This window comes from Ixodes scapularis, unplaced genomic scaffold, assembly GCF_016920785.2.
Source record: "Ixodes scapularis isolate PalLabHiFi unplaced genomic scaffold, ASM1692078v2 PGA_scaffold3__209_contigs__length_174095766, whole genome shotgun sequence".
Lineage (NCBI taxonomy): Eukaryota > Metazoa > Arthropoda > Arachnida > Ixodida > Ixodidae > Ixodes > Ixodes scapularis.
The window spans coordinates 29,348,951-29,482,987 of record NW_024609868.1 but is presented as its reverse complement, the minus strand read 5'-3'; the positions used below and the strand labels follow the sequence as shown (position 1 = coordinate 29,482,987).

At 48.1% G+C, this 134,037-nt stretch overlaps 3 protein-coding genes and 1 pseudogene across 3 annotated transcripts; 3 read left to right on the top strand and 1 right to left on the bottom strand.

Moving 5' to 3' along the window:
- The first annotated feature begins 3,344 nt into the window (after nt 1-3,344).
- On the top strand, nt 3,345-38,717 carry LOC120836763 (antizyme inhibitor 2). The gene is made up of 9 exons (XM_042292683.1): nt 3,345-3,428; nt 6,918-7,014; nt 10,997-11,073; nt 12,099-12,265; nt 23,498-23,632; nt 26,007-26,172; nt 34,010-34,163; nt 36,337-36,440; nt 38,400-38,717. The coding sequence occupies exons 1-9, from the start codon at nt 3,345-3,347 to the stop codon at nt 38,715-38,717; spliced, it is 1,302 nt and encodes a 433-aa protein (XP_042148617.1).
- Nucleotides 14,057-17,230, bottom strand: LOC121837042 (annotated as a pseudogene).
- Nucleotides 38,718-42,929: 4,212 nt separating the features above from the next.
- On the top strand, nt 42,930-58,480 carry LOC121837162 (antizyme inhibitor 2-like). Its single transcript, XM_042292682.1, has 8 exons — nt 42,930-42,939; nt 47,507-47,583; nt 49,190-49,356; nt 50,324-50,458; nt 51,071-51,236; nt 52,060-52,213; nt 55,903-56,006; nt 57,810-58,480. The coding sequence occupies exons 1-8, from the start codon at nt 42,930-42,932 to the stop codon at nt 58,137-58,139; spliced, it is 1,143 nt and encodes a 380-aa protein (XP_042148616.1). The 3' UTR covers nt 58,140-58,480.
- A 13,044-nt stretch (nt 58,481-71,524) lies between these two features.
- LOC121837161 (ornithine decarboxylase-like) lies at nt 71,525-111,990 on the top strand. The gene is made up of 9 exons (XM_042292681.1): nt 71,525-71,620; nt 72,140-72,236; nt 77,960-78,036; nt 79,164-79,330; nt 79,942-80,076; nt 80,477-80,642; nt 88,788-88,941; nt 106,602-106,705; nt 111,634-111,990. The coding sequence occupies exons 1-9, from the start codon at nt 71,525-71,527 to the stop codon at nt 111,988-111,990; spliced, it is 1,353 nt and encodes a 450-aa protein (XP_042148615.1).
- Nucleotides 111,991-134,037: the final 22,047 nt, after the last annotated feature.

Sequence of the window (134,037 nt, the reverse complement as noted above, 5' to 3'; positions counted from 1 at the left end):
ATAGAAAATGGACCATTGCGATTAACACGATTACCAGCAACCTCCGCGCTTCCCCGTGCTCCGTTGTTCGGCAGCACCACTGATCTCAATGACATAGAGATCAGTGGGCAGCACCATGAGTTGCAGAGTGAATTTTACGACAGTGTGAAATGCGGGACGTATTGAAGATTCGGGAATTTCTCTGGCGGGACGCGAAACACGAGCCCTCAATGCGGGACAGTCCCGCGAGTAGCGGGGCGGGTGGTCACCCTACCGTGGCGTCGTCTGCTCCATCTAGCTCCATCTAGGGAGGCTCAAGTGAGGGTGGGTGCAACTGCTAGATCGGCGATCACGGGACATGGACGCCATTTAATTGCTAAATTTTGCTGGGAGTCTATGGGGCAAAGGGTCGTTTTCTTTCCTAACTCGGGTCATGAAAGCCCATTAAGGTGCTTGAATAATTTACACAAGGTATAAATGATTACTTTTCCATAGCCACCAGTTTTGTTGCGATAGGTTAAGTATTTTTTTAACGCGAAAAATGGTAAATTCCGCCATCTTGGACGTTGCTGCTTGTCTGGCAACTTTGCTTTCTCCGCTCGACGTTTGCAATTCTCGGAGCGAGAAGGAAGCGAGAGAGGCTGCGCCAAGGCGCTCGTTGCTTGCAATGGGAGGCGAGAGGAGGAAAGGCGCATGGAGCAACAGAGTTGCAACAGAGCGGGCGCCTGTTCTCGTGCAGGCAACACTGGCGCATATCCTTTCTCGAATCCTCTCTCTCAGGCGCCGCCATTAAATTGCAAACGCTCTCCAGGTTTCGAGTTGCGCCCACCCTCACTACAGCCTCCCTAGCTCCATCATGGGTTGGTGGCGCCTCGTAGCGGCGCGCCTTGAAACTAGCCCTGGCGTCGCCAAAGGCAGGCATGCCGCGAGGTTGACCGGGCATTTCAACGGCTGTGTGCTTGATGTGCGCACGAAATCGCACAGCGGCACATTTCCGCCTTGACACGTATCACGTGTTCTTGTTGCTCACCCTGTTCTCGTGTTTCTGGGTTGATATGCATATGGTCAATAGACACCGCGCGTCTTCTAACGTCCGTGTGCTCAACTGTGCGAGCGTGCGCAAGGACGGCTCTGATGGCGCGTGAAGTGAACGATCACCTCATGCGTGAACCAGGTAGGATCATTTGTAAGCCTTACGCACCGGCTTTCGATTATAAAATCGAAACAACATACCTTTGGATGAGAACTCTGCGGAATATTGACGCAAAAGGGTAGCCACAGCCCACGAGAAAAGTGTAATGCACGAGCATCCGTCGGAAGCTGGTCGCTTTGGAACACCCAATTTAACAGACTGCTTTCCGTTCATCGAAGTCGCTCGGCGGCTTTGCCAAAGCCTCTCGGCACGACATTTATTTCGCTGACCACGTATGACGTTCCGTGCGAAATTCCGTACACGCAATTTACTCATTTTTGAGTCCGAACGTTAGAGCAGTGATGGCGGAGGCGAGCTGGTGTTAGTTTACCGTTTTCTTTAAAATCGGCGAGGAACGTTAAGGAACGCAATTGGAAGTAACAGAAAAAGAATGACAGAGGGTAACGTCTTAATGTTCATATATTCAGTGTCAGTGTTCATATCTTTCGCTGCAACGTCTCAGTGTTCATATCTTTCGATGATTGCTTGGAAGAACGCGCTATATTCGATTTGATCACGGTATCGAGCGCTGAAAGTACCGAGAGGGGGAAGCCTTTTAAAAGAGAAGATACTAAAGGTGGATTACTGAGGAGTCCCGCAATATTTACTGTTCATGGTCTGTTAGGGTGGGTTACCTAGGCCCGTTGAGTGCGCTTCTCCCCGCGCACTGGTGCGCCGCGGAGGAACGGCATTCGCGGAGTAGGCGTTGCAATTTGTGGCGTGTCTCAACTCGCCGCAGCAGGGCAGCTTCTGTGTGCTCACGAGAAAAATACTCCGTCAGGGCGGAATTGCGCACGGGAAGCCATGGGGTAGCGAGAAAAAGGAATGGAACTCGATGCGTGCTTACTGATGTCGATAAAGATTCACTTTGCAGTGATAATTTCTCAAATATTTTCAAAAGGAAACCGCGGTTATACCGTGCTAACGCTTCCATCTGATGGAGCCAGTCATCAAGTAGCGCCAAAAGTGCATCATCACGGCGCTCGTTTTCTTCGCGTGTATGTTATCGCCGGCTGAACCAACCAAACACACAAAAGACCTAAGATCACGGTGCATTCACTATGCGTGATTGGTATAGTCGCTAATGCGGAGATCAAGTCGTCTGCTTCTTGGTCAACGTTATTAAATTAGCACAGTTACGGAACTGCTCATAGACGCTGCATGCACGAGCAGTACCCCCCTCACTCACTACGACTCGCCTCCGGGAGGCACTCACTTGATCGAATGACGTTTTAGCGAACGCCCACGTTTCATCGAACGACACTTTAGCGAATAGCCTCCCGTCGTTCGACGCGACGGACGGATGCTTCGGTAACTGCAGTGTATTCTATGGGATACGTTTTTTTTTCGAAGCGCAGCGTCTAGATAGCGTTCCACCGTGCTCTATGGAACGCACTGTTATGAGATGAAAATATAGATGGCGCTTCGAACGACGGGAGGCGGAAGAAAGTGAGTGAGGGGGTACCCCTTCCGCGGGAGTTCCGCAACTGAGGTAATCTTGTAACATTGGTCAAGGGTTGCGGCGACGTCAGAACGACGCTGTGTTCTGATTGGCTTTGATTGGAAGGGTAGTGGGTAGAGCTCAATGCTAGCTGCCTTAAGGTCTGCCCACTATTTTTCTTTTTAATCAGCCAATAAGAGTCGGCGTTCTGACGTCATCACAACCCGTGTGCAAGAAGCAGACGAACTTTTGCTCCGCATTGCAAACGCGCAAGGATGATGAGCGCCACGACGAAACCCTTTTGACGGTGCTCGATCGGCTTCATTGGATTGTGGCGCCGGTTTCTTGCATTCTACATATTCTTTCTTAAAGGTCATCGTTATCCATATCTAAGCGACAGAACCGAACCTTGTTTGGGCTCGGAACGACGGGGACCTCTCGCTTTCGTGCACAAAACGTAATGATATACGTTTTTTCGCTGTCACCGGATGACAGTGTCGTTAGCAGAAGGTGCAGTCATACTTTGCAGCTGTCACAAAGCTGTTGTCTGACTGCGTTCAGGTATATGGAGACCTCGGCACCGTTGCGTTGCGAGCGTGGCTGCGCATTATTTGTGCTCACGTTTTGTTCTAACCTCGGAGCGTTTCCCGTCGTGAGGCTGTCTCTTCACTGCGGTGGTCGCTGAAAGTAACGCAGGTGCGCGGGCAATCGTGCGGGGAAAGAGCGACCAATATGGAAAACGAAGTTTGTGGCAGCCCTTCGGTCTTCGCCGAAATGAGCGTTTTTGACGTGGCTCGCAAGGTGAAGGACCAACAGGTACGCGTAACGCGTTGAATGATTGTAACTACTATTTGCTTTTGTGTTCAGCGATCTATCGCCTACGGTTTCGCCAAGGTTTTGCTGGTACTTCGCAGCTCGCCACAAAGATTTTAGACATAAACGTGAAGTCTGCGGTCTGATACCGCAGAAAAGACGCTTTCGATAATTTTGTTGTTTTTGCAATTTTTTGCTTTATTATGAGGGAGTTTTAGTAGGTCGTTCCGATAACTCCGATAGGGATAGTCGATACTCCGCTGACGCCTTTGCACATGCATTGTATCGTTTTCGGCAGGACCGGCCTTACACCATAAAGCGCCCGGGTGAACTCCGGCTTTGGCGCCTCCCCCCCCCCCCCCCCCCCCTCTTTTTTTTTTATGCGCTGTGGCGCCACCTTTTTTGGTGGCGCCTTGGGCGACCGCTTAGGTCACCCACCCCTAGAGCCGGCCCTGGTTATCGGGTGTCGTTATTGTAGGTAAAATTGAAGCAAAAGAGAGTGTTACGCTTTATCGGAGGCGTTTGTTACTTATTCCACACAGAATCATTATTAAAAAAAAATATCAATATATATCGATTGTATGAATACCTCCTGGCTAGGTCATTTTGTTTTTCATCACTAGAAGTGATTGATCTATTGAGGCATACATCGAACTTAACCAGAAATATAACTATCATCCGCATCTCCTGTTCGGAGGAATGGAGAGTCTCCCATTATCGTACAAATTGCGGCTTACAGTCCCTCTATTATAACCTATCCCACAATACTCACTAAATATTGCATAGATAACCTTGACGTTGATAGTTCGGATCGTAAATCACTGTACCTACTTTTTGTATAACATGTAATTATTTATCTTAACATTTTAGCTAATGTGTTTTCTGTATGTCTGTTACTCCGATTTTTTTCCCCTGCATTTCTGTCACCCCCTGCCAAGCACTCGGGGTTTGGACCTCGTCAAGCCAACAAAGATTGGCTTTTTTATTGGTCCGTGGCTCCGGCACCTATACTTGCAGATGCAAATAAAATTTGATTGCATCTAGTAGAACTCCCTATTCCCTGATCCCCTGTGCAGATCGCAGGGTGTTGCGGGAAAGAAGACGGACGGGCATTTTAGGATGAAGAACTTGTAAATGAGTTTTGAACTTTTGATAGATGCGTGCCAACGTGTGGTGTGGCGCGTTGTGTCCCAAGCATGGTATGGTCGCTCTGCATGTCGATTGGATTAAAGCATTAGCCGTCATAACGCCGAAGAACTAATCCCCAAGCAAGTAGCATGGGCATAAAAGCCACGTTTTGTGTTCCCTGAAAGGACACTAACGACCCCCCCCCCCCCCCCCCCGGCCTTCCCCCAAATTGTTATTTTTTATGTTTTGCCAGGCGATTGATAATAGTGGCAGAAGACTAGCCAATCAATATTTTGCTACCACGTCACGTATATATATATATATATATATATATATATATATATATATATATATATATATATATATATATATATATATATATATATATACATAAACTGCTTGAATTTGAGACCGTAACTGGACCGGGGAGGAAAAAACAAATGTAGAGGGGGAGACAGTTGCCGGAAGTCACGAGGCTACACCCGACCGCGTTTTGTTTTTTCCTTCGTTTTCCCGGCCGTGCGAGGCAGAAAAAAAAAATTCGGAAATCGCAATTCGTGTTCGTAAGACGAGCGATGTGTTCAGCCAGTAGAAGGGACGACGACTCGGTGACGTCTTTTTGCGAATCAGCTCGGTGGTCGGGCGCGTCGGACGGAATAAATCCTGATTGCTTTGATCGGTAAACGATTGCTCTTTCGAAGCTAGACAGATTCGCCGGTACCGCGAACTACACTTTGAAGCAGAGGTCCCACACCCGTCGTCCGCCGCCGCCGCTTAGTCCGCTTCGTTTAGCCGTCTATCCCGCGACTCCCACGATACGACGCCCTCACTGGCGTAGCCAGTAATTTTTTACGGGGGCGGGTGGGGTGGCTGGGGATGTCCATGACTCGGGGTGCGTAGAGGGGGAGGGGGTCAAAATGAACGTGTATATTATAGGGTCGGCTGGATTTCGGGGGGGGGGGGGGGGGGGGAGAGCTGAAGCCCCATTAGCCCCCCCCCCCCCCCCCCCGCCCCCCCTGGCTATGCCCCTGGACGCCGCCATGTTGGGAATTACGCAGAGAATGGAATGCACAGAGTGCTTCCGGTTCTCTGCGCAACTTTCATTTTTTTTCAGTCAACGTATTTGCAGCTTTTTAGAAGCCACACACAAAAAAAGAAAAAAAAAAAAAAAAAAAAAAAACTTGGCGGGCGCTTAAAGGGATACTACAACGAAATTTCGGCGCTCATTTTTTGGTCTATATATGTTCGAAGGAGCAGTATCACATCGAACATACCAATATCTTGTGAAAAAAGTCTCGAAAAGGAATTTTAAAACGAATTAAACGATTAGCAAAGAGCACCTGGTGGATGTCGCTAACGCCTCGTTTGTAATGCTCGTCTAGGAACCTTGACAGCTAGTGACGGAGGTTGTCTCGCTTCCGGCCACGACGAAAGAAGAGGGGAAGGAGGAACTCCCCTCTTCCCGAGAATGCCTTTTGTGTGTCGCAGAAGTTGCTATTGTCCCCCTACAAGATTATAGAAGATTTAACCCGTTACTCAAAATTCGTACAAAAGCAGTCGCTTCGGTGGCTGGAACTACTAGACCATCCTCTCGACGTCAGCCTCTCCATTGCTTTGCTCGTCCCGAGACGACCTTCGTCACGATTCCGTTGGATGTCACGTGGTCTCCGCTAGGCCTTCTCCGAGCGCTTGCCGGAGTGGGCCGTTTATAACGAAAAATACAGACACCAGGCTCAAAATACAAACGTGCGATTGTCTTTTACGGATATTGTGGATCATATTCAACCTATTTTTGATCACGACGGGAATATTTCGAATTTCGTTGAAGTATCCCTTTAAGCTTCGCCTTTAAGCGTTCGCAAAGCCTCATATAAGCCCGCGCTCGTTCCCAAGACGTCCAAACGTATGTGCAAGATCTAGTTAGTAGCATCACGTGTCATGTGACGTTGCACGTGGCTGTGACGTCATGACCCTATCGGCCCCGCTGAATTTAGCGAAAACTTTCCCGCTAAATTTGGCGAGAAAATGTTTTTGCTAAACTTGATGGAAACATTTTCCGCTAAATTTGGCGGGAATATTTTCCGCTAAATTTTCCTGCCAAGTTATGCGGGTCGATAGGGTCATGACATCACAGCCACATGGAGCGTCACACGTGGCTGCGCGAGCAAGCAGAGGTTGCTCTGCGGCGTAAACGCACCTGTGAGTGAGAACGTCGTCGATGTGTAAGCACCAGCTGACGCTGCTCATTCACTTCACGGGATCGTCCGCACAATTGTAATGGTATTAGGTACGGTTAACTGTTGTAACGAGAGAAAAAAAAAATGTCGAGGCATTTCAACTTGTTTCGTTTTTAACCGATCGCAGGATGGGGACGCAGCGTTCTTCGTCTGCGACTTGAGTGACCTGGATGCCAAGATGAAACAGTGGCGTCAAGAGCTGCCCAATGTCACGCCATTTTATGGTAACGCGATTGGTTCTCGTACTTCACCGTCCACTGACTCACCTCTCTTACGCCACGCCGAGACGGTGGTTCCTACGTGGATCGGAGCACGTGTAACATAAAAACTGGAAAAGAGGCTCCGTCCCAAATGTACAAGCCTCCACTCAATGCCAAATGAGCAGAGGTGCGTCGGGCAACGGTCGGAGCTTTGACTTTGTAAGCTCGAATCTTTAAAGTAACACTGACCCCCCCCCCTCCCCCCCCCCCCCGTTTTTTTTTAATATATATTTTTTTTTAATTTTTTTGCTAGGCGATTTAATATGGTGTCAGGAGACTACCCAATCAATATTTTGCTGAAGAGTCGCGTGCATTTTTAATAAAGCAAAGCAAGTTGAAGTGCTTGAAACCGACACACAAGCACGAAACCTCATGGCCGGAAGTCACGGAGCTTCACCCGTGAGAGTTTCTTTTCTTCTTTTTTTCTCCGCTTCTCCGGCATGTGATGCAGACGACAACGACGATGAACTTGCGTGCACCGTTTTTCGTGCGATTATTTCGCGCTTATATCCATTCCGCTCGACGTTCTGCTCTTAAAGCTCTATTGACCGGTACCGCAAACGACGGTTCTGAAGTAGCGGCGGCTCCACGTCCGTCGCAACGTTGGTCCGTCGTTAGCCGCCATCGCGTCGTTCATGCCGTGGTACGTCGCCATATTGAGAATGACGTGTAACATGGACTTCCTGCGATCTGTGCAACATTTTTTTTTTTTTCCCGAGGCAACGTATTTGCAGCTTTTCGGAGTCCACGAGAATGGGCTCATATACTTTTCTGTTTTTTATATACATATGTATATATATATAAATATATACATGGAAAAGGGGGTGAGCGCGATTGAAACCGGCCAATTCTCGACCGGCTGTTTTGGGGTGGAAAGAAAACGAACGTCGAGCCGTAAATTATGTTCTGGGTAGTTGGTCTCGTGGGTAGCGCCATTTTGAGAGCGAGAGAGAAAAGGGGAAAGGGCTACCGGCACTTTCCCCCTTTCTGATTATGTAGGAAGAGTGGAAGTCCCGGATGAGAGGCCTGGCCGGTGTTGGGCGTCTGCAGTGCCCCAACTTCGTTCGCGCTTTCTTCTACGTTTCAAACTCCCAAACTTAATTAGAGTCATGGTCTTCGATGGCAACAGTCCCCCGTTCATCGGGACACCATTGCTGGGTGGTAGGGTGCACGAATAACGACAGAAAGCGTCGAATACTGTCCGAGGACCTATGTAGCTTGCATGAAATCCTGCAAGGCAAGTACGGCTGGAATGTTTTTAAGCTCCATTGCTTTCCGCATGACTGGAAATGATGAACCATTTATACATTTTTGCTTGCAATGGGCCTATTTCAACGCAGCCGCTTTTAGTTGTAATCAACAAGTTATACACGAAACGGGAACCTCAATTAACTTTGTAAACCCCCGGAGCTGCTACATATCGTCTTGCTCTGCTGTTTTTATCTTCGTGTCCCTGTTCTTATATTTCCTTGTGAATGAACGACGAAGACGCTCCAGATGTACTTTTCTCGAACCGCAGAAAGCCTCGAAGCAGCCACGAATTATCTTACTATTTGATGCAATATTTTGGGTACTCACCTCCAATTTCTATCGCTGGCACGTTCGCTGCCGCTGTTCCCCCCGTCGCCACACTGGCGCATGCCATGACTCAAACAAAGAAACGTGCACACTGGGCTCGAAAACGCAGATCGCAACACATGAGACGTTCCCTACAGCGACTATCAAGCGCCTCAAAGCGCCTTAGTCAACGGAAACAACCCACCAGCGGCACTCCAAGGACGCTTTTGCCGGCCCCCTAATATCGCGCAGAAGATCGCGATAAAAAAATAAAAATAAAATAAAAACAATAGAAATACGTTTTCAACAATTTCCAGCTTCACCCGGCGGCGGAAATGAGCCTTCAACTAAATGTTGTAGATGATAAAATCGAGTCAGTCACCACTGCAAATTATCACTATTAAGATAAATTAAGTTACAAAATTTTACAAGCTGAGACAGCAGTTATCACGAGAAAACTCGCCCGCACATTGCGAGCGTACCCTATGTTCATCGGCGGTACAGCGTTTGGTGCGCGCTCCATTCACGAAATGTTCCGAGCGAAGTCGAGAGGATGGCGTTGAGGAAACGCCTTTTCGGTTTACGGACGCAATCCACTGCCGCCGGAGACAGGGGTCATGTGGAAAGCGATGGAGCTTAAAGACATTGCAGCCGCCCTCGCCTTGACGGATTCCTTGCAAGCTACATATGTCCTCGGACAGTGTTCTACGCTTTCTGTTTTTATTCGTGCACCCTATGACCCAGCAATGGTGTCCCGATGACCGACTGTTGCCATTGAAGCCTCTGGCTCTAATTAAGTTTGCGAGTTCAAAACAGAAAAGAAAGCGCGAACGAAGTTGGGGCACAGCAGACACCCAACACCGGCGAAGCCTCTGATCCCAGACTTTCACTCTTTCTACACAATCAGAAAGGGGGAAAGCGGCGGTAGCCCTTTCCCCTTTTCTCTCTCGCCCTCTTTCAGTAAAACGGTCCGTGTCATGCAAAAGACACGGTGTTTGCTGCGGACGCGATGACAGAAGTACTACGCTGACACACCTCAAGCACGCTCGAAGGTGGTTTGCTTCGTACATATATGTATGCATCGTACAAGGGACTTGCCTCTGACCATGTTTGCAGACTGTCTTTTGTGTGATGTATTAAGCAGTGTGACGGCGGCTTTGAAAGGCCGCTGACGAGTAATGTTTCCTTTGTGTGACGTCAGAGAAATGGTGCGTTCTCCCTTACCGAGTGGCTTAGATGACGTCCTTTCTCCTCTCTGGCGATTCGGGGAGCGGAATATCTTATGACCTTCTTATTTACTTTCACTGACAGCTACAAGAAACGCGGGGCTTTGCTCCTCACGCCTGTCAAGGCTCGTTCACACACTTGGAACCAAGTTCGACCGAATGAGACAAGACCGGTTTTTAGGCCTCTTACCACCGGATGCGCTGCTGCAGAACTGGTCGTAAGCCGTCTCAAGGGGCTTAAAAACCGGTCTTGTCTTAGTCGGTTCTAGTCAAACGCAAGTGTGTGAAGAGGCCTTCACTTCGTGGTCGGTTCTTCGACGTTCTTGTCGGCCCCATGCCTCAATTTCATTGGATACGGAACGATAATGACAAGGTACCCGTGACTTGCCACGTGCTCTTCGTTCAGCAGGGTATTCGCGGCGAGAAGTTTGGGTATCGCCGCCTGGTGGAACTTTTTCACAACCCAGAGTGAGGATACTCCAACTTTCTCTGCTGTTGCACTGAGCACGTACAATGCCAAGCTTCTATGCGCCATGGAAAGTAAAACATAACCGCGTGGGTAGCACGAGCACATTAACTTATTTGAATGAAATGTTGTTGAAGAAAGCAGCATAAACCATATTTCTCCTTATTAAAGGAAGAAAAAAGAAGTTTGCTGCAAACAATAACGAGAAGTGAAAAAGCCAATTTGTTTATTGACTTCTGTTGTGTATTATGCTCGTGCTTTGAAACGATACTGCAGAGTGCATAAAATATTCAAGTTGGAGAGAAAAGGGGAAAGAGAGAAAGCGTTTATTTGAAAACTTCAACTGCCACTTTGAACCGGCTTGCTACGCTATGTAAGGAAACGGAAACGGGGGAGGAAGAAAGTAGGGAGCTGTGCATCAAACGATTTACTTGCAATATCGTACTAAAAAAAACAAAAAAAAAAGAAAAAAAAAACAGGAAAAATAAACAAATAAATAAACAACATGTCGTGGTCAACACGAAGCTGGGGGAGGACAAGAAAAATCTCCTTCCCACCGGAATGCTTCGGCGACCTAAGACGGGGCTTTTAAAAAGTTATTTGGCTCCAGGAGTTTTCTCTCGTGCTTTTTAACTTTGTAAGCGGTTTTGCCTCTTTTCCTACCTCTAGAAACTATATAATTAAATCTTTGTTACAGCTGTGAAAGCTTGCGCAGATCCCGTGGTGCTCCACGCCTTGAATTCTTATGGAATCGGCTTCGACTGTACCAACAAGGTGATTATGCTGTGTGCCAGGCACGTAATAAACATGCTGTATACCAAGTCCGTGTATGCGCACTAGAGTGGTTTACGTCTTGGGCCAAGCAGGAGTAAGCCACACCGGGCCCCTCGCCTAAACTATACTGTGCCCGGAGCGCGTCTCCGACTGGTGTATTTGCCGCGCACTCACACGTGGTCCCTCAAATTACGCCTGCTGACGTCATAAACGTGTCACGCAGTTTCCTGTCGCGATCCTGGCGGTGGCATGTCGGCAGAGGTGGAAGCGCCAGACGCCGGTTCTGCTGCAGGTCACTTTGCAGCCAGACGGTCGACGGAAACCTAAGAAGGCGCCAGTTGGCACACCGCGACTAGCATTTCCAAGACCAACCGCCAGGATCGCGGCATCCGACAACATGGCAGACCGGCTCCTCTGACGTCATTTGTTGCAACCTCGGGGTCCACTTTTGATGTACGGGAGGGTTGGGACTCTGAACACATCAGTCGAAGACGCGTTCCAGGTACTGTCATGGCATCAAGATGTGACGTCATCACCAGGATTATCGAATATCAGCGACAATTTATGTAATGTATGTAAAAATCACGTCGGAAGCTTGGAGTCGTCTAAGTTGTCTGACATCTCCTCCTTATGTCCAATTATGGAAGTAGAATTCGTCAAGCTCAAGACGTCGTAGCGAGCGTGAGGCCAATCGTGGAATGCCGACCACAGCATGATCGTGCCTTTCACTAATAGGTTCGTTTTCGGTGGCGTCATTCCGACCACCATTTTGTTGTCACGAGTTCTATGGCTCGAGCTTGAGACGAGTATTTCGAAGATTTACGTGACAACCTGAAATCGGTACTGCACAAAAGCTTCATCACTCATCTTTTTTTCTGTGTGTGTGTTTTTACTAAATAAAACGTTTTTTTTTCTCACTCATTCAAACAACAAAATGACGGATTGACGCCACTCGAAAACGCCCTATACCTAAACATCAGCGTGGTTTGAGGCGTCACTAAAAAAAATCACTCCCTGCTTTTCAGCCGGAAATGATGACCGTGCTCGACGTAGGCGTAACTCCCGACCGCGTCCTGTGCGCTTGCACGATCAAGTGTCCATCGCACCTCAAGTTCGCATCCGAGCATGGCGTCAACATTGTGACTTTTGACTCGGCCGAAGAGCTCGTCAAGATGAAGGATCAGAACGCCAGGTAAGTCTTAAAAGCAGACGGGACGTCCAAGCTGCACGTGATTTGCTGGTGAGCGACTATTTGATGTTCGCTCTCCTATCACTGTTTAGCGTATTTTCCAGACTATAATCTGCGGACTATAGATGTTTAAAGTTGAAATTTTACCCGGTGCGGTCTATTTATAGGTGCAGACTACAGCGCACGTTCGCGAGAAAACCGAACCCTCTTTTTCGCACAGTAAAAATAAACTATAACATCGCGGAGAGCTCAAACCCCGTCGTCAGAACGTAGCCCCAGCCGTTCAAGCAGCTTGCAAGATGTCAAAGTTTCAGCATTAACCATGATTTCGTTAAAAAGCTATAAGCGATTTTCTGAAAATTTCAATGGAAAAATGGCGGCCGACGGAGCTCTCGAACACACTGAGCTCTATGGCACCAGAAACCAACAGGTAAAAATAGGCCCGATTTTCACATGAAAAAAATGACCTATAACTTTTGAATAAGATAACAGTTGGTGCTAAAACATTCGCATCTTGCTCGAATGGCAAGGACTACGTTCTGACGAAGTTTGAACTCTCCGCAATATCTAGTTTCTTTTTGCGGTGCCAAAAGCAGGATTCGGTTTTCTCGTGGACGCCCGGTGCAAAGATGTTTTTTTTTTTTTTTTTTCTGTTTTGCTTTTACAGCGAAGCTGGGTCCCGTGGAATTTTCGCGTGCGACGACAGAAATTAAGTCACGGCTTCGTGACGTCACGACTTTGTGACGTCATAACCGCGTCACGTGACGTCAATTTCGCCGCTAAATTTAGCGGGGAAATTGACGTCACGTGACCTCAACAGCAATGCTGCTTCCCCGCTATATTTAGCGGGGAAAATGACGTCACGACTTTGTGTCACATCACCCATAAACAAATTCAGCGGTAGGAGGGGAGGAGGAAAAGGAAAGGCGGAGGAGGAAGGAAGCTCACCCAATACCTCCTAGACAGCTTTCAAGCCTGCTTGTCACGTGATTTGACGTCAGCAACGTCACAGCGCGCCGGCCGACCTTGGCGCGGCCGGCCGGCTCGAGTGCGCGCTGTAGCTCTCGTCGCTCGAGCATTTCGTTCGCGTATGGCGGTAACGTGTGCCGTAAATTAAACTTGATCGATCACCATGGCTGCATGAATTACCACAGTTATGAAAAGTATACTCGTTATGAAACCAAAAATACATATTACAGCGAAGATGTTTATGGCTAGGGTTCCGGTGGATTTGCTGTGTGCGCGACCAAAAACTGTACGCTCGCACCGTACCCGCGCGCCGCACTAGCCGGCGTCTGCAGCAGTAACTGCTCTAAAGCAAAAGCCTAAAACAAATGGCACCTTGCATGCACGTTCGTCAACGCTTTATTTTGGTTATTTACTTCGAATCTTTTATACGGGGAAGGCGTGCGCGTGCGACGCGTGGAACACCATACCCTGTGTTCTCCTTGAAGGCAGCGGGCGGCACGTATGTGTGCGTACCATTTCGTCACACCTTTGTTCAAAATTCTGTGTCACGTCTGTGTCCTGTGTTAAACAGCTTCGCTGAGTCATCCACCATCACAGAGTGGAATGGCCCCCAATTTTTTGTATCATAATTATGGAGCAAATAATACATATTGCACACTAATTGTGAAGCAGATAATACATATTTATTTATCATATTAGACACCGGGCATCAATTGAATGGCACAAAACAGAGCACTGTAAAGGCAAAGTATGCAAAATAATCACAACAGACAAAACAGATCACCAAATAACTTGTACACAATAGACCATAAAAAGTAACACAGACAGATATTACATGTATTACACTGCCCCAGACAGAAACATGTTAGAAAATCATAACGAACAGACACATCATATCATACAATATCTGTGCGAAAATTGCACAAAACGCAATTATTAGAGTACAATGTACCACCACCGCTACCACCCAAGAATACAAGAAATCATTTTTTGAGAAAGATTTCAGCCTTCCTCTTCTTTGCATTTGTATCTTTTTCTGCACGCAGAAGATCATTTCTTTGTTTGCACAAATTATTCAGGACTATGTTTGCTGCACAGTTCGCAACCAGCCCGACAAGCAGCTCATAGTTGTGCCCGTTCTCACACGTCGAAATGTCTTCAAGCCTTGACAGAGAGCGTAGTGTCAGTTCTCTAACAACATTCCTTTGGTTGGACCCATGGAAAAACTGTGTGCAGCTGTTTTGTGCGACAAGCTTTTTTACCACAACCTCCGTGTGCATGACCACTGAAATTACTAGGGCTGAGGGAAACTTAAGACCACCTCGGTCTAACTGCTTGATTAGCGAATGAGTGTCTTCTTCGGGGTCGGCGTCATGTCCATTAAAAACTAGGTGCTCTCGGCAGCTTTCGCACTTCAGAACTTTTAAAGCAGCATGGGCACAATACCCACCGACATAGGCAATGACTGGCATTCGTGCTCTCAGTTCATCAAGGTCAACATCATTAACAGGAATGCAAAGGGAGCTGCCCACACCTTCGACAGTGTTTGTGTCTTCAATGCCCTTGAGGTCATTGGCACTCATCATTGGTAGAGCACTTTGAAGGCGAATCCTGCCCTCTGTTTCACACAGCTGCCGAACAGATATATGGTACTGTCCACCAGCCATTTGTCTGTACTGTCCAAAACGACTCTCTAGAGGATCCGTCTGGACTTTTCCTAACAGAATGTAGTTGAAGTGAAGCTCATCTATGCAATACTTTGCCAGCGCCAAAAGAGACTGAGCAGACAGCCTCAGGGCGCTCAACGTTTCCGGGGTGAGCACACCAGTGTCATGCCCGTAGAATTCCCAAACGTCGAGCCATGTGATCAATGAACTAAGAAAGGCTAGTTTTGGGTCATCAGTAAGGCATGCCATCGGCTCTTCATAAACATTACGATGGTGGAAGCCTTTCTTTGGTGTCTTCACGTTGACAATACTCCACCAACGTAGAATGATTTTGATGAAGTCTGCTGTTGCTTTAGCATGCTGAAAATCAACTTCACCACTACGGGTTGCCAGGGCTTCGGTTACATGTGGATTAAAAACCTGCAGTACCAATTTAACATTCTGGCGCTCCAAGCTGCTAGGATTAAGCGCTTTTGATGTCAAACCATAACCAGACTTCAGCAGTTGACCCGACTCCTCTTTATGCAAATCTCTCAAGTGCTTAAATGATGCAGTCATCTTGCACTCAGGACGAACGTTGTTGTCTGAAAGCTCAAAGCATGGGTAGAAAAAGCACGTCCCTGAGTTTTTCTGGTTAATCCAGTTGTTTCTAATGCACTTAAGGAGATGCACAGCATCTACCACGTAATACAGTGGTCGAGATGGGTCTGCTGGGTGTGGATAAACAGGGCTGAGTTTCGGCTTTTGCAAAAACGCTTTCATTGCTTTCCTGTTGAGTGCATTATTGTCACAGACGATTGCCACAACTCTGTACCCGATTTCCTCTAAGCGCAAGATAACCTTCTTCAGGATGGTGTGAAGCTCATCGCCATGTAGGGTTTTTACTGGAAGAATGTGCGCCACTTCCTTGAACGAGCTTAATAGACTTTGTATCATGAAAACGTGTACCGACGTTGCTGCCTCGTTGGAATTGACTGCAGTGCCACATATGTTTCCACCTTTATAATCAAGACAAGGCTTGATATGAATTTCATCCAGCATCAATGTCACAGTGTGTTCATGAGGTTCTAGATGCTTGAACCTCTGTGCAATATACTGCAGGAAAGTGAAATCTGAGGACTGGATTTCTGGGCACATTTGAAAAGACGAACATACACTTCTGATCGTGCTTGGATGAGGCAAAGTGAGCGTACTTGTCTTCCTCAAAAACTTATAGGCGTGTGGTGATATCGTGTACAGAATGCATGCAAATACCATCACCTGAGTGCTGTAACGAATGCATCCTTTGCAAAGCAGCAGCAGCTGCTCCTTCAAAAATTTCACGGCCTCTTTCTTGCCTTCACTAACGCTTCCTTCCAGTTTGTCTAGAAGGGCAGTTACCGCACCCAGCAAGTGACGAAAGCTGCAACCTTCATCCGAAAGCATACACAGGTTGTCCAAAATATTCAGCAAGGAACTTACGTCACGCACTGAGTCTGGTACAACACTGCTTGCAAACCTCTTGACCGGTGCTCCTTGATAGCAGGCAGAGACTTGAAGGTTCTCAAACACTGTCAAAGATGCCTTCAGCCAAGGTTCACACTCGTCGACTATGTTCAAAAACATTGTGCACTTTTCTTGATGTATAACAGTCCACTTCACCGACACCGATGCTACTTGCAGGCACGCCTTTAGTTCTTCGAGCGTCGAAAAGCGGTGTCTCTCCTGTTCCACTTCAAAGGACGCCGCTGATTCTTCAAGAGCACGAGCGAGTTGGGATGCTTCTTGTCGGCTCTTTTTGGTATCGGGCGCATCTCTCGTGTTGGTTACGGGCTTCGAAAGATACGAAGGACAGGCGGGAAATATTTTCGGTACAGATCCAGGACGCAAGCGAGGCACTGGCAATGCCGCCTCAAGTACTTTTCCTGTCCTCGGATCCGTGTACGATGTGGTCCGCTCGATGCACGACGGGTCGAAGTGAACCGCGCACACCTGCACAAATGTGGAAAACGTTCGTAAACGGCTGAGCACCTAGTTCGTTGGAAAAATGCAATGCACTCCCTTTTGTACAGCCATAGTTACCATACGCGTTCGTATACGATAAACACTGCTACGCTTCGGAAGCATAAAAAGAAAGGCGCGGCACAAATATAATAACTAGCAGCATAAGAATATCAGCATAGAGGAAGCATTACCTTGGTGTATGAAGTTGGTACGAAGTCCTTCCTGGGAATAGCACGAATTCATTTCTTCAAAGTGTCGTCGTCTTTCGGAAAAGAGAACACTTGCTCCTTCTTCCCTGTTTTGTAGTTACTGGTGCACCTTGGCACACAACACTTGTTTGGCATCGTAATTTCAGCTCTGTATCACGCACAAGAACGAAATTGCCGCAAAAACAACGACGGCAAACGATACGCGATGACGTGACCACGCCGTTTCCCAGGAGCGATTAGGGCTAGCTGACGTTGGGTCGCTGTCACTGCGGCGTCCTCCTCCGGGCTCCGGTGTCGGCCGGGCGGATGTGACGTCAAAATTATGGGCGCAGGCTTGAAAGCTGTCTAGGAGGTATTGGCTCACCGCCCTCTTTTTGTCGTCGATCCAAGCCCGCTTGCGTGCCTAGTTTCCTTCCGTCGGGTGGCGATCCTGTCGCCACCCAACTGGCGTATCGCCACCCGCTTGGGTGTCGAGTTTCCTCCGGCTCCTCGGGGCGGCGGTTGTGCTGAACATCTGTGTGCGTAGCGTTCGTCACAATGATCACCGACCAGGACAATAAATGTGTTCGTACCATAGTATCCTCTATACTCACAACGCCTGGCAGTTCGACGACGGAGCCATAGAGTGTCCAGTCGCAGATTTGGAGCGCGAGGATCTGGTAGCATAGAGCGTCAAAGAGCCATTTCTCGGGGAAGATGGGCGTCAGCGCACAGCGTTTTCAGCGGCGAGGACTCGAAACACACTTGTTCGCTCGGGACAAGTGCGTTTCGGCGTCTCACCCGAGCGGGGCGCCAGTCACGTGGCTCTCTTCTCGTCCGTTGTCTGCAGCTCCGCCTTTTCCATTTCGGCGGCAGCTTCTCGAGGCGATCTGCCGGGCTCTGTTAGTATACAAGAGGCTATGCTCCGTACCTTTGCTCAAAATTCTGTGTAACATCCGTGTCGCGTGCTAAACAGCTTCTCTGGTCTTCCACCTTCGCAGAGTGGAATGGCTCATCATTGTTTTTTTTCTAAATCGTTCACTTCGAGACACGACTACGGAAAACCCGATGGAATTCGACGCGCTCAGCGGGCGCACAATCTCGCCCCTCAGCCCCTGGCAGCAACTACTACGCGAGCGCCGCAACTTCAAACAAGCGGCAACCGTACCCCCGCTTCCTGCGCCCCGCACTCAGCCGACCTCCCCACGAACGACACCGGCGCCTCGACTCCCTGATACAGACTATAAAATCATCTACCGACCTCGCGCAGGACTCCGCGTGGCTGCTTGGAACGAACGGCAGATGACCCAAAGCATTCAACACGCAAGTAAGATCCCCGACCACGTGTTCAACGCGTACGTGACAATACAACCCCAAGCATCGCAAAATCTCATTGTCGCACGCACACCCGACGTAAACTGTGCCACGGCACTCAGTGAAATCACCGCGCTGCAACTGGGCACAACAAAGCACGAAGTCCTACCATACCTGAAGCCACTTCCAGGTACGGTCCGTGGCGTGATTCACGAACTGGACCAGGGCACCACCACAGAACAACTACCCTACATTGTCGCACCCAACGGACCCAGTATACTGCATGCACGAATGCTGGGTGCCTCCACCTCTGCAGTCGTAGATTTAAAAGGACCGCATGTGTCGTTTTACATCAAAGGCTACGGCCTCTTCAAACGATGCCGCCCGTATCGACAAACTGTGCAATGCTGCTCTCTGTGTGGTGACCTTGGACACAGACGGGATGTTTGTCCTACCCCTGATACGCTTCTATGTGCCCAGTGCCACACCAAAAATCCTACACCTGACCATGACTGTGCACCTACGTGCCAACTCTGCGGCCTGGATCACCCCAAGGCCAGCAAGGACTATGGCAAACAATTCCGCTCTTTACCCCCACCCTTGCGTACCCGGGAACGTGCATTTTCCAAGCAGCAGACCTTCCACAACCCGCCCAACTCCCATACTCAGTCAATGCCTCAACAACCACAGAAGCAACACCTTCTACGCTCAATCCAACACCAGGTGAGCTGATCAGCTGTTGTTGCCCCTCCCCCCACTCACTACTCTTGTCCAGTTCCCCCCCCCCCCCCCCCCCCCGCCCCGCACTCCCTACCTTACCCACTACCTCGGTTCCCGACCCCCGCATCCACACCCTCGAAGAAGAAAACGCGCTCCTACGCCGACAACTGGAAGCTACTGAAAAACGCACCGCAACCCTAGAGCAACACATTGAGCAGCTACTAACCCAAATGGAACTCCTAACGTCATCGCGTGCCTCCCCTGCACCGCAAGCACCCCTTCCCGCAATGGCCGCAAACACACATGACCCCCGCTCCCACTAACTTGGACGCAGGACGCCTAGAACTCCTTATACCTGAGATGGGCAACCAGATCAACACCCGTTTTGCTGGCCTGGAGCGACGCTTCGAAGACACCGAAGAAACCAAACGCAAAGCCCACAAAAAACCCAAGCACCGCTACGCGCCCGAAGACCCCGACAACACGACCCACACTATCCTATCCGATGACTCTTTCCAGTCCACCTAAGGGCGACTCAGCTCATCCACCCCCGCTAGTTCTATGGCAATGGAACTGTAGATCGTACCGAAGAAAAGCCTCACTCCTTCCACTTACTTAGCAGCACTCACCTGACATCATTGCCCTACAAGAAACTGACACCAACCACATTACATTACGAGGATACACATCATACACCACAAACCTCATATCCAGAACGGTCATCCTCGTCCAAACTACCCAAACGGCCCAACCCCATACCCTCCCCACCCCAATAGACTATTAATCGAACAGTTGCCCCACTAGAAGACCCATACCAGCCTCTATATTCTAAATATATACAGCTCGCCCACCTCACCCCTCTCCGAAATAGACCGCCTACTGAGACACGTACGACAACGCACCAAAGGTCACAAACTTGTTGTCCTAGGAGACTTTAACGCTCCACACACAGCCTGGGGCTATCTCAAAAACAACCGAAAAGGCACTACAATGCAAGAAGCCGTACAACAAAATAATCTCCACCTCTGCAATAGCCCCCAAACCCCCACCCGCATCGGAAACAGCGTTTCAAGGGACACCTCCCCAGATCTAACGTTCACCTATAACATCCAAGACGCCACGTGGCCCTGCTTGAAAGAAACCTTAGGTAGCGACCACTAAATCATTCAACTCCAAAACCCCCACCGCAAAAACAGTCAACAGCGAATTGGCACGGCCCGACTAACCAACTGGGAACAATTTCGAGAAAACTCCCCCACCGACCATTGACAATCTAGAAGTATGGACCACCCAGCTCCTCACAGAAGCCGCCAAACACGCCAAAGAATTACCGCTAACTCAAGACAACCCAGCGATTGGGTTGTCTTGAGTCACCTCCTCCACCCCTGGGACGCCCGAAACGGACTCCTTAAACGATGGAAAACACGCAAAACAAACCGTAAGCTGCGGATTCGTATCGCCAAACTAATGCTCGATGCTGAAACCTACGCCTGCCAATTAAGCCAACAAAACTGGTCTCAATTCTGCAATAAACTCCAAGGAACACAGGGAACCCGTCGCACCTAGCACCTGCTCCGCCCCCTCATGGAAACAAAAGAATCCAAATCAACTATGGCGCACCAACTTCGAAGACTTATTCACAACCACCCAGGCACTGAGCAAGGCCTCATACAAGAACTAAAACAACCCCTCGAAGCAACATCACCAAACCTACCGCAAGTTCTCCCACCATACACCGTTACCCCCAATCCCGAGCTAGACGAACCTTTCTCCATCGCCGAAATCGAAGCCGCAGTGCACAACCTTACAAGAAACACCACCCTGGGGAAAGACGAAATTCCAAACAAATTCGAAACCTCGACCCAAGAGCCCGTGAAAACCTACTACAATACATCAACAATCACTGGACAGCTAGTTCTCTACCCCCCCCCCCCCTCCCAAGGAAAACACGCGGATATAACTCTTATACCTAAACCGGGAAAATCCCTAAACCCCAAAAATCTACGACCCATGCATCTCCCTGACATCCTGTGTGGGAAAGCTTATAGAATATAGAATCAACAACCGACCTTCACCCCAAAACCGAGGAAAACGGTTACTTCCCGGATACCATGTATGGATTCCGTCCACATCTCTCAACCCAAGATGTTCTTCTTCAACTGAAAGAAGACATCATAGACAAACTAACAAATCACCACAAATTCTCAATCCTAGTGCTAGACATTAAAGGAGCATTTGACAACATATTGCACCAAGCAATCATTCAAGGTCTTTACAACTACATTATCTCCTTAACCAACCGCACCGCAACAGTGGGTATCGGACACCTCCGTTCCGACATTTTCCAAGCTATACCTAAAGGAACCCCACAAGGAACAGTGATATATTCACTACTCTTCAACATCGGCATGAAGGACCTACTCCTCTACTACAAACGATACTCAACCTCCGACACGCCATATATGCGGATGACCTCACACTCTGGACACCTACGGGCTCCATAAATGACCAACAAGACGCCCTCCAAACTGCCATCCAAGTAGCACAGCAATACCTGCAAGCACGGGGGCTGGCATGTGCCCCCGAAAAATCCACCTTACTTACACTATGCAAACGAACACCTAAACATTGCGCCAACTCCACACCAGATCCGGAACTCAGCATCAATAGTCAACCCGTCCCCAACGTACCCCACCTCCGACTTCTGGGGCTCGCGATACCCCAAGACGGATCGGGTGCCCAAACAATCCTCCACCTGCAACGTACCCTCGCACAGCTCGTGCACCTCATCCATCGCGTCTCTCACCGAAGATTTGGCCTCCAAGAAACAAATACTCTTCGCCTCATACAAGCCATCCTCATAAGCCGGATAGCATATGGTACTCCGCATTTAGCCCTAAAACCCTCCGAACAAGTCAAACTAAACTTTGCGATGAGGCACGGGAAGCCTACAAAACCGCACTGGGTTTGCTCCCCAAAACGTCAACAAAGAAACTACTACAACACGCGGGAAGAAATCCACGAAGCGCATCGAATCTCAGCACATACACGCCTCCAGCTCACCTCCGCGGGTAGAGCCACGCTCCGCCGGCTAGGATATTCGACCCCACAAGAGCAAGATCAGAAGACACGCATTCCCCTAGAAATACGACAATCCATCAAAGTGGCACCAATCCCACGCAACATGTACCCGACATATAACAAGGCACGAAGAGCAGCAAGGGACCGAGCCATCCGTGCACAGTACGACCATTTCCCCTTCACTCGCTATGCAGACGCATGTTCATACCCCCACAAATCTGCCCACGCTGCCAGTGTGACCGACGCCAACGGAAAAGAACTAACAGCATTCACGGCCCTTACGGCATCCATAGAAGCGGCCGAAGAAGTTGCTATCGCCATAGCCCCCACCACTGGCGAAGAATATCTAACTATACTCACCGACTCCCAAGCTACTTGCCGCAACTTCCTCATCCGACGGATATCACAACCAGCATTGGCTATCCTACAAGTGAAGCAGCTTCCAGGAATACACATTGTCTCGTCCCCTGGACACGAATCTGGAAACGAGGCGGCACACGCCGCTGCCCGTGTCCACACACACCGGGCCGTTTCCCCAGAGGGAGAAGACGGCCAAGCTCAAGACAACCTCAAGCTCACGCCTCTTCAAAAATACGCCGATATACTCGCCTACTACCGGCACGGGTGCCAACAATATCCAGCTCCTCACGCGCAACTGTCCAGAGCCGACGCTACCATCTTCCGACGACTACAAACTAACCCTTGCCCCACAATACTCTACTCCATGCCATGTACCCTACCCTCAACCCCGCTTCTTGTAAATACTGTCCCCCCCCCCCCCCCCCCCCCCCCCCCCCCTGGCACCTTATACCATCTAGGATGGGAGTGTCAACTAACCCCATCCCTTACTCCTAATCCCCAACCCACATACGAGCAGTGGGCGGTACGGCTGACCAGCCCCGACCTCCCCTCTCAGCGTAGCCTGGTGGAAAGGGCCGGAGTGGCCAGCACAGAGGACTAGGAAACCCCTACCAGGCGGGTGCCCAGACATCAGCACCTAAGGCTCGCCATAATAAAGTTTATTCCTCCTCCTCCTCACTTTGATGAGACGTGAAGAATTTCATAAATTGCAAAGTTTATTAATGTTGATTTATGTATAATACAAGCATCCGTGTGAGATAATACAGTAGGCATTTTTTTTTCTCAAAGTGTGCTGTGTATGATCAAATTAAATTATGATGACTGTTACGTTCGGAGTAGGCACGGAGTGCGAGCTGTGCCGGGTGCGGACTATAGTCTGGAATTACGTTGCTTGTAAGTAAATTTCTTATCTCTCTCTGCATATTTTAATTAAGCCCTTGGGTTATATCTAGATTCCTGTTGCGCATTGAAGGCAGCACCACAGGTAGCAAGGTCACGATGAATGAGAAGTTCGGAGCCCGACTTGACGAGGTGGAGGGCATTCTGCAAGTTGCTCTGAAAATGGGTCTAAACGTGGACGGAGTCGCGTGAGTCTCTTTACCTCTTGTCGGTCTTCGCTGGTGTCATTCGTTTCAGCTCGGGTTTTAATACGAAAGTAATAACTGTCTCATGGAGCGAGCCGACGTCATCAGCTTTGAAACCGCGCCTTGCGGCACCATGCTTAAATATTTTCCCCAAGTGAAGCCAGTTCCCAGCTATGAAACCACGCGAAAAGCTAGCCAACGGCAGTAGTAGTAGTAGTACGCGTTGTAGGTGAAAAACGGGGGGGGGGGGGGGGGGGGGGGGGGAGAGGAGGGAGGGAGGGGGGGGAGGGGAGGAGAAGGAGGGGGGGGGGGAAGAGAGAGACAATCCTGTATTTGCACGAGGCACTTTTGTCACTGACATTGCCAACGACAGTAGTAGTAGTACGCGTTGTAGGTTAAAACCGGAGGGAAAGAGACAATCATGGCATGCGCACGGGGCGTTTATCACTGACTGCCAACGGCACCGAATTCCCCGTGGAGCATGGATTTTCGGCTTCGGTTCCATTGGCTGGCGCGCGTCGACGGGGCTCCCAATGGCGGGACACGCAGCACCAAGGGGTGACCGGTCGTTGAAACTGATGCTGCGCGTCAGTCTCAACGACCGGCCACCCCATGCGCTGCATGTCCGTTAGCGCGCCGCTGCAGACGAAATAAGGGAGAGGAAGAATGATGCAGTACACGCTTTCGCATTCACAACTCATAAAAAGTGCTTAGGTGTGTGTACTCGACCCTTTTTTGTCTTGCTTTTTCGTCTGTCTGTTTGTCTGTCTTAATCTCCTTCGTACGGCGTATCCTCTAGACGGCCAATGTGCCAATGTTAGTATTTACTTTTTTTATTTGACGAGGCTGGTTATTGTAATATCAGGGTATTTAAAATATTCTGGACTCTGAGCTCGTCGTCTCAACGGGTTTGACTACTACTACTACTAGTACTACTACTACTACTAGTACTACTACTACTACTACCACAACCGCCACCATTACCACCACCACCACTACCACTACTACTGCTACTACTACTACTACTACTACTACTAATAATAATACTTTTATTCCAGATATAAGAAATATCACAGTACAAATGAGGGTCTGTCCAAGCCAAAGGAGGCTTGTGGGACAGGTCCCGGCAGCCGAACGGCGAGGCTGGGAAGTGAATAAAGTCACAAACACACACACACACACGCACACACACACACACACACACACACACACACACACACACACACACACACACACAAAAAGAAAGACAACTATAGGCGAAAAAAGCATGGCGGCTAAGACAGGCTACAATCTTAAGTTGATCAGCATTTTTCTCAAATAATAATAATAATAATAATGATAATTTATTCAACAGGAAACCAGTAACACAATACAAATACGGGTCTGCCAAAGCCATAGGAGGCTTTGACAGACCCGTAATAATAATAATAATAATAATAATAATAATAATAATAATAATAATAATAATACATTTTATTCAACAGGTATTCAGTAACACAATACAAATGTGGGTCTATCAAAGCCATAGGAGACTTGTTGGACAGGACACGGCAAGTCGATCGTCGAAACACTGAGCGTTTCACACAGAAAAGCCATGCAATAAATACCAACAATAATAATCAGAATATACTACTACTACTACTACTAGTAATAATAATATATATATTAAAAACACTCACGTGAAGTAGAAGGTAATAAACTACGAAAATGACTGAATATTAAAGTAGTGGTTATTGTGTCCTGTGCACTGGGGATCGGGCAGCTCAATGTGCTACGAGGCGCAATTTGAAACGATCATCATATTGGCAAAATAATGGCAGAGGCGAAAGCACGAGTCATAGAAGCGTTCTTCAGGACGTCAAAATGGCCCGAAAACGTTCGCTAATAAGCCGATATCCCCCCCCCCCCCCCCCCCCCCCAGAAAAAAAAAAAAAAAAAAAAATACAAGAACTTCGGTAACCACAATTTGCAAAAAAATATTGGAACCCCGAGGAACATAATTACTTTTTGTTTGCAGATTATGCATTACCAGCTTGTCTGCGCGATAACTCTTATTATTGCAATAACCACAGTATAGGTTTGGGCGCTTCTGTTGTGGATGAAGTGTAACGGAAATTCTTTTTTATTTATAAGGTTTCAATTCCCTTTCCTCCTTTCTTTTAATTTTCACAATACCTCCCTTTTCCTCTCCCTCAATTCGGTGATCCGCTGCAATGTGCAAGCAAGAATTAAAAAAAAAAGAGAATAATTGTTCACGTTTACTTATTCATTGTATGCCAGGCTTTCCATTCCCCTAGCCCCCGTGTCGTTTCATCTTAAAATCTTCGAAGCGCAGTTCAATCAAAGTATCGGTCGTTCGCGACAACATGCCCCTCAGGTTTCACGTCGGCGCCTCCTACTCCGACCCGGTGATCTACGCCCATTCCATCGAGGATGCGAAGAAGGCCTTTGACATCGGCACCAGGCTGGGATTACGGATGACCACACTTGACATCGGCGGCAGCTTTCCGGGAGGATCTCGGAAGAGAGAGTTGTTCTTGCAGGTGATACAGAACTGTAAACCGACGATTATATACAAAATCTATTTCATTAATTACCAAAGACACTTCGAGGTGACTATTTCACTAAGGGCTCTCTGGGCGGCGCCATCTTGTTCGACTGCAACGCCATCTACATACATCCAGGTATTTCAACGGAATCATCAGGGTAAAAGGAAGAAAGGGCCCGTGCCCGATCCCGATAGCAGACGACAAACCGCGGCGGTCCTGTGCACAGGCGTTTCAACCGATTTGGCGGAATTGAAAAGGGATAGTGCACGCGTCGTTATCATGTCGCTCGGGCAGTTTTGGTGGGCTGTACCGCCGGAATGGCCCAGACATATAGAGGCTTATTTCCCTTTTTCAACTCAATCTAGTAGAATAGTTTTGTAACGTCACGTCACTGTGGTGGCGCTGCTGTTGGCACAGCGCATGCGCAGATGCTTCCCTCCTTGCGAGTACGGTTTCTGCGCACTCGCAGTGCGCACACATCGTCTGGGCAAACGCTGACTTGTTTGTAAACTGGTCTTTGATCTATGAGGAGAGCAAGTCGTCTGCTTCTAGCGCAGGAGTTGCGGTGACGTCAGAATGACACCGAGCTCTGATTGGCTTTGATTGAAAGGGTAGTGGGTAGACCTCAATGCTAAATGCCTTGAGGTCTACCCACTATTTTTTTTTTTAGTCAGCCAATAAGAGCTTGGTGTTCTGACATCATCGCAACCCCTGCAAAAGAAGCAGACGAACTTGCACTCCGCTGTGCTGAGAGCGCAAATGCGTCTGCTTCTTGCGCATGGGTTGCGATGACGTCAGAACGTCAAGCTCTTATTGGCTGATTGGAAAAACAAAATAGTGAGTTGACCTCGAGTCCATTAGCATTAAGGTCTACCCACTATCCTTTCGATCAAATTCAATCAGAGCTTGACGTCACTCTGACGTCATCGCAACTCCAGGGCAAGAAGCAGACGACTTACTGTCCGCTACGAAACGATGGAGCCAATCAAGCGACGCCAAAAGTGCACCGTCCCGGCGTTCGTCGTCTTTGTGCGTCTGCTATCAGCGGCTAAACCAATCACGCATAGTAAATGCGCCGCAATCCCGAGTCCCTTTTTTTTTTCTGTAAGTGATGGCTTTGCCGGTGATGGCGAACCAACGAGGTAGAGGGGCTTAGAGCGATAAACCGGGGTTCCGGTATGCACTCGAAAGTGACCCCCATAAGGAGGCTGCCATTGTACGCAAAGTTGACCACACGTCACATGACCGAACCAAATGCGTGACGTCACAGGAAAGATGGCAGCGCCCATGCAGCGGCTGGCCCCAGCTGAGCCGGAGCTTGTCGGATGCTTTGTTGGTTGTCGTTCGTCTCGGCGAGTTGATTTCAGACGCAGAAGCCGTCATATGAGGCCGGTCGACAGCGACTTCAGAGTTCAGCGTGGTGTCTGACGTAGGCACAAGGTGAAAATACGGAGGAACGGTGTGCATTTCGCTGGTGACCGACGGCGATATTGCCACGGTAGAATCTGCCCTACGTTGCTCGGACCTCGGATTGATTCGGATACCGCTAGGATAAAATTTAAGGCGACGTTTCTGTGCTCTCGTTGACCATCGGAACCTTCGAGATCTGCAGTAAAGCGTGTGCAATATATTTGGATACACAGTTTAGCGACGGAAATTGCGTGAGTCGGGCTTGGCAGTGTGCAATCGTGGTGCCGCTTTGTTCAAATGCCCAAAGGCTCACTTTGGTTGTGCGGTGCACCGGAGAGCTGCCTTGCCGCTTGTAGTTCTCGTGCCGTGCTAAATGATACTGTGCTGCTTACCAAATTGTTCCGGCGTAGACGTGCACTTTCACGGAGCACAGGTGTGTGGTGCGCCGAAGAGCTGCCTTCAAGCTGGTAATTCCTGTGCCGTGCTTCAGGTGATGCTGTGCTGCCTACTAAATTGTTCTGGCGTGGACGTGCATCTTCACGGAGCACAGGTGTTGCAGTTGGTATTGACTCCGCTGGTCTGTCGCACGTTTCGTCGACACCAAAGTTTCATCAACACTCGTTACGCGCATTGCAAGCTGTATGGACATTTCATCGCGCGTGTTACCTATCCAGTCCATCCATCCACGCCGCTTTTGCGACGACAGTCTGCAGCGGCTCATTACCAGAAAAGCGGTCTCGCATCAATTTCAGTTCAGCTCGTCGACGGCAGTCGCCAGACCCCGAAGGAGAGGATTTATTCCGACAGAATTCCACTAAAGCAGTGCAGCTTCTTTAGTGGTCAGGATAGACTCTTTTCTGTCTGTTTTGTTATATTGTCACGGATGCTTCCTCCAGTCCTATTTTCTATCAATATTTACTATTCTGGAAAGTTCCAGACCATGCTCAGCTGTCATTGTATGTTCTGGTGGAGGTGCTGCGCACTTTACCCATAGCCCTTCACCCTGTGTGTACCCTGGCGGCTGCTCAGCCGAGTTGCTCGATAACAAGACACGGGTGGCACATTATCCCGAGTCTTAAACACCCGGCGAGCCATGAACCAAGTCCTATCCCGTGCCCGGCAGAAAAACCGCAAGACGAGTGAGTACCACAAGGACGAAACTCAGAAATACACTACGAAGAACTTGAAATCCAAGCCAGTCGTTGCTACCAGCAAGAACCACCGGAATTAGGTCTTTTGCCAGAAAAAAACGAAGCTGACTAAGCCAAAAAGGACAAACCTGTAGCAGCAAACCACGTCAGCTCCCACCATCGTTTGCACGCCCGTCGCACCTCGCACTCTGATGCCCTTTCACGCAAGGTGCATAAGACGTCGAGGGTTGGATTGAACAATATGACCGTGTCGCCCGCCACAGTGGGTAGATGGACAACCAGCTCCTGCAGAACCTATAATTCTCATGGAAGAAACTGCGAGGCACTGGTTTGAGAACCACGAATCCTTAACGTCGTGGGAAGTTTGCAAGATCGAGCTGAAGTGCATGTTCATCAGCCGACAATGACGAGAGAGAGCCGAATTCCTGATTATGTCCAGGACACGGCCCCAACGAGAGCGTCACCACCTTCGTGGAGGATGTTTTGCTTCTGATCGAGCACACGCCAACCCTGCAGATGCTACAAAAGAAAAGAAGCTAAGAATCCCATGTTCCTCATGCGAGGGACAACACCTTCAGCAGCCTTGTCCGCAACCCCACAACAACAGTCGAAGGGTTCATATCAATGAAGCTTCCAACATTGAACACTGCAGGCCCGAGCATGTCACTATCAACAACTCCCCAGCGTAGCGACACTCGGGTCGTCCAGCTGCAATTTCGACGCCAGCCCCCCAGGCATCCATGACATCACTCACTCCGGTGTCGGGGAGGAAGCAAGGAGGCTAGTTCCTGCCATCAGTTGCCCGGCCTTTATTTTGATCGCCGAGATTGTTTCAGAAGAAGTTCGACAGGCATTTCAACTGGAGACTTCTTCGAGCGAAGCGGCATCTGACGAAACGAGGGCGACTTATGCCACAAAGTCACAACGACCACCACCGGCTACCTCTTACTATTCAATGCCAATTCAACGAAACACCCCAACGCCGAAGCATTCCCGACATTGGGAAGAACCAGTGTAGGTCCGCGCTGAACAAAGTACACCGAGGAATACGGAGGTACTGCGAATGGCCGACCGAAAACTGCTTTGCTACCACTGCATGAGGCCCACCATGTCTACTGGAGGTGCCCGTACCAATGAATTGGCCTGCAAGGGTTCGTGCCAAACAACCCTCGACGACGTCCCGACGAGCGTCCGGGGAAGATTGAGGATTATCTTCGGCGGTCTTTGTCCCTGGTGCCGACATTACCTCGAAGCTCGTGATCTACTTCATCTGGACGGGAGGTAAGCACGACAAAGCAGGTGAGCGGCAATGCAAGGAGAGTTGATCTGGTGTCGGTTGTCGTCCAAGGACAATACCTAATAATTTGCTGACATTAATTATCTGTGTCCACGCCACGAAGCACACAATTTTGAATTTTGAGGAAGAATGCCGCTCAGTGACCTTAACAAAAAGAATGGTTGGTTGCTCTCAAAGGTGGACCGCAAGCATCACGAGACTTCACTTTGCCACACAAGACTTGCACAAGTTGCAGTGGTCATGGGATGCAGAACAAATTTCCATTACGAAATGGAAGTGAAATGGCTTGGATAGCAAACAAACATTGTTGCCAGCTATCAAGTCAACGGTACAGCAAAAGGCACAGCCACATAAGCAATACATGCCCGAGCTTGCTGCATTGATGCAGAAAACTACCAGGAACATTTTGCGGATTAGAAGCCAGCCCTGCAGCTTCAGTGCATCAGATGTCAGTGGGCGCACATGACGTATAATTACAAGACGGCATCAGTCGGTCAAAGTTGCTACTCGACCAAACTGAACACCGACGAGCCAGGAGCGTCATCCCACAACAAGGTCCACAGGTATTACGACTGAACGCCTGACAGGAGACTGTCGCAGAAAGAACTCGTTCTGGAACAATTAACTAAGAATCAATAATTATGTAATCCAGTGGAAATAAACATATTTGATACACTAACCAGATAATCTTATTTCCGCTTGCCTTTACGCCTTGAGAGTTTTTACACCAAGAATTGTGTTCACCACACGCGCAGGTCCTTTTGAGGACACTCGAACCTCCGAAGCTTCAATATTAATTAATGGGACACACCAGACTGGCAGACTTGTTGCATTGGGCTGCACTCATTCCACTTCTCCTGAACACACCTCTGAGCATATACTTTAATTGAATGTGTTGATGCATTGTTATATAGCAGGACACTTCCTATACGTATGACACAATAGACCCTTTGCAGAACCCTATCAAGCAACACAACTGTCACCATTTTTTTTTCGGCGTAAAGCACACAAATGGGCCCCAGTTCACGTCGAATGCTAATGCAGCATTCGAGTCCAATAGGCGCTGAGCCGAGTTCACAGTGATGGCAGACATAACATTCTTGTCGAACAAATTTCCAAAGTATGAAAGCCTGGGGTAATTAGAGTAGCAGCTACTGTAATTCGCTTCATCACAATTTGGCAAACAGCAAAGGCTACAGTCTCGGTGACCCAATATACACGTTGGAGAGAGGCACATGACAACAGGTCATTCAGAGTGCTTGTCTGCACAGATTTGTCACACATCTTCGCTCTGTCTCTCTGATTGGCTCGAGGGGGCTGTGGTGGTTGCCCTTTTCCAAGTTACAATGTGTAGGCAACCCACACTTTTCAAAAAAGGCTCTTGAAGAGACCGAAAGGAATGGTCAACATTTTTCAACAAGACTGCTCTTCAGGCAAGGGATGAACACAAATATGAATAATCTTATCCAGGTAATTAGAACAAGTAAATAATTGACCGACTAATACAATGCACTCCTGATGAAAAAAAGTATTGCTGCAATAAATCCTACGAAAGAGAAAAAGGTGCAGTTAATCTATGCATACACCAAAACAGTTGTTCTCATTGCAAGTCGAATAGCTTTGAAGCAGGTGCCTGCAACGATTTATTTATCCCCACACTCAATAAAGCGTCATCCTCGTAGCTGAAAATAAGTGTGCACTTCGCACTCACCAAAAAAAGGATGAAAGCGATCGAATGTAGAATCGTCGATTAGCACAAAGGGTTAAAGATCGCAGGAGCTTCCTCGCTAAAAGTTGCTATGGTTATTCGGTGACGCAGGCCTGAAACAACTTCTCATAGACCCTAACGCGATGTATACCTTTCGCGTCGATTCTCAGACATTCCAACGTTCAAACAAAGCTAAGAGAAGGCAAACATTTTATGCTAAAACCACTCAAAGTTTTATCGATCCTCGAACAGATCCCGAATCCGAGCACCGGTACGGCGATACGGCTGATGCTGTCTCACAGGTGTTAATATCCAGATGATCCAGAACGATCTTGCGCAAAAAGGGTATAAAGTCTAATTCCTTCATATCTTCACATTATACCTGCGTCAGCAAGCACGAAGAAGCCCGAAATCATCGTCGGGAAGCCGCTGCACATCACGGCTGCCGAGCACCGAACAAACTCGCATCCGACAGCTCTGGGCGCTGCCATCTTACCTGCGACGTCACGGCTCTTGTGAGGTCACGTGACGAGTGGTCACATTTGCGTAAAACATGGCGGCAACCGGGGGGGTGCCACTTCCGAACTTCCGGTTTATCACTCTAAGCCCCTCTACCTCGTTGTGGCGAACGTACAAAGACGGCGAGCGCCGTGACGATGCACTTTTTGGCGCTGCTCGATTGGCTGTGTCGGATCGTAGTGTACGCTGCGATCAGACACAGCCAATAGTGTAGACGGCTTCGTTGCGTGGCCATTTCAGCAGCTCATCCGGCGGCATTGCATCCGTTTAATTCGTCGCACGTAGGTGTAAATCTGGTTGAACATTTTAAGCTATCGGAGGTTAGGCTGGGGGGATTTTTTGTCTATATTTTTGGTGTCAGACAAAAAATCGGTGTTTGTCGGGGATTATGTTGAAGTAAACATCACACGGCCGTAGGATTCCCTAGTTTCCAGTTAACATGCGCGTTATTCAAATACTCGCAGTTTTCTCTGGTCCGACAAGAAAAAGGAGCGAGATAAAATCTAGCTTCCTGAAAAAGGAGCAGCCCCGCGGAAAAAAAATCGGTGATTATCGGGGCTTACGTTGAAGTAAACAAGACACGGCCGTTGGATTCCCTAACCTCCAGTGAACACGCGCGTTACCCGAATACTTGCAGTCGTCTCTGGTCCGACAAGAAAAGGGTGCGAGATAGGATATGTAGCTCCCTAAGAAAGGAGCAGCCCCGCGGGCAAAAAAATCGGTGATTATCGGGGCTTACGTTGAAGTAAACAAGACACGGCCGTTGGATTCCCTAACCTCCAGTGAACACGCGCGTTACCCGAATACTTGCAGTCGTCTCTGGTCCGACAAGAAAAGGGTGCGAGATAGGATATGTAGCTCCCTAAGAAAGGAGCAGCCCCGCGGGCAAAAAAATCGGTGATTATCGGGGCTTACGTTGAAGTAAACAGGACACGGCCAGAGGATTCCCTAGCCTCCAGTGAACATGCGCGTTACCCGAATACTTGCACTCGTATTCGATCCGTCAAGACAAGGAAGCGAGGTAATATGCGTAGATCCCTATGAAAGAAATAGCCCCGCGGACAAAAAAATCGATGTTTATTGAGGCTTATGTTGAAAAAAACAGGACACGGCCGTAGGATTCTGTAACCTCCAGTGAACATGCGCTTTGCCGGATACAGTCGTCTCTAGTCCGACAAGAAAAAGAAGCGAGGTAAAATATGCAGCTCACCAAGAAAGTAACATCCTCGCGGGCAGCTATATCACTGTGGCTTCTGTTCCGTGTCAACACAACGTGTCGACAGCTCACGACCGAGTGCCTTACAACCTCCTGGGATCTTTTACAACGAGCGAACCCACTGGCGACATCTATCGGGCAGCAGGGAACACCTGCGACTCCCGTAAAACTTGCCAGTTCTTTCGCGCATTACTCTTTTTTAAAATTATTATTATTGCCTTTGAAGAAACCTACGTCAATGTTATAAACGACAATTTTTTATAGATAGTGTGTACGTTTAATCTCGCAAATACTTCAAAACCTTCGCCATAGCGAAAAACAGTTTCAGGGTCACCTCATAGATTGCGGCGGCGTGCAGAGTGTTTTCTTGTCGTAAGAGATCACAGGAACAGGGTCGTAAGCAAAGGTAAGAGTGTGAACCAGCTTTTATGTCCAGCCTAGCTTCCTTCATGGCGATGATGTCCAGCTCTCTATAGGGTTGGCGTGGGCCATTTTGCGTGCTCACTTCTCGTTGTCGTTTTTTTTACCAGGTGTGCGGACACGTTCGAAGGGCACTTGCAACGCACTTCCCTCCCTCGAGCGGGGTTCAGGTGCTCGCCGAGCCGGGACAGTATTTTGTCACATCTGCGTACTCTTTAATTGTCAAAGTAATTGGCAAGAAGAAGCGAAACATCACAGTCGATGGCGAGTGTTATTTCTTTCTTTTGTATTTTAGTTGGACAGGCGTATTTTGTTAAACTAATGAGGACGATACGAGGGGTGTTCCATATGTTTTGACTCCTAGGCTGTAACTTTTTATTCAGTAATGGAATTGCAAGATGTTACATTCGAATGAATGTTTGAAATCTCCTCTTTTTGATGAGCACAAAACTTTTCAATGTAGTACCCACAAGCGGCGACGCGCTTCCGATATTGGAGCACTACTCTCCGCATGCCGTCGTAGATGATTGAGGGCAGCTGTTGGCAACACCACCGGCGCACTGCACCCGTAACCTCATTGTCAAATGCAAACCGTGTACCGTCCAGCTGTTTCTTTATCTTGGAAAACATTCAAAAGTGTGATGCCGGACTACGCATGGACATTTACCCCCTTTTCCCGTATCTCAACACTACCCCCCCCCCCCCCCCCCCCCCCCCCCCTGTGATGGCGGGAGGTCCGGGCTGTAAGTTGAATGAGGCAAAACATCTTGGAACTGCAGCTTCTCCAGCGTGCCGTTGGTCTTGTCAACAGCCGCCATCAAACTTTGCGCATATGACGGCATGTGGATAGTAGTAAACCGGTAGCGGAAGTGCATCGCCACCGATGGAGACTATATTGAAAAAGTTATTTGCTCTTGGGAAAGAGGATATTCCAAACTTTCATTCGAATGTAAAATCTTTTAATTCCATCACTGAATAAAAACGTTACAGTCTAGGAGGCAAAACTTATCAATCACCCTTCGTAGTTCTCTTTTTGTTTTGATGCCTCAAATATGAACATCATCAACATTTTGTTCACTATACGTACTTACACAAAGAAGAAATAAAATCATACCATTTGCACAGACAGTAATACTAACTAAAATATAAAAACAGTATTTCAAGTTTATCCAACCAATCATAACAGTCACTATAAATTGTTCCGCAAGTGTCGAAGCCTAGGGTAACGACGCAGTTATATAAGGTATAAATCGGCGAAAGAGAAGTGACAAAATATGTAGCAGAATTTCCACCCAATAACGAATAGCAAGGTAGTACATGAATTTAGGATACCAGGACACCTAACTATATATGATCGTAGTTTTTATGAAATCTCCCTTCTATACCTAAATTCCACCTTGGTAAAGCGCATCTAACAGTCCGAGAGCAGCTGCTTGCGCATCATGTGGTGATTGCATTCAATCTAGAGGTAAGACGCTACTGTCCTTCGTATTATAGATGACTTATGATAATTTTATCTTTCAGTTAAGTTGTTTGGGAAAAACACGAGCTGCGTTGGGTCATTCACGGCTGAGCAGATTCAGAAGCCCAAGACTGCTGGATACAGAAAGCTAATTGGACACTTCAGTTATGCCAGATCTCACCTTACTGGAGCTGAGCAAAGCCGACCCAACCCGATATCACCACCACTCCGAATTGATCCCGACCCGATACGAGCCTAGTGGGAGCCGAGCCGACCCCACCCCAAACCCGACTTGACCCCGATCCCAACCCGATCAACACCTCCTAGATAAGAAAGCCTAAGTGCTAAATTTTCCTGCGTCACTGAAGGAGGCCACCGTAGGCCGAAGATTGAACGCGACTTTGGTCTCAGCGTTCGGCTAGGAGTCGTGCTCTCACTGATTGAACACGAGCTTTAGCCGAACGCTGACGCAGCACTGGGGTCCAATCTCTGGCCTACAGTGGCCTTCCTCAGTGACGCAGGAAAATTCAGCACTTACAATTTCTTATCCAGAAGGCGTTGACTCGATCCGACCCGACCCGGCTCGATCCGACCCGACCCGACCCGGCTCGACCCGACCCGACCCGACCCGACCCGGCTCGACCCGACCCGACCCGACCCGACCCGACCCGACCCGACCCGACCCGACCCGACCCGGCCCGACCCCGATTCGGTCCGACCCGACCCGGCCCGACCCGGCTCGTCCTGACCAGAACTGGTCTGACATAATTTGATCTCAGTTCAAGGCGAATAAGTTAGTTTGGCAACTTAAGCGCGATTTCTGAGTCTGATTCGTAATCCATTAAGCTTGATTCTTACTGCTTTCAGAGAGGCTATCAAAATAAAAATCTGTTAGAATAACGATTCCAAGTACTACGTGTTGACCGTGTTGACAACGAATGCCTGGTAACCTGATACAAATAAATTTCATTTCAGGAGTCGCTTCTCAGCACCAAGACGTATACATCAACGAAAGCATTGATAACGCAATTTCAGGAAATCACTTTCCAATTCTTGGTGTCAAGATTCATCCCCTAAACGTAAGTGACAGCACAAAAAAGAAAACATCCGATTGTAAATAATTGTGCAAGTGGGTCGCCGCCTTGACTCGGTGCAGAATGCATAGTGTGATCAAAGAAATACTATTTTTTTGTTTACTACAGAAATAGCGTTTAGTCTCCTTCCCACCATAGACGTTTTCCGTTTCCTTTCGTTCCCAGTCACGTGGGTTCCATATCTGGTATGCGGGACGAAAAAATAATAATACAATTCTAGGTGGAATATGCGAGAAAATATAGGCGAGGCGAAACAAGAATGTGTGGCAATCATTCATTTTTCGTGATCACGTTCCAGCGGCGTGGAGAGATCAAAACGATGTTTTAACGCATACCAGAAGTGACGACATTCAAGATGGCTGCGCCCTCGTGGAGAAGGTGTATAGCGCTGGCGCTCCGGACCGGATGCCAAAGCAGAAATAACCGTCATCTTCAAAAGTTATAAGCGACTTTCTGAAACCTTCAACTGAAAAATGGGCCCATTCCCGTCTCCAGGGGTAAACTTGGTCGGCCACCATTTCGCCTTTTAAAATTGTTTGAAATTGTTTATAGCATTTGATTAACAGTTAGCTCTAAAACTTTGGCGTCTGGTCCTGATCCCTACACTCTAAAAAATCCCGAGCGTCTGCTTCCCCGCAAAACATTTTGGGAGAGCCAATCGTTACAATCCACGGGTGGATCTCGGCGAATGTTCAGGCTGATGGTTTGTATAACCCCCCCCCACCCCAAAAAAAAAAAAAAAAAATTAAAAAAATAAATAAATAGAAACAGTGGTTTTCGGAAAACAAACAGCGCAAGGACAAGGACAGAGTAGAAGGCGGTAGACACACACAGCGCTGTGTGTGTCTACCGCCTTCTACTCTGTCCTTGTCCTTGCGCTGTTTGGTTTCCGCTAATATGAATGACCAACTAGCCCAATCGTCAACACTACAGTGGTTTTGTTTGATTTACCTGCACCTGCTGCACCGGTGCAGAAAAGAGTAGGGCAGTGTACTTCCGGTATGTTTATCGAGATACGACCATAAGTACACCGCCCTGTACTTTACTGCACCGGTGCAGGTATATCGAACGAAGCTAGTCCGTGTGGTGACACCGAGCGTGGCACAATGCCATGCTCAGCTCCACAGCGCAGACTGTTTTCTTGGGTCTAAACATATTTTCGGCATCATCCCTCGCCCAACTCCCTCCGTAGCTAACAGCGATTGATTCTCGCGTGTGCTGCGTGGGATAGTGGAGGCTCCAGATTTCTTAAAAGATAAACGCGCAAAAAATCGTTAAAAGAAATCCATCTACATATTTCCAAGACCTTCTGGCAGGTGTCATCTTCAGAGTTGATGCGTATGCCGCGTGCTTTACTTCCTTTACAAAGCGACGGGCACGTGCGTGGAGACCAGCGTCACTTGATCAAAGTCAGTTGACAAGCTTCCTAGAACGGCTGGCGCATTTTCGTGGCGCGTCCGCTTGGTGGCGCTCGCTACGCAATCAGCCCCCCTTTATGGTCAGAAGCGCCGGAACCAGTGGAACGTTCAGTGCACGTTGCCTGCGGCGGAAAGTTATTTTATTGCGTTTTTTATGGTAAACAAAGTTTGCACGAAAGTCTGCGCAAAAAACAATAACAATACCAACAGAAAAAAAAAAAAGTCGTTTGAAAACGTTTTTTCTTTTATTTTGTGACTCGTGGAGGAGTTGCTGCATCGTGGTGTTAGGAATGCTATCCGCCCGCACCTGCTTGCGTGCTGGCAACAGAGAAGAACCGTTTTTGAACGACGCTCTTCAGTGGAGCATGCCAACTGGCAGATCTAAGAACGTCGCTAGAGACTTCACGCTTGGCTGTGCATTACAAAAGTTTAAACTTTGCGCATTTCTCTGACCCCTTTCGAGGTATGCAAACCGCGGAAGGGTGAACACTAAGGTATGCGCCGCGCTTCTCTTTGTCCTGTCCAGCCGCCATACGATCGTCCTCACGACCTTCTCACCACTGTGTGGGGAGGTTCCCGCAATTCGACCGACTACGTCATGGAAAGGGGACAGCTGTTCGACGTGGACGCGGACGAGTGGCTGCTGATGGACAACATGGGCTGCTACGGCATCTCTTCGGCGCAGGGCTTCAACGGCCTAGGCTTCCCGCCCGTCAGATACATCGCACCAGTGGCCATGGTGCCTTCCGTCCAGCGCATCGTCGATTCCATGGTGATGCGCGGTGGTTACGGTCAGGTCGAACAAGCCATCAAGGCACGTACCCTCCTCGCCTGTGCGCCCTAAGTCGAGGTCACACTGCTAATGCACCACGCGAAAGACAGTGTGCAGACACACTGTCTGATGCGTGTTCCCTTTCTCGTATCTCTGCAGACATGTTTGTGAACATGTCCTTTGTATCATGCGGCTTTAGCGTTGGCTGACGGATAGAGAGAGGCAAATGAAGTTGAAACAAGACATCTAGGGAATACGTATACTGTCATTCTGTGTATGACCATTGTCATAATTAAATTGTCAAACTTCGGGAAGGGGAGGGGCGGGTGGCTATAGTTTTTGAGGTGATAATAGAAGACTAAGGAAAAACCATCTCGGTTGCTTGAATTTTAACAGACACTATGGCATTTTTTGATGACGGGAAACGAATGTTTAGTTGTAATGTGCCAGATGAGGCCAACATAAGACAAACAAACAACTAGTACATGTTGGGTAATTAATTTGCTAATGATAACTTTACCCTCTCCGCTGTTGTCCCGAAGGAAATATTCCTCTGTTTTAAACGTTCTTTTTTTTTAGAAAGTATTTTTACACATAGGTGAATGCGGGGAACCGCGATTTCGTCAACCTGTCCTTGTGACAGCTTTTTTTTTTTTCACACGGCTCCGGTATCATGTACTTAGTACCTGATGCAAATAAGCAAATAAAATAAAATCAAACACCCTGGATATACCGTGTTTGCTCGAGTAACAGCCGCACTTCTTTTGAACAAGGCAATAGCGTCTACTTTCCTGCAGAATACCCATGCAGCCAATCATATCGTTCTGCATGAAAACTCCAGGGAATGACAGGGTCGAGAATTCGATTCTCTGTAAAAATGGGATTCGAGCAGATAGCATTTTCGCGTGAAGACGTAATTTGCTCCGTAAATCTTAACGATTTTTCTGCTCATCGTGGTGATTCAGTCTCCGTGTTCCGCGGCACACCAGAATCACAGGTTTTCTTTATCAAAAGTGCGGCAATTACTCGAGCAAATACAGTGTGTGTGTTTGTGTTTGGCGCAGAACCTGACAAAATCAAGAAACATAGAACACACACACACGGTTTTTAATTTCCGGATACATTGGGAATACGACTAAATAGGGTAACATGGAGTGTATTTAACTTGATTTGCACGTTTTGATGCCTCAAGCTCGTGAGAAACACTTAACAATATTTCAATCTCGACACCGAAAAAAACCCAAAAAACCCACTACAAGTGAAACTTTATGGCGAATTTCAAATGTAGTGATGCAAAAGTAAATAAAGATTAAATGCGTTGGTGAGTGGCTAAGGGAAACTGCACGAGACAGCGAAGATTGTATTTTTTGACTCGCCTAACAGATCTGCGGACAATCACTTTGTCGGAAAGTGCACGCTCAAGGTTTTTTAGAGTAACTGTTAATTTGCTCTTGACTATTTTAAGTCAGCTATGCTTATGGGCCTAGCCCACTGAAAAAATGCAGGTATGCCATTTGAGTTGTACTGTTTGAGTGCAACTTACTTCCGCACATGCTTTCGGCTATTGTTGAGACTGCAATTTGTTTCTTTTAGCTCCATTTCCCGCGGATGTCCCTCGATGCCGATAGAGGCATCTGCGCTCAGCCCCTTCCGCTTCGGAAGGTGCGTCAGTTGATATCAACTGGGATGAGCACTGGACGCGAAGAACGTTCTTCAGTCTTCGTAGAGACGGACATACTTGCCATTGCTCGGAGAGTGATAAAAGAACAGGTGAAGTACCTGATCCTATTAGCTTCGTTATTTGGTTAACCCTCTGCACGGACCCCTAAGAACAGATTGCAAGTAGACCTGAGATGTTGAGTGACACGTGGACTAAACTTGCTCTAGACTACGACAAATGTCTCGCACAGCCACTTTCGCAAAAAAAAAAAAAAAAAAAAAGAAAGATTGAGACAAAGCAGGCGTGTTCATTTTGCTTGGACTATGAATATGCGTATAGGGTCACAATGAGAAGGTATTTTTTAGTTTAATACCTCTGTCAGATAAGCGTTCCAATGTCTAGTGTTCAAACGAACGCCCAACAATTACTATTCGCAGGCGTGCGCGTCGTTTAACGCTCTACGAAACCTGGAACGTCCACTTCCCCTCAAAGCACTCGGGAGACATTATGCTCAATGCCAGAGCACAGTCTGTTTTTCTAGGTCTATTTTCAGCCCCTCACTGGCCGAGCACCATCCGTACATTGGAGCGATTGGCTCTCCCAAGAGCTTTGCTGGAAAGTAAACGCTCCGGATTCCTCAGTGTGAATGCTTAGCAACTAAACGAACACGCAACAAATACTACGTTGGCAAGCATGCGACGTACACGAACTCTCACCAGCTAGCGGGTTCGAATACCGGCCGAGGTGCCGTCAGTCTGACTGAGCTTTCAGTTGCACGCCGTAAAATCCCCGTGAAATTGTTTTTTTCCCCCGATTTTGTCGTTGAGACGTACCGAAAGCTCTTCGTTAATTAGGTACGAGAAACACCCAAAATGTTATTCACTCATTTCGTTACGTCGGACTGTAGTCATTGAAAGCCACTTTGATGCCCAGCGTTGCCCTTGAGCAAAAACTCCCAATAACTATTTATTTCATCCCGCTCCGCGTGCGCGCCTCATAATAAATGTAGCACCCTCTGTCAAAAATAGGATCGAAACGCGTCTTCGAAACGCGAATCACCCATTCAAAAACAACAACAACAACAACAACGACGGCGAATGTGAGGCTTGTATACGATGGCGTACACCACTAAACTCAAAACCGCGAGATATGAAAAAAAAAAAAAGCGCAAATATTGCGAAATCTGAAATGTACCTGTGCCTTCTTCCCGGCCGTTACTGCTTTCAGCCGATCGACGTGAAGTGCTGCAAATGCTCAATGCTGCTCAGGAGCAAAAGTTTTAAAAACTGATATAAAAACACTTGTTGGAGATTTGATCTTTTTTTTTTTTTTTTTTTTTTGCAATTCTGTGTGTTCTAAAACCACGTCAGTGTTTTCAGGTTTACAGTATTTCAAGTTAGGTTTTTGGACATCAAAGGTCAAGAAATGCAGGGTATGGTTAGTGGCGAGCATATCATTATTGCTCCACAGCCAATCGAATTGCTACATTAGCCAATGAGAATTCTGAAGGTCGTAGCTGACGAGTGTCATTCATGGCGTATCAGCTCGCGATTCATGCACTAGGTCGTCGATTTCCCAGCTTCGCGTGGTCTATAAACCATTGAGATCCATGCCTGACAGGGGTATTAGGCATTCTGGGTCCTGACCAGGACGTAAACATGTTTGCATAAAGATATAAAATTATTTTTATTATTTTACGAGCATGCCATCTTTATACGCTATGCGATATTTGTCACGTGGTTTCGACCGCAGCGATATGCATCATTGAAATTAATTCGAAGGTCCCGATTCGGGAATCTGCTTTATTGCAGGAAAGGAACGAGGCGTTCTTCATATGTGATTTGAATGACCTGGAATCCAAGGTTAATCTATGGCGCCGAGAGTTGCCTCGGGTGACGCCGTTCTTTGGTGAGAGGTCGCTCTCCGCGCTTTTTACGTTTCTTATATAATTCTTCCCAGAGAGCGTTGAAAGAGGCTTTTTGTGTCTGCGTGTCAAGCGCCGTGACATTTTGCCTCTTCGTCACACGGTGCACTCTTTCCTTTTTGCTCTCTGGTGGACTTAAGAAAGCCTTCTGCCGTCTCGAGCCGTAAAATTTGAGTGGTGATTTGCCAACGTTTTGTCTCATACGCTTTTTCTGATTGCATGCTGCCGGAATCTAGTAGTTCAAAAAATGCCCCAACAGGAACATTGAGGCACTCTAAACAGGGGCGCCAATGCTATAGTATCTGCGATTTGTTAAGGGCTTATTATGGCTGGTAAGGACTCCCTTGGCTTGTCATGCTATAACTTTAGTATATAAATTAGCAACAAAAACAACATCAACAACAAAGCAAACAAGCAAACAAACAATGCCGAGTTTCGTGAACTCCCTGTTGAACAGTTGTGCGGGAATATCTGGGGTTGTAAAAGGAACTAAAGTACGTATCAAGTCACTTGTAGTGAACATTTACCGAAGGTAAATATTACGTATTTAGAAGTGTTGGTAAATAAGAATACAAGAAAGCAGTCCCAATAAACAACACGGAAAAGCGTCTTCACATACCTATTGTACAATTCCGGTCGGATTACGAAAACACCCCCAAACACGTGAACACATGCTAGAGGATCAGACACTTATGCCAAAATGTACCAAGGTATGTATCGAGATACCCCCTTCAATATCTCCAGCCAGGCAAATATTGTACACGCTACACCATCCCTCAAGTTCCTAGTCCAACTTTTCGGATCATTTGCCTCTCGTAGGAAACAGTTGTTCAGGTCAGTTTCAGCAACTTGCTTAGAAGGACAAGAGGTTCGGTGTGGAATATATTTTCGCACGGGTTTTTATTTAGAACTTTCAAAAGATAATATCTTTCTATTCTAGAAACTTTGTTTAGAAGTAAGAAACAGTTTAATAAGAATTAGTGTGTTGTTCACTAGGAACACTTTAACACTTCCTTCAGTTTATCAGTTTAAAAAATATAGTGAACTTTCCCCTCTGGCGGAGTAAACTCGTCGTACAAAAAGTATTTAAATAAACGGCATTCATTCTCTAGTCAATTATAACACAGACATCTGAGGAAAAAATGAGTTCGTATGTTGCAGCAGACTCGAACCCAAACCAACACGCTCCGTTATCATTGATTTCAACGGTAAGTTTATTGAAAAAAAATCCGCCGCTCGTCCTCAATAAAGTTTTCTTTTTGTTTTCTCAACATTTGCAAAACTATTATTTATAACTTAAAAAAAAGAACAGTGGGTGTTAGATTTTGTCTAATTCCCACACGTCTGACTCCCAGTGACCGCTTGCTTCCCCGCAAGCTATAGAACTTATTTCTGGAAGAACGAGCTGCTCAGGCACTGACGAAGTAAACATCCCAAATTTTGAATTGCTCGAATAGTTGAATGCTCTGTTTTGACCGTGGATATACTTCGATACCAAGTGTGCGCGATGTATTCTCTGTTGAAATATTGTTAAGTAAGAAAAGATATGCAGTCCGTTTTCGACTGCACGCCGTAGCGTTGTAACGCCCCATTATGTTGCAATAATGTTTCGTCATTTTGCATTTTTTCTTATGCCAGGTTTTCAGTTTTATGGAGTATGCATTTTTTTCTCATATAATTATATGGACTTCAGCGATGTTTATATGAGCCTGAGGCTTTCTTTTTTAAAAAAAGTCTCGGGGCGTGGCTTATTAAGCTTCCGCCTCTTGCCTCGTGATTGGGTCTTGAGATTTTTATCGACTAATGCAGCAATCTCATTGACTGGGACGAGATAATGAGATGCACGGGGCTCGCCACGCCCTGCTTTTCTTATGCTGTCAGTGACTATATTCAGGGTGTTTAATTTGAAACTGAAATTTGTGAAAAAAGCAAAAAAAAAAAAAAAAAAGCCGAGTTGCAGTTTGTGCAGGTGGGATATACGGCCAGGGGGACGTAATATATAGGGGGCCAATCAACGTTCAGTCGGCTAGTTAACTGAAATATGTTAATTAACGTTTTAATGATTGAAAAATAAACATATGTTTCTAATAAGAAACTTGCGAAGCGTCATGAAAAACCGTTTAATCAATCTTTCTGAAAATTACCTATTTAGTGGCTACCGATTACTCTCAGTAAATTTCCAATTGAACCATATGCCTATTTGCACTAATAGAAAAAATTAATGAACAAGTTATAGTTAAGTATTTGGCGTTTGCGACGATTAGCTCCCTATATTACGTCCCCATGACCGTTAGCTCACCTGCACAAACCGCATTACAGTAGCTTCACGACGTAATTTTTTTCAACAAATCTGTTAAGCTTAAAAAGTCGATAATCAATGGAATACATATGATGGAAATGCGTTTGCATTGTTTCTTTATGACCCCCTTCTTACCCATTTTCATTCGTTTAGGACCCCTTACCATTCGTTTATGATCGCTTTCGTGTCATTTATTAATGCCTTTTCTTTTCGATTTCCTTTGCATGCTTCCTGCGCCTTTACCTCTGCGGCAGCAGCCAAACGACTCAAACCACTCCTTCACACTGAAAGCGGATCCGCGTTCGCAAAGCGCTTGCGAACGCGGTTGTATGAAGATCCAGTACAATTGCACGCGGACTCAATGACATCGAGTGCGCGTGATATTGTACTGGATATTTATACAACCGCATTCGCGACCGCTTTGCGAACGCGGATCAGCTTCCAGTGTGAATGAGCGGTAACGCTCTTCTTCTGTCCTGTCCTGACGTCTCTGACGCGTGGTCTTGACTTTCTTCCATCGTCACTCTTGGATACGGTCAGCCATATCACTCGTGGAAAGAACCACATCCATCGCCCGAGCGAAAACTGAGCTGGCGCCGCGCCGCATTCCAAGGCGGCGGGGCGCCTGCTCGTCTCTGTCTCCGCGCCAGCTGTGCGAGGCTCGTATTCGTCCGAAGGGCTGACGTCAGCACGCGTCACCCTCTCTCCCCGCCGCCGTGATGTGACATTAAATCTGTAAACACAATACCTCGTCACCACGCCACTCTCCTCGCGAGGTCATGCGTAGCGCTGACAAACGGATGCACGGATAGACATGGACACGTTACCCCCAAAAGTAAATAAATACCTTTACTCATACTCAAAAAGTAACTAAATACGTTAGTCGTTACTGATTCTCGAAAGGAACACTTTTTACTTTGCTTCTAAAGCAGTGAGCTACTTTTTTCTTTACTTTGACCACTAAATACACAACTACTTTTGTTTCGCGGTTTATTGTTTTTTTTTCAGTAGTCGTAGCATTGAAACAGTAGCTGCCACTCGTAGTTTTCAACAGTTATGTTTCCCCGCTTCATCTCCGGCGGCGCTGAAGAGTCGTTCTACCGACGCGCTCGGAGGAGCTGCAGTGTTGGGCTTCAGAAAGAGCTGGTGAATCTGGGATTCCCCTTTCTCTTTTGTTCTCTCTGCTTATTCTAATTTGACAATGAATTATGTGCATTTCCGCGTTGGCAACCTCCGGGTTTACATTCGGTCTGTACACGATTCTAGAATGTTCAACCGACGAACCTTATTGTGCTCGCTGGGTGAATGACATTCCCAGCTGTAGAGTTTGACTGACGTGTTCAGCGATAAGCGTTGCTATACTGTCATTCTGTTTAGTTGTTTTTCGGGTCGCCCATCTGCCTTTGCTGCAATATACACATACTGAAGTTAGACTTAAAACGAGGCTGTTCAAACGTTGTAGTACACGTTACTCCTCAAAGTTAACAAAATACCGTTTCTCGTTTCTTTTCTAAAAAAAAGTAACTAATACGTTACTCGTTACCCAGAGCCGTATATGTAGAGAGTTTGGCCATTCGTTAAGAAGTATAGGAGACAGATGAGGAGGCGCCATTGGCCGAAAGCGTGCTGGGCGTGTTCCAGGGCGTCTTCAGAAATTCGAATGTGACCAACCAGAAGCCGGAAATAATACCCTGATGGTTGTCGTGAGAAACAATCCTGATATCTGCATCGGAGTCACTCTCGGTGACTGAAAATATGGTGCACGTGATGTTTCAACCACGCTCATCCAAAATCATGGTGGAAAAGTGCGACTAGCCGAACGATCGACGTAATCCTACGCCAAGCGTCGAGAATCTGCCTTCCGAGCGGTCACACTCTGTGCGAGCCAAACAGAGTTGAGCGGCGCATTCGTTTCTTACATCTTTCTGCATGTGACCATGATCGTGCACCCTATTTTCAACCATAAAGGGTTACTAAATTTAACTCCTACGCGCTTATTAAAACGACCAAAACTGTTTCTCGCTACCACCGCTAGGGCCCGTACGAAAATGTCAGATTCAGGCCGGAATGAAAAATGCCGGTTAACCGGCATTTTTCATTCCGGCCTGAATCTGACATTTGGGTCTAGGCGGAATTCCGCCTAGACCCAAAGTTGGAGCACCAGTTTGTATCCAGCCTGGAAACGCGCAGTTCCAGCCCCAGTTTTAAACCCTGGACCGTTGCACCGCCGGAATTCCCGCTGCGCTCACCACTGCAGACTCTACAAAAGAATTTCGTGTTATGCCCTTAGCCGTTAAAACCGAGAGATCGTCGCGATTTCAGACCCACTCCGCCTGGGTCTGAAATCGCGACGATCTCTCGGTTGTAACGGCTAAGGGCATAACACGAAATTATTTTGTTGAGTCCAGTGGTGAGCGCAGCGGGAATTCCGGCGGTGCAACGGTCCTGGGTTTTAAATTGGGGCTGGAACTGCGCGGTTCCAGGCTGGATACAAACTGGTGCCCCAATTTTGGGTCTAGGCGGAACCGGCATTTTTCATTCCGGCCTGGATCTGACATTTTCGTACGGGGGGATTCTTTAGGCTTCTGGTTGGCCAAAAGAGCATGCCAAGCTCACTTTCTGCGTCTGGTGCACAACCTGGCTCTGCCCGCGCCTCCCATTAACAAAACTCTCTGTATACACGGCTCTGTCGTTACTAAAAAGTAACTTGGTAGAAGTAACTTGTTACTAGTAACGCGTTACGTACATGTCTTCGCACAGACTGACACCAGAGGGTTTTTGTGAAAACAAGCATTATCATGCTAACCCATTAAAAAAAGAAGAGAGAAAGAAACACCCTGCGTGCAATCGCTCACACGTTTGCGTTTGTTCACTATTAGGTGACGTGTTTCGAAGAACCTTGTTTATTTCGCGGAGAGTTTTCAACCTGGTTTGGCTGCGCGCAGGAATGTGTTTAATAAAACTTAATTTTCTTCCAGCTGTGAAAGCCTGCGCGGATCCCGTGGTTGTGCACACTCTGAATTCTATGGGCATTAACTTCGATTGTTCCAACAAGGTGACATTTTCATGCCAAAACGTCATCGAGTGTCATATTCATTAGCTCAGAAACCAGAATATAAAACTGGCATAACTAGAAGACAAACACGCCTAAACGTAAACACTAAGTTATCTATGTTTGTTTTAATTGTACAAATAATACGTTGACTAAAATGCAGCAAAAAAAAGAAAAACAATCGAAGACGAGGTTTTGGAGAAACAAACATACAAAATTGTTATATTCAGCTTGGATATGTTTGTTCGCGCATAAACTATTTGTGCAATCATTACATTTTAGGCCCTGCACGAATGTAGTTAGTGACACAAACACACAATAAAAGCAATTCCTCTGAGCTTCATAGAGTCAGTCGACTTCTCTCTTAGACAGCTATGTCCGTCGCAATGTCAGTCATTGGTCACAGAAGTATATAGGGTATGGGAGAGGGGGAGGACAGGGCTGTAATTGTTAAACTTGACAGTCTCAATAGATCCTTTTCAAAAGTCCGTCAAGCAACCCAGACTGTCGCTATTTCTTGGGCACGAAGTGTGTGATTGCATCGGAGTTCGCGCCGAGCACCGACACACCCCTTTTGTCTAATACGTGGTCACAGTAGTACGTGCCCAAAAATGGCAGGCTGAGATATTTGGCGCAGAAGATTGTAGACAGCGCCCACTTAAAAAAAAAAAAAGAAAAAAAAATTACAGACTAGGACCCAAGTCGCCGCCTGATTCAAAGGGTTTAGAAGCATCCATCCACCCATCCATCAGAGCCGTGCGTAAAGAGAGTTTGGTCAATGGGAGGCGCGGGCAGAGCCAGGGCGTGCTCCAGACGCAGAAAGAGTGCTTGACATGCTCTCTTGGCCAACCAGAAGCCGAAAAGATTCCCCTAGCGGTGGTAGCGAGATACAGTTTTAGTCATATGTATATGGTTTTAATAAGCCAGGAAGAGTTAAATGTATAGTAATCCTTCATGGTTGAAAGTAGAGTGCACGTGATATTTCGATCATGATCACTCAGAAAGGTGTAAGAAACGAATTTGCCGCTCAACTCTGTTTCGCTCGGACAGAGTTTGACCGCTAGGGCGGCAGATTCACGGCCTTCGGCGCCTGGCGTCCCGAGATTATTTCGATCGTTTCGCTAGTCGCACTCTTCCGCCATGATTTTGGGTGACCGTGATTGAAACATCACATGCACCGTATTTTCAATCACCGAGACGGTTACTCCGACGCACTTATTAAGTTTGTTTCTCGCGACCACCGCCAGGGTATTATTTGCGGCTTCTGTTTGGCCACATTCTAATTTGCGAAGACGCCCTGGAACACGCCCAGCGCGCTTTCGGCCAGTGGCGTCTCCTCATTGGCGACCTATACTTCCCATTGATTGACCAAACTCTCTGTATATACGACTTTGCCATCCATCCATCCACCCATTCAGCCATCCATCGGCATATTATGTACATAAAACGAACCGCTTCCCGTGAATGTGCAGACGGACAAGCACAAGTATACTGGACGCTGAAAACTTATCGCGGAGATCAGGAAAGAGTCACGACAAAATAAGCTCTATTTGTTCAGGCTATCACTGTTCTGCCTGTCTAATCGTTACCGTCTTTTTCTTTTTTTCAGAATGAGTTGGAAGCGGTGCTTGACATCGGCGTCTCGCCGGAGCGCATCTTGTACGCCAGCCCGGTCAAGTGCAGCTCGCACCTGAAGTTCGCATCGGAACGAGGCGTCACACTCATGGCTTTCGATTCGGTCGAAGAACTGGCCAAGATAAAGGACGAGAACGCCAGGTATCTTGAGGCAGCCATGGGCATGGGCGTATAGCCACTAAATAAGCTACGCTTTAGAGTATCGATACTCCAGCCATCTTGGTGCTTGAAATCATAGTGTCTAGTTATCTGACGCTTTATCTCAAGTCACAGGAAACGGTTATTCGTCCTCCAGACATGTTAAACAGTTCGCGATAGAGAAAAACGATATCACCTGGGCTTTCTAACGCCGCATCTAAAGCTGAGGAAGTCACACTTTTTAATTGTGACGATCGACCGTTGCGTCTGCTTTGCATTAAGCACAAAGATGGCGGCACCATTAGCATATCTGGGAACGGAGTGCTGATACCCTATAAGCGTACCTCATTTTGTGGCTCTAGGCGTAGCCATTTAGCAATTCGCTCGATTTTTGTTATGATTGCTTGACTTCAACAATGCAGTGTGAGGGTGCTGCGGTTTGTAGGCAATAATCCGCGTGTCACCCTTTCGGGCTTTGTACAGGTTCGTCGTTGTTGTGAGTTTTAAAGTACAGTTTGCTAAAGGTGTCGATTGCGACGTACCCAGCACTCATAACATATTCTGAAAATTGACTCATAGAAGGTATATAACCCCCAAATAAACCTGAATAAGATAATTGATAAATACACAAAAAATAGAATAAATATCCGAGTTTCTCATTTTACTGTGAACGTCAGCAAATGAAATAAATTCCAAATGATTTACTTTTGCCGGTCGCCCGTTGCTCGAATGCGATCGCCGTGGATCTCGCATTCTACTCATCTTGCAGCAACAGTAAGCAAATGATGCTCGAATTAAGGAAAATGAAGGTGAAATCGGTGAATATCGTCAGATCATTAGTTACACATCAAGTTTTATGTAGGAAATTACAAATTCGTGTAGTAGGTGCAAGTGAATGGCAGTAGTCCGATATTGTTTTGTTTTGTTTTTGATTTTATACATACGCATAATTTTGAATATCTCTTTCTAGATTGCTGCTGCGTGTGGACGTTGTCGACAATACCAACGAGGTGTCCACGCTTACGAAATTTGGGACGTCAGCGCACGAGGTTGAGGGTGTCTTGAACCTAGCGTTTAAAATGGGCCGGAGAGTTGTTGGAATCTTGTGAGTGTTTTATTAGACAAGTTGACAATGCAATGATATTACCTTTGAAAATTACTGCTTACAAACGCTTAATAAATGTCCTGATTACATCACGTGGCTTGGTTTAGCCGTGTGGAAGATTATGCATCTGGTGTTCTATGTTTTCCTAAAAATTTCAGCCTGCAGCGTGCAGTTAAAGGATGTCATTATAATATTTCACAGAAGCAAAAGCATACCTTCGAATTTCACGAGGCAAGAGTCACCACTAAATGTTAATGTTTAGGGAACTTTCAGCACGCTATAGGAGGAAGTTTTAATTTCGTTCGCTTAGTTCACTATATTAGAAAGGCTAATGCCACCATACATATAACGAAGTTTGCTTTTTCTGACTCATAATTCAACACGTTTTTAAAACCTAACTCTCGACAGTTATTTTTCTTCTTAATCTCGCGACAGCAAATAGAACGTAATATAAAATACGATCCCCGTTGAGGGTGGGATTTGTGACGATAGTTGTGGCTAAACGTTTCCTAACAACATTTCGGAATGTTTCTTACCTATCTAGATACGGACACCCAACTCACACTTGCGGTCTGCTGAGTTTCTGCATATTAACCTCCAGTTTTCCTTCAGGTTTCACGTTAAGTCAGCCCGCCATGACCCGGACACCTTCACCCTCGCAGTCAAACATGCGAAGACTGCTTTTGACATCGGAACTCGGCTGGGATTCCGGATGACGGTTCTCAGCATTGGTGGTGGATTTTTGGGCGGAACAAGAATGCAAGATTCGTTCTTAAAGGTAGTTATTTTCCACCATAAATGAACTATTAGACAAAAAGAAAAACGATGAAATTAGAGAACATAAAATAATGTTCAGCCTGAAGTTGTTGTAGTTAATTTATAGTAAAACAGGTGTTAACGAAACCGAGTACCTCCAGGAGCCTACCCACGTTTACACAGCATGGTGGGACAACACTGAAACAGTAATCTGAAGAAATGGTAAAAAAAACACAGGCGAGCTTGTGCAAGTCTGCGTTTACCCTTTTTATGTTTGTGCAAGTTTCTAGCTTTTTTCATTTTAGACTGAAATATTCTTATATTGTTTTATAAGACCAAGAGTATTTACTAATTGCTTTTTTTTTTTTGGTCAAAACAACATAACCTTTGAAGATACTGCCGCGGGAACTGGTCTGCAGCATTACCAAAAAAGAACTTGTCTTATTATGCTCGCACTTATTGCTTCGTGGTTTCTTCTCTGGAATTTTGATATGCTAATGCATCGCTCTGATTGGCCGCAGAGAAATAATTAGATGCTCGCTACTTGCCACGTTACGCGTTGTTTTATTTTTCGCACATCCGAAATTGGAAGTGCTGGGTGTCATCTCATGTAAGTTACGCAATTAAACACACCGGGTTCTGAAAGCCGATGTTCATGAAAAAGAATTAGCTTAAAAGCATAAATATCACTCTTTAAAACTGTAGAAGTTGTTCTTTAGTTGAACATATGTTGCCTCCCTGGGGCCTCCAGAAGGTTCTATTTAGATTTTCCTTCTACTAGCATCGACCGCCTTTGTGCTTTATTGTTGCAGTATGACGCGCGTTTTTTGGTTTTTTCTTTCGAGGTGTGTGAGGCAATTCGGTCGGCCATTGACATCCACTTCCCGCCGTCGGAAGGGCTTGAGATTATTGCTGAACCCGGACAGTTTCTTGTTACCTCTGCCTATTCCCTAGTCGTCAAGGTCCTTCACAAAAGAAAGAGATCAGCAAAAATCGGTGGTGAGTATAAGCTTTTCTCTAACGATTATAAGTTATCCCGCATGCAAAATAATTCGGAGTCACCGGATGGTGGACGCATGCGCAACCTTCAATATTCTGGTCAAGAGAGTTTCTGCGCGTGCTCAGAACGCCCAGTAGAGAAAGCTTTCAGAGAGCAGAAGGTGATTATTGGAATGGTCGTTAGCTAGCTTTCAAGTATTAGTTTCCTTGCAAGGCTTGGTGATAAAAAAAGCGATGATTTTGTCTTTTGAAACCTATACGGTAGAAAAAATAACATGAAGCTTATCTATGATGCACATACTATCACATTAAATTCAACACATAAAGGGGGAAATTAGTAACGTTTTGCGAAGAGCCGAGTTTTTTTTTCCTTTTAATACGTTTTTTTAGGTGAATACCAGTATTGTGTGCTAAAATCTTTGCCTTTAGTATCGTGCCCGTTAGAACAACACAATTGAGAGCGTTGTATAGCGGTGTTCGTGAAATGCCTAAATTTCGCCTCGTCCTCAAGCGAGACGTGGCGAACACTAAAAGACAGGCTGAGCCAATTAATTGTTACATTCACGTCACGTGACCACGGGATCACGAACTCAACTCTCCTACGTCACGTCGCGGTGGTGGCGCGTCGGACGCACTCCCGGTCTGAAGTGGTGGGCAGAAGTCGCGGTGCGAGACATGCATTCATGCGCTCTTTTGGGAGAAACCAGACAAAAAACCTGCCTTCTCGTCAAAATGCTGCGACGGAACTGTACCAAGAGAGTCTGGAAAGGTTTGAAGATCAGTTTTCATGTGTTTCTGCCCTTCCGTTCGTCCGAGAACGTGAATAGTAGCTGTGACTAGGGCAAACCAGACGCTGTCGAACTACGATTGCTTGTGCGGGCACCACTTTGTGCTCGCCAGATGTAGTTGTTGTGTTCCAACATGAACGAGAGAAAACCACAAAGTTGTCCGGACCACCCGCGGGTTCAGTGCGTCTTCAAATTCACACGGCCGCCTGATCGTTCAAACTGTCGTCTGCCCTTTCGAACCTGTCTGCTTTTTGTCGTCTGCTCGTTCAAGCAAAAGCGGCCCGTAGACTAAATTTTGACCCGGCGATTGCAATAAGAAGTAATTGCAGGCCACAAAAGACTTAAGTTGGCTCGGTGTAACAGTAGATACAAGATGCTGATCATTGGTACCAGTAACCATCACCGACTTGTTACGCTTGGTCTGTTTCCTATTCCGTTTTTCAGTAGCGACGTCGATCATCGCCGCTACCTTCTACACTTTTGCAGCACGAGCGACATTACGACCGAAAATAGCTGGAAGAATCTCATCATGGTTTTGGCGTCCATTCTGCGGCGTTCATGCGAATGAATCGCCGCACGTCATATTATTTACGCAAAGTTTAGCGGCGTAACGAACCTTGATAATTTCGGTCAGGTGATTAAAGTGGTAAGACATTGCTATGAGGACGTGGAATCGACAATTCTAACGCGAAAACGAGTATGCAGACTCACACAGACGCCGACAACGTGACATTCCAATGGTTTGTTGACGCGGGACGCGGTGCTTCTTGTCCGCACTCCATTGCGCATCCGTTCGAACTGTTGTCTGCTCTTTCAAACTTGTCCGCTTTTTGTCGTCAGCTCGTTCAAACGACAGCGGCCCGTAAACCAAACGTTGACCCGGTAATTGCGATAAGAAGTAAGTGCAGGCCTCAAAACACATTTGAAGGTTGGTTGAGGTAAGTAGGCTAAGTGTAAACAGTAGATACAAGAAGATTTTGATCATTGTTTCCAGTGGCCGTCACCGACTTGTAATGCCCGATTCTACTTGCGGTTTTCAGTATCGACGTCAACCATCTGAGCCACGGTCCACGCTTTTGCAGCCCGAGCGACGTCGCGACTGAAAATAGCGAGATGAATCTCATCGTGGGAGTCAAGCTTTAGCGCCCATTCTGTCGCGTCCACGTGAAATGAATCGCCGTACTTCAGATTATTCACGCAAAGTTTTGCGGTGTAACGAGCCTCGTTAATTTTACTGAAGCCGCGCAAGTAGTCAGACATGGTTAGGAGGACGCAGAATCAACAATTCCAACGCGAAAAAGAGCACGGGGACTCACACCAACGCCGACAACAACGCAATTCAATGGTTTGTTTATGGACGACTTCAAGCTTCTCGCCCACCGTCCACCGCGCATGCGCGGCGCCGGTGGTGCCCACTAGGGGCGCTCCGGTTTGTTTGTAAACATGAGTTGGTGTATAGGCGGTGCGCGCGTTGACGTATAGTGCCAGAGCTCTACATACTGGGAGAGTTTGGGCGATGGGTGGAGGCTGTCGCCCGCTAGAACAGGTGGACTTTACGATGACACGAAATGGAAGATCTTGCTTTCGGCCACTCTACTTACGTGCTCTAGGCCAAAGACACGATTAGTAGTTGTTTTATAAACACAATTTCTTGTACTCTGACATTTTGGTATGCCTGCAATTGGTCACTATATTCAAACACTGGCCATCCTTTATTGACCTCTAAAAACATACCTTACGAATATTTTTAGTTATTTTGGTTTTCAAGAAAATTAGGCTTTCCCAAAACAAAAATGAATTTGGCGATTGAGCGCAAGGGTTCGCAGCGCCTCTCCTAGATGGCTCCCGTCACGGCACTGAATTTTAGCGGTGGTCACTTTTGTGACATGATATTCGAAGTATTAAAAATTCACTTTTCACAAAAGAGGAATAAGTTTAAGCGCATACAATTTTGAGAGATCGTAACAGATAGGTAAGTTTGAGCTGTTGACTACGTGTGCAGCGCCAAAAACACTTACATTAGCGATAACACTTTTAATACAATGGCGAGTCACAGCATACTTTGCGTGCCTAATCCAGAGTGGGCTCGAAATTCGATAACGCAAAATGGCAGAGGTAAGGTGCCGGGTCCCGGTTGCCTTACTTCCAGCTGTGGTTGCTGGATTGTCGGCATCTTCAAGAGAATGCCAAATTCTACCAGTATAAAGGGCTCTGCGTAGCGCACTCTACCACCCTGTGTCGACAAGGATGATTCGTGGAGTCCACCGTAGTCCACACCAGGCTGAAGCGATGTAAGGAACGATCGAAACCGTCGTACTGTACGGAGGAAGAGTTCTATGGCCGCAGGAATCTCGATTGTATGTTTAAGTACGATCTTTATGTGTGATCACGGAAGCTATGTGATGCAAAACGACGTTTTAATTCAACTTGGGAGATAGTGAAGCTTGCTGCTTACTAAAAAAACAACAACAAAGCACTGAAATGAAAGTTACTTTTGTAGCAAGGACGTTGATGATTCTTCGATAGCTAGAACGAGTAGTTTGCTCCTTTGTAAATAATAAATTTGCTGCATCTTGTTGGAACGAAATGAACGGAATTGCAGATCCTGAAAACGATTTTTATAAAAACTCTGGGAAATATTTGTATGCGAGAGGGTTATATTCGCCTCTGTTTTCGTTCCTGTCGTAGTCGAATTTGTCTCTCTCTTCGTCTCGTTCGCTTCCTGTTGCTCGTGTTCCTCGGAGTCTTCTTCCTTTCCCTTTCCCACGCCGGGATACCGGCGTCGGGGGTCGAGTTGGTCGGGGCTCCGATCATACAATCCGGTCGAGGTGTGGAGGCATTCCTACGCGTCTTCGCCCCTAAAATCTGCTTACAATCTCACATGTATGAAATGCATTCTAGGTGTCATCTCGGACCCCACTGAAATCTTCATCAATGAAAGCAATACCAACACTATTTCGAGATATACTCTGCCTAGAGTGGGTGCCAAGATTCATCCCGTTAACGTAAGTAAATGAAACAAAACCGAACCAAAGTGCGGAGTTATGCAAATTTGACTTTGTATGCCATTGCGATTTGTGCGCTTATTGTTTAATACTCAGGGTTCATGCATTTGTTTACATTTGAACCTAGACCTGTTGAGGACTATCGTAGACCTCAGGGGTCAACAATAGTGCCCTGCTTTGGTCAAGTAACACTGTCACGATTCTATAGCAAGACAGAACAAAGTAGATGATGCGTTTATTTATACCCATAGTGCAGTTTCTATACGCCTGGTGGACAATTCACGAAGCTCAGAAGATAGCTCCTAATAAGCGGTAAACCCATTGTCGTAATCGGGTCTCCGATAGATCTGTACCTGCGCCGATTAACGCGTGCGGAGAGCAAGCTCTCACTCAGTTCTCACACCCGCCATCGACACTGTCCTCGTCGTCAAATAACTGCAATAACTAGATAGGTGATTGCTTAGGGCTTATTGACGTCGTCCGACTAGAATCAATAGACATTTGAAGTCCGGTCTACGGGCGCCGTCATGTCGAAGCGTGTACATCGCCCGGTCTGAAAGTCTTGCAATAGAGCCGCTGACTAGATGGGCACGGCAGGGTGTTTTTTTCTTTCTTGGCCGGCCTCGAGAACGCGCTCGTTGCCCTACGTTGTGCCTTGGCTGCGCGTGGACACTCGAGGCTTGCGAAAAGCCGAAGCGTTGTCGAAGGTATGTAGGGAGCTCTTGCTTGGACGCGGAACAACTGCCTGCCGTTGCCGTCCTGTCAGTGATCGTGGTCTTGCCGAGGCATGCTTGCGGTTACCAGCAGAGCGCTAGGGACGGGAGCAGAACGCGGCAAAGCGCTGAAAATCGAAGGTCACGAGAGAAAGAACGAGAAAATATAGAGGGGATAGAAATCTGGAAAAAGAAAACAGACGATAGGTTGAACTTGTTCGTTTTTGCCGCAGCGAGTTGAAGTTGCCCGAGTACTTTTCGACTTTATTTTATTTTATACAATGCGCGACGCCGGTGTTTTTGTGCACAATAAAAAAAAAAGAAAAAAAAAAAGAGAGAGAGAGAAATGTTATAGATACAGATTTTGGAAGTCATGTTTTTCTGCATCTTTGTGAATATATCAATGCTTCGCCAGCAATATGGTCCCGCCGGGGCCACCATGTGACCACCAATGTCTGTGTCTATGCCCCGCTGGCCGCAATGAATTGGACCTTTCCCTCTAGATTATTATGTTAACTTTATTCGGTTACCAGACTGATCCTTCGCGTGTATGAATGAACGAATTGACGGTAGGGGCTATACCGTTGGCATCGGGCTACAGCTTGCCCCCACCCATAGCCTCGTCTATGCTCACAATGCCTGACAGTTCTATGACGGAGCCATAGAGTGCCCAGTCGCAGATTTAGAGCGCGAGGATCTGGTAGCACAGAACATTTCTCGGGGAGCCTGGTGTTCAGCGCACAGCTTTTGCAGCGGCGAGGATCCCGAAACATGGTTTTCAAACCCGACGAGGAAAGAAGCGGTAGCCCGAGGAACGTGAGAAGCACGAGCGGACATTGCATCGCTCGGGATAAGTGTGTCTCGGCGTCTCGCCGCAGCGGGGCGCCTGTTACGTGACTCTTGTCTGCCGCTCTACCTTTTCGCTTTCAGCGACCGCACCTCGTGGCGATCTGCCAGGCTTTGTCACTACAGAGGAGGCTATGCCCCAACTTTTGGTCAGACTAATTGTTGAGGCGCGGTTGCTTACAAACGGGTATAAGAGGTCGGACGGCTCACAAAACTCTGTCGTCCCGCGTTCCGTTACGTGCAGCCCCCCTTTGACCGGCCTCTCGACGTACTCACGACTGTCTGGGGATCTTCGTGCCATCCGGGGGACTGCGTCATCGCCGGGGAACTTCTCTTTGACATAAGCATCGGGGAATGGCTGCTCATTGACAACATGGGTGCCTACGCTGTGGCCAGAGCCTCGGGGTTCAACGGCCACGGCTTCCCCCCGGTCAACTACATCAGCACCTCGGCGAAGCTGTCCTCAGTTCAAGGCATCCTCGATTCGACGGTGATGCGAGGCGGCTACGGCCAGGTTGAGCAAGCGATCAAGGCCCGCCAGCAGCGAAGGACGGAGGCCGATGAAAAAATGTAGCGAATCAAACAACGAGAGTACATTTAAAAATAAGATACAATCTCCCACAATACGAAAGACCCGTTTTCCGAAGCCGTTTACGCAGTGGGACTAAAGACACTTTTTTTCAGATTCACTTTATTTTTAGCGAGAAAAAAGAACAAATGATCATTTATTTTCTGAGCCTAAGCAATGTGGGCATTACCAAAAGCGACTACGGACTGAAACTGCCTCACCGAATGTTCGAGACTGAATTCCATAATGTTGGAGACTACAGTACACCATGAAAGAAAGAAGTCCGTGCTTTTATTTTTGGTATTTCATTTTTTACTTGAATCTCGTAATAAAAATCCCCAACCGTCTGCGGCGTTTATTATTGAGTGTATTACTTTGGCGTAATGTTTATTATGTAATACATTACTTTTGCGGTCCAGCAATATCTTTTTTTGTAATAAATATTATTGCTACGAATAACCTCATAAAATTGTATTAGTTAAAGCAGCGATATTGGACAACATCATATTCCCTGTTTACGCCATGCATTTTATTAGACAGCTGGCTCTTAGGTTCGTAATACGCACTAGTATAGCGCGCGCTAAGAACGTCCTGCTCGAACCTATCATTTGTGCGTTACGTTACGAGTGGACATCTCGCATGATCGTTTTGATTCCATTTGCCAGAGCCGCAGAATTCCGCGTGTTTTTATAGCGCCACCATGCTTCTCAAAAGAAATATTCAAAATGAATACATGTCCAATCATTTTATTTTAGATTGAACTAAGCCGCAGCTGGCTGGTCAAGCGCGCTTTTCTGCGGGGTACGGAGGCTACGAGTACGAGTGCCTAGCCAAAGTCGATCACGCTGAGGGTGTGATCGAGTTTGGTTACGGCTTAGTTCAATTTGAAATAAAATGATTAGAAATGTTTTCATTTTGAATATTTATTTTGAGAGGCATGGCGGCGCTATAAACACGCGGAATTCTACGTCAATATTCCCGTGGAAACGGCACATTTTATCAATGCTATCGCGGGAAGAAATTCATGACGATCTATGAGCTTGCGTGCTCGTGTTTCGGTGTCCAACAGTTGAGCTCTTTTTAATGCGAAAGCATTAACTGTCTCATGGAGCGAGTTGACGTCATCAGTCTGAAGCGCAAAAACGGCAGATAGTTTCCTTGGTTCCATTGGCTGGAGCGCGTCGACGGGGCTCCCATCAGCCGCTGCGCTCGTCAGTTTCCACGACGGCTCACCCCATGGCGCTGCGTGTCCATCAGCGCGGACCGTCCGAGGTCACCAGGGGGACACTAAGCTACGTTTTCAGAGTACCGGAACTCCCACAATACGCGTCTGATCACGTCAGGGGCCGCCGTCTTGGGTCCGCGCGCAAATGGAGGAGTGACTGTAGCTGAGCCAAGCCGAGCTGTAGCCGTCGACTGCTACAGGTGTCGCGATCGCAACTGTGGCAGCGAATCAAAGTCGTGTTGTTCGTATCTCGACGTAACACGGAAAACGCGCGTGCTGAGTGACGGACTTCAGCGTGCGCGCGCAGTAAACAGCAAACAGCAGCAGGAAGAGGATCGCTGGACCCCAGATGCTGGCGTTGAAAAAACGCGATGATGATGATGATAGCGACTCACGTGACTGCCGCTGTCCAATGATGCCGCAGAGAACCAGATTATTGTTGAATAGAGCGACTGTATTGCCGGCAAAATGCCAAAGGAAAGGGATGCGGTACTCTGAAAGCGTATTTAGTGACTCTAGGGAACACACACGCTGACCGGCGACGAAAAGTAGGCAGCAGACGAAAAAGGGAGTGGACGAGCGGCGTGCGTGCTTTCGCATTCACAACTCACAAGGAACGCTTATAGCGTCCCTTAGCAAAAAGAGGCCGTACTTCAAACGAAGTTGAAATATATTTAGTACGAATATTCATTTTGTATTTATTCTGTATTATTTTGGCCGCATTCGAAATACGCGCGTAATGTACTCAAAATACATTATAAATATGAATCAAAAAATATTTTAGGTATACCAAAAATTTTATTCCTTCCCACTCAAGATGCCATTTGTGGATAAAAACCGGTTACACAATTTGTTTTTATTTTCGATTTTGTCAGCAATTGGTGTCCCTGCGGTATTTGAAGGCACTACTAAATACATCTCACAAAGCCACATTAGAAACGAACACAAACACAAACACCATGACGCACTGAAGAGCTCATTCACAGTCCCGTTGACTGCTCTAGAGCCTTATATAGCCTACATATTGAAGGTAATAATTTTTTCGGTGACCACCTCTGCGCTTATTAAGGTTACAAGTATTCGATCTTCTCCTCGGGAGTCTGTCAAGGGGGAAACAGTGTTTTGAAGTTCGTGGACGATATCTCTTACTAAAAGGCATTGGTACAACTAATAAAAATTCGGCACAGTCCCTAAAACAATATCCACACAAACGGCTCATAAAATACATGTTATTGCTTCTCTGCGTAGCACCACTCAGGGCGAAGCGAATCAAGGCAGTTTCTTCACTTTAAAATACTGTAAACGACTTTATTTTCGTGAGGACCTAATTCTCTCAAAGTTGGCGAATCGCCTACAATTCCGAAAGTAGGTCCCGTGAACAATTCCGGCAAAATGTAAAAACATTAAAATCTATATTGCGATCCCAGCGCGTCGCGAAAATTAGAATTTGCGAATTATTCCAAAACTCCAACTTTGACCTAAATCGCGAAATATTGAGCCCGCGAAAAATAAATATTTTACAGTAGTTGTTTTGCCTTTCCTTTTTAGTAGTTGACTATTTAATATGGTAGTTAATGCATGTCACTGTATTAGAGTCACTATTCACATCACGTACAATGGTGAGTATACACGTTCAGTGAACTAACATTGTGCTAACAAAACCACGCCAAACGTCTCTGTTCACAGCACCTGCTGAAGCTTTCCAGCATCAGCAAATGTTGTGGTTGTAGTTCCCGAACCCCGTTTGTGATTGGTGTGCAAGGAACTGATCAGGTGTGTTCTGGATAGAAAAAAGGAAACAATAACATAAACTGGGCTGATTTATCAGTGCGATGCTGCGCAATTCAATTGCCAAACTAATCAAATGTATTTAGGCGCTTCAGTGTACTCCATATCTGCTTGAAGTGAACTTCAGAAGGGGAGCTTTTAAATATCTTGGTAGTTTAAGTCAAACTACCAAAGTATTGCAGTCAAAAGGTACTTAGAGTATAACACAACAGTATTTACGATTTTCAGGTATTTTAAGAGTATTCTGCACGTATTCTTGATTGCTTCATTTTTTTAGGGTTGGAGTATATTTTGCATGAATTAAATAAATATTTCAAGAAATATATGTGAAAGGTATTTTGTGCCTATTAATTTAGTATTTACATATTTCAAAACGCATGAAGGGAACTTCAAATGTAGTTTAAGTAAAGGTATTTTAAAATGATTTTTAGAAGTATATTTTAGTACTAAGTAACAAAAAAGAAGTTTATATTTTCGGTATATTTTTCGTGTACTTACAATTATGAATTGTATTTCAAATACACTCAAATTAGAATGTGGTATATTTCAAACGTATTAGTTTTCGCTAAGGGGTACCTCGATCTTTTTTTTTTTGTCTTTCTCTCTTTTGCTTTCTTTTTTTTTTTTTTTTTTAACAGCGAGGGTGAGTTGCATTGTGAGACTGGATATGGTCAGCGTGCTAATGGCAAAAAAAAAAAAAAAGAAAAAAAAAAGGCAGCTTTTGCCAGGCTATTCCAGCGAACGATTGGAAAATAGCTCTGCGTCAGAGTTCGCGGTATGACACTTATGGCGAATTAGTGTGTTTCTTTCTGCGCGCTCTCGAGCGCTCTTTCCAGAGCGCGCGAGATGGGGTGGTGGAAAGAGAGTGCTGTGGCCTGATCGGCTGGTTCATTCCGAGGGCGCCTCTGCCTCTCAGAGCGCTCCCTGGCACTCCGTCTGTAGCCGTCGGAGTGCGGAGCGGCGCAGGCGTCACGTGGTACTTGGACGGGGATCACGTGGTTTTGTTGACGATGGCCGGCAGTGGTCTGTGCTGGGGTGCGGGGTCCGGCATGACGGCGATTGATATGTGGTTCTAAAAAAGTGTTTGTGCTTTCGACGCTGCGATCTTACAACGGACGGGACGACATTGGTTTGTGACCGTAACAGGAAAAGTCGACGTGTGAAGTATTTTCAGGGCTTTCACGAGATCGTTCATCTCACGATGGTGAATCCGCTATGCCTAACCGACGAGGAAGTAGCGCGCAAAGCTCGCCGCTGTTTTACCGGGTTCTGTGGTTGCTTCAATACATTTTAGGTTTGTTAAAAGTGCATTCAAAGGTTTGTGTTGTAAAATAAAGGGAGTGCCCAATATAATGCACCGTGATTTCTGTCAGATGGCGATATGTGCTATATCCTGCTTGCACGATATTTCGCTGCGAGAAAAATGCGGTTTATCAACCATTTTATATATGCGTGCTCTGCCGTACGCATGACCGCTATCACAGCCCGTTTACTGTGAAAACGCGAGAAGTTCACAACTGTTCCCAAACGTTGGCTTTCGTTCCGTTAGGCAAAAATCAATTCGCATACTGTTGTTTTCTTTTTTTTTTTTTTACATGCCGATGCGTAGAACAATTTACGTCAAAACCGTTATTTCATCACGTTGCGAGAGTAAATTCTGCTCAATCGTCTACTCTACGGTGTAAAACCTTTTTTTTTTTATTAATGCAAATTATTAATGTCGAGAAGTTTTACTTCCGTGACTGGTCCGAGAATGTCAGAGCGCTCTCAACCCAGCAGTTGTGTTTGGCTGAAAAGGATCCCGAGTAGCTCTGGCGGCGAGGAGTGGGCGTTCTGCTGAATCAAGGTCAGAGGAGAGAGGCGACCATTCGAATTCACCATTAGAAACTCGTGCTCGAGATCCGGTCTGACTACGAGGCGCAGGCCGTCTGAGAGTTACGAGAAATCAACATAAGATGGCGCTACCTGTCCGACCAGGCTTAATCGCCCGGTCGGTATAGGACATTCAATGACCGACCTTGGTGATGTTCTGGCTGCCACTAAAATTAAAAAAAAAACAAAAAAACCTACTGTTCAAGAGTCGCCATGACCGTCGTAAACCGGCTGTGAACTGTCTACAGCGGACGCTGATATAATAAAAAAAAAAAAAAAAGATTACAGCAGTTTTTCACGCAGGATATGCCCGTGCCTATTTCCGCAACGTGTGTCTCGTGTCGATCCATTTGAGCGTGTGATTGACCCCATCAACCACATACCTCCACAACATATATGTAGAACCTACCCAGCAGAACATCTCCCCGATAACTCGCTCATAGTTCTACTCGTGCTACGCGATGAGCAGTAGACTATCCACAGAATACTACCGCATGAATAACATTTTGAGGCTCAACAATAAATATTGCCGCGTTCGTATTTTGTGGGGGAGGCAAGGCAGTCGTACTCCTATTCTTGCACGCACTTCTCTTTTTATACCTGAAGATAATCTTCACTATATACCTTAAACATTCCTCGTAAGTAAGAAAATTTAATGGAGGAAATGCTATTGGATATTAAGACGCATACCACTCGCGGTCACTAAATGGCCTTGATATAAATTGTGTCCAAACGCTATTAAAAAAAACAAAAAAAAAAACACGTTTGAATGAGCTAATGAACAGAGTGCAACCTAACTTTTTACAAAGGTGATTATCGATGATGCATTTGTTATACTAAAATTTCGTGAGTAAAAAAAGGAAGGTGCAAAACAAATTGTAATTTCTACGAACAGAAGGAGAACAGAATTAAACCGACTGATTAAAGCTGGTTCCCACAAATGGCACCAAATGGGACCACAACTTGATGACGAAGACCGAAAAGCAGATCCAGAGTATCCGAGCGTGTGTGCTGCCATCTGTGAGCAGTAGCCTAAAACAGACTGGCAATGTTTTCAGCTTTTCTCCTTGTGCATAGGAGTAACACGTTTTTCTCTTCTTTCGCTTTTTTTTACCCAAGGCCTACGCTAAAGCGATTTGAGCGTAGGCTCAAACTTTTATTGTGCTCTGCTCACTCACCTATTTACACGGTGAATTTTTTGACGACCGAATAATTTTTTATTTTCATTTCACTTTATGCCTCGAAAAACCCCCGTGCTGAGTAAATTGATGTTCATGCCTTTTCGGTAGGAACGGGAGCGGGGTACTTAATTAGGATTGGGGAAAGTATAGGCATTAGAAATTTGACAAGTCTTTAAACTATAGAATTATACGTGCAGATGTAAATATCTTGCGTCCATCATCGATGAAGTTTTGCGGTCAATTCTTTTTGACCTTAGGGCAGACTTGAAGTTGACTCTACCCTATTCACACCTAAGCTGACGGTGCGGCGCGAGCTACGTGCTCGTTGGAACCTTCATATATTCGTCTATCTCTTCACCACGTAAGCATGCTTTCGCCCGTAATCACGTGTAAAAAGGAGAGTCACGTGACGAAATCGAGGCGGTTCATTCGTCCGGCGAGCCCGTAGCTCCACCGCACTTTCGGCTTAAAGGGGAACGGAGTATAGTTTTGTATCGTCCGTAGTCGGATCTTTGCATACATTTAAATCGATCCAAATAAAGCCGACGTGCTAGAATGAGCCATGACTTGAGTTTTTCAGCCCTAAATTGAGTCACTCATTAGTGTTACCTCTTTTTACATCACGCGTTGTTCGTTGTCACACGATACTTTCAGCAATTGTTCTAACAAAAGACGACCCAGTCTTGACAATGGCGGAAGTATAAATTTTGACCCGTCACTGTATAAAATTCGATACGACCTTAGTATCATAGGGTGGTGTCTTGGGACGCTCTTGGATTTTTTGGAAGGTTGTACCGGGAGAAACATCGCGCTAAAAACCTGTTCTCAGATATCTAGCGTTGCTGGGACCTTAGCAACATTTGGGGAGAGGTCACCGTACCGGACCAGGAGGTTTTTTCATTTCATTTCATTGTATTTATTTACCCTAGGGGCATAAAGCATTACAAAGGGGGAGTGGGGGAACAATGAGTCGCTAGTGAAAAACTCACGTGGGAAAATTGATAAACATCATGATTAACAAAATCAAGTAAAGATACTAAGCAACGCCTTTTTGAAAAGAGCACTGTCTACAATTGAAACAATGGGGCCGGACGGCGGTACCATTCATGGGATGTGTATGGTACAGAAGAATGGTAAAAAGCATTGCAATTTGATTGAGGGATGCCAACTTGAATGACGCCGGCGGCCGAATTCTTGCAGATTCGCCCGCCGATCACACAAGTGTGAACCAAGCCTAAGATTTCGACAGAGAAGCTTCGTACCCCAAGCAAGGGTTTGTAGACATCACTTCGTGTCAGGTGAGGACCCTCTTTGCGATTGACTAGAACAAGAGACTAGTCTGATATGTGGTTATACAAAGACGTCTACGATTCTACGGCACTAGTGCTGCCGCAATGAGACGCCGAATAGCCTCCAACATGGCGTCAAAGCACTGAGAGCAGACGACAATGTTGATTCCGATTTCGAGTCTAACCAGAAGTGACGTCAGGTGCAAGAAGCCTATTTGAATATTTTCACTTGCTCGCTTTATTTTATGTACGAAATATCCAACACAATATTTAGTTAAAATACGTAAATGTAACGTGATTGTAACGACATGTTATGATCTTAAAGATGAACGCATCTTTTTGTACCTGCGAAACTTGTGACGGGAATTCGTTGCAGGATTGAAAAGGAACGGTGGACGACATTTCGTTCCCGTTTTACAGGAACAGGTACAAGAATGGATTATCTACGTATGAGCTTAAGCGTTCTTTGCACGCTGCACGGCAGTAAGAGAATTACAGAGAGAGAGAGAGAGAGAGAGAAAGGAGAACAGAAAAATCCAACGATAGATCGCGCTACGTGAGAAATACCGGGCTGCCTGCGTTCATGCGCTAAAACTTAAAAAGTAAAAAAAAAAAAAAAAAAAAAGTAAAATAAAAAAAAGGAATTATGTTGAATTGAGACAGTATTTACCGGCGAGTGTTTTCGGCGTTTTTAAGATGTTTATGAGAACGTGAACTAGCCAAAATTGCTCAATTTTGTGGGAACATAATTTTTATTGCCTTTTGACGTGAGTTGTATTTTCGGCCTATTCACGGCTGTTCTTGTTTAATTAGGGTGGACATTGCATTATGTGCAAATGGAGTCCCGTAAATGGGTAGTTTGTGGAACGATTTCGACTGTATAGGGTTCGCTTCTTCGGAAAATCAACCATCATACTGCCTTAATATTAAAAAAAAAAATAATAATAATTTTGTGTCGTCGTTTTTATTTTTTGTTATTTCAGGGTTTACATTATGCCGTTTCCTAACCAACCCGTCTGCATACTTTCGCTCCCCACAGCTGTTGTGTTAATGATATACGACCCGGTTTGTAGTGGGGTAGACATGAACACACGTTGAAAACGTCAAGTGAAAATTGCGCGAAAATAGGCCATTCGCTATATGCACATCACAATCTAGTGGGGCGCCGAAAAACATGCTCCGGCTCACCAGTTAGTTTCGGCGCTGGCAAAGACCGGGCTGCGAAAGCGTAGTTCTGATTGAATCCATCGCTCGCACGAGCACTCGCGCAGAGAAAGCGCTACAAAGCCAAATTTCTTGCTAAAGTGTACGTCCGCCATGTTGGTTGTGGCGAGAAGCCTGCGACCGACGGGTCGACGAGCACGTACATGCTCAAGAAGAGCGTAAAACAATACAAATTCTTAGCTCGCAAGTGTAGGTGAGGATAGATGACGGTGAGCAGTACGCCTCGATTGCTAACCACAACGCTACCAAATTGACAGGAATTTCGACGCACTAAAGATGGCAGCGCACATAGTGTTGCCAGAAGTTCGAACAATTTCGCATATGCTGTTGTCTATTGAAATTTTTGGCAAATTCCACTGGGCGTTTTTGGGCGCGCCGGGATCGACTTTTCTGGAGCTCTCCTATATTATACTTCGTTTCAGCTTCCGTCCGAGCGCAGCCAAAGGCTGAGGGACGGTTCGCAACTTCGAGAAGAGCATTCCTACGCACCACAAAGTAGTTCACAAAAGTAATTATTTCTTTTAAAATAAGTGTTTTGTGCGTAAAAACTGCGCAATGTTCCAGATGTGTACTGCTGGGAATGATTTGCAACTAAAGGAATCAGACCTCTGAAGTTTATGTTTCTGTTAATATATGTAAATGCATGTGGTTCAGTGAAAACATGTATATCCGCTGGCAACACGGCTGCAGCGCTCGGTTTTTCTGTGCGATTTTGTTCCCGTAATCGCCGAGTCATGTGCTTCGCTGCTTTCCTCACCGAGTCGCTTCAAAACGCCCTTTCGCAAAGGCACGTTTGGGCGTCAGGCGCGAGACGTCGTGATGAATGTCTACTTTCAAATTCGGCAGAAGACTCCGGCCGCGCCGTACCGCGAATGCGTTGTAAACAAGCAAAGCATCCGGGCCACTACAATTCAGATACGCGGCGAAATCAGGGCAGCCCTTTACCTGCCGATCACATTGAACGCCAAGAAGCTGGTGGAAAGCACTGCGCCTCGAGCTCTGGTATATCCAAGAAATACAAAGAAACATCAATGGCCGGGTCATCGGGAACCTTGCAACGTGTACTTACAACTCAAAACTATGCCGAACAGGTGGAAAGCTCGGAAACATATGCCAGCGGCCAGCCTACGTACTGACATCCCCTGTGACTACGTTTCAGAACGTGAAAGGGCACTTTTTTGAACCTGTAGCAGACGATATCTTTGATACACCCGTAGCAGACGAAATACATATTTTTAAAAACCGGAGACGACGGACGAAGAAGGGGACAAGACACAAAACGTCTCAAAACGTCTCTGAGACGTTTTGTGTGTTGTCCCCTTCTTCGTCCGTCGTCTCCGGTTTTCAAAAATGTGTTGCGTCAACCAGCTCGCCTGCCTACTTAACTAAAGTAGAAGTTTGGGCTAGTTGGTATTTCATGATTAAAGATTAAAACAGCGCAAGGACACGGACAAGAACAAGAAGGTAGACAAACAAGGCGCTGACTTACAACTGAAGTTTATTCGTTCTAACAGCGAGTATAAATACTGTATTGTCATAACAAACAAACATGAATAAAAAGCTTGACCTGGATGCCACCTGCTCACTAGCCATCGCTATGCACTGTCACTGTGTGTCTAAATAGCAACGTTCCTTATCCGATAAAGATAGTGACGGAGTGCTGACACAGTTTTGCCCCAATCTTCCAATTTGCAAATAAAAAGTAAGTCAGCGCCTTGTTTGTCTACCTTCTTGTTCTTGTCCGTGTCCTTGCGCTGTTTTAATCTTTTATCTGCCTACTTACTTTATCTGCAGACGAAATACTCGGCTAGCGCGGGCGGCGCGGCCGACCGGCGGCGCAGCGGAGTGATACAAAAGTGCAGGCGAGATCGCGTGACCTATTGCCGGCATGTGATTGGCTCCGGCCACACGTAGCTTTGGCTGCGCTCGGACGGAAGCTGAAACGAAGTATAGTGGCCGATCAGGACCGAGCCGGACGTGTTCCACTCGCCCTTTTGGATCAGCTTCCACTCCGGATCTCGAACCGGATCCGAGAAAAGTCACTCCTCTGATATCGGAGGATTCGACCGTAAGCTAGCCTGGCCAGCCTTCGGCGCGCACGCGTGATTTCTTTCTTGCCGGACACCTCGCTTCGGAAGAATGTAGAATGGGCGCTCGCGAAGGCGCCGCCCTTGCCGCCCGGGTTCCTGCTGCTGCTGGTGCTGCTTGATGACAGTTTGTCTTTACGCTGCTCCAGCAGCAGCGACGACGAGGATTGTTTGTGTGTACCGCATTAATTCGACTGGCTGTTCGAACCTCCGCAGAACAGTCCGGAAATCCGAAATCGAGACGTACTTTGACACCGCTCACGAGTGTTCCTATGAAGAGGCAAGTGGGCTGCGCTGGTGCACATCGCATATCGACACGCATCTTTCACGTCATGATTAACTTCGGTCGTGCGTTGAACAGGTGTTTGTTAGCGCCGCGGCTGCGAAAACAGGTGCTTCGAGATCCGGGACCGCGGGAAGGGGATTCCCGGGAAGGCCATGTTCCACTGTGGATCCGGAGTTGGAGCGAATCCGTTCAGATCGCGTGCTCCTTCTGGGATCTGGTCTACTGATCCCGACGCGCTCTAAAAGAAAATATAATTCCACACTATTACAAAAAAAAAAATAAATAAAGATGTTACCGAGGGTATTTGCAACAGGAAAATTGCGAATATGGTTTGAACAGGACCATGTCTGCTCTCTGCGTCCAATAAATGCGCTTCGTTCTCGAGAACAGGCAGGAATCATTTTCGCATAATCCGATTTATCTTTGATTTTCGGATGATAATTCGCACATGCGTTCCAATCGTCAGGACAAAGTCGTGTAGAAGTTATCGGAGGTATTGTTCCAATACCTCCGATAAAAATACCCAGTAACGACACGATTCATGCGCAAATACGTCAGTGGAGTTTCGGGAACCGTTATCGGAGTTATCGGAACGATCTGCCACTTTGTTCGCTATCAGAAACGCGTCTTGTGTTACTCTCACACGAAGGACTCATGATATCGATAGGGAATTTTAGTATATTGTTCCGATACCCCCAATAACGATACCCGATAAAGACAACAAGGCACGCGCAAAGTCGACGGCGGAGTATCGGGTATTGTTATCGGAGCTACCGGAACGATTCACTAAAACTAACCAATAGAGTTTTAGTAGATAGCTCTGCTACAACCGATAACAATACCCGATAACGATACATGCATGCGCAAATACGTCGGCGGAGTATGGGGTGTCCTTATCGGAGGCATCAAAAAGATATATTAAAACTTTGTTATTACAGATAAACCTTTTGTCAGTTCCGCAACGAGGAGAACCAAACGGTATTGCTCCAAAAACTTGTGGGTTTAGCCGTGAGAAAATTTGGACGCCGTTTTTTCCACCGACGTTGAGTGACCTCTTTAGCTGTGCACGTGAAAAATACTTTCAGGGATTTTTTATGGGGTTCTTGCACGAGATCGGGACGCGACGCTAATACCGGACCGTAAATCTTTCCGGAACCAGCCGGAAACCATGTTGGATGCATTCGTCGCTGTAATGCAATGTTTTGGGTTCATTGAGACCGTGTTCGCGCTGTCAAGTTGAACACTTTTTACATATGCATTACGCTGTGCCACTTCACAGACCATTGGTTGCTTATGGGCAGGGAAATAAAAACACGACGATGATGATGATGACAACGACGATGATGATGATGATAACAATGATACTTGGTGTTCTAAGTGTGTCTCGGTGTCCGCTGTGACGCCAACATTTCCGAGGGCGGAAGCCGAAGCACCATGGCTATGCGGCCATTCCATGCATGACCTATCGGCGTAAAAATTTTAGTGCCGAAGTAAAATCCATAATATAAAGGAGAAAAACAAAAGTGGCGAGGAATTTCTTGGCTGAGATCGCTACGCGCTATGAAGGCCTTTTTGGTTCATAAACACTGTTTGGAGAAGAAAAGATAATTATGTTCAACAGAACTGCGGGCCAAGAAACAACGTATGTTTTCGTGGCATTCGAAGTACCCCACTTACCCTCCGAAACAATCAAAGACGCAACGCTCAAGAAGGAAAGTGACTTGCTGATTAATTATCTGGAAAGCAGCAGGTCGTGCAGGCCAATCTTATGCCAATGTTCTCTGCAAACTGCCTCAGGCCTTTGTGAAGAAGCGACAAGGATTGGTGACAAGAGAAGTCCACCTCCTGCACGACAACACCCCCGTTCGCAAGTCTCGTGTTGGCCAGGCTGTCATTCGAAAGTGTGCCCTTGAAGAACTTGACTGCCCTCCCTACAGTCCCCATCTGGCGATTAGTGACTTCTTTTTTATTCCAGAATCCGAAGAAACACCTCAGGGGAACAAGGTTCGATAACTTGAACACAGTGGAAACTGCCTCAGAGCAGTGGCCTGACAAACAGAGTTTTTTTCTTTCTTTACACTGTAAGAGCAGTTTTTTTAGGCAAAAACTACTTCGTTGGAACATTTTTTTTTCAAAGCCATGGTAGTTTTTATTAGGTACATTCGAGTTGCAGTACTTTTTTTTTTGGTTTTTATCGACTTTCGTATTTCCGTTCTTGTTCAAGCTAATTGCCGGCTCCAATTTTGCGCAGGTTTTCCAGCTGGCTAAACCAACCATTTTGACGCAAAAAACAACAACAAGAACAAAAGAACATTAAGCAAACAAGTAATATCTATCATCTGCAGAACCGTACAGGTAGACCCAGCATACATCGCGCAAGAAATTAAAACATTCCTCTTGGCCAAATCCTCAACACATTTCGCTTTGTTCGGTACGGGAATGGCGAGAAATATGAGAAACAGTCTCGATAGAAACTCTTCTGTCTACGTAGAAATGAAGGCTTGGGAGCTTGCTCGAGAACTGATAAACCAACAGGTAAGTGAACGGAGTACCCGAAAGTTATTAGAAACGTCGGCGTTGGCACAGGTAAAGGTATGCGGCCAAAATGTTTTTATCGGCAAGAGTGTGCTTATTGGCTGGATTTTATGCAAAAAAAAAGTGTTATGTTCAGATGTTGTCCGTTACACCCAGCATATACACAGCTAATAGAGGGCATGCAAATCATATATAGACGTACTTAGTAATACTTAATGATATAGTTAGTCAAGCTTTAGCTTGGCTAGGTATTACCCAAAGGATCTTGCGATAGTAGGTAACTCTCGGCGAGTGCAGCTGGCTTCTAAATGGCGAAGCGTAGTTCCTCATGCAGGCCTTGTCTGCTAGCTGGTATTTGCCAGATGCCTTTTGTTTTTTAGGCACGCAAACCCACAAAGTTTCCTTTTGCCATTTTAACGGTCGTTTTCAGCGTAGACGCGGTTTAAGTATTCAGAAATTATACAAAAGTGAGAAAATAAACAGGTGTTCATAGTCCAAATCACGTCATTCTCGCCACAGGAAACGGACGAGGCCTTCTTTATCTGCGACTTGCGAGACTTGGAGCAAAAAATGAAACTATGGCAGCAGGAGTTGCCACAAGTGACACCATACTACGGTGAGGCGGTTCCCCACCTGCTTGTTTACATGTTACATCTTCGTTCGCGTACTTCACTCATTTACAGAAAGGAGGAACTTAAGATCGTTATTTATGAGCATGATTTGAATGTCAAATTTTGTAGACACCTTTAGAAGATCGGTCCTGGTGAAGTGCTTGCTCGTTGCCTTCCGCTGTGCTGTGGCTGCGCCTGTTCACGAGACGTTGAAATGTTATCAAAGGTGGGGTAGGGCTGGAAAGCGAGGTTTTCTCATTATATACCTGTATCGCTGCAGTTCAGTTGCTCATGACAGAAGTAGATGGCACACTCATCGAATCTGATTTTTAAGAAGTCAATAACCACGCGCACTTGGCCGCGTCGTCGCGCGTGCTATGATCATGAAGTCTTGAGAACCGTTAAGGCCTGTTCACACATACAGCGGAGCGCTAAGTTAGCGCTACGTGAGCGCTCCAAGGAGCGCTCATGTGGCGCTTCCTAGCGCGTGACTGAGTTCTAACATAGCGCGCGATTAGCGCTTCTGTAGCGCCTTGTTAGCGTTCCAGTAGCGCCTTGTTAGCGCTTCAGTAGCGCCGTGTTAGCGCTTCAGTAGCACTTCTTGTACCGCGGTGCTGCGGATTAGCGCGTGCACTGCGGTTCCGGTTCCTGTGGTTGGGTGTGCATCAGCAGAACCATGGCGGACATGTATGATGCTGAAATAAAAATGCGACAAATGCTCTTACATATGCGATTAGGGCATATGTGTGTGGACGGCTCAACGCCCAGAAGAGCCCTCTGGGTGCGCGAAATCTTTCGCCAGCGAGATACTGAAAGGTACCCGGCGAACCTTGTTCCTAGGTTGAGGGACCGAGACACAGAGCTCTTTCGAAGGCGATTGTTTTTAACTGCGTGTCTTTGAAACCAGGGGCACGCATATCGAATAAAAAGCGATGAGATCGTACCCAATCAATTATTCGCTCAGAGTCCATGACTCTGGATCGCCTGCCCGACCCTTTGCTTGGAGAGTAGCCCTTTTACTTCCTCTTCTTTCAATGCCAAAGGGAAAATAACAACAAAGGCATCGCCGCGCACGCGCTGTGCCACAACAGCAAGCACGACACAAGGTGCGTGAGAGCGCGAACAAAGCGCTTCTGTCGCGCTTCTGTCGCGCTAACAAAGCGCTTTTGAAGCGCTAACGGAGCGCTAGTGAAGCGCTAACAGAGCGCTACATCACGCGCAAGGAAGCGCCACATGAGCGCTTCTTGGAGCGCTCACATAGCGCTAACTTAGCGCTCCGCTGTATGTGTGAACCGGCGTTTAGTGGTACACTGGCGGTGCTACTAACCGCTCTTTCAACCCATTACGGATTATATCGTTTCCGTCTGTGATTAAGAGGATAATCCCTGGACTTCGTGAAAACCGTAGCAGGCATAGAATGGACATGAAAATTAAGCAGACAGGATTGGAGACATGATGACACCCTTTCGTAAAAGTCTAGCCTCCTGGAACATTATGGTTAGAGCCCTACAGGCCCCCGGATAACCCGCGGATCGTCTGCGGATGTCCGCAGGTAGCAGATGCAGATGCGGATTAAACTAAATCATTATTAGTGGGTTGCGGATCGGATACGGATGCCAGGGGCTGCGGATGCGGATCGGTTGCGGATATCCGCAGGTCCGAATCTAAATTTTTAACGAAGCAGCCTATAAAGGTGCGCACCATGCGGTAGGACTCTCGACCCCCGACCACTAACAAACGACACTGTTTGAAGATAAGGTCATGTCTCCTTTCCGCAATATTTATATGCTGTTCAGCCTTCTTTCCCAAGAGCACCCAAAGTGCGGCTAGCATGGCATTGCACGCAGACGACAGCGATATTGGCCAGAGTACGATCGAAGTTACGGTGTAGATCAGCGTCACAACAGGACTATCCGCAGGTCGATTGATTGTACCATAGTGGCACATACGGTTCCCTAAAACAGTGAAATCTGAAATAGAATAGCAACCAGGGAGCATATGTCATGTTGCTGTGAAACACAGGGAGACATGAGCGACCAGTCGCGTCTTCATTCACAACCAATTCCAGGATAGCCAGCACTGTTTTTGGCGATACTGGTGATGCACAGAGACACGAACCAAGATGATCGTCAGATGATCGTCGGTTGACACTCGGACACATGGCAACATCAGCGACCGTTTATTTATTTATTTATTTACCCTCAAGGCCTGAGGCATTATAGAGGGGTGTGGGTTACATTGCATAAAATAGAACAACATTGTGAAGTTATTAATCAAGACAAATAAGAGGCTCCTAATCATACAATGATAGCTAAGGCGTTCTTGAAAAGATTGTGGTCTTCGATGGCTGCCGTAGGTGCGCGAAGGCGATTCCACTTATCTGATGTGCGTGGAAAAAAAGACTGAAAAAAAGCGTTAGTTTTGCAGAGTGGAATTCCAACCTTAAAAGCATGATCCAACCTGGATGAGATATACGGGGGAGGCAAAATAAAATCGTGGCGCAGATATGGGTGATGAAAGAGCTTGTGAAATAGATATAGTCGGAATAATTTACGGCGAGATGCTAGAGTTTGTAGGTTGAGGCTAGATTTCATTGAGCGTATGCTGGCAGTTCTGTTATAGTTAGATAGGATAAAACGAACTGAATTATTTCGAACCATTTTTAGTGAAGCTATTCAGTTTTCTTAGTAAGGATCCCACACAGAAGAAGCATATTCAAGTTTTGAACGGATTAGTGTTTTATATAACAAAAGTTTTAAGGACGAAGGGGCTTTTGAAAAGTTACGTCGGATGCACCCAAGCATTCTGTTAGCGATGTTAGTAACATACAAGATGTGAGCGTTCCAGGTGAGATCAGCTGTAATGTGAATACCAAGGTATTTGTAAGAAGTGACGGCATCAAGGGGACGGTGATTTACAAAGTAGGAGGGAAAACAATTTGCTTTTCTAGATACGCGCATATATTTGCAGTTATTAACGTTTAGGTCCATATGCCATGCTTTGCACCATTCAGAGATGGCATTAAGGTCCGACTGAAGGTTAGTTATATCGTCATCACAAGTTATTTCACGAAAAACCACGCAGTCATGGGCAAACAAGAGAATGTTAGAAGAAACGCAAGAAGGTAGATCGTTTATGTAGATAAGGAAAAGGAGAGGACCAAGAACAGAACCCTGTGGCACATCGGAGTAAACACCAGTTGGCTGCGAGTTAGAGTTGTTAGCTGAAACAAACTGTGAACGGTTAAGAAGAAAACATCAATTCATGCGAGTAGTTTGTTATCAAGGTTAAGTTGGTGAAGATTATATAGTAAAAGTTTGTGGCATACCTTGTCAAATGCTTTAGAGAAGTCTAAAAAGATGCAATCGGCAGATGAGGAATGGTCAAGAACGAGGTTTAGTTTATGCGTAAATGATACCAATTGAGTTTCACAGGAGTAAGTTTTGCGGAAGCCATGCTGTGAAGGTGTGAAAATGCAGTTTGATTCAAGGAATGTAACGAGATGCGAAAACAGAATGTGCTCAAAAAGTTTACAACGAATACTGGTTAGTGAGATGGGTCGGTAATTGAAGGGAGAAGACTGGCTACCTGATTTATGTGTGGAATCACCTTCCCGGCCTTCCATTCCCCAGGAAGATAACCGTAGTCGAGCGACTGCTGAAAAATCTTAGAAAGTATAATAGAAGAATAGCCACTTGTACTTTTCAAAAACTTGGGATTAATTGAATCGCATCCAGGAGACGAAGAAGGTTTAAGTGATCTAATGAGGCTCTCTACACCAGTAGGTTCAATAAATATGGGAGACATGACGAGAAAATCAAAGCCATGAGTATCGGGTATGGGGACACCTGACGTTACAGAAAAGTTGCATGAAAACACTTCATTCAGCACCAATGCACACTGGCTAGAAGGCATTACGTTTCCAGTGCTGTGAACCGTTCGTAGAGTCGTTCATGACACCTTCCACAACAGACAGCAGTGCCCGAGGATGTTGGTTTTGTGCGGAGAAACAAAAACAGGGAGATCAACGGTTGACGCACTCGGCAAAAATGTACTACATTAGGCGCACAGACAAATAATCGTCATGGGAATCGCAGCTATGCGGATTTCACAGTCTCATCTGTCACGGGTAGGCAGCGGCTCTCGAGTCTTCGACGAACTTGTATCATGGGGTGTTCAACTGCCCGAACCACTCGCTTGATATAGCATGCGAGGTAATGACGGATGACTCTGAACAAGAACTGCCTTTGATAAATAATTGGGGTTGTGTGGATATTTATACAGCGTGTAGTTGGTCAGCGATTTCAAAGTTGCGACGAGTCACTAGCTGTAGGAGCAACTTAGCCAGTGCAGTAGAACCGCTAGCCTGGGGTCTTTAACGTGCACCACGCAGTGGTGATACACGATCGCACGCCGGTAGGATGCTCATCCAGATCGAAACCGTGTTCGATCTGCCATGAGGGACATGACATTGCGAGATGTGCTAATGACGGAAACGAGTGCGATGACGCCTGATACCGCACGCACGCACGCACGCACGCACGCACGCACGCACGCACGCACGCATGCACGCCGGTGTTTCTCCTTGCGAGGGCTGGCGGTCCCTGATCGTCTCGTGGCATCCTGAAGGCGTTCTTGTTGTGTTTAGAGCCCCCGAGCGAAGGCCGCAACCCGCCTAATATGTCAGAGTTTCTGCGCCCTGGGTAGAGTAGGCTGTTCTAGGGCAATATCCCTTTCAGCGCTCCCAGAAACACAACAATACGCGATTAAGCAAAGAACGTAAATATTCAGACCCACAGTTATTTATTTATTCTTCCAAGCGAGCTAAGTTTCAGTCCGTAAATTAATCGATGGTGTGATAATCTTTGCTCATTTGTCACTGGCGCACCGGGACTTGAGGCAGCCGAAAAATATCTGTATCCTTTTATAGATACAGGCTGTCCAAGGTTACTTTTTATGTCCTTTCACCATAACACGCGCGAGTGGACATAATAATGTCTAAGAGTTACGTTTGGAATAAACAAAAATATGACATATCTCATCTGTGAGTTTTTTTTCTGCTACTATAAGACAGACCACCAATCAATGTGTTTATCATTGATTTCCTGTAAATGTTTAGGAGATATTCTAGCTCCTGCCACGCGTGGCTCTGTAGCTTGACCATTAAGGTCATCAGGCATTACAGGCTGTGGCTTTCTGCTAGGAGGTTTTTCTTAACACAGAGTTTTCAAGAATATAATAGTATACGTATATGGATATACATAAAGGGGAGGATCTAAGCAGCTGCTTCAGAAATCAGTAGGGATATGCTGCGGCATACGTAGAAAAAGCTGGAATGTCGCCTTTGCTATTTTACGCACAGACAACGACGCAAACTGAGATTATACTTCTAAACAGCGTGTTGGTAAAGTATAAAGAATGAAACACAGAGAGGACAAAACGACCTTTCTGTTTTATTGTGTTTTGTTATCTAGTACATTTAGAGATTTTGTAATTTCATGGCAACAGGAAACTTTTATATTCAGCAACGCATTTAATTCTTTGTGCCCCCTCAGACATGTGAAGATCTTTCACGAACATCCTGGGTTATATTGAGATTTAGTGGCTAACATATGCTAGCTGAATTTTCTAGAGCTCTTTCCTATGCTTGTTATGAAAAGGAATACAACATTTGTGAGAATGAAAAGGATGAAATAATGAAACTATTGCATACTCAATTTGGTTCCAGCCGTAAAAGTGTGCTCAGATCCGGTTATTCTTCACACCATGAATTCACTGGGGGTCAGTTTCGACTGCTCTAACAAGGTAACTTTCCTTTCGTAGATACTTTACCCAGCATTTTTCACCTTAAGCTCACTTCATATTTTTTGTAGCTATTCTTGTGAAATTAGGAGTTGCGTGAATCAATTGATTAAGTGGCCATTCAAATCTTAAAGTCACTTTGTGGTTTTTAGTGTACCGCTGCCACTTTTGGTAACAAAAGTTAAAAAAAAAAGAAAGATAGGGCATGCTTAGCGAAGGTAGCTAGAGAGAGAGACAGAGAAAGAGGTGAGTGTTTCCTAGAGAAGAAAATGAAATGCTTGATTTAATTAAAGTTTATCTAGCTGATGTGATAGTTTTCCACAGGAAAGAAATAAGAATATATCATAGGGGAATGTAACATTAATTCGGAAGCAGCGCGGAAGAGAGTGAAATGGAGTTATTAATAGGATTGGAATTATTGTTTTTAAGACACGGTCGATGAATGCATTCAGTAGCAAAATCTTCATGGTGTTTCCCGTGCCTGCAAAACAACGTCTCCAATGGGAGAAAAAAAATCACGTAATACATTTTAATTAAACAAGATGCTAACAGAATGCTGAAATGTGATACTGGTAGCACCCAAGGGGTCGGGCAATTTAGGCGATATTCCTTGACGTATGGTGCTATCCCGATGCCATTACATCTTGAACTCGCCATAAGCATGCTGCCCGGAACGCGTGTCAGACCTGTTGTGTTTAGCGCGTGTGTGTTTTTGATCATTCCTTTTCCGTCTCGTGACGACACAACTGGCGGATATAGTCGCTGGTCTCGATCACGGCGGTGTCCCAGCAGCGGAGAGGGATATTGTTGACGCCTGCTTTGTGCTACGACGCTCTGCTTCCACGGGTTGGGACACAGTGAAAGCAACGATCCTTACGTCTGCGCCCACCTTGCTAGTCAGCACTTAAACAACCGACCAGCAGGATCGTTTGCCAAACAACCGACCATCAAGATCAGTTGCACATTCAGTTATACTGAATGTGAAACGACTTTCGTGATGTAATTGGTTGCTCTTCGGGTCCACGTTTGGTGCATAATCGGTATGTGATGCTGAAGACAGCAATCCTAGACGTGCTCCAGACATCGTATTCTATCAGCATAATATATATATATGTATATTTATGTTTTAGAGAGAGTTGAAGACAGTGCTCGACATGGGCGTAACACCCGATCGCATCGTGTACGCCAACACAGTCAAGAGTACTTCCCACTTGAAGTACGCCTCTGAGCACGGTGTTACCTTGATGACATTCGACTCTGCAGAGGAGCTGGTGAAGATGGATGACAAGGATGCAAGGTACTTTCAACGTTCGGTTAACGGTTTCATTGTGAACTGGATTCATCATGAACCGTTAACTGGGTTAACTGTTCATGGTGAACTGGGTTAACGGTTCATGGTATGGCTGACTTGCTGCCTGACCAAAAGTCGCAGATGACACAAAGGCCACAAAGCTTGCTCGGCGCTAACATTTCCGACAAGAACGGAGATAGGTTGTAGGGGCAGAACTTGAATCAGTGGTGAGTAAAGGGCTTGTTGAATTTCCAGAAGGTTATAGGATGGCGAAGCGAAAGCAGTTTATGATGCTAGTTATGCGTCTTTTATATTTCTTTTTTATTAATAGATTATACCCGGTTTGTGTTTTCCTTGAAAATGATTCTTTTCTTTTTACGTTATTATGTAGACGCTAAAGTTCTTGGGAGCACCAATTTTTCCGACTCCAATATATGTTATTTCCATTTTCTTCTCTGGCTATGAAGACGATTGAATTTATGGAGATAGCGATTTCTCCAAACAAAACACAAAACACATGAATCCCTCTGTATTTCTTTCTATGTGAAAACGATGTGAGACACGGTTAAAAAATACTCTGCCATCACTTGAATGTGTTTTTCTTCTTTTTTATGTAGATTGTTGCTGCGCATTGCAGCCAGCGAGTTCGGCAGCCGATGGACGATGAACGAGAAGTTCGGTGCTTACTCTCACGAAATCGAGAACATTCTGAAGGTGGCTCTCAAGCTTGGCCGGAACGTAGTCGGAGTTGCGTGAGTACCTTTTGCCACGTTCTGTCAAAGTAAATTTTGTTTCGAAAGGCTGAGTTGCTTACGAGAGAGTCCTTGCCATCTCTTACAACGAGGGAACACACCGACACGCTGGCGGCACCTATGAGGGGACCCTGGAACTGCATTTCACCAGAGCAAAGGTTTTATAGTGCTTGCCTGATCAAATGTACGTATACTATTTATAAGAAATGGTGGAATAACATTGTCAAACGTTTTTCAAGCAAAAAGAAAGAGCCATGCTCGAAAAATATAATACACGGGAACCCCAAGCGTTCTACGGCTAGTCGAGCCGATAGGTGGCGCCAGTGTGTTAAGGGATCACAAACGCTAGGTCGCAAACTGTCGCAAAGTGAAACATGTGCCGTCGCTGGATTTGTTGCAGGTTCCACGTGGGATGTGCCTACCATCATCCGGACATCTTCGTCAACACCATCGATCACGCCAAGCGGGTCTTTGACTTGGCCACCGAAATGGGATTTCGAATGAACGTGCTAGACATCGGCGGTGGATTTCCGGGCGGTGTAAGAAAGCAGGATACGCTGGCCAAGGCAAGTTTCCACGGAACTGCTAAACCCAGACTGGCCGGCAAGGACAACCTGGGGCAAAGATGAGACTTTAGCTTGTCATGCATAAAGAGTAATTGCAATTTGTGGTGTGCATGTTTAGAGAGCCAGAAGTTTATCAGCCTCAATAACTTCTGGTGTCCTAGCCGTAGATGAGAAAAGTTACCAGCGAAGGTTTAGTCTTGTACACGTTAAAAACAAGTAATCAATTACAATTACTCTTGCTCAAGAACTATTGAATTAGATTATTTGATTACTCATTACGAAAAGTAATTGGCCGTTACCTAAAAAAAGTAACAGTGACTTCTCCGAGTATGTCATATTTTCAAAGCAATAGCGTTATATGGCGGTTTGAAAGCATATATTTCGTGCTGTTCATTATTGAATTAAAGTCAATATATTATAAAGTAGTTATCGTCTTAATCTACGAGTTTCGGTCAACCATCCTCCTGCTAAAAATTTTGGTTCGAGGATTGTTTTGGTAGAAAACTTGTACGAACAAAGGGCGCCACTAAAAACGAAAAAAAAAAAAAAAGAAAACAATTTTGTTCTTAGCCCGAGACTGAGGTAGAAAAAGAGGAAAGTTTCAAACTTTGAAACCTTCCTCTTTTTCTGCCTCAGTCTCGGGCTAAGAACAAAATGGTTAACATCCACCAGCTCGCCTGCGCAATCACTACATTATCAAGAAAACACTAGTTAACGGGTTCAAGTAATGAGTAACTCTAAAAGTAACTTGATTTTTTTTGTGATTACTTCCTAGTAAATGTTATAAATCAATTACAGCCTTACTTCAAAAATTATCGATTACAAATTATTTAATTACTTGTACAAGTCTGTAAAGATCTCAGTAACGGTCTGGAAAGTTTAACGCGCAGCACGCGGTATTGAACCACACGCCGGTACGATGCTGGTACGGATCGAAACGGGCAGGGGTGGGGATTGAGCCCAGGATCCCTGGGTTCTGCAGCGCGAGCTTTCGCTCTATGCGCTCTAAGTTGCGTGGCGCTGACACACTCAATCTCTAATTCTCCCTTCAATTTCAAAAGCCATGTGTACCTTTCTACAGGATCACAGCGCTATCCGTTCACAAAAACATATATTGCCGCGCGCAGGGTCACGGACTTCTAGAACTTTCTCGTTTATTCTTGCTCCGGACATAACTTCTGTCGTTCATCCCTACTTATGTTGTTCTAGAAAGTGCGTGTTCATTCTCGCCGCGAGCGCGCTACGCTCGAACCTTCTCCGCCGAATCTTCGAGATAGTAACTCACCCTAGATAAGACGCCGCTCGCGACCTTGTCGAGTCAGTCTCGCCTCTGCGCTCGATCCTGCGGTTTCGCCGATATCGACGCCCGCGACGCTCTGCTGTTATCTTTTGTACCCTTTTATTTTTGGCACAAGTTCGCCACATTAAACGTTTATTTCTTCTTGTTCATTTTCTGTTTTCTTTTGGTCACCACCCGTGACATTTTGGTGGAGGTGCGGGGTAACCGCATGCCCGTGCAGCGCTCCCCTCCGAGTTCCCGCAGTGCAAGTCCGAACACAAGCCCCCAAGAACCCAACGAAGACCAGACCGAGATCCGATTAAGTCGCCGGAACCTTGGCCTACCCCCGGAATCAGGACCCTTGCCGCCCAGGACCAGGCAAACCAAAAGGACGACGATGGCCAACCAGTCGGAGACCCCGGCCGCTCCAGCCGTCGTTTATATGCCCGTCGCACCACGGACGGCTGCTCCATTTCACGGCGAGCAATACGAAGACGTCGAAGTCTGGATTGACCAGTATGAACGCGTTGCCCGCCACAATTGCTGGACCGACGAGCAGCGCCTGCACAAGGTCTACTTTTCGCTTGAGGGTACCGCCAAGCACTGGTACGAGAATCATGAGTCTTCTTTGACTTCGTGGGACATTTTCAAGACCGATCTCAAGGCTACGTTCAGCAACCACCACCGCCGAGAGAGATCCGAGGACCTACTACGAACCAAAACCCAGGGCCCCAAGGAGAGCGTCACCGGCTTCGTAGAAGACGTGCTGCGCCTGAGTGCCCGCGCCGACCCTCGGGCTACCGAAGAGAAGAAACTACGAATTCTCATGCGCGGGGTGAGAGACGACATTTTCGGAGGCCTCGTCCGCAACCCGCCGGCAACCGTCGACGCCTTCGTCACCGAGGCAACAAACATCGAGCGCGCCCTCGAAGCGCGCGCTTCCCACTACCAGCGGCATTCAAGCGTCACTGCAACCGCTCTGCTTAGTGGCGAAAACACTCCTCGTACGGACATCCGCGAAATCATCCGGGAGGTCGTCCGGGAGGAAATCCGCCGGTTGCTGCCAGCTGCAAACCGACCAGCGACGCTCTCCATCGCCGAGGTTGTGCGGGAAGAGGTTCAGAGAGCCATCCAACCAGACGCTCCCGTCGCCGTGGCAGCCACCGAGGAGCCCACGTTGTCTTACGCCGCAGTGGCCCGACGGCCACCGCCTCCTCCTCGAGCCTATGTTGCGCCGCCCCGACGTCACTCTCCTGCGCCGCAGCACGACCGACGCCGTGACGACCAGCTCCAGTACGCCAGTCAGGAGCCCCGTGCACCCCGGAAGACCGATGTGTGGCGAACGCCCGACCGACGCCCTCTGTGCTTCCACAGCGGGGAAGCAGACCACACCTACCGCCGATGCCCATACCGTCGACTCGGGCTGCGCGGGTTCCACCCGAACGACCCGCGACCCCGTTATGGCGAACGGCCTCGGGAAATCGACGAGTACCTGCGACGACCTCAGTCCCCCGAGCCTGCGTCCCGCCGAGAGTTCCGGTCGCCTTCGCCACGACGTCCAGCTTCGCCGATGCACCGGCCCCGACGTGAAAGCCTGTCGCCCCTCGCTGCACGCCGGGGAAACTAGGCGCGGCAACCCCTGGAAGTGGAGTTGCCGAAGACGACCGACGCCAAGATCCTCCACGAACGTCGGAGGGCCCCCACTCGAACGCTACCAGAGTCCGAAACGACGCCCCTGCAGCGGTGTCCAATAACCTAAACGTCGTCATTGACGGCCACGACGCATCAGCACTCGTCGACACCGGAGCAGACTACTCGGTCTTGAGTGGGAGACTCTCCCGCAGCCTTCGAAAAGTCACCACGCCGTGGGATGGACCACAAATACGAACCGCCGGAGGGCACCTCATCACACCAGTCGGGAGATGTACTGCTCGCGTCGAGATCCATGGTGAGACGTGCCCTGTCAAGTTCGTCGTTCTTCAAGACTGTTCGAGGGACGTAATCCTCGGAATGGACTTTCTCTGCGAGTATGGCGCCGTCATCGACCTCGGGGCAAACCAGGTGACGCTGCGAAAGCCTGTTTTGTCGCCGATGGAGGCCAACACTACGTCATCCGCGATCCGAGTTATAGCCGACCATGTGAATCTGCCGCCGCGGTCGAGTGTCTTCGTCACCGTCATAACCGACGCAGCCATGCACGGTGAAGCTCTTCTGGAAGGCAGCGTCCAACTGCTCCTTGAAAAAGGAATTGGCGTCGCACGAGGCGTAACGGATCTTCAAGAAGGACGAACGGCTGTTCCCGTGATAAACTTTCGAGAGGAACCGCAGCACCTAACGAAGGGTACCACCATGGGCTACGTCGAGGAGCTTCAGGCGCCAGCCGTGGTCACCGCAGTCTCCGAGGAAACCTCGTCGCCACAACAGAAGAGCACGACGCCGCCGCCTATCGACATCGACCCCGAGCTCCCAGCTTCGAAGCACCGGAAACTGGTTGATCTCCTCGCCGAATACAGTGACTGTTTTGCCACGACGTCGAAAGTTTGCCAAACACCAATGGCGAAACATCGCATTATTACCGACGACGACACACTCCCTGTCCACCAGTCGCCGTATCGAGTCTCCTTAAAGGAAAGGAAAGTGATTCAAGATCAAGTTCAGGAGATGCTCGACGACGACATAATTCAACCCTCAAGAAGTCCTTGGGCGTCCCCGGTCGTGCTTGTAAAGAAGAAGGACGGAACCCTGCGATTCTGCGTGGACTATCGTCGACTGAACGCTGTGACGAAGAAGGACGTCTATCCGCTCCCCCGCATCGACGATACGTTCGACCGACTGCTGCCACTCCCGATATTTTTCGTCGATGGACCTGAAGAGTGGTTACTGGCAGATTGAAGTTGACGAACGTGACCGGGAGAAAACTGCCTTCGTCACTCCCGACGGACTGTACGAATTCAAAGTGATGCCGTTCGGACTTTGTACAGCACCAGCCACCTTCCAGCGCGTCATGGACACCGTGCTGGTAGGTCTGAAATGGCAGAGCTGCCTCGTCTACCTTGACGATGTCGTGGTATTCTCACGAGATTTCGATGAACACCTCAGACGACTTCGAGCCGTGCTTCAAGCCATCAAGACCGCCGGCCTGTCACTCAAGCCAACAAAGTGTCGGTTCGCCTATGGGGAACTAAAGTTCCTCGGCCACGTCGTGAGCAACAAAGGTGTTCTACCTGACCCCGAGAAGACCCGCGCCGTAGCTGCATTTGCGCCGCCGTCCGACAAGAAGGCAGTGAGAAGATTTCTCGGACTCTGTGCCTACTACAGGCGCTTTGTTCGAGACTTCGCCAAACTATCCGCACCGTTGACACACCTCACGAAGGACGCCGTAAAGTTCGAGTGGACAGAAGAGCACCAGAGGTCATTCGACGAGCTCAAACGAAGACTCCAGACGCCCCCGATTCCTGGCCACTTCGACCAGTTCGCTGATACAGAAATCCACACGGACGCCAGTAACACCGGACTTGGCGCGGTGCTAGTTCAAAGGCAGGACGGGGCAGAGCGAGTCATCGCATACGCGAGTCGGATGCTGTCTAAGGCGGAGAGGAACTACTCTACAACTGAAAAGGAGTGCCTTGCTGTCGTCTGGGCAATAACAAAGTTTCGCCCATATCTGTATGGAAGTCCTTTTCGCGTGGTCACGGACCACCACTCGCTCTGCTGGCTCGCGAATCTGAAAGACCCCTCCGGACGGCTCGCCCGGTGGAGCCTACGACTGCAGGAGTTCGACATGACCGTTGTGTACAAGTCCGGCCGGAAGCACAATGAAGCCGACTGCCTGTCAAGAGCTCCTGTCGAGGCCGGACCTGCATGTATCGAAGACGACGACGATGAGTGTTTCCTCGGCGCTTTGGACGTCAGCGACATGGCAGCACTCCAACGAGACGACCCCGAACTGCGAGCGCTCATCGAGCACTTAGAGGGACAAGCGAGTTCGGTTCCCCGTGCTTTCCTAAGAATCCTGCATACATTCTCCATGCGGCAAGGGGTGCTGTACAAGGAGAACTTCGTCAACAACAACACAGCATGGCTGTTGGTTGTTCCTGCCAGCCTTCGAGACGAAATATTCCAAGGATGCCATGACGACCCAACGGCTGGACACCTTGGCTACAGCAGGACGCTCGCCAGGATTCGAGAAAAGTACTACTGGCCGAGGCTACCGAAGACCGTTCTCCTATACATTCGATCATGCCACGAGTGTCAGCGACGCAAGAAACCGCCAACGAAGCCGTCAGGACTTCTGCACCCGATTTCTCCCCCGTCTATGCCGTTCCAGCAGATCGAAATGGATTTACTTGGCCCTTTCCCACCGTCAACGTCGGGAAACCGCTGGATTATCGTCGCCACCGATTATCTCACACGGTACGCCGAGACGAAAGCCCTTCCAGCAGGCACGGCTGTTGAAGTCGCCAAGTTTTTCATCGAGTCCATCGTCCTCCGGCACGGCGCTCCAGAAGTTTTGATTACAGATCGCGGATCATCGTTCATGGCACAGCTGACCCAAGAAATCCTCCGACTCAGTCACACCAGCCACCGTCGTACAACTGCCTACCACCCGCAGACCAACGGGCTGACGGAAAGGCTGAACAAGACAATCGCCGACATGATCTCTATGTACGTCGACGTTGAGCACAAGACGTGGGACGAGGTGCTGCCCTACGTCACGTTCGCCTACAATACGGCGGTTCAGGAGACCACTGGATTCACCCCTTTTCAGCTGGTACATGGTCGGAAGGTGACGACCATGCTGGACGCAATGCTGCCCCATGAGCCATCTGACAATCAGAGCGACGACGCCCAGGTGGTTGCTCAACGCGCCGAAGAAGTCCGCCAGCTCGCCCGACTCATGATTCAAGACCAGCAACGCGTCGACGCGGGCCGCTACAACCTTCGTCGTAGGGACGTTCACTTCCAGCCCGGAGACAGGGTGTGGGTGTAAACGCCCATCCGTCGCCGCGGTCTCAGCGAGAAGCTTCTGAAACGCTATTTCGGGCCCTACAAGATTATCCGACGGCTCGGCGATCTGAACTACGAAGTCCTTCCCGACGGAACGCGCCCATCTGCAAGACGTCAGCCGCGACCCGAGGTGGTGCATGTCGTCCGGCTAAGGCCGTATTACGAACGATAGAAATTTCTACTCTTGTCGACGAGTGAACTGAGAACTCTGTGAACTGTGAACTGTGGCTCGCGATTCTGCTGCCGTTTTGTTTTGGATTTGTTTTTGTTTTTTTTTGTTTTTCGTTTTGTGCTGCATCGGGACGATGCGCTTTTAAAGGGGGGGGGGGGGGGATAATGCCGCGCGCAAGGTCACGGACTTCTAGAACTTTCTCGTTTATTCTTGCTCCGGACATAACTTCTGTCGTTTATCCCTACTTATGTTGTTCTTAGAAAGTGCGTGTTCATTATCGCCGCGAGCGCACTACGCTCGAACCTTCTCCGCCGAATCTTCGAGATAGTAACTCCCTCTAAATAAGACGCCGCTCGCGACCTTGTCGAGTCAGTCTCGCCTCTGCGCTCGATCCTGCGGTTTTGCCGATATCGACGCCCGCGACGCTCTGCTGTTTTCTTTTGTACCCTTTTATTTTTGGCACAAGTTCGCCACATTAAACGTTTATTTCTTCTTGTTCATTTTCGGTTTTTTTTTGGTCACCACCCGTGACAATATGCTAATATTTTTTTCTACGGAGTTAGAATAACACGACCTATGAAACTAGGATGCCAAATTTCGGGGATGAGTTATCCTTTGAAATGAAAGACACGGACTTTGACTGACGGGCATCCCCACGGAAGCTAACCACCCATTTTCGTTCTTTCAAAGCATTGTGGCAGTTTTTCTAAGGTTAGTTTCGCGAGAAAGTAGATAATTCAGGGACTTCAAAATAAAATTAGAATGTTGCTGCGGTATTGAGTGAGCACAGAGTTTCACGACTCGCGAAGATTCACGATCAGTCATGTACGCCAGTCTTGCGGATCGGTTAGACTTGTCTTTTGCTATATAAAATACCAATTCGCCGAGGCAGTATATACGGCTATAATAAGGATCATCTGGTAAGAGGCCCTTTATTTTTAAAGCGAAGGTATAGGAAACTATTTCGGTTTATTCCGATCGTACTAAAAAGCAGTGTAAAGTTGGTCAAAGCAAATCCAACAAAGTCGCCTGAAACAGCCTCGTCTTCTTCGAATAGAACTGTCTTATTGTTATAGACTGTATGTGTCGAATAAACGCAGACACTACACCTTGTGTTCCGTTGGTCAGCTTGAGCTCACTGTATGTACTATACTAGGGTGCCCGGAACGCGTCTTCGACTGGTGTGTTTAACGTCTTATCCCGTCTCCGAAGTGGCAAAATGTGACGTCATATTACAAGGCGGTTGGGATACTGTTGGATGTCGCGATCCTGGTGGTTTGTGCGAGAAGTCTCGGCAAAAAAGTGCGAGTGATCGCGAGTGTCGCTGTCATCGCGGAGTCCTGACTCTTAGCTGCTGGAGCTTCCTTGGACTGTTCATCAGAAGAGCGACCTGCACCAGAACATGCGTCTGTCACCACCATTACCACACCTGCTGTGACGCCGCCAGTATCGAGGCCGGCGACAACAATGACACTTCTATGACGTCATCGGGCGAAGACCGAGGGATCAGTTTTCAAAACGCGATGAACACACCTGTCGGAGATGTGTTCCACGCACCATGGTACTACTATACTCTCGGTCGAGCGAGTCCCAAGTTTCCCACGTGGAAGACGTTTTCATACTTTTTGGTTTATACGCCACAAAGAAGTGAGTCCAAATGCGACGGTTCTCGGCGGTCTATTTTCAGGTGTGCGAGGCTATTCGGTCCACAATCGATAAGCACTTTCCGCCGTCCAGCGGGGTGAAGATCATCGCCGAACCGGGCCAGTTCTTTGTCACGGCAGCGTACAGCTTGGTCGTCCGAGTCGTCGGCAAGAGGCAGAGGGAGATCAGCATCGATGGTCAAGCGCCGCATATTTTCACTACTTCCCGCAAAGAGCTTTGTTTCATCACGAATGCTGCAGAGCCGGAATCACACTGCTTGATACATCGCACAAGAGACACGGTGTTTGACGCACATATGAGGGCAGAATTATCTCTTTGGAGACGCCTCGAGCGAGTTCGAATGATGTTTCCTACGCATGTATGCATTAAGCATGTCTGCAGACAGTTCTTGTATGACCAAAGTGGCAGGGCCGCCACACGTGGAAGAATCGCGCCTCAGATGGCGTCAGCGCACTGTCTTTTGTGTGGTGCGATCAACCGCGGCTGAATACTAGAAGTAGACTGGTATATTGTGCTCGCAGTAATAATGACATGAAAACGCTGCTACGCCTATTCCCCCGAGACATTAGCGATGATCGTTTAAATATGCTCAGACGGCTGTCGTTGACCCAATGGCAGTGACGACCCAGACGTCTTTGTTCAATAGACCCTTTATTAAATTCAATTCAGTCTGGCCATCTTAATCACTATCAATCAACGACTCCACTTATTTCTATTGTAGTAGGCTGGATCGCGGATCGGGAGCCCGTCGGTGTCGCCACCGGCGGCCATTGCTTGACACCAGGCAATACACGCAAGTCTATGGGAGAAACGCACAAAAGTATGCATATTGAAGCATGTACGCGGAGGCGAGAATTTTGTGGTGTGCTGCGATCCTTATGTCGGGCGTTTGGAGACCGCATCGCTATTGGTCAAACGTTCGAAAACCGATTAAAGAAATGAAACGTACCGAAGCACCTACGGCTGAGCTGGCAAGCTTGCCCTCGTAGTGGAGTAAACAAAGGAACTTGCCGTCAATGATACCGTCCTCTGGGAAGCCCAGAAGTGGATGAATGTCGACATCTCGACAGCAGCTTTTCGAGCATGAGCGAATTCCACGTAGCGAAGCCCTTGTGCTTGTCGCATGCTAAACCCAACTCAACGAAACCGCCACCGATTCCGCGGTTACTCTAGGTAACCCTCGCCTCTATGAGCTGCACTACAGCGGAGTCACTCTCGACCACAAAATATATATTTATAACAACTGCGAGGGCTGTGAGTTTTAATGTTTGCACGCAAGCTGTTTGACGGGCTTAAAGAAAAGCATCTAAAACGTTTCAGTGCCGACAACAACTTAGAAACGGGGGAAACGGCACTTTTTCTCGTTCTTCTCATAGAGTCCAATGCATTGGCTGGTGTCAATCAATGGCTGCTGATGGCGACACTTGGCCCCAGCTGCCGAGGCCGCGGTCCGCGATCCAGCATACTACAGTAGAGATCAGTGTGCGACTCCCTCGCCTGGAGGAAAAGGCGGAAGGGGGGAGTGAAGCTTTTAGTTTTTTTTTTTTTGCCCGATTCTCCCAAAGGTTATTTTAGTGATATCCGATACCTCCAGGTGATAGTTACGAAATTGCTGACTGTAGAAAAATCGGCGCAGGAAAGAAATAATATTTTGGTTCTCAGTTTCTAGGTATAGGTGGCGGAAGCCACCTAGCCTAGAGTTGTGAAAGGGTTTATCAAGCTGGCACTCCTTGAGCAAGGAGACCTTGAGGAAGCGCTAACTGAATACATCGGAGTGTACCGTGCAACGCCTCACTCAACCACTGGCGTATCGCCTGCATATTTGTTGCACAACAGGCGCCCCCGATCCGACAGCAGCAAGGAGTGAGCTGAGAGATCGAGTCAAGAAACTGCAGTGCGCCTCACAAAAGTACGTGGACGACAAGAGGGGCGCACGCATGCCATCCATTCAGCCAGGCAATTATGTCCGTGCAAAACTGCCAGGACATCGCGCTAAAGGTGACTTATGATATTCAATACCACGAAAAATACGAGATCACCGAGGACAAAATGCCTTCCTGCTCGATGATTTCAAAGTTTGGAACGCCAGTAAGCTCTCCAAAGTTCCACGGAAAGTCCTGCCACAGATTACTTCCGAGGAAGAGAAAAGCCTGTCACCAGCGACTTCGTGGTTCCAAGCAGATAATACACTCCAGCCAGACAATTTATCCTCGGCGGAAGAACAGCTCATGTCAAATGCACCAGAAGTTGACCAGCAAGGACCGCAAACGCAGCAAACGCCGCTCCTTCGTCGGAGCTGCATGGAGCGAAGGCCTCCAGATAGATTCGAGCACACTGTGCCATAAGCATTGCACTCAGAACTGATTAAGTTTACTTCGTTCATTTTAGGAATTCTTCTTTTAGTTTGTTTATATTGATGCGTACAATTCCTTAAAGGGAGGGGGAAATGTAGTGTCTGATGTGAAGAAAGATGAAGGGATGAGGTCAGCAAAGAACGAAGAAGGCAACGAGAACGGTACTGCCGTGTCGCCGTTTCCTGCTTACTCCGCTTAATCAATTGGCTACACTACGGTGCTTCACCTGACTGCTGTATATATCCGCGAGGCCATATAGTCATCATCAACAAACTCGGGCGGGATCTCGCAGTGTTCGCTCGAGCAGCCATCTGTAAAAAGCCAATATGTTCCTTCATAAAGTGTTCTTTGGATTGTGTCTCTAACCCGGCGTTACTTAGGCTGCGATGTAACAGTTGGCGACGAGACGGTGAAGCAACCCCGCAATTTGTCACAGTTCCAGCCATGACAGCCCGTCCACTGCAGTTTGACGAGACAACGGGTTCATGGAACACTTACAAGGTACGGCTGGAGGCCTACCTCGAAGGCCACAGCACCGAGGAACCGAAACGGCGGGCATTATTGGTGGCTGCCCTCAGCGACAACGTGGTGAAGGTGCTTCTAGGCCGTTGTCACCCCAAGAAGGTTAACGAGCTAAGCTACGAAGACGTGGTAAAGCATCTGGAAGGGTACTATGCCCCGCAAGTAAACGAGATCGCAGCAAGTTACAATTTTTTCATGCGAAACCAAGAGGATGGAGAATCCGTACAAGCATTCGTAACGGAGGCGCGTAGACTGGCCGAAGACTGCAATTTTGGCGAAATGTTGCGCCGCATGACACGAGATCGTCTGGTTTGTGGGCTTCGTGATGACAACGTACGGAGACATCTGCTCACCAGACGGACACTCACCCTTGAAGAGGCTGAAGATTTTGCAATTGCATCCGAGAAGGCTGCAGAAAGCTCACGGCGCATGCAGAAGCAGGAGGCTAGCGTAGAAGAGGGCGTTCACCTTGTTCAGTCGGGACGCTACCCGAAAAACAGGCCGAAACCTGGGAACAAAACCGGGGATAGCCGAGGACCTTGCGGAAGGTGCGGTAATGAGTTTCACCTGTCAAAAGACTGCACACACCGGCGGGCTACTTGCTTCAAGTGTGGAAACCGCGGACATCTCGCCAGGGCCTGCCGGGGTGCCAAGAAGGAACCTCGCTACATGCACAAGACTAACGCACTGGACGAGGATTACGCTTCCGAATTGGAGGAGCCGGATACGCTGGTTACGCTGGTGGCGCACAAGTCATCAAGCACCAGTACAGTGAGACCCATTTATAGAACATTGACCTGGAACAACGTACCACTCGTGATGCTAATTGATTCTGGATCTCCGGTAAGCGTTATACCGCGAGACGTGTACGAGAAGTACAAGTCCGAGTGGCCCACTCTGAAGAAAACAGAGCTGAGACTTTCGTGTTACCTGGGACCTATTTCTATCGTGGGAAGATAGAGATGACAGTGAAGTTCGGAGGACAAGCAGTGGCAGGATCGCTAACGGTGGTGAATTGCACGGGGCCTATCCTTTGTGGCAGAGACACGATCAAAGCATTTAACCAATTGGGCGTGCCGGTGCTTTCCTCGGGAAACACACTGGCAAACTTGCATGTAGCCAAGCCTGCTGAGCCCAAACCGGACACTTTGAGGATCCTACTGGACAACTTTGCTGACATGTTTGAGCCAACTCTAGGTCTTTGCAAGGGACCTCCAGTTCACCTGAACATAAAAGATGGAGCCACTCCGCGTTTTTTCAAGGCACGTACAGTGCCCTATGCCCTTCGTGAGAAAGTGTCTAACGAAGTCGACCGACTGGAGAAGGAGGGTGTACTGTCAGCGGTGAAAGTTTCCGACTGGGCTACACCCGTCGTGCCGGTGGTGAAAAAGAACGGGGACATCAGGCTCTGTGGAGACTTCAAACTAACAGTCAACGCCGCTACGAAGACGGAACAGTATCCCCTGCCCAGGGTGGAAGATATTTTTGCTGCGTTGAACGGCGGGGAAGTTTTCAGCACCCTCGACCTTAGAAATGCCTACAACCAGTTGGTCTTGGACGAAGAATCTCGCAAGATGACGGTGCTGAACACCCACAAAGGGATGTTTTGCTTCAACAGGCTCCCATTTGGGATTGCGTCAGCGCTTGCTATATTTCAGCGTCGCATTGAATCCCTGTTGAATGACCTACCTGGAGTACAAGTGTACCTAGACGATATCATTGTCGCAGAAAAGAAAAATGATGACACTGCCCTCCGCCGAGTGCTTCAGCGATTGCGAGAGAGTGGACTGAAAGTCAACCGAGAGAAGTGCAAGTTTCGACAAGAGGAGGTGACATTTTTAGGCCATCGCATTGACGCCAGGGGTCTGCACCCCACAGGAGACAACTTGTCAGCAGTGGCCCAGGCGCCAAGGCCAACTTCAGTGACCGAGCTAAGATCATTCCTTGGCCTCATAAATTATTACAGTAAATTTCTGCCTAACATGTCCACGAAGTTGGCGCCTCTGTACCAGCTGCTAGCTAACGGTGCAAAATGGCAGTGGGGAAGAGAACAGGAAAAATCGTTCACTGGGACAAAGATAGCGTTAGAGACCGCGCGGTTCCTAGTGCATTTCGACCCAAACAAACCCTTGAAGTTGGAGTGCGATGCCTCTCCAAAAGGGGTAGGGGCAGTGTTATCACATTGCATCAATGGCACAGATTATCCAATTGGTTTTCGGTCGAGGACACTAACGCCGGCCGAACAGAATTATTCACAGCTTGAGAAAGAGGCCCTTGCTTTAGTCTTTGGAGTGTCACGGTTCCGAGATTATTTGTATGGACATAAGTTCACACTTGTCACAGACCACAAGCCTCTGACAGGTTTGTTTCACCCAGAGAAGGCAACACCACAAATGGCTGCGGCAAGAATCCAGCGCTGGGCCTTACTCCTCGGATCCTTCCAGTACGATCTGCTGTATCGCTAGGGGAAGGACAATGCCAATGCCGATGCCCTTAGTCGGCTGCCAGTTTCTGACGAGACGCCATGTCGCAGCAATGGCGAGCCCGCGGAATACGTGTTGTACACCCAGAGCCTGGATGTTGGTGTCTTAACGGCTAGGCAGCTAGCAGACATGACAGAGCAAGACCAGTCGCTCCGTCAAGTGAAGATCTGGATTCAGCAGGGGTGGCCAGGGCACCTTGCTGAGACAGAGAAGAGGTCTCAGCCCTTTTTCAGCAAGAGAAATGAACTGACTGTCAGTCAACCTGGTCTACTGGGGACATCGAGTGGTTCTGCCCCAAGCCGCATGCTCCAGGATGTTATCGGCCCTCCATGACACCCATCCAGGAATGTCGGCCATGAAAAGTATGGCTCGAACCGTCTTCTGGTACCCTGGAGTTGATCGAGACATCGACGATCTTGTAAGAAGGTGCGAAACTTGCATCCAGGCCTCTCCAATGCCCCCAGCTGAAGTTCCCATCAGTTGGCCGGACACCAACCAGCCGTGGTCACGCCTTCATGTAGACTATGCTGGTCCGCTGGAGGGTCATATGATACTAATTGTAGTTGACTCAAGCACCAGGTGGATAGAGGCGGTACCGATGAAGACGGCATCGGCCTCAGTGGAAGCACTCCGCGTTATTTTTGCGCGGTTCGGGCTGCCAAGAACGTTGGTGTCAGATAATGGACCACAGTTTACCAGCGCTGTTTTCAAACAGTTTTTGCAAGACAACCACGTACAGCACCTGACTACGGCTCCATACCATCCGCAGTCAAACGGACTAGCCGAGCGTGCGGTGCGCACAGTTAAGGAGGGCATTCACAAAGTATTGCCTGGCAATCTTAGAACAAGGCTTGCGAGATTTCTCTTCCGCTACCGGAGGACCCCCACAAAAGATGGGAAGTGTCCATCCGAGCGGTTACTCGGCTACCGCATTCGGTCCCGGATTGACTGCTGTCTTCCAGATCACTCGCACTCACGCCCGTCCAAAAGCAGCAGCCGTCCTTTATTCGCTGGCAGGACCGTGTGGTCACGCAATTTTGGCGTAGGACATCGCTGGGTTCCTGGAGTCATCCGATCGTCCGAAGGTGCCCGGATGGCAACGGTGGATACTTCACAAGGGGAGCAGCGGCGGCAGTTCCGGACACGAGTTCCCTCGCCAACGGGCCAGCCTGCGACAGGTCTTACACCTGCTACACGTTCGAGTAGAGTGGATGACCAAGGGACCACCTCACCCGCTACACGTTCGAGTGCAGTGGATGACCAAGGGACCACCTCACCGGTGCCGATTCTCAGAAGATCGACCGGACAACGACGACCTCCTGAGCGTTTAGATCTTTGGGGTGGAGAAGTGCTGTATATATCCGCGAGGCCATATAGTCATCATCAACAAACTCGGGCGGGATCTCGCAGTGTTCGCTCGAGCAGCCATCTGTAAAAAGCCATTATGTTCCTTTCATAAAGTGTTCTTTGGATTGTGTCTCTAACCCGGCGTTACTTAGGCTGCGATGTAACACTGACCGGCTTGTCTGCATGGGACCTTGAAGAGGTCAACCCCCATGGCATCGTGGAGGTCAAGTGAATCTACTCAATGAAAGATATGGCTAGACCTATACCCTCACCGCAGACGGCTCGTGCCTCGTGAAAAACAACACTGGGGCGTTCGGGCTGCACCGCGAACATTACTACTACTATCAAGTCCTCGAACAAATGGGCCTCTCTGGGCTGACGTATGCTGACTTCGTTCTGTATTTTCCTCATTTCCTTGTTGTTGAGTGGATTAAATTCGATAAAAGTTATTGAAAAGGGCGTAGAGATGACGTGAACAGGTTTTACTTCCGCACTCTTGTGCCATATTTGGCACAAATATTCCCTGCATTGTAGGCAACATCCAGCACTATTCACATGTCAGTTTAATAAAGAAGCGCGGTAAAGTGATTATACAGTTCTTGCCTATTTTCACACTGTGGAAGCTTTCAATAAATACTGAACAGATGCAACATACATTGCTGGAATCCCTCATTCAAAGATACATCATCACACAGACAAAAGGATAAAGAGACGAGTATTGCAGAGCACAGAACATTTTATGTACAGCATTGATCTCTGCATGCTACAAGTGGACTTTGCAAGTTAGTGAGAAATGCGCAAAGTGCCCAAATTTTATTCATAAGGGGTGCCATGGACAGTGATATTGGCCTGTAAAAGATATGAAAAGCATTAATACGTTGTATACGTTTTTCAACAGGAATTATGAGACTTGCAACTTCCTCCGTGTCCCTTACGTCTCGTGTAAAACCTTCTCTGCGTTGGACGGGAAAGGAAACTCCTATCTTGCCAAGAGGTCCTCTATATTTAAGCCCTTGTCCGCCATTACACTGTCTCCCCGCTCAAACTTGAACTTCAGAAATCCACTTTTCTAAACCAGCCCCTTGTCAGATATTGATTCAGTGAACAGCTTTGACAAAAAAAGTGATCGTTCCATCTGGTGAGATGACAATCAAAGCTTTGAAAGCATTTGCTGATTTGTAGGGTGCGTATGTGGATGAATGAAAGACAAGGAGACTGGGAACCTCGCATCTAATTTCTGATTCATCGATAATCGTTCTGGTTGTGAGATAGCGCTCCTTAAGTACAGCCGGCATGGCATCGTCGACTGCTTCTCTTGACATCCAGAGGCTGAACTGCCCTATTTGTAAGTACATGAAGTTTATCCATGTGGTGCACACTCTTGACACTGTTGCATTGGAAATTCTATACCTGAAGGCAAGGTCTCTTTCAAACAATCCCAGGCGGAACCTTACGAGGACAAGGAACATTGGTTTCTTGTTAGGCAAGAGTAGGGGCCTTCCTGCATTGCTGCAACCTTCGGTGGAGGTCGCTGACCATACCTTAACGTTTTCACGATTTTCCCCAGGATCAAGGAAGCGATAGTAGTTAGAAAGACCAGTGTAAATATTCATGCCATCAGGGCTGTCTTTAAAACACTCGGCAGAAAACCGTCTGCTTTGCTGTTCTTCGAATTGCCTGTTCTTTTTTTCTACAGCTATCTCAAGCTCTCGTTGCGTTTTGTAAAATCATATTTGGCTGACTTCAGTTCGTCAGTCACATATTTCAAATCTCTCTCGGGTGCTGGAGAGCGTGCTGCTAGCGCTGCAAGTTGTAGTGTCAGCACTGACACTTTGTGTGAACACGCACAATCACTCGCTACGTCGTCATCGATGCGGCCGGTCTCGCTGGGCGAAGCGGGGTCGTATTCCACACCCACCTCGATGACCATCGTTTCAGCCCCACACATCGTAGCTTTCGTCGCGTCGACAGTGGGATCAGCAGCGGACGCTGACCCTTGCGTTGCACGCCCAGACGTGTTGCTCCCGATCCCGAAGGGTTCTGACCTTCTCTTCACGACGCACTGTGGCCGGTTTCGCGGCTTCCTCCTGGGCGCGGGATTCGCTTTCGCGAACGGGAACCCACTTGGAACTGCCATTTGTTTGAAAAAGCGCCGATTTCCACCCATGTTCGGCAAATAGCTGTCAGCGGTGAAGTGCTTGGAGCACACACTTTGGTAAATTGTGCCACCGTAGAAAACATCCCTTCGTCGCGTTTTATGGTGTTAATTCACCTTTTCTTCGCATCAAGAACTCCTGGGAAGGCAAAACAACGACACATGTATAACAAGAGTAATCCACATAACATAGGGTTTAATCGAAAAAAAAAATACACAATCGCCACGAAGGCGGAACGGGTTAAGAACGAAATGACTTGCATTGCAGCCGTTCGCGTCGCGGACGCCTCTCTGATTGCATAGCGGTACAGAAATTAACTGGCTTTGTAGTGGAGTTCTACCGTGTCTCGATTGAGACGTTGGGTTAGAACGGGTATGAGAACCAGAAGCGAAAAATGCTGGAACGAACGCACGCAGGCACCTGTACGCGCGCGTACGGAAGTCATGTGCCATGCTAATGGTGGCAGCTGGACGCTTTGCGCTCGGCTCAAGAGGTGGCGCTGAATTTGTTAGAGGGTCTATTAACAAGTCTGGAATGATGCTCTGGAATGGCGTTTCACTATGATACCTTGCGAAAACAGCGACTATTTAGACTACCCACTCCGCCACACTTTTCTAAAATATTGTCACGGGTCGTGACCAATAAACAATAAATGAACAAAAAGAAATAAACGTTTAATGTGGCGAACTTGTGCCAAAAATAAAAGGGTACAAAAGATAATAACGGAGCGTCGCGGGCGTCGAAGTCGGCGTAACAGCAGAGTCGAACGCTGGGCGAAAACTGACTGCAGATCAGCACGCGGAGTCCCTTATGTACGCGCGTTGGGTTCTGGAGCAATCGGCCTAGATTGTTCGGCGACTGGAACATTCAGAACTCGATCTGACGAGAATGTTCTCGAACTCACGAGAACGCAATGAAAGAACAAATAAAAGAGCATTCCACTGACTGGAATCGAACCCAGACTTTCTGCACGACAGTCAAGCACGGTAACCACTCGGCCACGCGCGCGGTCGCTGGCTGACGAGCGTGGCAATACTCCCCCCTTTAAAAAGGCATCGTCTCGATGCCACGTAAAAGGCAACCAAACAGAGCGAAACAAACAAAAAAAAAATGGGAACATACGGAGGCTCGCGAAACACAATCCTATCAAGCGGTGCACAAGATCACAGTTCGCAGTCTTATCGCGCGTAGTACGGCTTGAGGCGCACGACGTGGACGACTTCCGGTCGTGGAGCGCGGCGTAATGAAGTCCGTGTTCCGCCGGGCATCACCTCGTAGTTCAGATCCCCGAGTCGACGAAGTACTTTGTAGGGTCCGAAGTAGCGCTTTAGCAGTTTCTCACTGAGACCACGGCGGCGGATCGGTGTCCACACCCACACCCTGTCTCCGGGCTGGAAGTGGACGTCCCGACGACGAAGGTTGTAGCGGCCAGTGTTGACACGTTGTTGCGCTTGAAAACGGTGTCTGGCGAGCTGGCGGACTTCTTCTGCCCGTTGGGCAACCACCTGGGCGTCGTCGCTTCCGTCGAGAGCCGGTTCGTGGGGTGACATCGCGTCCAGCATTGTCGTTACTTTACGACCATGAACCAGTTGGAAGGGTGTCACCCCGGTGGTCTCTTGCACGGCCGTGTTGTAGACAAATGTGACGTACGGCAACACCTCGTCCCATGTCTTGTGCTCCACGTCGACGTACGTGGAGATCGTGTCGGCGATGGTCTTGTTGAGTCTCTCCGTCAGCCCGTTGGTCCGCGGGTGGTACGCCGTTGTGCGCCGATGGCTGGTGTGGCTGAGACGAAGGATTTCTTGCGTCAGCTGGGCCATGAACGATGATTTACGGTCTGAGATCAAAACTTCGGGAGCGCCGTGCCGGAGGACGATGGATTCGATAAAGAACTTGGCGACTTCCACAGCAGTCCCTACAGGAAGGGCTTTCGTTTCGGCGTACCGTGTGAGATAATCTGTGGCGACAATAATCCATCTGTTTCCTTGCGTCGATGGTGGGAAAGGACCAAGTAGATCAATTCCGATCTGCTGGAACGGTACGGCCGAGGGAGCGATCGGATGGAGGAGACCTGCCGGCTTCGTCGGCGGTTTCTTGCGTCGCTGGCACTCGTGGCAGGACCGTGTGTAGAAGTGAACGGTCTTCGGCAGCTTGGGCCAGTAATACCTTTCACGAATTCGGGCCAGCGTACGGCTGTAACCAAGGTGTCCGGACGTCGGGTCGTCGTGACAGGCTTGGAAGATCTCCGCTCTAAGGTCGGTGGGGATTACCAGCAGACATGGTGTGGTGTTGTCTCCGAAGTTCTCCTTGTAAAGTACACCTTGTCGGAGGACGAAAGTCGGCAGGGCTCTCGAGAAGACACGGGGGACAGTACCCCCTCGTCCTTCGAGGTGCTCGATTAGCGCGCGCAACTCAGGATCGTCTCTTTGACGTCGTGACATGTCGTCGGTGTTCACTGCACCTAGGAAGCACTCGTCGTCTTCGTCGTTGCTGCAGCCGGAAGGTGTTTGGATGGGGGCTCTGGACAGGCAGTCGGCGTCGCTGTGCTTGCGGCCTGACTTGTAGACCACAGTCATGTTGAACTCTTGTAGTCGTAGACTCCATCGAGCGAGGCGTCCTGACGGGTCCTTGAGGTTCGCAAGCCAGCAGAGCGAGTGGTGGTCCGTGACTACACGGAACGGGCTCCCGTACAAATACGGACGAAACTTCGTGATTGCCCAGACGACAGCAAGGCATTCTTTCTCAGTCGTGGAGTAATTTTTCTCCGCCTTGGACAGTGTCCGACTTGCGTAGGCGATAACTCGCTCGGTGCCGTCTTGCACTTGAACCAGTACCGCGCCAAGTCCAGCGTTACTTGCGTCCGCGTGAATTTCGGTTTCCGCATCTTGATCGAAATGTCCTAGAACAGGAGGAGTCTGCAGTCGTCGCTTCAGCTCGTCGAATGAATGCTGCTGCTTCTCGGCCCATTCGAACTTCTCGGCGTCCTTTGTCAGGTTTGTGAGTAATGCGGAAATCCTTGCAAAATCCCGGATGAAGCGCCGATAGTAGGCACATAGTCCAAGAAACCTTCGCACGGCCTTCTTGACTGTCGGTACTGGAAATGCTGCGACGGCGCGAGTCTTCTCTGGGTCGGGGCGAACGCCTTCGTTACTAACCACGTGACCTAGAAAGTTCAGTTCGTCATAGGCGAACCGACACTTTGACTGCTTCAGGGTGAGTCTGGCGGTCCGTATGGCTTAGAGAACTGCTCGGAGTCGTCGCAAGTGCTCGTCGAAGTCGCTGGAAAACACTACGACGTCATCGAGGTAGACGAGACAGCTCTGCCACTTCAGTCCTGCCAGTACGGTGTCCATGACACGCTGGAAAGTTGCTGGAGCCGTGCACAGTCCGAAGGGCATCACCTTGAACTCGTACAGCCCATCTGGCGTGACGAAAGCTGTTTTCTCTCGGTCCCGTTCGTCGACTTCGATCTGCCAGTAGCCGCTCTTCAGGTCCATGGATGAAAAGTATCGGGAGTGGCGCAGCCGGTCTAACGTGTCATCGATGCGGGTGAGTGGATAGACGTCTTTCTTCGTCACTGCGTTCAGCTGCCGGTAGTCCACGCAGAACCTAAGCGTTCCGTCCTTTTTCTTAACCAGTACAACTGGAGAGGCCCACGGACTGCTTGAGGGTTGGATTATGTCGTCATTCAGCATCTCTTGCACTTGCTCCTGGAGCACCTCCCTTTCTTTAACGGAGACTCTGTACGGCGATCGATGCACAGGGCGCGCGTCGTCCTCGGTAACGATGCGGTGTTTCGCAATAGTGGTTTGGCGCACCCTCGACGACGTGGCGAAGCAGTCACTGTATTCGGCGAGAAGGTCACTTAGCTGCCGTCGTTTCGGGCCTGGAAGCTTGCGGTCAATGTCGAGTTGCCTTGGCGCCGTAATGTGTTGCTGAGGTGGGAATGATTATTCAGCAATCGCGGTGATTTCGGCGGAGTTCCGAATTTCCTCGACGTGGCCTACGGCGGCACCTTTCGTGAGGTGTTGCGCTTCTTGTCGAAAGTTTGTCACGAAGACCACGGTGCGCCCATCCTGAAGTTCAGCCACTCCTTTTGCGACGCCTATTCCTCTTTCTAGGAGTAATTGAAGGTTGCCTTCAAGAACAACTTCGCCGCAGGTAGCTACATCGGCCACTACGGGTAGGACAACACTTGATCGCGGCGGCAGGTTCACGTGGTCGGCAGCGACTCGGACGGCGGCTGACGCTGTTTGAGGTTTCTCTGAAGACGGAACGGGCTTGCGCAGCGTCAATCTGTCCTCACCAAGGTCGATGACGGCGCCGTATTCACACAGAAAGTCCATGCCGAGAATAACGTCTCTGGAACAGCGTTGTAGAACGATGAACTTCACAGGGCACGTTTCACCGCGGATCTCGACGCGAGCCGTGCATCTCCCGATGGGTGTGATGAGGTGCCCTCCGGCGGTTCGTATTTGAGGTCCATCCCACGGCGTCGTGACTTTTCGAAGGCGGCGGGAGAGCCTCCCACTCAAGACTGAGTAGTCTGCTCCGGTGTCCACGAGTGCAGATGCGTCGTGGCCGTCGATGACGACGTTTAGGTTATTGGACACCACTGCAGCGGCGTCGTTTTGGTCTCTGGTAGCGTTCGAGTGGGGGCCCCCCGACGTTCGTGGAGGATCTTGGCTTCAGTCCTCTTCGGCAACTCCACCTCCAGGGGTTGCCGCTGTTATGACCCGTCTCCATCTCCCTGTGTTTGTGAGGATTGACCTTGCATTCTGGTGCGGACGACAACCAAGCAAACGTCGAGACGGTTGGCGTGCGATCCGAACCCTTTTTGCACGTTCGACCGAAACCGGAGAAGCGTTTCTCTCGGGCCTCGGCTCAAGGGCATCAGAACCGACGTTGCCGTCGGTGTGTTCTGTCTACGGCGTCTGCATTCCGCGGAGGCGTCTGCATTCCACGGGAACGCCAGACAGAATCCCAACCTGAACAGATGGGCAGTCTGTTGTGTCTGCGTCTACTGCATACAAGACAAGCGCCTACTAGTCGCCCTCAATTCGGAGAAGAACAACGACTGAACATCGGGGCCGAGAGGAGGAGGCTGACATCGAGGCCAACTTTGGAATGCGGCGTTAACCAACGAATGGCACGGCAGCTCCAGAACCCCGATTATCTTATATAAGGACCTGTTCGCTGCCCATTCGGCGCGCTCCTTTTGCCAACATGCTAAACGATATACCCTTGTAAATAAACTAGTTTTCCGTTCTGTTAAATTTTCCCGGTCTGTTTCCCCGACTGTCTGGCTGGGACGTTGTTCGCGAGAAAGGTTGGACGCCAGCGAGATGGCCATGCTACCCGAGAGACCAGGCTGGGCGTCGACTGATAACACCGAGCCTAGTTTCCCCGGCGAGGAGCGAGGGGGGACAGGCTTTCTCGTCGTGGTCGGTGCATCGGCGAAGCTGGACGTCGCGGTGACGGCGACCGGAACTCTCGGCTGGACGCAGGCTTGGGGGACTGAGGTCGTCGCAGGTACTCGTCGATCTCAATCGGGCGTTCACCATGACGGGGGCGCGGGTCGTTCGGGTGGAACCCGCGTAGCCCGAGTCGTCGGTATGGGCATCGGCGGTAGGTGTGGTCCGCTTCCCCGCAATGGAAGCACAGAGGGCGTCGGTCGGGCGTTCGCCACACGTCGGTCTTGCGGGGTGCGCGAGGCTCCGGGCAGGCGTACTGGACCTGGTCGTCGTGGCGTCGGTCGTGCTGCGGCGCAGGAGACTGACGTCGGGGCGGCGTGACATAGGTGCGACGGGGGGGCGGTGGCCGTCGGGCCACTGCGGCGTAACTCAACGTCGGTGGTTCCGGAGCGGTGCTGACGAGAACCTCAGGCTGCAGCGCTTGCTGGACTTCTTCCCTGACAATCTCGGCGATTGAGGGCGAAGCTGGGCTTGCGGCGGCAAGTAGAAGTTTCTTGATCTCTTCCCGGACGACGTCTCGGATCATCTCGCGGATGTCCGTGATGTTGCAGCCGGAAGGCGAAAAGGAACCGACGCCGGGAACTCGGTGATAGTGGGTGGCTCGTGCTTGAAGGGCACGTTCGATGTTGGTGGCCTCCGTCATGAAGCCTTCGACGGTGGTAGCCGGGCTCCGCACAAGACCACCGAAATTGTTTTCCTTGACGCCACGCATCAAGACTCTGAGCTTCTTTGCTTCGGATGCATCGGGATCGGCGCGGTTGCTGAGTTGCAGGACATCTTCCACGAAGCTAACGACGCTCTCGTTAGGGCCTTGAATCCTCGCTTGAAAAAGCTCTTCCGCGCGTTCTCTTCGTTGTTGGTTCGTGAACGTTCTTCGCCACTCAGCCTTGAGTTGCTTCCAGGAAGTGATCGAAGCTTCGCGGTTCTCGAACCAGTTCCGGGCGGTGGCTTCCAAGGCGAAGTAATACCCCTGTTACACGGGCACATTTAACTGCGGTTACGCTAAGCCACAGATAGCGCACAATACTTGCCGACAACATTCTGTGGCTATGCAGTCAAAGCTATGGGCGAACGTGCGCTTGAGCATCTTGAGCATCTATCGAAGCAGTGCGCGCGCGCTCTTCACTTCTTCTGAAATAGCTGTCAGAGAGAATAGTGTGGTATCTGTAGTGCCGCGCAACAGCAATTAAGCTGAGTTAACCGCGGTTAAGTGTGCCCGTGTAACAGGGGTATAAGCGTTTTGCAGACATTGTTCCGGTGTCCACCCGTTATGACGGGCCACTTGTTCGTACTGTTTGACCCAGTCGTCGATGTCTTCGTGCCTTTCGCCGTGGAAGGGAGCCGGTGTCCGAGGAGCGACGGGTAGGTAGACGACGGCAGGAGCGGCGGGGGCCTGCGACTGGTTGTCCATCGTCGTCTTCTTCGGCTTGGGTTTGTCCAGCAGCAAACCGTACTCCGGATCCTCTCCCTTGGTGCGGCGGCTGGTCCGAGTTTCAGGTTGCGCGCTGAGTGGTCTTCTCAGCGAGCTTGGAGTCGGGCTTGCACTGCGGGTCCTTGGAGGGGAACGCTGCACGGGCATGCGGTACCCCGCACCTCCACCAAAATGTCACGGGTCGTGACCAATAAACAATAAATAAGCAGAAAGAAATAAACGTTTAATGTGGCGAACTTGTGCCAGAAATAAAAGGGTACAAAAGATAATAACGGGGCGTCGCGGGCGTCGAAGTCGGCGTAGCAGCAGAGTCGAACGCTGGGCGAAAACTGACTGCAGATCAGCAAGCGGAGTCCCTTATGTACGCGCGTTGGGTTCTGGGAACAATCGGCCTAGATTGTTCGGCGACTGAAACGTTCAGAACTCGATCTGACGAGAATGTTCTCGAACTCACGAGAACGCAATGAAAGAACAAATAAAAGAGCATTCCACTGACTGGAATCGAACCCAGACTTTCTGCACGACAGTCAAGCACGGTAACCACTCGGCCACGCGCGCGGTCGCCCGCTGACGAGCGTGGCATTATGACTCAATAAACCGATATCACCACCATGTTTCGTATATGCCACCGCTGCCGCCATGCATCGTGGGTACTGTAGTCTTTCTTTGCACGCGACAAAGACCACTTTGCGAGTCCCTGCGGCCAGAGCACGAGATAACACGAGCTGCCTCGTCTACTAACGCCTGACTCCTGTGGACTACAAAACTTGTATCGGTTTCACGCAGGCCTGGAACGCTTAGTAAGATCGGTCTATTGTGCTTTGACCGGTAAGCAGAAGGTCATAATGTATGGTATTTGTCTATGACCGATTCAATTGTTGCGTTTTCAGTTATCCCTGTAGACGGCTGCTTTAACTCGTACATTTCAATGATACACACAAATAGACCATATGTGTAGAGTGCCTACATATGTGAAATGCACAGCGCCATCTACTGGGACGTTGAAGAACATGCTCTGCCTACCCAGTTGGCTCCGACGCTGGCGAAGGCCAGGGCACGAAAGTGTAGTTCAGAAGAATCCTTCGCTCGCACAAGCACTCGCGCCGAGAAAGCGCTTTCGAAAAACCAGGCGCCCACGTCTGTGCCGGCAATCAGAGCCAAATTTCTAGCTAAAGTGTACGTCCGCCATGTTGGTCGCGGTGAGAAACCAGGGACCGGCGGAGGACGAGCACGTACTATGTGCACAAGAAGAGCGCAAAAAAATACTAGCCCTTAGATCGCAGGTGTGGGTTAGGATTGATGACGGTGAGCAGGAAGCCTCGATTGTTACCGACAACGCTACGAAAATGAAAAACAGCGGAGGAATCTGGGCGCAACAAAGATTGCAGCCTACAGAGCGTTGCCATGCTTTCAAACAATTTCGCATATGGTCTTTTGTCAGATTTGTCCTTTGATACCGCTTAGAACGAATCCCTGGCGTTAATGACCTGTAAACACGGGTTCGTTTTTCACCACAAGCAATAGAAGTCGCAGAAAAAAATGAAAGAAAATGAGCAGCGCTCACCCCCTCAACTTGCAGCCAGAACAAGCGGCCATGGGATCTGGAGCTGATTATATGTCGCCGATGTTAATCATAGCCACAGGCTGAGGTTGACATGGCACATTCCATGCGCTGAGTTTCAGACATTGTCATGGTTCGGCTATTGTCGTCCCAAATGCTTCTCGAGCTATCGATTATCACGAGCCTAAATCCAGTGCTCACGCAATGCTCGGGCCTAATCTTTGAGCCGCATTCAAATATCGTCACTGGGGGATACTGCGATCCACCAGCTACGTAATTACGTTTTGCGAAGGAGAGATTCAACAAAAGAAAGCGCCCGCTTTTTGCCTTTGAAATGACACCGCAAGAAGAAAGTTTCTTAGTCAGTGGCGTTGCGTGCGAGTGTATTTGTTTCCCACAAGTGCCAGTAAGCTCGTGTAAAGTGAAAAACAATCTAGGGGAATATCGTTGCACGGCCCCTTTGACTGGTTAACACTGTTTGAAGAATTGTCTTGGACCTCACGGCAGGTGTGGTGTGCTCGCACGTGGATGTCTTCATCAACGAAAGTAAGGACAACTGCGTCTCCAGAAATCTCTACCCGTTCTTGGATATTCAGCTCCATCCTTTGACCGTGAGTACGAAATTCTGTTTTCTGCTAAAGCGAGTCAAACACCCGTAAAGACAAAGAAGAAAACAGAGAAACAGGCCAGTTACCCCTATGCCCAAAGTCCTATTATGCTTTAAATGCAGTATATTGTATAAGAAATGATCGTTTACATGTGTTTAGAAAGCATTAAACAGTCAAAAGCCTACATTTTGTGTCAATGTTCCCGCAAAATGTAGCGATGAAATTATATTGGCGCACAGGTCAAAAAATGACGACACGTAACGGGACGTCACTTTTCCCCAGATATTTTAGCGGAGAAACGTCATTTGTGTACAGGTCTCGTGACGTCAGCTCACGTGACATAAATTTCCCCGCTAAATTTAGCGGCGAAACTGAATTAGTGTTTAAGTGGCGTGACGTCAACTTTATCTAAAGGAGAAAGTTGTCGAGGCAGGTCTAGTGACTAGAACGCGAGCTGTCGCTTCTAAAGTCCCTAGATAAAAGCTTCCTATAAGTAGCGACATTCTTTGAAGCGCCAACTGCATGACGGTGCAGGTTTTAGGAAGCGAAGGGCGGCGCACAGCAGAGGTTTGCACTGAATGCCGCCATTTTGTTCCAGCGAAATGTGCTTTTTCATTTGTATTGGTTGTCGTTACTTGTAAAATAAGTATCGAGGGATTTTAGTCGCGACAATTAATCATGCCAAAAAAACACACGTAAAAAAGGAAAGTCGCTTACAACACCCTGTAGCACCGAATTAGAACGCAGCTCTTGAGGAGGAGGGGGAGGGAAGGGTACTGAGAGGAGGATATACCCCTCCTTTCTCCTCCTCACCTCCTCATCCTACGTGGTACTCCTCCCTCCGAGCCGCTTCGATCGGCGTCACCGTCGGCGTGACCGTGAGGTCACGTGACTCCCCGTGAGGTCACGTGACTCCTCGTGAGGTCACGTGACCCCCGTGAGCTCACGTGACGTCATCCTGATGACGTACCAGTGACGTCATCAGCGATGCCGTCATCAGTAACGTCATCGTGATAATGATGATGACGATGAGGATGAGGTCATCGGGATGTAACAGGATACCTTGCTGGGCTGGATGGTTGAGTGGCATAATTAGGAACAGCGTCCTCTCCCTTTTGCGCTGTTTCTAATTATGTCATTGTGAAGACATCATCAGCGACGTCACCACTGATGACGTCATCAGTGACGCTGATGACACAACCAGGGACGTCATCGTGATGATGAGGATGACGTCATCAATGATGTCATCGTGATGATGATGATGACGATGAGTATGACGTCATCGTAATTACGTCATCCGTGACGTCATCATGATGATGACGATGGTGATGAGGATGACGTCATCAGTGACGTCACCGGTGACGTCACGCGCCCTATAATGCACCACGCGGTTACGCCGACGACGACGGCGACTCCGCTCAAGCTGTAAATGGGCGCCTAAAGGCACGACCACACTGGCGTCGCGGAGGCCTGCGGCGCGCCGGTCGGCGCTACCGTTTGCCGACCCAAACCAGTTTTCGGCTTCAACGGTGGGACGTACGGCGCCGCAGAGTCAACCGCTCCGTGCGCGGTTCAGAGCTGGGTGCCGCTCGCCGCAGAAGAGAGGAGCCAATGGGAGGTGGCGTAGATAGTGACGTCGCGATGCCATGGCAACGCTCAAGCCGGTCCTCGGCGCGTCTTTCACGTACCGAAGGACGTGTTTCGTGTCGTCTGCTCTCCCTATTTCCCCCCGATGCCTTTCTCAACGGACCGGTTCCTTGAAACTGTGCGACTGCTTTCCTTTTTATATGACAAGACGCAGCCAGACTACCTAGATATAACAACCTGATAACAACCGCTGGGAAATTTTAGGAGAGGAATTCGGAATTGCAAGTGAGTTTCTCCGAGGCACTTGTTGCATGTCGTCTGTGTTGTGACAGTTGTCGTGCTGATTTGGTGACACTTTCGAAAGTAGCCGTCATCTCTGGCGCGCCACCGGATCAGCAAAGCCCCGGCGGCGCGCCAGACCTGTCCTGTCCTTCGGTGTTTCGGTAGAACCAACTCGGCCGGACCCAAAACCTGCGCCTCCTTCCCTTCAGAGCGCGGCGACGTCGCAAGATCAACGAGCAGGCTAGGATAATCACATTCACGCTGATCACCAGGTCATTATGGACTCCTACCATGTAGGCAGCGAGTGCGGAACGGAAGAATGTAACGAAGAGCAGACGACGAAAGAGCGGGAAATCCCACGGGAGGCGCGATCGCGGGATCCAGTGCTGTCACGTGACGCCTGCAAAACGGAGGCCACGGACTCCTCGCGTTGGGACCGCCGCCCGGCGGCGCCGTTCACGCTAGTGTGGTCAAGCCGTCAAAACTGCGCTCTAAAAAAAAAAAAAAAAAAAAAAAAAAAAAAAATAGAAAGAAAGCGCAGTATTAGGGTGGCGCGTTCACTCTGCCTGGGTGGTTTCAGCCGCTGATTGCGAACCCTCCAAAAACAACGGGCGCCACGACGATTCACTTTTGGGGCTGCTTGATTGGCTGCTTGGTACCGCAGCGTCTGCTGCGCTCGGACGTGGCGTGAAACGGACTATACGGCGAGCAAGTGTTCCAAAATGTCTCGCCGGCGTATTGGAACGGATCGCGCGCCATCATTGGTTGAGAATGGGTGTAAACAAAAGCACGTGCGCGTTTGGGCGGGGGGATGGGGGGGGGGGGGGGGGTGTTAAACAAACGCTTGAGGCGCAAAAGCAGACGAACTTGCACACCGTATATATAGTACACAAAGCTGTAGTGGCGGGTCATAGGCTCCGAGATTGCCGACGCGCGTTGCGCATAGGCAAGTTTGTTCTAGTGTTGCACACGTCCCACAAGCAAAGGAACGAAAGCTCGTTCCTCGTTCCTTCTGATCTTTGGAACGCGTTCCCGTTACAAGTTCCATATGTGAAAAAGAAACTCGTTCCCATTACAGTTAAAAAAATTGAGCATATCGTTACACATATACGTTACATTTGAATTTTGCTGATTACCGTATTTATATTTAGATCGAGGAAAGTTTTTTTATCTATCTTATCAAATGGGAACATAAGAATTTGAATGCCGTGATGGAAGGGCACTAGGGGAAGAAAACAAGCGGAAGCAGGATTTCATTCGTTGATATATCAACTCTAGAAATCTCGGCTGTTAGCCATATTCATGTTGGTGGCGGGCGATTCAGACGAGCCAAATGTACTGTTACCCCACATTGCACGAGCGTTTTACAACAACCTCATACGTTTCAATCTAACAAAGGTCCTTTTTGGAGCTTAAAGCGCGAAACACATGTACGACGAAACTGTCCGATCCGACGTCCGACCGCGCAATACGACGGTCGGAGGCGAGGGTTTTCGTAGCATCGGAGAGCGTTGAAAACCCTCGTCTCCGACCGTCGTATTGCGCGGTCGGACGTCGGATCGGACGGTTCCGTCGTACATGTGTTTTGCGCTTAACTACAGTTGCTTCTCGATGTTGCTTCCCGCACCACGGGCAAGTGATGAGGGTAGAGTTTTTGGAATGTCAGTTTTGAAAACTAAAAGCTCTTGTTCGTGAAGTTTGAATTTGTTGTTCAGTCTGAAAGGGGGGGGGGGGGGGGGGGTACGGGACACTGGGAGAAGGAATAAATCTTAAATTTTCTGTATTTCTTAAGTGACCAATGTTTGGGATACACGGGTGCGTGCCATGTCTGGTAACCTGTACTTTTGTTCTAAATGTAGGTCTCTTTGGGGAAGTTCAGTGATGGCTCCAGTCGGGCTTAGATTTTTGGGTGTATGAGAATTCGTGCAAGCAAAGAAAGTAGCTGAGTTTGAAACGTCCATCTTTTTGTGTCTTCTTCGACAAAAATGTTTGCTTTTTGTGTCGCAGTCTCGATCACTGAGAAAAGAATCGACGTCCACTAGTTCTCCTGCACCTACTGTTAACAAGCGAGGTCCACACAAAATAAAGCTTAAGATAAGTAACCAAAAAAGTGATTGAGATCTTGCTTTTCGTGAAAATATTGTTTTTATACTTTTAGAATATCTCTCTTGGATATAAAACAAAAATTACCCCCTGGACGAACAAAGAGGAACGCCGTTTCTTCTTCCGTTCCAGTAAAAATGTAACGCGTTCCCGTTCCAGTTCCACCGATGCAAAATGTAACAGCGGCGTTCCTTCGTTCCTCTTAAAAGGAACGCGTTCCAGGAACACCGATCTTTGGAACGCCGTTCCGTACAACACTGGTTTGTTCGCGCGGCTCGTATGCGAGCGCGGGTGGGACGTTCAGGGCGCACGGGGTTGTCTAAACACGAAGCCCTGAAAGCAGGTTCGAAACCACGCGCTGAAAATCGCCACGAGGTAAACTTTAACGACGCTCGCATAGCCTCTGACCTGTGCAATGGTTAACACTATAGACCGCGCTCATTGCCGACGCGTCGTGCAAAAGGCACTCTGCAGACACTGTCTGGAGGGTGTTTGTGTCTTGTGTGACCGCCCTGTCAGACTGGTCGTACACAACCTGTCTGTAGACGTGTGCTCCAGGCATACATATACACGTAAGAAGCAACTATGCCTCGAAGATGCCCGAAGCGTATCCGCAGATGCTTCTGTCATGATGTTTACAGCGAACACTGTGTCTTTTGTACGATGTATACGAGCAGCGTGACCCCGTATTAAGAGTTTCTTCAATCTGGTGCTATGCGAAGAGCAAGTCGTTCGCCTCTTGCGCGGGGGTTGCGGTGACGTCAGAACCACGCCGAGTTCTGATAGGCTTTGATTGAAAGGACAGTGTGTAGACCTTAACGCTAGATGCCTTGAGGTCTACCGACTATTTTGTTTCTCAATCAGCCAATAAGAGCTCGGAGTTCTGACATCATCGCAACCCCTGTGCAAGAAGCAGACGAACTTGCTCTCCGCATAATCTGCTTATGTGCTATGCGCAGCCGCCGTTCGACCGACCCCGCAATGTTCTTACATCGCTGTGGGGAGCCACCTGCAACCCAATTGACCGCATGGAGGAAAAGACGCTCATGTTCGACGTCTCGGTGGACGAGTGGCTCTTCATGGACAACATGGGCGCCTACGGTCTGGTCAGGGCCACGGGTTTCAATGGCTTCGGCTTCCCCTTGGTCAAGTACATCACCACCGTGGACAAGAAGCCGCCCGTTCGACGAATCGTCGACTCGATGCTGATGAGAGGAGGTTACGGTCAGGTCGAGGAAGCGATCATGTCTCGCCATCCAAGCGAGCACATCACGGTCGCCGACGTCGGCGGAGACGAAGAGGGCTTAGAAGCGTGAATCACATATCAGGAAAGAATCAATACCCCTTTGAAGATTACGCCTGCTCCTTTCCTCTGCCCCCCCCCCCCCCCCCTCCCCTCCCCCCTTAAAGGGACCATGAAATGACCTTTTTACTTTTTCGAGATAACTGTTACATTAAACCGTCAATGTTCACTGAATGCCGAACAGGCATCCGTTTTCGTCCCGGTTTATTAACTTCTACACAAAAAATTAATGAAATATCGACTTTTTCTTTCTCTCCAACTGACCGCAAAACAAGCCGTGACGTACGCTGTTTCCGGAACCGGAAGTTCTCTCGGCAGTAGGAGAATGGGAGCGTTAGCGGCGACGAGTTAGGGTGCGCCGGTAGGTTTTACTGCGCTGACGTCACCGACGTATTTTCTGAATCGGCGCCTCTCATCGCCGCATCGCAGCTGAGCGAAATTCAATGAGATATGTTGCGCTACAGCGACAGCATGGGACTAGTCCCATGCGCCGGTATGCCTGTTGAGAAGTGCGGCGAGTCTTCCGGTGAAGACTCCAGAAGTCAAGCCAACTGTCATTGTTGGCAAAAGGCGGCCCGTGGCAGTCGTTTGCAAAGCGACGTAGTAGGAAACAAATTGCCGCGGCGTTTTTCGCGGCCTCGGAGATGCAGGAGCGAGCCGACGTTAAAAGAGATACGTTTGAACTACGAGTGTCAGCAAGAGCCACGTAAATACCTGTTCACACTCGGAGCGGACGCGCGCGTTTGATGGAAGTGCTGTATTCGCGCTGTTGGTAAGCGCTTCGGGACCGATCTTTTACGATTGCAGCTCGATACTGACGCGACACTCGGCAAAGAAAGGCTGGACCGGCATTGCATGTATACCTCCCACGAACTGTTATAGCTCGGCAGTGATGTGCAGTCTGTCAGAATAAAAATGGCATACCAATAACAAAGTGCACATACCGTGTTACGAAGGTAATCCATACGGCGTTTATTTCAGCTCTATGTCACACAAAACAAGAAGATAGAATCGACGAGAGTCCCTTTTCGACGAGTGTTCGTCGACACTGCCTAGGAAAACAAGGGGAAGAGATTGACCTTACCTCTCTATCTAAAATTGAGGTCAGCGATCAAACTATAATAGGGAAGGGTCCACAAGGGTAGCGCGGGCATATTCCATTCAGCACGCCAGCCGGTCGTAGGCAGACGGTCTTGCGCCGAAGCAACGCTGCGCCGAGTCCTAGTGCCTGCTAGGCCTATATTCCGAGCAGCTCGCTTTGTCGGATTCGTGGCCATTGTCGCCCTTCTCGGATGTTTGTGGATCCAGCGTTCTTGTTCGTCGTGGTCTGTTTTAAGTACTTTTTTTCTTGCTGCTTGAAGTCGGCACGCGCGAGAGGAACACGTAGAAAAATAAACGTTCAATCAGTCAGAGTATTGAGAGGAAGGAAATCAAAGGAAATAAACGTTCGTCGCGACCCAAGTAACAGAACTCGGCCCTGCCCTACTGCGCACGCGCAGTAGTTGCTTCGTTTACCACACGATAGATGGCGCTTGGCTCTCAGCATTATCAAATTTGGCAATTTTCGCCACACATCTTTAATTATGCTACAAAATGTGGATCTGATTATTATTTAACAAAACTTTTAGGAAACATTCGCCGGCTATTTATTGTTTACGATCGTGGTGCTGGTGAGGTAGGCTCTTACCCAATAGGCGACATGGATTCGGCTGACGTGCACCGTTTCCGCGGATGCGTCGTCGTGAAAAGGCGAAGGAAGAAGGCGCAAAAGAGTCCAGTTATCTTTTAAAACTTCTATAGCAAATAATTTTTTTTTGCTCCCTATTTTTGTGTTTTTGTGTTTCTTTTCATACCTTTTACGACGTGCGGTGGATGAAATTCGATTTTAAAATCATTTCATGGTCCCTTTAAATATAGTGGATCTCCGCAGCGCTGCCTAGATTGCGTCAACATTGCCCTCCTGGCTTCCGGCAGCGTCCCGCACAGTGTTGCCAGATGGAGAAAAAAAAAGTCAGCAGATTGATCCCCAAAAAGTCAGTAGATTTGCACAAAAATCAGTAGATTCCACGAAATATGTGTTTTGCCATGTTTTGCTATCTCCATTAATACACACTTCAAAGAAATAGTATAGAGTAACAAATAACATGGTAATAAACACAAATAAAAATGAAAGAAAAAAACAAGACCAGTTCTCAAGTAACTTTATATGAAGGACAAATTAAAATGACACCATAAATGTTTTTGTTTTAGTCATTATTGACTGTTTCGAGGATTATTCTTTAGAATCGAGACTGAGGCACTTTTGGGATCACAGATGAAGGCGACAGTGCGACGTTCACCTGTCGCTATTATTGAAACAAAACCGAAACAAGACGCTCCGGCAAGTGCGCGCGAACATGTCCAATGGAAGTCCTCTGTATGCTGCCATCTTTCCTCACTGGGCTGTGGAAGGTTTTTGAAGCAACGCTGTTGGTTCGGAGCACTGTTGAGGCTACGCGTTGTCTGCTACGGGCTTATTTCTTTTTCGCCTGACCCAAAGTTTGCGTTCAAACGTGGCGAAACTTCATTCGTTAGCTTTTTAAGCCACCGAGGAATAGGATTATATCATTTTCTTGCCACAGCCTGCCAAATAAAAAAAAATAACTGAAATTTGGATGTCGATCCTATGCATTCCGCCGAACGAATGAATGAAAATTGCGGCTCTCTCCGCTCAACTTGAAGCTATTCTAGTAGATTGTATAGGAGCAGCCGAGAGTTCAGGCGCATGCGCAAACACCTCTCGCTCTGCGCCGCGGGCTGATCGGCTCACTCGGGAGAGGGACGTTACGGCGAGATCATAGACTAGCCAAACTCTCTCCATATATGGCTCTGGCCCGGATGTCACCATCGAACCTGCCGAACCTGCTCTGGGTGAATAGATAGATGAATATACGACTACGTCACTCGAATAGGACGGGCTTCTGGGCCATCTTGCCAGTGCTTCGTTCTTAATTCTGGGACATTATGAGTTTCCTTTGATGGGCTGCACTGGGAACTGAAGGGGCCATATAATAAATTTTTAATATGTTTACTAAAAAAAAAGTCAGTACATTTTCTTGTTTTTCAGTGAATCAGTAGACCCGGAACGAAATCAGTAGATCTACTGATAAATCAGTAGACCTGGCAACACTGGTCCCGCATCAAGCGCGACGCCAGCACGCGCGGCGTAGCCAAGACGGACGCGTGTGCCGCTGTTGCTGCTGTTCTCGTCAAGCTTCACCGCGTTTGCCGCTTGGGGCGGGTGGAGGTCCACTAACCATGACGTCACGCGCAGGCCTGGTCTTCTAGGTGGTGTTGCAAGAGCTCGCCACGCTGACGCTGTGACGTGGCGGCACGGCACTGTGCCACATCATGGTGCCAGCGGCGGTTGCTATGGTTACGCCGCTCGGTGACGGGATCCGACAAGAATTTTTACTCACACGTGTTTCGCCCTTTAGGGCACTGCTGAGCACTGCCGATGCACGATTCGATGGGATTGTCTTTTATTTTTGGTGGCTCTATGGTACATACAGTTGGCGACACCACGCAAGAGTGCGGAAGTAGAGCGCAACGTGAAATGCACGTATAAATCGCGGTGATAAATCAACGATAGTTTGTGATGTAATTTTTTTCGTGCCTTCCCCAACAGTAATGTCCTCACAGGCGCTTTGCGGTTTCTGAAGTAAATAAATAAAACAAAAAGAAATACAAAAATAAAAAAGGGATAGCTCGATGCTGGTGCGCATGCGATTCAGCGCTGGATCGGATCTGTATCACTGATACAGCGGGAAGGCAAGGTTGCATCGCTGCGTCGGCAGGATCAACATTATTTTCAGTCAAATTTAACCTATTTACATTTACGTATATATTTAATCGATCGCTTTCTTCCGGTACTTTTCCTAAAGCAATGCAGCGCGCTAAGGTGGTCACTTTGTATAAAGGTGGCGATAAAAACATGTTTAAAAATTATAGAGCTATTTCATTGTTATCCATTTTCTCAAAGGGTCTTGAGGAAATAATTCATCAGAGACTTTATTCCTATCTAGAGAGACATTCTGTTATTTCTAATAGTCAGCATGGCTTTCGTGAGCACCGGTCAACGGAATCAGCGCTTTTAGTACAAAAACAGCAGATTATTGAAAGCTTTGAAAACAAGGAACTTATTTTGGGTATATATATTGATTTTTCGAAAGCGTTTGACTTAATTAATCACACAAAATTGCTGGAAAAGTTAGAGCGCTATGGTATTCGTGGAACTGCTCTGAACTTAATTAGATCTTGCCTGCAGTACCGTACACAATTTGTTACCATTAACATTTCAACCACTCAAAAAATTGAAACCGGAGTACCTCAGGGTAGTGTGCTCGGGCCACTCTTATTTATTATTTTTATTAATGGTATTGAAAATAGTGTACCACAGGCAAACCTTGTTTCTTATGCTGACGACAAAACTATTTTTATTAAGGGCCACACAGCGGATGAAATAGAGAGCACGGCAATGAGAGTCCTTTCAAACATCGATTTCTGGACCAAAGTAAACGGGCTAAAAATAAACGCGGATAAAACTAAATGTGTGTTATTTCGACCACGAAATAGACAAGTACCTAATTTGCTTCAAATAACTTTAGGCTCTTCAACACTTCAGGTGGTAAAATCGGTAAAAATATTGGGCGTTTATTTCACTGAATCGTTGTCATGGAATGAGCACGTTGATTATATACATCAGAAAGTTCGTAAATCTATTGGTCTCCTTTGTAAGAATCGCGATGTCTTTCCAACAGGTGTTAAATTACTTTTATATTATTCTTTAATTTACACTCACTACGTGTATTGCCATTTAGTTTCCGGCACATGGACCGTTGTGTTTTGGTCGTCTGCGGACTAAAATGCAGTCAACTTCCTTCTTCTGGTGTTCTAAGTTTGTGTCAGAAGTTCAAGCGTAGACCGCTGCATACACACCAAAGACGCATTAGGAAAGAATGACAATTTGAAGACGCCTTCGTCATTCGAAAGAATTGGGCTGTGTTTTATTTGTATTCGGCTACGTCGAGGCCTGCTACTGGTGAAAACAACTCAGTTATTCCTCTCGTGTGTTCTTCACATGTGTGACAACCTCGCTCGCTTACGTGCGCGTGCCATTTCGGAGATGTTTGACTAAGGCGTAAGAATTTCAAGACATCACTTCCGATCAGCTGATCAGCGCGGATTCGTATGTGTATATTTGAAGATTTATGTGTGAATGTGCGGTAGATAATAGAAGCGTTATTTTTCAGTATCTACTACAGGTTCGCGGCAACAGTGCACGAATTGTGAGACACCCTCGTTGGCTATGTGAAACGAGTTCATTTGTGTAAGTGTATGCATGCTTCTTCTGCCTAACAGCAACATGCTTGTTGACGTGTTTATAAGCGCGCGTTAATTTAAATTCGCTTTATGTTAACTACTATTTTTTAACGTTGCAGTTGTTCATAAATCATAATGTTGTTTCATTGATCTCGTGATGTTTCTGCGATCTATCTCGAGCCAAAATAAAGACATTTTAGCTATCCTGAGAATGCTATATAGGAAGGCGGGTATGCAAATACCACTTTTAAAAACTGCAATGCCTCTTCGTTGTAACGCAAATGCTCTTCTACGCGAGATACATTAATACAGAGATGGAGGAAAAGGTGGTGTAGCAAACAAGAAAGCTCGAACCTGTGATCGCCAACTACAGGTATTTTCAGTCCTGATATTTTGCATTCTGCTGGCAATGTTTTCCATGCAAAGAGAAATAGACGTTGCGCAGTATTCATCAACAATTTTAGCCTTGCCGGAGATTTGATGTGGTAACAAATAAAAGGCAGAAAACGTATTTTGTTCGTTTTCTTGTGACAAGTGGGAGCGTTTATCGAGAACCGCATACGACGCTGACAGCGCACGCAAGCCCCAGTTTGTGGATACTGGTCATAGACGAATATGAGAGACATCAACTATTATATGAGTCCCGGTATATTTTGACATTACACGAACATAGAATCGCGCTCGGAAGCCAGACCCAAAGCTAGGCACCCACTGATTTCCCTACACACCCCCTAGGCGGGGTGTACCCCCGCCTTTTTTTGGTTTTTTTTTGTTTCTGAAGGTACATCCCTTAATTCGCGACGACTCCTCCACTCTCAATGCCCCCCCCCCCCCCCCCTCCTTCTCCCCCCATTTCAATACCTGGGGAAACCACTGTAGGCACCCATGCTGGTATCCGATGAATTATAGAGTAAAAATTGAATAAATCGATAGCGTGCATAGCTACAATCGTGACTGCAGCAGAATCTACTTGCAGACTTCATTTCTCAAAAAGAAATGCGCAAGGGCAGCGACGTGCCGCCGACCGCCTGATTTCGCGATGAAAAGCCAGCGTCCCGAGCTTGCCCAGAGCTTGGCCGGCCTCACGGACCGGGCGGGCTTACCGCTCATTCACACTGGAAGCGGATCCGCGTTTGCGAAGCGGCTGCGAACGCGGTAGTATAAAGGTCCAGTACAATTGCACGCGTACTCGGTGATATCAAGTGCGCGTGCAATTGTACTGGATCTTTATACAACCGCGTTCGCAACCGCTTTGCGAACGCGGATCCACTTCCAGTGTGAATGAGCGGTTAGGCGGCCTGCGACGAAAGCGCCACCACTCTCGCGCGAACGGAGGGGGCCCGGTTTCCGAAGCGCTGCTAATGCGGAGCTTGTCAACTGAGGTGATCTAGTAACGTTGAGCAGAAGTGGGGACTGAACCTAGGATACAGTGATGGGACCGGAGCGGTTCGCGTGAGTCGTGTGGTGTAGATCACGATCATAGGCGTGCACAGGGTCCTCCTATAGGGGGGGGGGGGGGGAGGGGGCAAGTTTCACTGCAGCGGCCCCCCCCCCCCTCCCCCCCCGTCTCACCGAGACCCTTACGCCGTAGGGGTAAGGTGTTCTAGTGTACCCTAGTAGGAGTGCACTAGAACACCATATTTTAACCGCGAAATATGACTTCCGAGTTTACTTCAGTGTCACCATAAAACTACCCTTGAGTTTATTTTCCCGCAGATTACTTGGAAGTCTAATTATCGCGGTTTACGAATGGAGCCCGGAGAATGATAAGGCTTGAAATATGTTTGAACCTAAAAATTAAATCTGAGCTGTGACACCGAACATGACGTAATGCCACAAAACCTCAAACTTTATAATGCCACTGTTCAGACTTTATTTATACGTGTCATCGTAGCCATATCCTCGTAGACCGCAGTAATTGGCTTTGCGAGTGCTCTGCGTGAAAGTGGACTTACATGCGCTTTGAAGTGTAAGAGAAATGAGAAGATGAGGTAACTTTTCCAACAACAAAAACGATTTATTTCCAAACAAAAGTGGAAACCCCCACGATAAAGAGACTACAGCTTGCACTCGTAGGGCACAAGCGCCATCACAAAACACAGAAAGAAAATGAATCGCACGAGGGCTCAGACGATACACAATTTCAATTCACAAACTGTAGACTCTAAAAAAACATTCAACCCAACACAACAGGGCTGGTGCAAATGAAAACAGTAACACACGGTAAAATTAAATACACTATACAAAAGACTATTCAAGTTGAGCTGTGCAAACATACTATTGGTGTGAGAGGCGAACCTTAGTTCGGACGGAATCGGCTGTAAAGCACCCCCTTTCGCCGGCTGTCAACCAATTAAGGAGGAAGTGGAATTATGTGACATTGTAGGTTAATGCGATAGCATATCCTGCGAAATTAAAAACACATTCATAACAAAAGTTTGCACGTTTTAGTCGTAAAATGCTTTAAGATATTATCAAAACTGATGGATGTTGCTAGGTCCTGCTCCACAAAGGGCAGCATCAACCAACGAAGCCGTTCCTGCGACATCGTGGATCTTAACTTGGTCTTTACATGTGCGAGCTTCGAAAATGTCCTTTTGCACGAGCAACTGGTTACAGGAATCGTGGAAAAAAGTTGAAGAACGCGAGAAAAGTCCTTGAATACTGACTTGTCCAACCCATTTTCTTTGAGTGAATCCAGCCAGTCATAGGCGGTCATGCTGTTTGCTTTTTCTTCGCTGGTGCGGGACTTCAGGAGCCGCATTTCAGGGCGCAAGCTGTCGGGATCTACCTCAAAAAAGCTACAAATAAGAGATATTTGTTCGTCGCTCGCAGAGAGGCCTAGGAGGTTCTGGATAGCACACACAAGCTCAAAAGTTTCTTGTGTGAACCTCTCTTCGATCCCTCGAACACAGGAGTCAAGCATCGGAAAGAAAACACCGACACGAAATTCCTCCTCTTTTGTCGCATAGAAACATTCATTCGCCCAGTTTTGATCAATTCGCTTCGATACCTTTTTTCTTCGAACTTCGGGGATCTCGATTTCATTGATCTCGCAGATCGAAGAAGCTTCCGCAAACATCTTTTCAAAGACTGCCTCATCTTGCATCATCTCTCGCAGCGTTTTTTGCAGATGTCTGACTTCATTGAGTGAAGTGGTAAGGTTAATTTTAGGGTCCTGAAGAGCTCGCCTAACCTTCCAAATAAGCTGTAGAATAGGGTGAGCTATTTCCATGCTGCAGACAAAATCAAAGCTCATCAACTGGGAAAGGAGTCCCCTGCCTTTTGTTTTTGTCTCCGGGGGCTTTGTGGAGCAATAATCGTTCTTACAGCACTCGACAGCTCGGTGTAGCTCACACGAACGGCCTTTACTGCTTCAGCGCGACACCCATCTGGTTGTAGACAAAGACTTCAAAGTTTTCAGCTGTGTGTCGACAGTTTGACAAATTCGCTCAAAAACAGCATGGCGCACAACACTGTTTTCAATAAAGTTGTACGGAAGTTGCACGACGCCAAAGAGATCAAACATCATTCTGTTTTCTCCTCGGGACAAACATGCATCGACAAGCACCAGATTAAAGCAGTGGGCATAGCAGTGAACGTAGACGAGCTTGTTGTTCTGCTCTTTGCACTTTGCTTGAACGCCAGCAACGTGCCCTGACATAGTAGAAGCCCCGTCAAAGCAGGCGGAACTCACAGAATTCCAGGAAACATTGATGGCGGTCAGAACTGCTTGCAATGTGGAAAACATAGAGTCGCTGTCTAAATTTTTAAGCCTTTCGAGAGTAAGGAAGACCTCCACTGGCCTGTTCTTAATCTCGCAGAAGTACCTAATAACAACAGAGAGTTGTTCATGATGACCGCAGTCGCTTGTTTCGTCGCACATGAGCGAGATTGTTTTCCCTTCTATGCGGTGAACAATCGAAGAAAATTGCTGCGTGCAGTGACTCTAGGATGTCGTTTTGTATTCTGTTACTGATGTAGGAGGCGTTCTTCGGGCCTGACTCTAAGTGGCCCCGTAAAACGGGGTCGTACTTCTTTAAGATATTAACTATCTCTAAATATAGACCTTGCTCTGCGCTTTCCTTATTTTCACTGTGCCCTCTGAATGACCTTCCCCCCTTTGCGAGAAGAACAACGATGTCAGTAAGGCGCTTTAGCACCTCACGATTTTGTTTTCGTTTTTCTTCAGCTTGAGACGCTCGTCGTTCAAAGCTTTCATCCAGCATTGAAGCAATCGATCTGTTTGCTTTGGAGCAATTTTATGAAACGACACTGTTAAGATGGCCCTCAAATCTTTCATGCTGATTAAATCCTTCTATCGCTTTCTTCCAAGTTCGAAACCCAATTGAAACAAAGGATGGGTCTAAATGTGCTTTGGATATACCACTCCCCGGCGGAAACGCCCGACAACAAAAGCAAAAGGCTGCATCTTTTGCTGGACTGTATTCAAGCCAGCTGAACTTTGCAAACCAGTGTTCACAAAAGCTGCGCTTTCGATTATTCGTTTCTGTTTGGGCACAGCTGCCTAGATGCGGCTGAAAAGGACCCCGTGCTTGCCTGGCTTGCTTGTCCAGGTCGCTAGTCGGCATTGGCAGCGACGGGTCGTCGTCAGACACCTGCAGGTTCTGGTTGGTGGAAAGCGTTGAGCAAAATCTCGGAGGCTCATCTGGTGCATCAACGTAGAAGCGTATGCTCTTGGGCTAGTTGGTGATCCATGTTTGTGAGGGTAAAAGCGCTAAAAACAACAGACAAGTAAAAGAAACGTACAAGCGCTCTGTTGTACGTTTCCTTTACTTGTCTGCTGTTTTTAGCGCTTTTACCCTCACAAACATGGTGCATTAACGATGTGGCTTGGCGTTGTGGCACAGCTTGGCGTCGGCGCGCAATTTGGTGTCGTGGCACAGCATGGCGAAGTGGTGCAGTCATCAGCTTGCTGGTGGCTGGACATCTTTTCCGGTTCAATTTGTTCATGCTGCTCTTTGCAGCTTGTTGACTGTGCTGCAAACAAATAAAAGAATTATAACTTTTTTTTTTTTATTTGTTAACATGGTTCTTAGAACACGCTCGAAAAGAAGTCTGAGTAAACAATTACAGGACAACTGCGCCAATAATATATATATATTCCTGGAAATTTTACGACAGCTTTCTCATCGACAGCTCAGCATAGTCCCTCCAAGCTAACAGCAACCACTGCTCGGAGGCGTGCCAAGCACGGCCTGCTGATTGTGTTTTCTACGTTTTAACGTAAACAACCTTTTTGAAAAAAACTAGGTTGCTAAAAAGCTAGTTTTTTTTTATGTCGGTGGCGTTAGTTACGCTAGAGTTACTAGTCTGGCCGAGGAGCACTACCTTCTTTGTTCATCGCGACAGAAGTTCGCGCCCTTCTTGTATAGTTAATAATTTCTAGAGAGATAATCGTGCACAGAGCGTATACACGACTCAAACATTTTAAGACTGCGTTTTATTAATGGTGAGCACTGGCGCTGGGCACGGAAATGCCCCGAGTTGCTGAGTACGTCGGTGAAGACAGTCGGCCGGGGCTCTAATAGAAACGTTGCTAAATTCGTTAGACGCTTTTTCCTTTGTGAGGATTTAAACATTCATGAGTGGTTGCGCCTCTCACTGTCACTGTTGCCTTCGTTCGTAAAGCACTTCATTCACCTTAACAAGATCAGTCATTTTGCTCAACGGGGTCCTGTTAAGGTGCCACGCTATCGTCTACGAACAGACTTCGTAGAATAATGACACCGACACGTGCTGCTATATTGAGACTTCTAATGAAAAGGATATGAATAATTTAACCAACTAAACGGAGCCCTGGAAAGAATTTAATTGTGCCTTTAACAACGAAGAAATATATTACAAGGTCAGTTTACTCGTTTTTTTCTTGGAAGGATCGCATTATGTGAATGAAACGGCCTCCAGGAAGCGTTCATACAAGCAGGCGTACTGAACGTCCCTGAATAGACTCATCCAATCACCAAACCAGTACCGATGTGCTCGGTGGACTCCTCCTTTCGTTTCTAATAAATTGCACTTTTCTCTCTTTCTATACTGCTGCGGCAATTTATGGGGTTCTAAAATAGCGGTGTCGTTTGCATGGGCACCGCCAGGATCTTCTTTCTAACATTTGCTACACATTCAGTTTTAATATCCGGCCACTAAACTACCACTATATACCCTGGAAAAGTTCAAATATAAAAATTTCCACAATTTGGACACTCGAAGAAACTTCAAATTAGGGTTCAGATTACGCTGTATGAACACCACCTGGACTCGTCGAATCCTGTTTATTACCTACGTCTTCCTTACGAAACATCATTACACTACTACGGCGTCGACTCGTCGATTATGCACCGAGTGTCCGCCGAAACACGGATTAGACACGAGTCATTGCCGATAGCTGGCGTAGGACTAAGACTCGAATTCACTTTGTAATTTGTAGCCGTTCTCGGTCGTGGCTTCACACTTCAAGTGCACGAGCACTGCTATAGTAAAGGCGGTAAAGTACAGTTTGAACACGCCCCGGCAGAAGACTAAGAAATATTTGTGGTAATTTTTGGACCTTCTGCATGCAACCGAGATTTCAGTTATACGGCGCTTTCTTCGCAATAAGCCTCGGCCAAGATTCGAACCGGTGAAAACAGGGAGGCATAGGTGGTGTTAGCTGTACTAATATATATATATATATATATATATATATATATATATATATATATATATATAGGGTGTTTCAGAAAACGCAGGCCAAATCGCTCCTGCGAAAACTACTCATCGCAACGAAAAAAGGCTTGTGGCGTTTTGGTCCTGGGCCAGGGGCCCATTTAAGAAAATAATTCAAGTCTGAGTTAATTAGGTTGTTAATTATTTTTGCGTAATTAACTTTTTAGAGCGCAGCTCTTAGTGGCCCGTTTCCAGCCTGAGCGGCGTCGGCGTCGGCGTCGGCGTCGCCGTCGGCGTAACCGGGGGGGGGGGGGGGGGGTCACGTGACACCCCCCCCGAGATCACGTGACCCCCCCCCCCCCGAAGTCGCGTGATCCCCCGAGGTCACGTGACCCCCCTCCCCCGAGATCACGTGACCCCCCGGGGTCACGTGACTACCTGCAGGTGACGTGACCCCCCTCAGTACCCTTCCCTACTCCTCCTCAAGAGCTGCGCTCCAATTCGGCGTTACAGGGATTTGTAAACGGCTTTCATTTTTAATATTATGTTTAAGGGCATGGTGTAAATTAGAAAGTTGCTCAGCATCATCGAAAAACACTAAATCAACAAGTTGCAGAATAATAGAAGGCACGCGAAGCATTTTACGGCTTTTTGAAAAACCGCACAAAATCGACGGGTTTTTAAGTTTCGGTTTGCTATCCGAGCGCATCTCAGCCCCGGCGGCACCGCGCCCCGTGGAGAGATAGTGCAACCAGCCTCTGCTGCGCTGTCATCGCGCGACGCAGCAGAGGCTGGTTGCACTATCTCTCCACGGGGCGCGGTGCCGCCGGGGCTGAGATGCGCTCGGATAGCAAACCGAAACTTAAAAACCCGTCGATTTTGTGCGGTTTTTCAAAAAGCCGTAAAATGCTTCGCGTGCCTTCTATCATTCTGCAACTTGTTGATTTAGTGTTTTTCGATGATGCTGAGCAATTTTCTAATTTAAACCATGCCCTTAAACACAATATTAAAAAAGTTAATTGCGCAAAACTAATTAACAACTTAATTATCCCGGACTTTAATAATTTTCCTAAATGGGCCCCTGGCCCAGGACCAAAACGCCACAAGCCTTTTTTCGTTGCGATGAGTAGTTTTTGCAGGTGCGATTTGGCCTGCGTTCACTGAAACACACTATATATATATATATATATATATATATATATATATATATATATATATATATATATATATATATATATATATATATACTGTTCTAAATATAGAAAAAAAAAGAAAAAAAAATAGCAAATGCGACGACTGTTACTTTACCTGGTTTCGTAAGCCACGTTTGTAGCCGCTTCCGCTGGGCTTTATTTTCTGCTGACTTCTTTTCCCCTAATTTCTTCAACTCCGCTCCAGAGAATTTGCTCAACGACATGACATTGATGTGCAGATGGCCAAAGTAGAAATGAAGATGAGCAAATGATGGTGGGCGTATTTACGCAGCGGTCTTTGGTAGGATGCGGTTGCAAGCAGCGCAGGTGGCTACTTAATTGCTCGATAACTTGAAGCCTTAGCAGCGCTACTCTACTTTAAAAAGATCACTGAAGATGAACGTCGTCATACCTACTTTTAAATAGAAAACGCTGCCACGTCGTCACCTTCGACAAACGAGGGGCAGTCAGTTCATGACTAGTGACGACATGGGCGCCTTTTTTTTTTTTGACAGAAAGGGCGAAAGAAATAAAGGGGAAGGTATTTCAAAAAGAGTATCCTCTTCGACTTCTAAATGACCATCTAGGAGACTGCTAGATGATCGGCTTCGGAAGTTACCTTCTCAGAGCTTTAGGGACAGCTCTAAAAGGTGTTGTTCTTCCCCAAACTATGTGTCCGGCTCTCAGTGGCCCTCAATCTGAATATTTCTAGCAATCCGCATGTTCGAGTACTTTTCCAAATCCCCAAACGCCTCTCTATTATTCTGTGAAAACTACGGAGTGTGTGCTAAACACGAGGATATCCCGATGGCTCTCTTCCATCGCTAAACCACCCAGCGACCTTCCCTACTCTACAATACAACTGCTCTTCCCCGCTCTAGGCTGTAGCCCAAGCCAAGAAAGCTTACGAAAACCGCTTAGGCTTCCTGATAGAAAGAATTGCAGACTATCTGCAAATGGTCACCTCAACCTTATCCCCTCAATAACCTGTACCATTTCCAAACCTTCCTTCCCTCCGTTTACCCTTTTTGGTTTTTCTTTCTTCCAATCCAGGTAGCAACTTCTTCGGTAGAGAAGGCCCACATATCTCGCCACCCAAAACAAGATCTCCAATTTTTAAACCGGAACGCGGGTTGGCGTCGTTTGCATTGGACAACAAGCTGGTCATAATTGACACTGAAGATTGACACCTAGCACAAGTCCTTGGACATGACGTCTTTAATCCCTCTTAGCCGAGTAGGGAGCTGCCTAGAGGAGCCAGGCCCTGCTGACCTTCTCGTATGTTCTCTCACAGAAAGATGCACCCGGAGCTAACCCGAGTGGCCTGGAGACCTTGCCTCATTCTTTCCTTCGCTTCTCACCACCCTCCTAGTTTCTCCTCCGGATATTTTTTTCTCCCCCCCCCCCCCTTCCAAAAAAAGAAACGCTGCAGTGAACGTTAATCTTCACAACGAATGCCTGCGTGAGTTGAAACATGTGTCCTTCAGTACTTTACCCTCGCGTTAAGACGGAAACGACTTAGACCAGAGGATTTTCGCAGAAGGATGCTGCACCCGGCAGCACTGCGGCTAGATTCCCAGGTGCGCAGCCTTGACTTATCGTTCCGCCCAGCAGCAGTCTTCTTTACTTTTTTGTCGATTTCTTCTGGGGTAAGGGCTCACTCGCACATTAACGGTCTCCGTTTACTCTAGGATATACTGACGATGTTTCAAATTCAATAAAACAAAGTGGGGATGGTTTTGCTTCCTTTCTTCCGGCGTCATCCCAATTTTGTTCCAATCAAAACGCCCCCAATTAGAAAAAAAAAAACAAAAAAAAAAACGCACTAAATTCGCACTTTACCCAAGTCATCAGGGGGGGGGGCAGGGCCCCCCTGCCCCCCCCCCCCCCGTATGCTCACGATGGGTGCCGGCACCGGCGCATCGGCAGCACGTCAGTATGGTGGTAGTTGTGCGCGTGCACCCCGTGCACACGCAAGTGCGGCGGCACGCGCAGGCTGTGGCGACTTTCTGCTGCCCTGTCGAGTGCAGCGCTGCGATTGTTGTCTAAAGGCTCAGCCTCACATGTTCCCATTTCCGAGTCGGGGCGGGTGAAACACTACCCGGTATTCTATAGTACAGTGTACCCAGGATCCCTGGGTTCTGCCGCGTGCTGCTTTCGCTCCATTTGCTCCGAGCCGCGGTGCGCTACCATACTCGGCCAGCGATCAAGACCGGTGGCTGAGTTTGTTAGCGGAGACCGAACTACACTGAACGAGTGGTATAATCTTAGTACAAAACAAAAAAAGTCATGACAAGGTTACAACATGACTCACATCATTAAGTGATAAGAAGTCAATGAGGAGTGGAGCGACAAATAAAATGATTGACCAATCAAAGATTTCTTTGCTTACATTTGCACAAAGATTGAACAATGCAACCCACGGAAAGACATAGCATACCCGTTGTGCTACATTTTTATCACAGTGTATCGCACAACTGAAAAGAACAAACAAACAATGTTCAACAACATAGCCAAGCACTATGTTGTGCTAGTAGTCTTACACACATGGGGCAGTTGTGTCGTGTCAGTAAGGAACAGTAAAAAAAAAAAAATTTATATATATATATATATATATATATATATATATAGAGAGAGAGAGAGAGAGAGATGTATATATATGTCAAAGATGCTTACTGTCGGAGTTACTTTACGAAGTTTATTACGACGTTTCGAGCGGGGACCGCTCTTCATCAGGTGTAGATATATCTGCAGCAGAAGTTAAGGAATCACGCTTGTTAATAACACTAAGAATGTTAGAAAAAAGTACCGAAACAACAAATAAGATTCGTCCTCTGACCTTCGCGTTTTCCTATGTCAGACCACGTGTCAAAAGACTTGGCTGCTGGTTATCGTGTGTATGTTCTGACGCAAGTAGTATCACACTTTCGGTTGTAGCGCCATATATGTACTCCCTCCTATTTATGACAAGTTTGTTATAGCGAAGCTGAAACGCCGGTGCTCCTGGCTCATTTCTAGCAAACTCAATTAGTTTTTTTTTTTTTTTTTTTTTTTTTTTTTTTAACGTACGTTACGCTTAGCAGGCGAGAAACCTTCGGTGACATTGATGTTCCTTTCTTTCAATTTGGTGCGTGCAGAAAGTATGCTGTCTTTTATTTTGTAGCTTGAAAAGTTAACTTTGAGAGGGTGACATTTATTTGCCAGTAGAACCCTAAGCGATAAGCACACTCAATTGCACCGTCAAAAACTGTGTCAATAGTGCCCGAAAGCAATTTACTCACTTGCTCCTTAGATTGTTGCCATGGTTCACGAGCATCATAAATTCCATGAAATTAAGGTTGTCGCGCCGTGACCTGCCCTGCAGTTCGTCTAGCCGCGACTGTAATGAGTCACGCTGGGTGGTCAAGACTTTCATAGAACGCAACATACCGGCGACATCTTGATCTAAACTGTCAAGTTTTTTTTTTTTTTCTAAGGTATTTAGGTTTTGCTGGATGTGACCAATTTTAGTTTCTATGTTTTTCTGACCAGCCTTTATTGACTTCACGTCAGCGACCAACTCAGCCGGACTTTTGCCGAATTTATAGATTGGAGCTGAAGGTCCTTCAGAAGGTGAAAAATAACAAACATTTGCTCGGAGTGCTCATCAGGTAGAGATGCAGCCTCAAGAACAGCCCTCGGAACAGTAAGAGGGCCCGGATTTGTCTCGACGTTGCCAGAGCCTAACAACAATAACACCTTGGAGAAACGATCACAAGCAATATTACACCGCTCTCCTGGGCTCGGGAGCAAAAGAAGGCTACGACTGTCGCATTTTTTATCGTAGAGTAAAAAACGTTTACAAACCTGCGAAACGCAGAAACACAGCATGAGAGTCATGTCGTCGCCACTGCTCCCGCAAGCCCACTGGAGTAAGGTTCACGTAGCACGCTGTTAAAGGTAGGGTGCCTCAGTTTTGGTTGGTAAAAACTTTATTGAATGCCTGCAGAGCTTTCGCTGACCGGGCCTAAGTCACCCGCTTGGGGGCGTTGCCGCTGGTCCTCTTCGCCCGTCTAGGGGCGTCGAAGTCCTGCCGCTTCACCGCCTCACAGGCCTGCTGGACGGCCCAGAGTTGAACGTCGAGGCTGGGACTGCACAGGGCAGCGGACAGCCGCGGCGGGAGTGTTCCGGAGTTAGCACCGTGCGGGTCTTTGGCGCAGTCCCAGAGCATGTGGGTTAACGTGGCTACCTCTTTGCGGCAGACCTTACACGTGTTCGTTGTGTATATTTCGGGAAACATTCTGTGATATTGTGCCGGATTAGGGTACGTGCGCGTCTGCAGTTGTCTGAATGCGACCGCCTGTACCCTGCTCCCGAGCCCACTGGAGTAAGGTTCGCGTAGCAAGCTGTTTAAGGGGGGTGCGGGAACTGATGTCGCTGTTATTGACGCCGTTGTGCCGAAAATTGAAAGAATCCGAGACGGCTGATCCAAGGGGAAACAGCTGAAAAGGCACACGTGGCTGCTGCACTCCGACGATGGTATCAGCGGAACCTAGATGCCGATCGAAGCATAAGCTGAGGGTAAAGACCAGAGCAGGAAAAACGCCAGGATTACCTGCGAAACGCAGAAACGCGGCATGAGAGTCATGTCGTCGCCACTGCTCCCGAGCCCACTGGAGTAAAGTTCATGTAGCAAGCTGTTTAAGGGGGGCGCGGGAACTGATGTTGCTGTTGTTGATGCCGTTGTGTCGAAAATTGGGAGCATCCGAGACGGCCCATCCAAGGTGAAACAGCTAAAGAGGCACACGTGGCTGCTGCACTCTGACGATCGTATCAGCGAACCGAGATACCGGTCGAAGCAGAAGCTGAGGGCAAAGACCAGAGCAGGAAAAACGCCAGCATTGCCTGCGAAACGCAGAAACGCGGCATGATAGTCATGTCGTCGCCACTGCTCCCGAGCCCACCGTAGTAAGGTTCGCGTAGCAAGCTGTTTAAGGGGGGTGCGGGAACTGATGACGCTGTTGTTGACGCCGTTGTGCCGAAAATTGGGAGCATCCGAGACGGCCGATCCAAGGGGAAACAGCTGAAGAGGCACACGTGGCTGCTGCACTCTTGCAATGGTATCAGCGGAACCTAGATGCCGATCGAAGCATAAGCTGAAAATAAAGACCAGAGCAGGAAAAACGCCAGGATTGCCTGCGAAACGCAGAAACACAGCATGAGAGTCATGTCGTCGCCACTGCTTCCGAGCCCACTGGAGTAAGGTTCGCGTAGCAAGCCGTTTAAGGGGGGTGCGGGAACTGATGTCGCTGTTGTTGACGCCGTTGTGCCGAAAATTGGGAACATCTGAGACGGCCGATCCAAGGTGAAACAGCTGAAGAGGCCCACGTGGCTGCTGCACTTCGACGATGGTATCAGCGGAACCAAGATGCCGATCAAAGCATAAGCTGAGGGTAGAGACGAGAGCAGGAAAAAAGCCAGGATTGCCTGCGAAACGCAGAAACACAGCATGAGAGTCATGTCCTCGCCACTGCTCCCGAGCCCACTGGAGTAAGGTTCGCGTAGCAAGCTGTTTAAGGGGGGTGCGGGTACTGATGTCGCTGTTGCTGACGCCGTTGTGCCGAAAATTGGGAGCATCCGAGACGGCCGATCCAAGGTGAAACTGCTGAAGAGGCACACGTGGCTGCTGCACTCCGACGATGGTATCAGCGGAACCGAAATGCCGGTCGAAGCAGAAGTCCAGGGCAACGACCAGAGCAGGAAAAACGCCAGGATCGACTGCGAAACGCAGAAACACAGCATGAGAGTCATGTCGTCGCCACTGCTCCCGAGCCCACTGGAGTAAGGTTCGCGTAGCAAGCTATTGACGCCGTTGTGCCGGGAACTGAGGTCGCTGCTGTTGACGCGGTTGTGCCGAACATTGGGAGCATCCGAGACGGCCGATCCAAGGTGAAACAGCTGAAGAGGCACACGTGTCTGTTGCACTCCGACGATGGTATCAGGGGAACCGAAATGCCGGTCGAAGCAGAAGCCCAGGGTAACGACCAGAGCAGGAAAAACACCAGGATCGCCTGCGAAACGCAGAAACACGGCATGAGAGTCATGTCGTCGCCACTGCTCCCGAGCCCACTGGAGTAAGGTTCGCGTAGCAAGCTGTTTAAGGGGGGGTGCGGGAACTGATGTCGCTGCTGTTGACGCCGTTGTGCCGAAAATTGGGAGCATCCGAGACGGCCGATCCAAGGTGAAACAGCTGAAGAGGCACACGTGGCTGTTGCACTCCGACGATGGTATCAGCGGAACCGAAATGCCGGTCGAAGCAGAAGCCCAGGGTAACGACCAGAGCAGGAAAAACACCAGGATCGCCTCCGAAACGCAGAAACACAGCATGAGAGTCATGTCGTCGCCACTGCTCCCGAGCCCACTGGAGTAAGGTTCGCGTAGCAAGCTGTTTAAGGGGGGGTGCGGGAACTGATGTCGCTGCTGTTGACGCCGTTGTGCCGAAAATTGGGAGCATCCGAGACGGCCGATCCAAGGTGAAACAGCTGAAGAGGCACACGTGGCTGTTGCACTCCGACGATGGTATCAGCGGAACCGAAATGCCGGTCGAAGCAGAAGCCCAGGGTAACGACCAGAGCAGGAAAATCACCAGGATCGCCTGCGAAACGCAGAAACACGGCATGAGAGTCATGTCGTCGCCACTGCTCCCGAGCCCACTGGAGTAAGGTTCGCGTAGCAAGCTGTTTAAGGGGGGGTGCGGGAACTGATGTCGCTGCTGTTGACGCCGTTGTGCCGAAAATTGGGAGCATCCGAGACGGCCGATCCAAGGTGAAACAGCTGAAGAGGCACACGTGTCTGTTGCACTCCGACGATGGTATCAGGGGAACCGAAATGCCGGTCGAAGCAGAAGCCCAGGGTAACGACCAGAGCAGGAAAAACACCAGGATCGCCTGCGAAACGCAGAAACACGGCATGAGAGTCATGTCGTCGCCACTGCTCCCGAGCCCACTGGAGTAAGGTTCGCGTAGCAAGCTGTTTAAGGGGGGTGCGGGAACTGATGTCGCTGCTGTTGACGGCGTTGTGCCTAAAATTGGGAGCATCCGAGACGGCCGATCCAAGGTGAAACAGCTGAAGAGGCACACGTGGCTGTTGCACTCCGACGATGGTATCAGCGGAACCGAAATGCCGGTCGAAGCAGAAGCCCAGGGTAACGACCAGAGCAGCAAAAACGGCAGGATCGCCTGCGAAACGCAGAAACACAGCATGAGAGTCATGTCGTCGCCACTGCTCCCGAGCCCACTGGAGTAAGGTTCGCGTAGCAAGCTGTTTAAGGGGGGTGCGGGAACTGATGTCGCTGCTGTTGACGCCGTTGTGCCGAAAATTGGGAGCATCCGAGACTGCCGATCTAAGGTGAAACAGCTGAAGAGGCACACGTGGCTGTTGCACCCCGACGATGGTATCAGCGGAACCGAGATGCCGGTCGAAGCAGAAGCCCAGGGTAACGACCAGAGCAGGAAAAACGCCAGGATCGACTGCGAAACGCAGAAACACAGCATGAGAGTCATGCTGTCACCACTGTTCCCGAGCCCACTGGAGTAAGGTTCGCGTAGCAAGCTGTTTAAGGGGGGTACGGGAACTGATGTCGCTGCTGTTGACGCCGTTGTGCCGAAAATTGGGAGCATCCGAAACGGCCGATCCAAGGTGAAACAGCTGAAGAGGCACACGTGGCTGTTGCACTCCGACGATGGTATCAGCGGAACCGAAATGCCGGTCGAAGCAGAAGCCCAGCGTAACGACCAGAGCAGGAAAAACGCCAGGATCGCCTGCGAAACGCAGAAACACAGCATGAGAGTCATGCTGTCACCACTGTTCCCGAGCCCACTGGAGCAAGGTTCGCATAGCAAGCTGTTTAAGGGGGGGTGCGGGAATTGATGTCGCTGCTGTTGACGCCGTTGTGCCGAAAATGGGGAGCATCCGAGACGGCCGATCCGAGGTGAATTAGCTGAAGAGGCACACGTGGCTGTTGCACTCCGACGATGGTATCAGCGGAACCGAAATGCCGGTCGAAGCAGAAGCCCAGGGTAACGACCAGAGCAGGAAAAACGCCAGGATCGACTGCGAAACGCAGAAACACAGCATGAGAGTCATGTCGTCGCCACTGCTCCCGAGCCCACTGGAGCAAGGTTCGCATAGCAAGCTGTTTAAGGGGGGGTGCGGGAACTGATGTCGCTGCTGTTGACGCCGTTGTGCCGAAAATGGGGAGCATCCGAGACGGCCGATCCGAGGTGAATTAGCTGAAGAGGCACACGTGGCTGTTGCACTCCGACGATGGTATCAGCGGAACCGAAATGCCGGTCGAAGCAGAAGCCCAGGGTAACGACCAGAGCAGGAAAAACGCCAGGATCGACTGCGAAACGCAGAAACACAGCATGAGAGTCATGTCGTCGCCACTGTTCCCGAGCCCACTGGAGCAAGGTTCGCATAGCAAGCTGTTTAAGGGGGGTACGGGAACTGATGTCGCTGCTGTTGACGCCGTTGTGCCGAAAATGGGGAGCATCCGAGACGGCCGATCCGAGGTGAATTAGCTGAAGAGGCACACGTGGCTGTTGCACTCCGACGATGGTATCAGCGGAACCGAAATGCCGGTCGAAGCAGAAGCCCAGGGTAACGACCAGAGCAGGAAAAACGCCAGGATCGACTGCGAAACGCAGAAACACAGCATGAGAGTCATGCTGTCACCACTGTTCCCGAGCCCACTGGAGCAAGGTTCGCATAGCAAGCTGTTTAAGGGGGGTACGGGAACTGATGTCGCTGCTGTTGACGCCGTTGTGCCGAAAATGGGGAGCATCCGAGACGGCCGATCC

What these genes read in the sequence shown, in the direction of transcription:
- LOC120836763 (XM_042292683.1), top strand. Translation starts at nt 3,345, where the DNA reads ATGGAAAACGAAGTTTGTGGCAGCCCTTCGGTCTTCGCCGAAATGAGC. An exon ending in CAATGTCACGCCATTTTATG is followed by an intron (nt 7,015 to 10,996) that starts GTAACGCGATTG and finishes TCTTTGTTACAG; the next exon opens with CTGTGAAAGCTTGCGCAGAT. An exon ending in GCGAAACATCACAGTCGATG is followed by an intron (nt 34,164 to 36,336) that starts GCGAGTGTTATT and finishes ATTTCATTTCAG; the next exon opens with GAGTCGCTTCTCAGCACCAA.
- LOC121837162 (XM_042292682.1), top strand. An exon ending in ACTTCGATTGTTCCAACAAG is followed by an intron (nt 47,584 to 49,189) that starts GTGACATTTTCA and finishes TCTTTTTTTCAG; the next exon opens with AATGAGTTGGAAGCGGTGCT. An exon ending in TGCAAGATTCGTTCTTAAAG is followed by an intron (nt 51,237 to 52,059) that starts GTAGTTATTTTC and finishes TTTTCTTTCGAG; the next exon opens with GTGTGTGAGGCAATTCGGTC.
- LOC121837161 (XM_042292681.1), top strand. Translation starts at nt 71,525, where the DNA reads ATGGCGAGAAATATGAGAAACAGTCTCGATAGAAACTCTTCTGTCTAC. An exon ending in GTTTCGACTGCTCTAACAAG is followed by an intron (nt 78,037 to 79,163) that starts GTAACTTTCCTT and finishes TTTATGTTTTAG; the next exon opens with AGAGAGTTGAAGACAGTGCT. An exon ending in GAGGGAGATCAGCATCGATG is followed by an intron (nt 88,942 to 106,601) that starts GTCAAGCGCCGC and finishes ACCTCACGGCAG; the next exon opens with GTGTGGTGTGCTCGCACGTG.